The following is a 144,179-nucleotide window of genomic DNA, read 5'->3' on the forward strand; positions in this document are numbered from 1 at the left end:
TATCATAATCCTGGTTAATCATTGACCAATGCACATACCAACTGGTCATCAACCAATCAGAATTCATGCATTTGTGGTAGTCAGCTGTAGCACAATAACTTTTGAGTGGGGTTGTTCAGAACACTCACACACAGAACAATGGGTCATCCAAACAGTTGGTGGCTGCATGTGTGGCCATCTTAAAACAGTTCAGTATTCAGGGTCAGACTGGGGGGTGCAGGGCCCACCGGGCTCCTATCCCAGGGGCCCTGCATCAGTCGCACCCCCTAACCCAACCCAGAATCCCCCCTAACCCCACGCAGGATCCCCATCCGTCGTCCTCCCCTGCACATGCGTAAGTTTAACGCATCAGGGGAGGACCGGTCGGCCGGGGGAGTGCCGGCAAGGGTCGGGGGCCACCAGGATCTTTCCCAGTGTCCCGTCGGCCCAGTCCGACCCTGTCAGTAATGCCATGCCTGGTAATTGTATAATTCAAATGAATTCATAGACCCATCTACTAAAATACCCGATCATCACCGTAAGGCAAATCCTGTTAAACACATGCTCCTACCACTCTTGTAAAATTTCTATTATAACTGGCTTTGGGTGCTGGCAGCTGTAGTGAAAATGAGCTTTTGGGCTGAAAGATGAATGTCCTTGCCCTGGTGTATAAGCAATAAACTGAATAACAACAAAACAGTGCAACACAAAACCGTATGCAAAAGGACGACTGTGACAATTCTGAACAACGTTGACTTCATTCCAAAATTCCAGAGTAAAGATAGCTTGTCTCCTGAATATTTGAGTCCTTGTTATTAGTCCCCAAATGCTCTGACGAAGGGCGAATTCTCCCCTAAATTTCATCGGAAGGGTGGATTTGCCCATCAATACCTTGTCCTTCAATATCCTTCACAAATCTAAGAAGAATGAAGGCTTGTCTCCCAAATATATGATGAAGGGTGGCTTGTCCTTCAGAAAACCAGAGTAAGAAGAAAGGGAGGCGTGTCCTCCCAAATGATGAGGATGAGTGACTTTCACCATGAGTTCATGATGAAGGGTGTCTTCCCAAAGTCCCTTAGAAGGGTGGCTTCCCTTGTAAAATCCTGAGGAAGGGGCTTGCCTCCCATTAAAGTTAATTTTGTGTTCAAAAGAGGGTTTGGAATAACACTTTGTGCTTGTTTTCCATGTCATGTTTGTTCCTTTGTATTCCTTCCATTTGCTGTTCCAAATAGCAGAGCAAGATGTACCTTCCTTGGAAAATGGTTGATGGGTTGATGGTTTCAGGGTCTTCTTCATATAACATATTTTAAACTGTGAGGTGTGTGATTTTAATGAAGTTTGATATCTCTGCAATATATAATTTTAAACAATATGCAAAATTAAAGGGAAAGTATACCAGCTTTTGGAAAACTGTTGCAATAAATAGGGCTTGAGCTGAACGCACTTTTTGCCTATGTTTTGCCCAGTGATATCTATGTGTTGTGTTATTTCTTGCACTGAATAGAACAACATTTGAAAATGAAACTAACATTCTATTTCCTGATCCCAAAGAGCAAAGTCAAACAAAACAGCAGTCCACTTAGGCACCTCCTTATGAATAAACTCCTCCCTTTCCCAACTACAGACCACTATCATTTTACATATCATTATACATAGCTTTATCAGTGGACTGGGAGCTCCCAGTATCCTGCTCAGCCTTTGAAGTGTTGGGTTAAAGCTTGACCATTAATGTTGTAAACTCTCACAGTCAGTCCTTTACTTCCACCGGAGTCATTACTTCCCTTCACCTGTGTTTTTTATGATATTCTGTAACCCTTGTGCTTGATTTGCTCTGTTGTTGTTCCATATCCCTTTCTGTGAGCTGATACTGAAAGAATAAATGCTGTGCCACATCTGTATCTTCTATGGTATATTGACCTTGTTGTATCAGATATATAGAAGACACTAGGATACGTAGTAGACTTTAGAATATAAGTTTTATGACTTTCTGTAGTTCAAGCCCTGTTTAAGTTCCAACATTATGTATCTTACTGCCCCCAGGGTCCTAACAAGGTTACTGAGAACATTGCCGGTCCAACATAGTACTAAGAATATTTAAGATAGCAAATAACATTCCTCAGTCTTAAGGTATGGAATCTTCAGGTTGCTGCATTGTGGGTATAAAAATGTGGCTGTTTATGGGGTGCCATTTGCCCGAAGTACATTTTGTCCACAAAAATACATTCTGTATAAAAAGAACTATCCCCATTTCACAGAATGAATATGTGGCCACTAGTGATGAGCGAATCTGTTCCGTTTCGCTTCGCCGAAAAATTCGCGAATCTTTGAAAAGATCCGCGAAACGGCGAAAAATTCACGAAACGGCGAAAATGTTGTGCGACAAAAAAAATTGTCGCCCGCGGCTATTATTTTGTCGCGCGGCTATTGTTTCGTCTCCCGCGGCTATTGTTTTGTCACGCGGCTATTATTTCGTCGCCCGCAGCTATTATTTTGTCACACGGCTATTGTTTCGTCGCGCGGCTCTTGTTTCGTCGCCCGCGGCTATTATTTTGTCGCGCGCTATTGTTTCGTCGCCCGCGACTATTCTTTTTTGACGCCGGCGACAATTTTTGGACGTGCGGCGAATTTTTCTGCGGCGAAATTTTTCATCCGTTTCGCGAAACAATCCGCCAATGGCGAAACGCGGAAATTCGCCGCGAATCCATGCCTGGCGAAACTTTTCGCCCATCACTAGTGGCCACTGGTAACAAATACACAGAAGACATATGTCTGAGAATAAAATACATTTTATGCACAAAAGGATATAATTATATTACAAACTCCCTTCTGTAAATGTTAACAAGCATTCTGCCTCACAAATGTATAACATCCATGCAGCAGAACTAGTTTTTTACAGAATAAATTATGTAAAACAAAACTTTGCCATATAGATGAGCCCTCTCAGCCCTGGCCCTCTCGATTTCTCCATCTAACCTCCTCCTTTGATCTCCGGCAGTGGGACTAATACAGCTACCCATAAGGATGGGCATTTCCTACATCTGCATTTAACAGTGAGCCTTTTCCTTTCAGATCATCATATTATCTCTTTTTCTCGCACGTGTCTCCTTCCCCTTTTACTTCTACTGACGCTCAGCTTAAAACCCTGATTCGCAACACTCGAATGGTTCATATAACTGCTCTCTCTAACTCTCTTAGCTCTAGCCTCTCCTCCTTCTGTGCTTCCTCTGATCCTGAGTTACTGGTAAATAGCTAGAACTCTATTTTATCATCCGCAATTAACACCCATGCCCCCCTGCAGCTGCAGCGCAGTCGTGCCCACAACCCCCGTCCCTGGCTTAACCCTCAGACGCCATTTCTGCTCCTGTGCACGATCTGATGAGCGCATTTGGAGGAAATCTCGTGTGAAAGCGGATTTCCTTCACTATAAATTTCTTATGGTGAGTCTCAATACTGCCCTATCCCAGGCCAAGCAAGCATACTATAACTCACTTGTAAATAATAATAAATCAAACCCGCAGCGCTTATTCTCCATATTTAACTCTCTACTTCATCCTTCACCTATTGAATCAGTCGTATCTGAACACACCCCCCAGGACTTTGCTGACTTCTTTAAAAGCAAAGTCGATTCCATCTGCAAAAAATTTTCCCAACCTTCAGATACCGGTAATCTCAACCTTCCCGAATCTCCTCTTTCTCTATTCAGCTCCTTAGATCTCGTAACAGAGTTTGAAGTTTCTCAGCTTCTCTGATCCTCCCCGCCTACTCCCTGCTCACTGGGCCCCATGCCCCCATCCCTACTAACAGTGTGCCCCTGCCCTTACTCCAGCTCTTACCCACATATTCAGTTCCTCTCCGCCTACTCCCTGCTCACTGGGCCCCATGCCCCCATCCCTACTAACAGTGTGCCCCTGCCCTTACTCCAGCTCTTACCCACATATTCAGTTCCTCTCCGCCTACTCCCTGCTCACTGGGCCCCATGCCCCCATCCCTACTAACAGTGTGCCCCTGCCCTTACTCCAGCTCTTACCCACATATTCAGTTCCTCTCCGCCTACTCCCTGCTCACTGGCTCCTATGCCCCCATCCCTACTAACAGTGTGCCCCTGCCCTTACTCCAGCTCTTACCCACATATTCAGTTCCTCTCCGCCTACTCCCTGCTCACTGGGCCCCATGCCCCCATCCCTACTAACAGTGTGCCCCTGCCCTTACTCCAGCTCTTACCCACATATTCAGTTCCTCTCCGCCTACTCCCTGCTCACTGGCTCCTATGCCCCCATCCCTACTAACAGTGTGCCCCTGCCCTTACTCCAGCTCTTACCCACATATTCAGTTCCTCTCCGCCTACTCCCTGCTCACTGGCTCCTATGCCCCCATCCCTACTAACAGTGTGCCCCTGCCCTTACTCCAGCTCTTACCCACATATTCAGTTCCTCTCCGCCTACTCCCTGCTCACTGGGCCCCATGCCCCCATCCCTACTAACAGTGTGCCCCTGCCCTTACTCCAGCTCTTACCCACATACTCAGTTCCTCCCCACCTACTCCCTGCTCACTGGATCCTATGCCCCCATCCCTACTAACAGTGTGCCCCTGCCCTTACTCCAGCTCTTACCCACATATTCAGTTCCTCCCCGCCTACTCCCTGCTCACTGGATCCTATGCCCCCATCCCTACTAACAGTGTGCCCCTGCCCTTACTCCAGATCTTACCCACATATTCAGTTCCTCTCCGCCTACTCCCTGCTCACTGGCTCCTATGCCCCCATCCCTACTAACAGTGTGCCCCTGCCCTTACTCCAGCTCTTACCCACATATTCAGTTCCTCTCCGCCTGCTCACTGGCTCCTATGCCCCCATCCCTACTAACAGTGTGCCCCTGCCCTTACTCCAGCTCTTACCCACATACTCAGTTCCTCTCCCCCTACTTCCTGCTCACTGGATCCTATGCCCTCATCCCTACTAACAGTGTGCCCAAGGCCAAAGGACGCTACACGGTTCTCATTCTCCTAGACCTTTCCTCTGCTTTTGATACACTCGACCATTCTGTCCTTATGCAAAGTCTCTATTCTCTGGGTATCCGGGATCAGGCTGCACCCTGGGTCTCTTCCTATCTCTCTAACCGCTCCTTCTCTGTTGCTCTTGCTAACAAATCCTCTACCCCGGTTCCGCTTAGTGTGGGGGTTCTGCTCAGTGTGGGGGTTCCGTTCAGTGTGGGGGTTCCGCTTAGTGTGGGGGTTCTGCTCAGTGTGGGGGTTCCGCTTAGTGTGGGGGTTCCACTTAGTGTGGGGGTTCTGCTCAGTGTGGGGGTTCCGCTTAGTGTGGGGGTTCTGCTCAGTGTGGGGGTTCTGCTCAGTGTAGGGGTTCCGCTCAGTGTGGGGGTTCCGCTCAGTGTGGGGGTTCCGTTCAGTATGGGGGTTCTGCTCATAGTGGGGGTTCCGCTCAGTGTGGGGGTGCCTCAGGGCTCTGTGCTTGTCCCTTTGCTGTTCTGCCTGTACACTCTCTCTCTAGGAGACCTTATTTCTTCTTTTGGTCTTAAATATCACTTATATGCAGATGCACCCAGATATATTGAGACCCCCCTGCACTAACTGCTGATGTTCAAACCCAGATTGCTAACTGCCTCCTGGCTATCTCCTCCTGGATGAACCGAGGCCACCTCAAACTTAACCTAGCTAAACCTGAGCTCATGGTCTTCCCGCCCAAACCAGGCCCTCCTCCTCCTTTCACCATTACTATTGATGGCATGACCATCAACCCTGTAAATTCTGCACGCTGCCTTGGGGTTATCTTTGACCAGTCTCTCTCCTTCTCTAACCATATTAATAACACTGCCAAAACCTGCCGCTTTTTCCTCCGCAATATTGCCAAGATACGCCCCTTTCACAAGTAACAGCTAAAGCACTAATCCATGCCCTTATCCTTTCCCGCTTAGATTACTGCAATCTCCTACTACGGGAACTCTATCCCTGAATCCCTCCGTAGGGAACACTCACCCACTCTCTTTAAGAAAAAGCTCAGCTGTTACCTTCTAGAGCACTAAAACATTATTTGTGCATCAGTCCTATGGTTAAAACAGGGTGGGACCGGGAAAACTCCCAGTGGGTCCAAGTGTCAGTGGGCCCTCCTGCTCCTGACCATTTGGCCTGTTTCATGGTCATTCCCTATTTCTGAATGGGAACAAAGAGGAGAAATAGAGGGAAGGATAGACGCTAGCATGTAAATAAAAGAAATAGGAGAATAAAGAGGTTGGGTGGGGAAAGGAGGAAAAATAGTTTGGAGAGTGGGCCTAGGGTCTAAGGTTTTCTGGTGGCCCCTGGGGTCCCAGTCCGACACTGGGTTAAAGTATGGGTTTTCTTTAAATATGTATTGAAATCATGGCACAATCTTCTGGAGGCGGCTCCCATTGTTGTACGGTGCTTATTGATAATAACTCAGAGTATCTGACTCCGTCTCCAATGCTTTTTTCTCAAGGTTTCATTAATCTATCATTTGCAAATGATAATTTACAAATAGTAATGTCGATCTCCTCTGTGGCTGCTGTTGGATCAGCTCCATAAAACCAGCCAATGAGAGCCCTACTCCCAGCATCCCCCTGGCTTTGCCCCACTGCCCTTCATAAACCTATTCACGCATTTCTGCTTCAGAATCAGGAAGTCAGGGGCGTGTCTTCAGAGTGGAATTACAGGTGAATTTACATTCCTTGTATTGCACAAATATCTGAATTCTACAGGGGAATGTTCTCAGAAAATGTCTGTGAGAAAGGAGAACGTGTCTGTCATGGAGACTTTACTCGGTTCTATCGCTACCGATTCCCTCAGGTAAGGGGTTTGTGCCCCTGTTGGGCTGTTAGGGGCTTATTCTGATTACATGGAGTAACTATATACTGGGATCTGACTCAGTGCCATTATATTTATAACCAACCTACTTCTTGGAATGGATAATTCCTTTAAAGACCTAAGTTTGGCACACAGATTCTGATGAATTATGACTGGAAAAAGATGAAATTATGACTTTTTACCTCATAATTATGACTTGAAAAATGTAAAATTAAGACTTTTAAACTCAGAATTATGACTTTAAAAAGTCTGACTCTTCCTACTTATTAATTATGAGTCTTTATAAAAAGACATAGTTTTGACTTTTTAAAGTCATAATTCATCAGAATTTTTATCTGGGGCCCCAATGCTCTTCCGTATCTGGTATTTAGTGCCATTACGCGCATTCATTCTGATTTATATTCAGCTTTATTTCTCATTTTTCATGGAAAGTTTGGTGAGAAGTTTAACCTGAAATCTGTTTTTCTTTCTTTTTATGCAACATCTGCGGATATCTGAGAAAACAAATTCTGCACGTAGGAACACAAGGACGACTTTGCCCAAATAGGTGTAACAAAATATTTACTTTGTGGTATTTCGGAAGAAAGGGCTGTTTAGCCTGAGAAACCACAGAACTAACGGCTCAGCTCCGCAAACCTTCAGCCATGTTTTCTCCAGTTTTCTGCTGCATTTTTCAGTTCTAGGTGTTGATTTAATTTAATGTGGTTTGAAAAGATCTGGGAGTTTTTTTTGTCTAATTTATCTTCGACAATGTTTGTATTTATGTTTATGAAAAATAATAAAAATGACATTAAAAAAATTCTCTGCATTTTGTTAATTTCGGAGACTTGGAGCATCTTCATTCAGCCATTACTAAACCTGTAATTAGGAATATAGTGTCTCAAACATCGGCGCCGTAACCAGCCCACTATCTCCTTGGAAACATTTCCCATAGACGCTGATAAAAAAAGTTTGGCGACTCCACAATAACCGACGGATGTGTGTATCCATCTAGTTTTGGTCTAAAATAGTTTAGGCAAGGTTTTTTGGCATCTCTGGACAAGAAAGGTGAGTTACTGATACATATTGGGTATTGTTGGCTTTGCTGAACTGTGTGTGTTTGTGTGTATTTGTGTATATGTGTCTGTGTGTGTTTATGCTAAACATCAAACCTGTTCATTTTTTACATTAAAGCACCAATGTATTGAATTAATAGCTCTCAGTCCGCCCCGGTGCCTTTCAGGCCAATCCAATATATTTTTTCCATAAAGTGCAATATATAAAACCTAAGCATTAGTGCCACTTGATCCCTGATCAGGCCGAGGTTATCTTGCTGCTTGCCAGGGGCATTTCGGGTCCTGAACCCCCCACGCTCACGAATTCAGTGTTGGGGCGGGTCGAGGGGGCTGCCATGCTGCAATGCAGTTGTACTCCCTGCACTCGAAGAGCTGCATTTCTAGTTTTATGACCAGAATTCCATCTCTTAAAGTTTCCAGGAGAGGCCTTTTGCTGCCCCAGGTAATGTGCAGGACACTGCGGGCTAAGGCTACAGTCTACCCCCAGCAAACTGACCTCTCTCTACTGAGCATCTCAGAGATCCCTGACAGAAGTAGGGAAGGAGGAGCTCTGTCCATTGCCCCTGCACTTACCCTGGTCTAACAGTAATAAGGAAAGGCTTTAACCTTTTATTAAATCAATCTTGGGCAGCTGACAGCTCAAAAATAACCCCCAAAATAAGTTATTCATTTGTGAAACAGCCAATTCATCTGCCAGAAAGACATGTCTCTGATCTCTAGTTGTGTTTAACTACATATATTTTTCCCTCGTGATTATTTAATAATTCTACTGTTTATCTTATTGTTGCTTAAATGTGTGCACAGATCCAACCCCGAATGATTATTACCGAATACGCCCGTGTACTGAGCTTCTAAAGGGAGATCCGGGAATCCCCGGGCCGCAAGGTGAGTGACTCTCCTCAACCAGAAATGTTCTTTCTTTCCATAAAGCTGTATAACTGGCCTGTCTGTAGTTCATCTTTATAACCCCACACAGATCTGTGCTTATCCGGTATATAAAGCCCTATACTGACTGTAGAATATAATCTGACAGTTCAGCATATTGCTGCTACTTAATATTTATTCCATTTCTTTTCAGGGCTGAAAGGCGATCCTGGTATCAATGGGACAAATGGGGAAAAAGGTTTGTACAAGGGATTCAATTAGAATTTTGGTAGGTATCAGAATAGCGCTCAATAGTAAGAAATCCAAGTCTGGCTTGGGACTCCTCCAGTTACATGGGAGTAGGCGAAACAATAGGTTAGCTGAAAGCAGTTCTAATGTGTAGCGCTGGCTGAAAGCTCAGACTCAGGCACACTTTACTGCTGCGCTGCAAGTTGGAGTGATATCCCCCCCCCTCACCCCCAGCAGCCGATCAGCAGAACAATGGGAAGGGAGCAAGATAGCAGCTCCCAGTAGGTATCAGAATAGCACTCAATAGTAAGAAATCCAAGTCCGGCTTGGGACTCCTCCAGTTACATGGGAGTAGGAGAAACAATAGGTTAGCTGAAAGCAGTTCTAATGTGTAGCGCTGGCTCCTTCTGAAAGCTCAGACTCAGGCACAATTTACTGCTGCGCTGCAAGTTGGAGTGATATCCCCGCCCTCACCCCCAGCAGCCGATCAGCAGAACAATGGGAAGGGAGCAAGATAGCAGCTCCCAGTAGGTATCAGAATAGCACTCAATAGTAAGAAATCCAAGTCCGGCTTGGGACTCCTCCAGTTACATGGGAGTAGGAGAAACAATAGGTTAGCTGAAAGCAGTTCTAATGTGTAGCGCTGGCTGAAAGCTCAGACTCAGGCACAATGCACTGAGATGGCACCTACACACCAATATTACAGCTACAAATACATTTGTTGGTTCAAGAATAACATTTTAAATGGTAGAATCAATTATTTGGAATGTGAACAGTGTAATATAGTAATAAAAACTATACCATAAAAATAAAACTATTTTTTACACCCTTAGGATGAGTTAACATTTTTCTGAGGCCTTTCCAAATCATCAGTATAAATAAACCCGCATACTGGAAAGGCCTACGGTCTCAGTTTCTTTCCTTTGCAAGAGATAATAGACACCTGCAGGCACCTGTAACCCTAACTGTTAGCTCTGTATCTATCCATCATATGGGTGAGGCATGGGTGCTAATAAGACCTGTGTAGGGAAGCATAGAAAATTCAGTTGGTCCCGTGCCAAGAAATGGTTCCAGAGATTATATTTATGCCAATATACATTTCCCTTTTGAATCCATTTACCAAAACTTGTTTATACAGGCGATCCTGGTGAGATGGGAGCACAAGGTCCTAAAGGTAAGTTTTTTAAAAAAAAAATCCTTTTATAAGATTTAAGTTTTTCCTTTTTGGCGGTTCCACATATTTCTCATATTATGGCTTGTGCATGGCCCCAATATATTATACGTACAGTATATATACTGTAACACTATTTTGGCTATAATAGGGTGAAACTGAGCTACAAGGATGGGCCTCTGCTATGTGGGAGAAATTGAGATAGGAGCTGAGGGTGTAGTTGAACTACAACTTGCTGGAGCTGTGTGGTGCAGTAGATATAAATGGACGCAAGAGAGGTTCTTGTGGTAAACTATGGTACAGATTTATTGGTCCATGACAATGATGAAAATCAGGGTTATCATACTCACAGACAGGCAGATTTAGATGGTACGAAAGGAATACACTCTTAGGCACTCTTTTATCCCACCTCTTGGTAGAGTCTGGGCAGGGAAACACACCTTTCAGCCAATACCCCTTGGGAGGTAGCCCAGGTAGTAGGTTGATAATCCCTAGTGTATGAGTACTCCGGTGAGTAGGGATCAGGGTTATTCTACTCCTGTCTCTATCTTTAATCCACGTCCCTACACTGAGGCAACATTTTTGGATAGGAGAACTACTCCTGGATCTAAACACTCCTTGATGGGGCTATTAACTGCCCTTACTGGCTAGAGCTGACTAAGCTCACTTTCCTAGAAAGTGCTGTTAACAATCTGCTGTTCTTGCTAACCTCATTCACGGGGCCCTGTCCCCGACTTTCTCTAGAGGGATAATGCCTCTGGGGTACAAAATGGCTTCTGGGGCCTATGGTCTGCTCCCAGGCTCAATGGAGTGTTGCTGGAGAGGCAGACTGCAGCCAAAGAGTAAGTCACACCCTCCTGCCAGACACTATATCAGTCTGCAGGGGGTGTGAACAACCGAACGAACCCAATAAGGGATAGTGTATTAAACTGTAGCTTAAGTACAGGGGCTTTACCCAATAACAATAAAGGTGTGAAGAGGTAGGGATATGAAACCATAAGGAGTTTAACCCTATGGGTCCCTACAATACCTTTACCACTCCCTAAGACTCACCTGGTTTCTTACTTAGTACCAATCTACTCTTCAGCCAGTCCTTTGATGGGTAACCTCTTGCCCTTTAATGCTTTTTATCATGTGCTTTTATCAACAGGAGAAAAAGGCACTAGTAACTTATCATATGGTGAGTAAAAATTGTTTACCTTATAAAAAAAATAACATACAAAAATAATTTACAGTCACAAGACTGTTCTATCCAACCGTTCAACAAATGCCTAACTGCCCATAGTGGCAGATGTGTATGAGATCAGTGGTCTCCAACCTTTTTTGCACCATGGACCGGTTTCAAGCAAGACAATTTTTCCGAGGACCAGGGGTGGTGGATATAGACCTGAGCTTGTTTCCCTGCAACTAGATACGCCCAGCCCTCTTGCTCTTCTCACTCCCACCTAAGTGGTGACATCCCCTGACACTTAATATGGAGCTTTAAGTACTTTGGTCCGTTTCACGATCAGTAGAAAGCTCCCTGGGCTTCGCATAGCAGTTGATATGGAGTTGGTATCACAGGTTATTGGGACAAGAGGTGGCCCAGTTTAGCACAGCCCACGGCCCAGCACTGGTCCCCGGCCTGGTGGTTGGGGACCCCTGTATTAGATGACAGGAACCTGAATAGGAGAATTCACTGGTGCTTCCGATCAGCCATCTAGGGCCCAAAAATATGAATCACATTGATTTATATTAATAAATATTACAGTGTGTGGTGCATGGCTGTATTATGGTCCAGCGCTGCTCTTGGTACCGTCTGTCTGTGTGCATTGGAGAATTTTTAGTGGTAGTAATGTGCTCAGAGGTGTGTACACGTGATGCTCCTTTCGCCCGTGGCGCATTGCAAGTTACACTCCTACCCACAATCGCCCCTTAAAGCTGCTGCCCTAGGTACAAGCCCTCAAGTGCCTATATGGTAAATACGCCTCTGGTCTGCTGGCAGCAGTCAGATATGTGACGGTGCAGGGAGTCGCCATCATAGCTGGAGAAAATGTAGATTTGGGGTGGCTTAGCACACCAAAAAAAAGGCCAAGTGCTATTTGTTTACATATAATTCTGACAATATAGTTATCTGTGAGCCTTCAATTGGTTGGCTCCCCAGATATCATTTTTACACTCCTCCCTTGGGGGTCACGCTTTTAGAACAACCCACGGATCTCTAAACCTGCCGTACCTGTAAAGGCCTGCGCATTCTGTGGGGTTTGGTGTAGATTGTACAGGTACTTGGAACTCTACTCAAGGGATGAGTACATGAGAACACTTTACTAGTTGTCTTTTGCTTTGGTGCTAGGATATGATTTTTAAAACCCAACTTCAGTCTTTCCCATTCAACTGGGATAAAATCTGATGAGTAGGATGGCCATGTTCCATAGAAACCCCCAGCGAGGGCACCAGTTTTTATTGCCGTGCCACGATAAAACATGGAGGAGTCATGAAGTAGCAATGGAAGCAAAATATTGGATCTTGTCCCAATGTAATTAATTGCTTAATCAGCCTGGTTTCTGCAACCTGGTATCTGACGTTCTATTGTTCTACTGTTCTATTGTTCTATTGTTCTAGTTGCAAGGAACTGCAAAGAGCTGCTGGATCAGGGGGTGGTAATGAGCGGTTGGTACACAATATACCCGGATGGGATGGTGCCCCTGCAGGTTCTGTGTGACATGGACACTGATGGGGGAGGGTGGATAGTAAGTACCAACAGTCTGCCCATCTTTCTTTGATAAATTTGTTTTATACAGAAGGTATCATAAACTCCTCTGGAAATTGCTTTTATTTCCCATCAGACCTTACATTCTTTTTCATCTAATATCCAACATAAAAACAATCCCTTTAAAGCTCCTCTACTGGCAGCGCCTCATAGCTGTCACTCATGGGAGATCCAAATCCAAAATATGCATGCTTAGGGGAGATACCTACTTTATTTGAATTATTAGCAAGACCTGTAGGCCAGTGTATTGCACCGTAGGTCATGTCTGAACTGGGATTCAAAATAGTCCCTGGCATTTCAAGTACACATAGGCCCAAACAGCCCCCCAGCAGCCCAATAAATAGTGAGTGTCTATAGGATCTTACAGCAGCCCCTCTGGCATTTGCCGGAACCCACAGATTGTCAGTCTGGGCCTGCCCTAGGTATCACCCAGAGCCCAGGGCAGTATTACCTGCAACTTTCTTTATCCTGCGCAGGTTTTCCAAAGACGCTATGACGGCTCAGTAGACTTCTACCTTGGCTGGGATTCCTACAAGAGGGGGTTTGGCAGCCGCCTGACTGAGTTCTGGTTGGGGAATGACAATCTCAGCAATTTCACATCATCAGGTACAGCTTTTCATTTGTCAGTCTATTGTTATTTGAGTGATATACATTTAAAAACTTATTGTGTTTTTAGGGCAAAAGACTTCTGAATGACCCCAGTCCCTTGGGGGAAAACATATCTAATAACACCAAGGACATGTCAAATAAGCATTATAATTCTCATCCACACAGAAGGCCCCTCATTGTTTGGTGCCTCCCCTTCCATGATTGGGTGATACAGTTCTGTACTGGGACCCATGACAATAGAGATGGCCGTACGTGGGCAGGTTTGGCAGTGCAGTTGGAATCAGCCAAATTGCTCAGCTCCTGGGTATCTGTACCTGTTTAGTGTCAGGTCGTTACTTGGTGACTCCACCGCTAGGGATGCCCCCTGGCAGATATATTGCTGGCCTGACCAGTAAAAATGATGCTTCTCCCAACAGGGAGAAGATATATAGAAAGGCTGTCAGCCCTACCCACCACCCAGGCACTTTGGCCATGTTGCCAACACAATGCGATGCCATTACAACATCCACTGGAAGGGGTTGCTCACCTTTAAATTAACTTTTAGTATGACGTAGAGAGTGATATTCTGAGACCATTTGTAACTGGTCTTCATTTTTTATTTTTTCTGGTTTTTCAAATATTTAACTTTTTTTTCAGCAGCTCTTCAGTTTGGCATGTAAGCAACTATGTGGTTGCTAGGATCTTATTTACTTTAGCAACCAGGCAGTTGTTTGCATGAGAGACTGGAATATAATCAGGTAAGGGACTGAATAGAAAGATAAGTGGTAAAAAGTAACAATATCAATAAAACTGCAGCCTCACAGAGAAATAGATATCTGGCTGCCGGGGTCAGTGACCCCCATTTGAAAGCTGGAAGGAGGCAGAAGAGGAAGGCAAATAATTTAAAAACTATAAAAAAATAAATAATAAAGGCCATTTGCAAAGTTGCTCTAGGAATAGAGCATTCTATAACATACTAAAAGTTAATTCGAAGTTGAGCCACCCCTTTAATTGCTTTAAGTTCCTGTCTGATCATTTGGTTTATTTACTCCTGACCTGATCCCTACTGAACTTCACACTATGACTCTGGTATGACTCCATTGATACCACACTGTTGCCTGTTCCAAGTGCCAGCTTTGTCCATAGTCCCTTCCTCTTGGTCCTAATGGCCTTGCAGCCCTGAAAGGCAGGGGTCAATCTTTCCACTCTCACCTGCCCCATTCCAAAGCTCCACCTGCTTAATACAAGGTGGTCATGTATATATTACTTATAGTATATAATATCTGCCCAGCCAGCCCATTGGCCAATCAGGTGGGGCCAATGTATTTCCACCTTAATCTAAGAGAAAGACGGTCGGAGTGGAAAAAGCAAAATCTTATGTATGGAAATGAGCATAAGAACATTCTGTTGCATTACTGGGCATTCATCTAAGCAGTGTTGTCCAACTTCTGTGGTACCGAGGGCCGGAATTTTTCTGGGCTACATGGTGGAGGGCCGATAATGGAAGCCAGTTTTGACCACTCCCCTTTTTTAAACCACACCCACTTCGAACTACACCCACGTTATCACAGGAGCTTTTAAGACCATCCCCATAATGGTCGCAACACAGCAAAAACCCAGTGGTTGGTGCTCACTGAAGGGATATCGACCTTCATTCATATGTGAAAAAATTATATTATGTCATATTAAGACATATGCCTTAAATCCCTATGCCTCCTCCTCTGTAGATAGCACAGCAACCCCCAGCACATGATTACACACCTTAGGGACCATATAATGACTATTTCCAAATGTTAACATCCAAAACAAACCCCTGCCAGGTTCACCTCCCACAGGCAGAGTATGGCACACACAGGCAGGGGAAGCAGGCAGAGTATGGCACACACAGGCAGGGGAAGCAGGCATAGTATGGCACACACAGGCAGCATAAGGAAATGCAGAATATGGCACACACAGGCAGCATAAGGAAAGGCAGAGTATGGCACACACAGGCAGCATAAGGAAAGGCAGAGTATGGCACACACAGGCAGCATAAGGAAAGGCAGAGTATGGCACACACAGGCAGCATAGGGAAGGCAGAGTATGGCACACACAGGCAGCATAGGGAAGGCAGAGTATGGCACACACAGGCAGCATAAGGAAAGGCAGAGTATGGCACACAGGCAGCATAGGGAAGGCAGAGTATGGCACACACAGGCAGCATAAGGAAAGGCAGAGTATGGCCCACAGGCAGCATAGGGCAGGCAGAGTATGGCACATACAGGCAGCATAAGGAAAGGCAGAGTATGGCACACACAGGCAGCATAGGGGAGGCATAGGGCAGGCAGAGTAATGCGGGGATTAAAAGGTGTGAACAGTACAGGGGATTACATGATTAAACAATACAGGGGGATTACAGCCTGAATCTAAGGGTGTGAGCAATGCAGGGGGTCAGTTAATCTCAGTACTGATACCATTTAAATCTTACACAAAGGTAAGTTATCAAAGCAGCCAGACAGGTGGGGGGCCACACAGAGGGGGGTGGACAGCCCTGACTTAAAGTAATGAGCCTTTCTGTTTCCTTAGGAACATGGGAAATGCGAGTCGATATGAGATACTATGATAACATACAGCATTATGCAAAATACTCGTCTTTCAGAGTTTTACCAGAGTCGGACAGTTATACACTAATAATCGGCCCATATGTTGCTGGTGATGCAGGTAAGAAGGGACATTTGAATTGTTTGTTATCTTTGAACCATCCCTGCTTCAGAATACTGAACCTCACAAATCTTTGTTTATTCCAGTTTCCTCTCTCCCTGAAGCCCAATTCCCTGTTTGTGCTTCTGGTCTTTACGCTTTGTAAAGTTCTGTATATCCACTGACAGGGCTGGAATCCCCCTGACGCTGCACACACAGATTTCTGGCACAAAATACTCAATTTTTAGCCAAAATGTGCTCTGTGTTTAGTGACACATAGGCAGAGCCTGGTCCTGTCAGTTCACACAGATACAGGCAGAATGGGGGACAAAACATTGTTTTCTTCATCAGTGTTGTTACTCTGGCAGAAAAATGTGGTATGTGGGTCCAACAGAAAATTCCTTATTTCTCAGAGAGTGGGTATATAGAGCTGCCAAACAAATATGTTTAGACTCAAATAAGTAAATTGTTAAGCACCGTTATTCTGTGATTAAGCATGTATTAATCAGATTGCAAACCATAAGGTCACAGAACCCCTCAGTGACTGCTAATATCCTTATTATTTACAGTAGGGGGTACATTATCCCTTATAATACATGAGTGATACTCAGAGTTCCCTGTATAACTCAGCCTGCAGCCTTGTGCCTTTATATGGGCACAGAACCCCTCAGTGACTGCTAATATCCTTATTATTTACAGTAGGGGGTACATTATCCCTTATAATACATGAGTGATACTCAGAGTTCCCTGTATAACTCAGCCTGCAGCCTTGTGCCTTTATATGGGCACAGAACCCCTCAGTGACTGCTAATATCCTTATTATTTACAGTAGGGGGTACATTATCCCTTATAATACATGAGTGATACTCAGAGTTCCCTGTATAACTCAGCCTGCAGCCTTGTGCCTTTATATGGGCACAGAACCCCTCAGTGACTGCTAATATCCTTATTATTTACAGTAGGGGGTACATTATCCCTTATAATACATGAGTGATACTCAGAGTTCCCTGTATAACTCAGCCTGCAGCCTTGTGCCTTTATATGGGCACAGAACCCCTCAGTGACTGCTAATATCCTTATTATTTACAGTAGGGGGTACATTATCCCTTATAATACATGAGTGATACTCAGAGTTCCCTGTATAACTCAGCCTGCAGCCTTGTGCCTTTATATGGGCACAGAACCCCTCAGTGACTGCTAATATCCTTATCATTTACAGTAGGGGGTACATTATCCCTTATAATACATGAGTGATACTCAGAGTTCCCTGTATAACTCAGCCTGCAGCCTTGTGCCTTTATATGGGCACAGAACCCCTCAGTGACTGCTAATATCCTTATCATTTACAGTAGGGGGTACATTATCCCTTATAATACATGAGTGATACTCAGAGTTCCCTGTATAACTCAGCCTGCAGCCTTGTGCCTTTATATGGGCACAGAACCCCTCAGTGACTGCTAATATCCTTATCATTTACAGTAGGGGGTACATTATCCCTTATAATACATGAGTGATACTCAGAGTTCCCTGTATAACTCAGCCTGCAGCCTTGTGCCTTTATATGGGCACAGAACCCCTCAGTGACTGCTAATATCCTTATCATTTACAGTAGGGGGTACATTATCCCTTATAATACATGAGTGATACTCAGAGTTCCCTGTATAACTCAGCCTGCAGCCTTGTGCCTTTATATGGGCACAGAACCCCTCAGTGACTGCTAATATCCTTATCATTTACAGTAGGGGGTACATTATCACTTATTATACATGAGTGATACTCAGAGTTCCCTGTGTAATTCAGCCCCCAGTTTTCCTCCTGACATGGCCATTGAACTGTTCAGAGGCTAATAGCCATATTTTCACCCTAAAGGTGGCCCTGTCCCACATACAAATGGAATTGTTTGGGCAGGGAGAAGCAGCTGTTCCTCCAGCTCTCAGCCCAGCAATGGAATACTGAAGCACAGTTAATACAATTTTAAGCAAGGTTAATTAAAGCCTGGGCCTACAGCATGGCAGCACTCATGGGTTATTGTCTGCAACAAAACATTGTATGCAACATGCATAATAACAACAGAAATATTTCACATAGAAAGTTCCTAAATTGGATTGATTAGTGGATCAATCATTTGCCAATCAGGCTAACAGAGAGCCCCGCCCTTTTTGAAAATACCCACAGCCACAATGAGGGCAAATCCAGACACAACCTGCCCTACTCGTAACAATACTCCACTTATTGGTCATTACTGTATCGGCACTAGGCCAATGAAAGTGAATTGCTGCTCTGGGCACTGGGACAAACCTGTTCCCATGTAATTAATATCCCACAGGACTGTACCTGCCTAATGTCTTTTTCTCATTCTTCCCTCATAAGGAGACTCCATGAGTTATTCCAACTACTCAAAATTCACCACAAAGGACTGGGACAATGATGATATGCCTGGAGATAACTGTGCTGACTACGGCCACGGAGCCTGGTGGTACAAGTATTGCTATCTTGCCAACTTGAACGGGCTGTATCAGGAACAGGGCTATAATACAGAATGCAACTGCTGGCTCACCTTAGGAAGCTATTATTCCTTAAAATTCAGTGAGATGAAAATGAGGCCAGCGTAAGGCTTCCGATTCACAGCTGATTTGGTGCTATGTGGCATATTGTGCAATTTGGCGACCCACATAGATAATACATATTACTGACGACAGCTTGTATATCATAATCCTGGTCAATCATTGACCCATACACATACTAACTGGTCAACAACCAATCAGAATGCATGCATTTTTGGTAGTCAGTTGTAGGTGCATTAACTTTTGAGTGGGGTTGTTCAGAACACTCACACACAGAACAATAAGTTTTGGTAGATGCATGTGTGTCCATCTAAAAAACAGTTCAGTTGTTATTCAATTACCATGCCTGATAATTGTATAATTCATATTAATTCATAGACCCGTCATCATCCCCGATCATCTCCGTAAGGCACGACAAAATCATAGTTTAGGAATGTTAAACACGTCCCCCTGCTACTCTTGTAAAATTTCAATTATAACTGGCTCTGGGTGCTGGCAGCTGTAGTCCAAATGAACTTTTGGGCTGACAGATTAATGCCCTTGCCCTGGTGTATAAGCAGGGAGTCAATAAACTGAATAACAACAAAACAGTGCAACACAAAACGTATGTAAAAAGACGACCGTGACAATTCTGAACAACGTTGACTTCATTCCAAAATTCCAGAGTAATGATAGCTTGTCTCCTGAATTTCTGAGTAGTTGTCATTAGTCCCCAAATGCTCTGATGAAGGACGGCTTCTCCCCTAAATTTCATAGGAAGGGTGGATTTGCCCATCAATACCTTAAGTAAGATGATTTACCAACCAAATTGCTGTGGAAGAACGGCTTGTCCTTCAATATCCTTCACAAGTCTAAGAAGAATGAAGGTTTGTGTCTCAAATATATGAGGAAGGGTGGCTTGTCCTTCAGAAAACCAGAGTAAGGGTGGGTTTCCTTTCAAACCTCTGAAGAAAGGGAGGCGAGTCTTCCCAAATGATGAGGATGAGTGACTTTCACCATGAGTTCATGATGAAGGGTGACTTCCCAAAGTCCCTTATAAGGTTGGCTTTCCTTGTAAAATCCTGAGGAAGGGCGCTTGTCTCCCGTAAAAGTTAATTTTGTGTTCAAAAGAGGGTTTGGAATAACACTTTGTGCTTGTTTTCCATGTCATGTTTGTTCCTTTGTATTCCTTCCATTTGCTGTTCCAAATAGCAGAGCAAGATGTACCTTCCTTAGGAGAAGCCTTTTTTTGGTTTTTGGGTTGATGGTTTCAGGTCTTCTTCATATAACATATTGTAAACTGTGAGGTGTGTGATTTGAATGAAGTTTGATGTCTCGACGATATATAATTTTAAACAATATGCAAAATTAAAGGGAAAGAATACCCGCATTTTTCAAAACTGTTGCAATAAATAGGGCTTGAGCTGAACGCACTTTTTGCCTATGTTTTGCCTAGAGATATCGATGTTTTGTGTTATTTCTTGCACTGAATAGAACAACATTTGAAAATGAAACTAACATTCTATTTCCTGATCCCAAAGAGCAAAGTCAAACAAAACAGCAGTCCACTTAGACACCTCCTTATGAATAAACTCCTCCCTTTCCCAACTACAGACCACTATCTTTTCACATATCATTATACATAGCTTTCTCAGTGAACTGGAAGCTCCCAGTATCCTGCTCAGCCTTTGAAGTGTTGGGTTAAAGCTTGACCATCAATGTTGTAAACTCTCCCAGTCAGTCCTTTACTGTCACCGGAGTCATTACTTCCCTTCACCTGTGTTTTTCATGACATTCTGTAACCCTTGTGCTTGATTTGCCCTTTTGTTGTTCTATATCCCTGTCTGTGAGCTGATACTGAATGAATAAATGCTGTGCCACATCTGTATCTTCTATGGTATATTGACCTTGTTGTATCAGATATATAGAAGACACTAGGATACGTAGTAGACTTTAGAATATAAGTTTTATGACTTTCTGTAGTTCAAGCCCCGTTTAAGTTCCAACATTATGTCCCCAGGGTCCTAACAAGGTTACTGAGAACATTGCCGGTCCAACATACCATACCTCCCAACATTTGAAAAATGAAAAGAGGGACAAAAAGATTCGGTGTGCGCAGCGCGGCAATTTTTTTGACCACGCCCACTTTTGTGGCCACGCCCCAATTACCACACCCCATCCATTTTTGTTCAAAAAATTCTCCTTTTATATAGTAGAAATGGCAGGATCAGACGCAAATGTGCTATACCCTCATACTGTACTACCTAAGGAAAACAATATAGCAACTCCTACATATAAAATACAAATAAAGAGAGAAGGCAGTGAGTTATTAGTGATAACTATCTACCAGTTTGCCCCCCCATACACAGTGCCCCCAATAGCCTAAAAGACAGTACTACCCATACACAGTGCCCCCATACACAATGCCCCCCATAGAAAGTGCCCCCCATACACAGTGCCCCAATTGAGACAGTCCCCCCCATACACAGTGCCCCCAATTGAGACAGTCCCACCCCATACACAGTGCCCCCAATTGAGACAGTCCAACCCCATACACAGTGCCCCCAATTGAGACAGTCCAACCCCATACACAGTATCCCCAATTGAGACAGTCCCACCCCATACACAGTGCCCCCAATTGAGACAGTCCCCCCCATACACAGTGCCCCCAATTGAGACAGTCCCACCCCATACACAGTACCCCCAATTGAGACAGTCCCCCCCATACACAGTGCCCCCAATTGAGACAGTCCCCCCATACACAGTACCCCCAATTGAGACAGTCCCACCCCATACACAATGCCCCCAGTTGAGACAGTCCCCCCATACACAGTGCCCCCAATTGAGACAGTCCCACCCCATACACAGTACCCCCAATTGAGACAGTCCCCTCCATACACAGTGCCCCCAATTGAGACAGTCCCCCCATACACAGTACCCCCAATTGAGACAGTCCCACCCCATACACAATGCCCCCAGTTGAGACAGTCCCCCCATACACAGTACCCCCAATTGAGACAGTCCCCCCATACACAGTGCCTCCAATTGAGACAGTCCCCCCATACACAGTACCCCCAATTGAGACAGTCCCCCCATACACAGTACCCCCAATTGACACAGTCCCCCCATACACAGTGCCCCCAATTGAGACAGTCCCCCCATACACAGCACCCCCAATTGAGACAGTCCCCCCATACACAGTGCCCCCAATTGAGACAGTCCCCCCAAAAACAGTGCCCCCAATTGAGACAGTCCCCCCCATATAGTACAATGAATATTTAAGATAGCAAATAACATGGAATCTTCAGGTTGCTGCATTGTGAGTATAAAAATGTGGCTGTTTATGGGGTGCCATTTGATTGAAGTACATTTTGTCCACAAAAATACATTCTGTATAAAAAGAACTATCCCCATTTCACAGAATGAATATGTGGCCACTGGTAACAAATACACAGAAGAGATATGTCTGAGAATAAAATACATTCTATGCACAAAAGGATATAATTATATTACAAACTCCCTTCTGTAAATGTTAACAAGCATTCTGCCTCACAAATGTATAACATCCATACAGCAGAACTAGTTTTTTACAGAATAAGTTATGTAAAACAAAACTTTGCCATATAGATGAGCCCTCTCAGCCCTGGCCCTCTCGATTTCTCCATCTAACCTCCTCCTTTGATCTCCAGCAGTGGGACTAATACAGCTACCCATAAGGATGGGCATTTCCTACATCTGCATTTAACAGTGAGCCTTTTCCTTTCAGATCATCATATTATCTCTTTTTCAATTTCTCTCCGCCTACACCCTGCTCACTGGATCCTATGCCCCCAGCAGTGTGGGACTGGCCAACAGGATACCAGGAAAACTCCCGGTGGGCCCAGGTGTCAGTGGGCCCTCCTGCTCCTGAGCACTTGGCCTGCTTCATAGTCATTCCCTATTTCTGAATGGGAAGAAAGGGGAGAAATAGATAGAAGAATAGATGCTAGTGTGTAAATAAAAGAGACTGGGAGAATAGGTGGGGGGAAAGGAGGTAAAATAGTCTTGAGAGTGGGCCTAGGGTCTAAGGTTTTCTGGTGGCCCCTGGGGTCCCAGTCCGACACTGGGTTAAAGTATGGGTTTTCTTTAAATATGTATTGAAATCATGGCACAATCTTCTGGAGGCGGCTCCCATTGTTACTCGGTGCTTATTGATAATAACTCAGAGTATCTGACACCGTCTCCAGTGCTTTTGCCTCAAGGTTTCATTGTGTCATAATATACCGTATCATTTGCTACATATAATAATGTAGATCTCTGGCTGCTGTTGGATCAGTTCCATAAAACCAGCCAATGAGAGCCCTACTCCCAGCATCCCCCTGGCTTTGCCCCACTGCCCTTCATAAACCTATTCACGCATTTCTGCTTCAGAATCAGGAAGTTTAACATAAAGTTCTACAGAGAAGTCTTTCGTCTTCAGAATGGAATTACAGGTGAATTTACATTCTTTGTATTGCACAAATATCTGAATTCTACAGGGAAATGTTTTCATAAAATATCTGTGAGAAAGGAGAACGTGTCTGTCATGGAGACTTTACTCGGTTCTATCGCTACCGATTCCCTCAGGTAAGGGGTTTGTGCCCCTGTTGGGCTGTTAGGGGCTTATTCTGATTACATGGAGTAACTATATACTGGGATCTGACTCAGTGCCATTATATTTATAACCAACCTACTTCTTGGAATGGATAATTCCTTCAAAGACCTACATTTGGAACACAGATTCTGATGAAATATGACTGGAAAAAGATGAAATTATGACTTTTTATCTCATAATTATGTAAAATTATTACTTTTAAACTCAGAATTACGACTTTAAAAAGTCTGACTCTTCCTACTTAATAGACATAAAAGACATAATTTCGAATTTTTAAAGTCATAATTCATCAGAATTTTTATTTTGGCCCCAATGCTCTTCCGTATGTGTGTCCAATGAATTTTTTTTTCAGTTCTGCATCGTGGCCGATAACTTGTTTTGCCCAAGTCCGTTGCGCAGCGAGGCTAGAGGATCGGGGATTCAGACCCCCAGTATAAATGTGAGCTGTTTATTTGTATGTAGCTATAAGTAATTGTGAAGCTTTTTCAGTTTTGCGTTGTTCTTAATGAATGGTTTTTGCCTCACTGCGCAGCGAGACCAGCGGATCTGATGGCCGATCTCCCTGTGTAATACATGTCATTGCTTTTTTTTAGGCGATGGCATTACAAACATTGGAGTTAAGGCCCGAGAGTTTAAAAACACTTAGCTTTATAGTTATTTTGTACTCACTTCTTCTAAACACACACAACCAAGAAGAAGTCGATTGTGTAGAGTTTCCCATATTTGTTGTGGGATTTTGATGAGAAATATGGTGTCTGTGGGGTGCAGGGCAAGGTTTATAAAATGTATAGTTAGTTCAAGAGTTGGGGTGCCTATAGCCTTAAAATGTTGTTCTGTGCACCTGTAGTCCTCATACATTGTCCCCATTTAGGGCTGTGACACACGGGGAGATTAGTCGCGCCGCGACAAATATCCATTGTCGCAGGCGACTAATCTCCCCGCAATGCCATCCCACTGGCTAGAATGTAAATCGGCGGTGAGAGACCAACCTCCAGTCTCCCCCTCCCCCCCAGCATGCTGCAGGTAAGCTTAATTTACACACGCTCAGGGGGGAGGGGATCAGACGGGGGGGGGGCCCTGCAGGGACGTGTGTGAAGGCTGCAGCGGTGGCCATTTGAATCTTTTATACATTTTGCAAAACAAATAGTGCCCAGAAGGTGCCCAGGAAAACAGTGACAGTGTCTAAAAATATTTATTTTGAAGAAATATAAACTTTGTTGTTTTCTTTTCTTTTTTACAGGTAAGAGGGTGTTTCGGCTAAAGTGCGTTTATGGGGGAATGTAATATGGGTCACTACGGGGGAAAACAAAGGTTGTGAGTTTTAAAGTCTGCCCCAGTGCCCAGTGTATGTAAAAAACGCTTCTTAATGAAAAAGTTATGTTTAGTGAACCGTACTCCATTGCGACAGAGCTAAACATTGGCAAACGTGCAAATATATACATATTATTCCATTCCCCCATATGGGCGCATCTGTAATTGACCTTACGCACCATCCCAGGTTGTGGCATTTAGTGCCATTACGCGCATTCATTCTGATTTATATTCAGCTTTATTTCTCATTTTTCATGGAAAGTTTGGTGAGAAGTTTAACCTGAAATCTGTTTTTCTTTCTTTTTATGCAAAATCTGCGGATATCTGAGAAACGTAGGAACACAAGGACGACTTTGCCCAAATAGGTGTAACAAAATATATACTTTGTGGTATTTTGGAAGAAAGGGCTGTTTAGCCTGAGAAACCACAAAACATCTTTGACAATGTTTGTATTTATGTTTATGAAAAATAATAAAAATGACATTAAAAAATTCTCTGCATTTTGTTACTTTCGGAGACTTGGAGCATCTGCATTCAGCCATTACTAAACCTTTAATTAGGTATATAGTGTCTCAAACATCGGCGCCGTAACCAGCCCACTCCCAGCTTTGATATCCTTGGAAACATTTCCCGAAGCCGCTGATAAAAAAAGTTTTGCTACTCCACAATAACCGACGAATGTGCGTATTCATCTAGTTTTGGTCTAAAATAGTTTAGGCAAGGTTTTCGGTATCTCTGGAAAAGAAAGGTGAGTTAGATTGGGTATTGTTGGCTTTGCTGAACTGTGTGTGTTTGTGTGTGTATTTGTGTATATGAGTCTGTGTGTGTTTGTGCTACTTAAACATCATACCTGTTCATTTTTTACATTAAAGCACCAATGTATTGAATTAATAGCTCTCAGTCCCCCTTAGTTCCTTTCAGGACCTGGTCTGTCCAATATATTTTTTCCATGAAATGCAATATATACAGTAAAACCTAAGCATTAGTGCCACTTGATCCCTGATCCGGCCGAGGTTATCTTGCTGCTTGCCAGGGGCATTTCTGGGCCCCAGACCCTAAAGGTCCCCATACAAAGGCCGATTGTAGATGCCGATATCGGTCCCTTAGACCAACTCGGCAGCTTATTGGCCGTGTAGGGGAAACAACGACTGGCCTGCCCTACCGACATCTGGCATATGGTATCGGCCATATATCGATCGGGCAGGTTAAAAAAATTCAGTCGGATTGGGGACCGCATCGGCTCGTTCATACGGTCTCTGCACCTATTATCGGCGCTTTAATTCAATCGAATCTAATTCAACCAAACTAGCCTAAATTCCCTCGATATCGCCCACCCATAGGTGGGGATATTGGAAGAAGATCCGCTCGCTTGGCGACCTCGCCAGACAAGCGGATCTTTACGTGTATGGCCACCTTAAGGAAGTCTTCTCTTCACTCGAAGAGCTGCATTTCTGGTTTTATAACTAGAATTCCATCTCTTACCAGGAGAGGCTTTTTGCTGCCCCAGGTAATGTGCAGGACACTGCGGGCTAAGGCTACACCTTGCCTTATGGTAGCAGCACCCACTGCTGCTTGTGTTACCAAGTTAACCCCCATCAAACTGATAGACCTCTCTCTATTGAGCATCTCAGAGATCCCTGACAGAAGTACTGCACTTACCCTGGTCTAACAGTAATAAGGAAAGGCTTTAACCTTTTATTAAATCAATCTTGGGCAGCTGACAGCTCAGCGAGGAGCAAAAATAACCCCAAAAATAAGTTATTCATTTGTGAAACAGCCAATTCACCTGCCAGAAAGACATGTCTCTGATCTCTAGTTGTGTTTAACTACATATATTTTTCCCTCTTGATTATTTAATAATTCTACTGTTTATCTTATTGTTACTTAAATGTGTGCACAGATCCAACCCCGAATGATTATTACCGAATACGCCCGTGTACTGAGCTTCTAAAGGGAGATCCTGGAATCCCCGGGCCGCAAGGTGAGTGACTCTCCTCAACCAGAAATGTTCTTTCTTTCCATAAAGCTGTATAACTGGCCTGTCTGTAGTTTATCTTTATAACCCCACACGGATCTGTGCTTATCCGGTATATAAAGCCCTATACTGACTGTAGAATATAATCTGACAGTTCAGCATATTGCTGCTACTTAATATTTATTCCATTTCTTTTCAGGGCTGAAAGGCAATCCTGGTATCAATGGGACAAATGGGGAAAAAGGTTTGTACAAGGGATTCAATTAGATTTGCCCCACCTAGTGGTAGGTATCAGAATAGCACTCAATAGTAAGAAATCCAAGTCCGGCTTGGGACTCCTCCAGTTACATGGGAGTAGGAGAAACAATAGGTTAGCTGAAAGCAGTTCTAATGTGTAGCGCTGGCTGAAAGCTCAGACTCAGGCAAAATGCACTGAGATGGCGCCTACACACCAATATTACAGCTAAAAAAAATACATTTGTTGGTTCAAGCATAACATTTTAAATGGCAGAATCAATTATTTGCAATGTGAACAGTGTAATATTGTAATAAAAACCATACAAATAATGGCAGAATCCCTTCAAAGTAGTTTTGGAGGAGGTAAAACCATTTTTTACACCCTGAGGATAAGTTGACATTTTTCTGAGGCCCAAATCATCGGTATAAATGAACCCGCATACTAGAATGGCTTAAGCTCTCCGTTTTCTTTCCTTTGCAAGAGATAATAGACACCTGCAGGCACCTGTAAGCCTAACTGTTAGCTCCATATCTATCCATCATATGGGTGAGGCATGGGTGTTGATAAGACCTGTGTAGGGAAGCATAGAAACTTCAGTTGGTCCCGTGCCAAGAAATGGTTCCAGAGATTATATTTATGCCAATATACATTTCCCTTTTGAATCCATTTACCAAAATTTGTTTCTATAGGCGATCCTGGTGAGATGGGAGCACAAGGTCCAAAAGGTAAGTAAAAAATCCTTTTATAAGATTTAAGTTGTTCCCTTTTGACGGTTCCACATATTTCTTATATTATGGCTTGTGTGTGGCCCCAAATTCCCCAAATTCAGGAAATATGTGCCATTTTGTCCCACAACTTGCAGGGATGTGTAACCAGGGGGTTACAAGCCGAGAACCTGTCACTAGCTTGGGGTATTAGCAGTGATGGTGGGAAGAGGGGCTTGCTAAAGGCATTCCATTGTAGGACAAACCTTCCACTTCCGGCCTATGTTACCCTTATGTATACCATACAGCTCTGTGCTGAATATTAAGCCATGCCCTTTTGTTCATTTGCTTATTTCACATAAAGAAATATATTATATGTATATATACCTTTACCACTCCCTAAGACTCACCTGATTTCATACTACTCAATCTACTCTTCAGCCAGTCCTTCGATGGGTAATCTCTTGCCCTTTAATGCTTTTTATCATGTGCTTTTATCAACAGGAGAAAAAGGCACCAATAACTATGGAAGAGCACTAGGGCCAACAAAAAAAAACAAATTCTGTTGAATTATATTTCACTAGTTGACCTCTGCTTTGGTGGTGTTCAACTGGGATGAGATCTGATGAGTAGGATGGCCATGTTCCTTAGAAACCACCACCGAGAGCACCAGTTTTTATTGCCGTGCCACAATAAAACATGGAGGAGTCATGAAGTAGCAATGGAAGCAAAATATTGGATCTTGTCCCAGTGTAATTAATTGATTAATCAGCCTGGTTTCCGCAACCTGGTATCTGACGTTCCATTGTTTTAGGTGCCAGGAACTGCAAGGAGCTGCTGGATCAGGGGGTGGTAATGAGCGGTTGGTACACAATATACCCGGATGGGATGGCGCCCCTGCAGGTTCTGTGTGACATGGACACTGATGGGGGAGGTTGGATAGTAAGTACTAACACTCTGCCCAATCATCTTTCTTTGATAAACTTGTTTTATACCATTAACTCCTCTGGAAATTGCTTTTATTTCCCATCAGACCTTACAATCTTTTTCATCTAATATCCAACATAAAAACAATCCCTTTAAAGCTCCTCTACTGGCAGCGCCTCATAGCTGTCACTCATGGGAGATCCAAATCCAAAATGTGCATGCTTAGGGGAGATACCTACTTTATCTGAATTATTAGCAAGATCTGTAGGTTAGTGTATTGCACCGTAGGCTTCAGCTAGAGCCCAGGGCAGTATTACCTGCAACTTTCTTTATCCTGCGCAGGTTTTCCAAAGACGCTATGATGGCTCAGTAGACTTCTACCTTGGCTGGGATTCCTACAGGAGGGGGTTTGGCAGCCGCCTGACTGAGTTCTGGTTGGGGAATGACAATCTCAGTAATTTAACATCGGCAGGTATAGTTTTTTCATTTGTTCATTGTTACTTGCTTGATATAAATTTAAAAAAAAGACTACTTCTAAATGGCCCTGGTTCCTTTGGGAAAACATATCTAATAACACCAAGGACATGTCAAATAAGCATTATAATTCTCATCCACACAGAAGGCCCCTCATTGTTTGGTGCCTCCCCTTCCATGATTGGGTGATACAGTTCTGTACTGGGACCCATGACAATAGAGATGGCCGTACGTGGGCAGGTTTGGCAGTGCAGTTGGAATCAGCCAAATTGCTCAGCTCCTGGGTATCTGTACCTGTTTAGTGTCAGGTCGTTACTTTTTGACGGGGAGATTAGTTGCCCAGTGACAAATCTTCGTTGTCGCATGCGACTAATCTGCCCACAATGCCATCCCACAGGCTAGAATGTAAATCGCCAGTGGGATGGCATATGTGCTGCTGCGATGTCCCGCAGTCGCCCGAAGTTGCCTTAAGAGGAAAACTCGGGCGACTGAGGGACACACAGAGACACGTATTCCATCCCACTGGCGATTTACATTCTAGCCAGAAGGATGGCATTGCGGGGAGATTAGTCGCCCACGACAACGAAGGTTAGTCACTGGGCAACTAATCTCCCCGTGTACCCCTGCCCTTACTGGTGAGTGGTGCTAAATTCCTGAGTATACTCTATTGTCTGATAATTTGGTTTATTTACTCCTGACCTAATCGCCGAAAAATCTGTGAAACTGCTAAAAAATTTGCAAAACAGTGAAAAATTTGAGAAACGCATAGAAGTCAATAGGCAGCAAATTGTACACAAGACTTTCTCTCACTCCAAAAACCAGTCAATTGAGATTTTTTGTACCAGTGACATTTTTGAGGCCTATGTTTTGCCACCTTAACCTGAGAACGACACAGTCTGTGTGGGAAAAGCCACATTTAATGTATTGAAACAGAACATTGCGTTGCATTACTGGGCCTACAGTAAAGTAATGAGCCTTTCTGTTTCCTTAGGAACATGGGAAATGAGAGTCGATCTGAAAGACTTTGATAACATACATTATTATGCAAAATACTCGTCTTTCAGGGTTTTACCAGAGTCGGACAATTATACACTAATTATCGGCCCATATGTTGCTGGTAATGCAGGTAAGAAGGGACATTTGTAACATTTATAACATCCATGCTTCAAAAATTTGACCCTCACAAAACCTTTTATTCTCGTTTTCTCTCTCACTAATGCCTGATTCACAGTTTTCATTATTATTACTGTTTGTGCTTGCTGATTTAGGCTTATGTTCTGTAGGGACCCATGGGGTTAAACGGCCCCTATGGCTTTAAATCCCTACAGGTTCAGTTCCCTTAGTTTCTGGGCAGAAGAGAATGTATTTAAGTAATTTCATTAACTCATGGATGCTATTGATTAGATCAGGGCTGTCCAACTGGCGGCCCGCGGGCCGCATGCGGCCCTCGAAACCCCTCTGTGTGGCCCCCCACCTGTCTGGCTGCTTTGATGGCTTACCTTTGAGTAAGCATTAAATGGTATCAGTACTGTGATTAACTGGCCCCCTGCATGGACTGTAATCACCCACATTGTTCACTTCTTCACACCTCAGACATTGTATGTACTGCCTGGCCTATTCTGCCTGTGTATAGGCAGCATAGGGTGGGCAGAGTATGGCACATAGGCAGCATAGGGCAGGGAGGGTCTGGCACCCACAGGCAGCATAGGACAGGCAGAGTATGGCACACACAGACAGGGTAGGGCAGGCAGAGTATGGCACACACAGGCAGCATAGGAAAGGCAGAGTATGGCACACACAGACAGGGTAGGGCAGGCAGAGTATGGCACACACAGGCAGCATAGGACAGGCAGAGTGCTGCCTGTGTGTGCGCCATACTCTGCCTACCCTATGCTGCCTGTGGGAGGTGAACCTGGCAGGGGTTTGTTCTGGGAGTTTGTTAGCAGTTGGAAATAGCCATTAAATGGTCCCTAAGGTGTGTAATTATATGCTGGGGGTTGCTGTGCTATCCACAGGGGAGGAGGAGGCATATGGATTTAAGGGTGTGTCTTAATATAACATAATATAATTCTTTAACATATTAATGATGGTTGATATCCCTGCAGCGACCATTAAATGGGTGTGGTTTGAAGTGGGTGTGGTTTAAAATGGGGGATTGGTCAAAACTGGCTTCCATTAGCGGCCCTCCACCATGTAGGCGAGAGAAATTCCGGCCCTCGGCACCGCAGAAGTTGGACAGCACTGGGTTAGATGGTATGGTGACCACTTCCTGTCTCACTTTGGTATAGTGCTGGGAAAGGAGTGGCACCTTCCTGTTTGCTTCCACCTGAGGAACAGGGTGAATGGGTGCTGAGAGCCCAGGGCATGGGCCCAGGCCCAGTGATGTCGGGGAACAGGGCCCCGTGAATGAGACATTAGATAGTGGCAGGTGTAGCCCCTTTATAGTACATACTAGGTCGGAGTGTAAGGCAGTTAGGGTTGTGCTAGAAAGAGCAGTTCTGAGCTCCTACATAGGACTTTTGGAGGTATCTCTCCCAGGCCACATTGCCTGTAGTGTAGGGATCCAAGTGAATAGGGAATCAGGATAGAGAATTCCCTGAGGGATCCACTACAGGGTGTGTTACAGAGGTAAAGCGAGATTCCTGCCAAGTCTGCCCGCAGGGGAGTGTCAGTCTGTATTACACTCTGTATGTGGTGTTGCCTGTACCACTGGCCTCTGACAGCTGTATTGTGAGTAACCCTGTGGGTGTTCAATAAACACTTATTATTTTGTTATTTGCAAGAACTTCTGGCACAGCTTCTGCATAGCAACAAGAGAGGTGTAGTTGCACAACACCCTCACCTTCCTCTTCCACTTAGCGAAGGCCCATTCTAGGTAAGAGAGTACAGTGTAACCCATGTTCTACTGGTACTAGTCCGGGAAGGCAGCTATTGAGCTGAAAGGTTACAGTTCTTTACGCTGGTGAATAAAATTCAGTTGCGGCCCCTCTTTTCCCCGTATATACGTCTGTTGCAAGAACTGGAAGCCAGATGACACCAGGCCCAGATTTGTGGGAAGGCCCCAGGCCAAGGGCGGCACGATTTTATGGGCGGCATGCCCAACCGCATGTTTTTTCCTGGGGCACCAGCTAAATAGGCGAACAGATTTATTTAACGCCCATTCCTCACTGCTCCAGGCAGGCTCCGATTTGTGGAGAGGCGACAAAGGCCTAGGGCTGCGGAAATTTATGGGCGGCATGCTGCCCTGCTACAACGAAATTTTAAAATTTTGCTCCAATATGGAGCAATGGGGACCTCTCCCCACTGGGGTAGGAGACGGATGGGGGCGGCCTTGGGGCACTCGGAAAACAAATCCGGCGCTGGATCCACGACCAGTTGATATGGAGCGCGAGCGACAAGGGGCAGTGGGGAAGCGGCGGGGCGGACATGAGGAGAGAAGCTACTGCACATGTGCAAGGGGCGGGGATGGAGGAGTGGTGTGACGTAACGTAACTTAGGGAGTTAAACTATAAATCCTGCCTGACACTGCACACCCAGGGCAGATTTTTTGGGTATGGGGTATGTGCCATATAGATAAGGGTCCAACAAAAAATTCCTTATTTCTCAAAAAGTGGGTATATAGAGCTGCCAAATAAAGATATTTTGACTAAAAAAAGTAATTTGTTAAGTGTCATCATTCTGTGATTTAGCATGTATGAATCAGATTGCAAACCATATGGTCACAGAACCCCTCAGTGACTGCTAATATCCTTATCATTTACAGTAGGGGGTACATTATCCCTTATAATACATGAGTGATACTCAGAGTTCCCTGTATAACTCAGCCTGCAGCCTTGTGCCTTTATATGGGCACAGAACCCCTCAGTGACTGCTAATATCCTTATCATTTACAGTAGGGGGTACATTATCCCTTATAATACATGAGTGATACTCAGAGTTCCCTGTATAACTCAGCCTGCAGCCTTGTGCCTTTATATGGGCACAGAACCCCTCAGTGACTGCTAATATCCTTATCATTTACAGTAGGGGGTACATTATCCCTTATAATACATGAGTGATACTCAGAGTTCCCTGTATAACTCAGCCTGCAGCCTTGTGCCTTTATATGGGCACAGAACCCCTCAGTGACTGCTAATATCCTTATCATTTACAGTAGGGGGTACATTATCCCTTATAATACATGAGTGATACTCAGAGTTCCCTGTATAACTCAGCCTGCAGCCTTGTGCCTTTATATGGGCACAGAACCCCTCAGTGACTGCTAATATCCTTATCATTTACAGTAGGGGGTACATTATCCCTTATAATACATGAGTGATACTCAGAGTTCCCTGTATAACTCAGCCTGCAGCCTTGTGCCTTTATATGGGCTCAGAACCCCTCAGTGACTGCTAATATCCTTATCATTTACAGTAGGGGGTACATTATCCCTTATAATACATGAGTGATACTCAGAGTTCCCTGTATAACTGAGCCCTTGGGTTGAACCCTGACATGGCCATGGAACTCTTCAGAGGCTAATAGCCATATTTGTACCCTAAAGGTGGCCCTGTCCCACATACAAATGGAATTGTTTGGGCAGGGAGAAGCAGCTGTTCCTCCAGCTCTCAGCCCAGCAATAGAATACTGAAGCACAGTTAATACAATTTTAAGCAAGGTTAATTAATGCCTGGGCCTACAGCATGGCAGCACTCATGGGTCACTGTCTGCAACAAAACATTGTATGCAACATGCATAATAACAACAGAAATATTTCACATAGAAAGTTCCTAAATTGGATTGATTAGTGGATCAATTATTTACCAATCAGGCTAACAGAGAGCCCTTTTTGAAAATACCCACAGCCACAATGAGGGCAAATCCAGACACAATTAATATCCCACAGGACTGTACCTGCCTAATGTTTTTTTCTCATTATTCCCTCATAAGGAGACTCCATGTATGCCAACAACTCACAATTCACCACAAAGGACCGGGACAATGATATGTATGCAGCAAACTGCGCTGACGTCGGCCGCGGAGGCTGGTGGTACACCATATGCTTTAATGCCAACTTGAACGGATTTTACCATCTGATACCGGACTATTATGTTGATAGCATCTGCTGGTTCACCATAAGAAGCTATCATCCCTTAAAATTCACTGAGATGAAAATGAGGCCAGCGTAAGGCTTCCGATTCACGGCTGATTTAGTGCTATGTGGCATATTGTGCAATTTGGCGACACGTGTAGATGACACATATTACTGACCACAACTTGTATTTTATAATCCTGGTCAATCATTGACCCATACACATAATAACTGGCCATCAACCAATCAGAATTCATGCAATTGTGGTAGTCAGTTGTAGCACAATAACTTTTGGACAGGGTTGTTCAGAACACTCACACACAGAACAATGGGTCATCCAAACAGTTGGTGGCTGCACGTGTGTCCATCTTAAAACAGTTCCATTGTTATTTTAGTACCATGCCTGATAATTGTATAATTCATATTAAATCCATCTTCTAAAATCCCTGATCATCACCTTTGCTCTTTAGGATCAGGAAGTAGAACGTGAATTTAGTTCCATTTTGAAATTTTGCCCTGTTTAGTGCAAGAAATAACAAAAACACAAGTATTTCCTAATTAAAATAATAGGCAAAAGGTACAGCATGTGTGCTGCATGCCAACGTTTGCATTTTAGACTGTTTCAAAAGCACTAATATGGATTAGGCCAGTAGTCAAGCTGAAGCTCCCAGTATCCTGCTCAGTCTTTGAAGAGTTGGGTCAAAGGCCAAAGCTTGACCATTGGTGTTGTAAACTCACAGAGTTAGTCCTTTATTTCCACCTGTGTTTTTTCATGATATTCTGTAACCCTTGTGCTTGATTTGCTCTGTTGTTGTTCCATATCCCTGTCTGTGAGCTGATACTGAATGAATAAATGCTGTGCCACATCTGTATCTTCTATGGTATATTGACCTTGTTGTATCAGATATATACTGTAGAAGACACTAGGATATGTAGCAGACTTTAGCATATAAGTTTTATGACTTTTTTATGACTTTCTGTAGTCTGTTAAGTTCAACATTATGTAGCTTAGGGCCCCCAGGGTACTAAGCACTCACAGAGATGCTGCACTGAGTCCTCTATCAAAAGAAACACAGGTGCAGCGTTTCTGAGAACATTGCTGGTCCAACATAGTACTAAGAATATTCAAGTTAGTGAATAACATTCCTCAGTCTTAACAAACTGAATCTTCAGGTTGCTGCATTGTGGGTATAAAAATGTGTCTGCTCGCACTTAGCATTTTGCCCTCCAGTTGCAAATGACCCCCTAATAATTGAGGCTACCATGAAAGATGTATTCTAGTAGAATTAAGTCTAAAACAACTAGACTTTTCTGACTTTCTCTTCAGAAAAGTCCAGTTGTTTTAGACATAATTCTATAAAATACAGTATATCATGACCTGGATAAATGAGAATCTTCATAGACAAGATGAGTATACTGTACATTTCATCAGTTAGCATACTATATAGCAGGGATCCCCAACCTTTTATACCTGTGAACCACATTTAAATGGAAAAAAGTGTTGGGGAGCAACACAAGTATGAAAGTTTCCTGGGGGTGCAAATAAGGGCTGTGATTGGCTATTTGGTAGCCCCTATGTTGACTGGCAGCCTATAGAAGGCTCTGTTTGGAATTATACTTGGCTTTTATACAACCAAAATGCCTCCAAACCAGAAATTCAAAAATAACTACCTGCTTTGAGGCCACTGGGAGCAACATCCAAGGGTTTGGGGAGCAACATGTTTCCCCAGAATCACTGGATGGGGATCACTGCTATATAGGGAGGCAACGAATCCAGGATTAGGTTCGGTATTCGGTCAAGATTCAGCCTTTATCAGCAGGATTCGGATTCAGCCGAATACATGGTCCTATTTTCCTTACACAGAGGCCCTACAAGATTGAAACAACCCATACATTCATTTTCCTTCAGGACTTTTGTTGCTAATTAAAGAGCAGGAAAGGTAATATTATAAATCTAGTTCTTCGCGGAAGTCCAGTCGCTTTATACAGGAATGTACCAAACCCTGGGGGGATGAACAAACTGGAATTACAAGCAAACTTACATTCTTTCCATTACAAATCAATCTGATTTTTGCTGCAGCCCATGACATTCTGACAGTGGCACTTTCCATGCAGGCAGCAGCACAATAAATCCGGGCGGAAGGATTGTTTCAAACCAACCTTAAATGGAAGAAAATCTATAATTCTATGGCTGATCAGCCAAACAAATAATTCCAGCGTTACACAGCCTTATTCATTCAGTGAAAATGATCATGCCCTACAGTCATATACAAGTCTCTATCAATACAACAAAGGCTTTTCCCCACTATCACTCCTGGGGTTAATCATAGTTGGCTACTTACGGTACAGACCCTCCTTCAGGTACAGCTTTTCTATGCATTGTCATTTATAAGTCCACTATCTACTGAAATACAGTATACAGAGTAATATAGTGTTTTAAATCTTGTATATACCTACAGCCACATCTATGCCAACCAGCTAAACCTGGGCACACATCTGGTCTTTGGGGGATCAAACAATCAGATCAGCCCAGCAGCCAAACTAACTGCCCGCTCCCAGCCCGAACCCTAACCTACCTGGCTAGTCCCCTCTATTTAATGAACTACGCCCACCCTGCCCACTGATGATGTCACAAATGGGCGGGCACATGCCTATAAAGCAGAGATAAACCTGGAAGCTGGCAATGTAAGGTTGTGGGCGGGCAGAGCAGACTGAACAGCTCAACCTGAACCCGCCAACAACCTGCAAATGTGTCGAGGTCAGTCCCAACCCTCCCTACCAGCAAGTATTGGGCCGGCCCCCACATCACTAATACGGAAGTATGCAGTGAAACTAAGGGGATATTTTCAGTGGATTATAATAGAAGGAGAGGACCATAATAAACACAAATACAATCCTCACCCTATAGCAGGGATCCCCAACCTTTTATACCCATGAGCCACATTGAAATGGGAAAAGTTCTGAAGAGCAACACAAGCATGGAAAAAGTTCCTGGAGGTGCCAATGAGAGCTACAATTGGCTATTTGGTAGTCCCTATGTTGTCTGGAAGCCTACAGAAGGATCTGTTTGGCAATTACACTGGGTTTTATGCAACCAAAGCTTGTCTCCTAACCAGAAATTCAAAAATAAGCAGCTGCTTTGAGGCAACTGGGTGCAACATCCAAGGGTTTGGGGAGCAACATGTTGCCCTGAGCCACTGGTTGGGGATCACTGCCCTATAGGGTGCCCTCATACAGGGGTCAGTGTGCTACCAGCTTTTGGCCTGTGCATGGCCAGCTTTATTGTATATTTGTACTAGAACAGAGAAATATAAGAGTAGAAAGATGTGTACAGTAGGTATTTACTCTAGGTAACTCTATTACACTCCCTCTGCCCTGTTACCCTACTGGATTTACCCGTTCTGCTTTCTTCTTTATCGCTTGTTTTGCTTCTTCGTTATCCCTCTTTTCAGCTGTTTTTGCCTTTGCAGTCTGTCAGTCATTATATTCCCCCTGGGGATTTTGTTCTCAGTACCTATGAATGCCAAGGCTCTGCCCGGACCTGGTGGCTCGAGTGTGTTGTATTCACGGATTAAATTGGCGCCACGTGCCAAAAGTGAGCCCATCCCCACTCTGTAACCGTGCATAGCAACTTGTTGCAAAATGCTGGTTTGTCCCTGTATGGGCCCGTTGCATACAAGTTTAGTGGAGACAATTTACCTAGAAATTTAAATTTTGGATTAAAATGCTGCATTGTGGGCTTAAGGTGGCCATATATGTTAAGATCTGCTCGCTTGGCGAGGATGCAACGTGAGCGGATCTTCTCCCAATATCCCCACCTACGGATGGGTGATATCGGGTGAATTAAGGCTAATTAGAACGCCGTTAATAGGAGCAGTCGGTTCGGGAGCTGCATCAACAAGCCGATGCGGTCCCCAATCCGACTAAATTTTTTAACCTGCCCCATTGATATCTGCCTGATTTCAGACCAATTTCGTTCGCGCCCCTACACGGGCCGATAAGCTGCCGAATTAGTCTAAGGGACCGATATCGGCAGCTACAATCAGCCCGTGTATGGCCACCTTATACACCTATACACACAGCCAAGGTAATTGGGGCAGGGAAGTAGAGAAACCAAGGGCAAAGTTGAATTACTGGTAAAGTTACATTCCTTCCCCTTCAGATAAATGTGAATTCTACTAAAGAACTGTCTCACAAAAGGTCTGTTTATACAGAAAGAGCACATCGATCATATTGACTTCTTTTCCTGCTCTCTTGCTACTGATTTCCCTGTACTGTACGTATCCCCGGTCTCAGGTAAGGTCTCTGCGCCCTTGTTGTACTATAAGGATTGCAGCTTGCATGGAATAACTATATATGCTGGTGCTGGGATTTGACTGAATCCATTATAAAACCAAAAGCAGATCTTTACATTTGTTGTTCCTATCCATAGTGTAGATGAAAGGAAAGTATTCTAGCAGCATTTAATGTGTTTTATTCCATTATTGGATTATATGATATAAATGTATGTAGTTTAGTCCTTCCTATCCCTTTCCCTCCACAACCGTAGCTTCTCATTCACTCCCCCCAGTGTATCCTCAGCCTAACACTCAGCTCATAGTCACTCTTCTTTTATATTTCAGTGACTTGTAATTTTAGTAATTTTACTGTATTGTCAGCTTGTTCATGCCTGTGTATGGGCACCCCCGACGGGCCTCCCCGACCAACATCTGGCTGGAAATTGGGCAGGTTTGCTTTTCTGTTGGATCAGGGACCACAATTTCTTAAAAACTGACGGCACTTATACCCGCCATTTGCCCTAGGGCCAAAAGATTAGCCCGATATCGCCCACCCGTTGGTGGGATCTTACAGAGTATGGCCACCTTAATACCAGCAGATCTGATATTTTCAGTACAGTTCTGAATTGTGTTTTATAATTGTTTGGGCCCATAAAAGGTTTGTTGTGCAGTGAGGCTAGTGGCTCAGGGAATCTGACTACCACTCGCACTTAGTGCTTTCAGTTTTGTATTGTTTTTCATTGTACTGCTTTTGCCTGTAAATCATTCATTGTGCAAAGAGGTTAGTGGATTAGAGGAGTCTGACTACCAGTCTCACTGTGTAATGGGATTTTTATTATTGTTTTGAGTAATTTTGTTGAATTTTGTTGAGGCGGTGTGACCAGGGTCGGACTGGGCTGTCGGGACACCCGGAAAAAACCCAGTTGGCTCTGGCTCTTGTGGGCCCTGCTGGCCCAGAACCGATCCCTGCTGAGCACTCCGGGGCCTCCAAAGTATGGGTGCTCAGGGAAGGGGGTTGGGTGAGTGGGGTGTGGGAACCATGGCGGGGGTCCCTTGGGGGGTGTGCGGCCCCTGCGGTGGCAGCTCCGGTGAGCCCTGCGCCTCCCAGTCAGACCCTGTGTAGTAAGTGGTGAATTCATGGGATGTGGATATTCAATTTACTTGTAACTACAGCATTCCATTTGTCTTCATTTCTCAGCTTCTGTTCCGAGGTCAAACAAAAGCAGCTTTCAGTCTTTGGGGCAGCGGCACACAGAGCTGACAATTGCGGCTGAACAGGCCCCCAGGCAGATGCCAGAAGATAGGTGTCTGAACTCACAGGCAAAGCAAATCTTATGAGATTCATTAAGCACATATTTGTACAAATTGCACTCATGTTTGTGAAATAAATCTAACATTTTTTTCTTTTTCTTTTTTGCAAATTTAATTTACATGCAAAATCTTGTCCAGAGTTCCTTATTGTAAAGCAATGGCGGGATGTGGAAATAACGGGGGTGTTATTAGAATGCATCACTTACATTTTCAGCTCTAATTTGCTTTTGTGAAGTTTTGGGGTATTTGGTAGCTGTATCTTAATGGCACTGGTACATGTGCAATCATCTTTAGCAGATATAAATTTATATGGGAATTTTGAGTGAACTAAACTTGAATTAGGATTTTTCTTGTAGGATGTAGACTTCTCAAAAATGTGTGTCCAATTGTATAGGAACACAAGGAGAAGTCTCAATAGCGGAATATATGCTTTAAAAAACTACCAAACAAACAAACAAAATATATACAGGTACCGGACCCCTTATCCGGAAACCCATTATCCAGAAAGTTCTGAATTACGGAAAGGCCATCTCCAATAGACTACATTTTAATAAAATAATTCCCATTTTTAAAAAGGTTTCCTTTTATCTGTAATAATAAAACAGTACCTGTACTTGATCCCAACTAAGATATAATTACCCCTTATTGGGGCAGAACAGCCCTATTGGGTTTATTTAATGGTTAAATGATCCCCTTTTCTCTGTAATAATAAAACAGTACCTGTACTTGATCCCAACTAAGATATAATTACCCCTTATTGGGGGCAGAACAGCCCTATTGGGTTTATTTAATGGTTAAATGATTCCCTTTTCTCTGTAATAATAAAACAGTACCTGTACTTGATCCCAACTAAGATATAATTACCCCTTATTGGAGCCAAAACAATCCGATTGGGTTTAATTACTGTTTAAATAATGTTATTAGTAGACTTAAGGTAGGAGATCCGAATTACGGAAAGACCTCTTATCCGGAAAACCCCAGGTCCCGAGCATTCTGGATAACGGGTCCTATAGCTGTATATTCATTGGGTGGGGTATTTCACAGGTTAACCATAGAGTTTAGTTCCACAATTTTTAGCTATAATGTCCTTTTCCTTGGGTCTTTATGTGCCCCTGTGCATGTGGGGTATAGTCAGGGTCGGACTGGGCCGAAGGGCACTGAGAAATAACCCGGTGGGGTGGCTGTGAATGCAGTGGCCCATTGGGGGGTGCAAGGTCCCCTGAGGCACTAGCCCCGGTGGGCCCTGCCTCCCCCCCCAGTCCGACCCTGGGCATGGTTATATTGTGGGAAGTTGCTGATCCATATGTAGCAGCCTTTAGTGACTTATCATGTCTTCAACTTTTTATTTTTGGTTATTTGACAAGATTTGCTGCAATTAAAAGGCAAATTAAAGTTCGATCAGAATTCTAACCTCAAATCTATTTTTCCCCCCCCATTTTTTTAGGATGCCTGCAAAATTTGCAGACATGTTTGAAGAACTGCGCGCAGAATGCAAATGAATGCATTTTCGAAAAAATACCTGCAGTGCGTGGGGAATTTCCCAGGAAAAAACTTGGTTTAGTCTAAACATTCCTAGAAATGTTTGAAAATATTTGTATTTATGTCTTGGAAAAATAATAAAAATTGCAGAAACAAACTGGAGTTTTGTTTAATTACATCTGAGTGTCTACATTGTGTGTCTACATTTTTCTATGCATGTCTAACCTACCTTCCTTACAGGGTCTGTCCTTGTGTATGCGTATGTGCGTTTATGGGTGCGTGTGTGTGGGGGGGGTCGGACTGGCCGGGGTGTGGGGTGCTCTGGGGCCTGTAGGGGGAAAGGGTTGAGTGGGTGGCGGGGCCTGGGGGGTATGTGGGGACCATGGCGGAGGTCCCTTGGGGGGGTGCGGGGCCCCTGCCGTGGCAGCTCCGGTGGACCCTGCACCCCCCCAGTCCAACCCTGCTTTAACCTGCAGAAGAAGATTGTCCATTATATATAGTTATATATTATCTATCCATCTATCCAATTATGTATTATATAATTCAATCAAAATTCCACAAAAAAAACCAATTGTATCTATGTTTTTTACAAAAAGGGGGAGGTTATATTGCAACATGCTGTCCCAAGGTAAAATATTCCCCTTTCTAAATGATATCCCCTTTATTTCTGGGAACCATGTTAACACTTTATGCTTTATACCAATTAATGGACTAAAAAACTGATTAGTAATATCTAATAACTGGTAGTCAAATACCAAAACGTCATAAATGTATGTATATCTTTATTTATAAAGCGGTACTTATGTACGCAGCGCTGTACAGTAGAATAGATTAATACAAACAGGGGGTTATAAAGATAATAATAGATAAATACAAAGTATAACAATAAATACAAATAAATAAAAGATACAGTTGCAATAAGTTAAAGTCACAAGAGGATGGAGGTCCCTGCCCCGTAGAGCTTACAATCTATAAATAGGACACTTTTGTGCTAAACACGAATAGCTTTTCCCTGCAGAAGAAGAGATTGCCCATTATATACAGTATATACAGTAGTTATTTGCAAATATTAAAACTTACCAACTTCTGACTCTGATCCCTAGTTAATTATTACCTCAAATATTTTTCCCTCTTGATCGTTAATGATTCTAATTCTTACCTTTTTGTTGCTTAAATGTGTGCACAGATCCAACCCCGAGTTCCCATTACCCAATACCTCGATGTACTGAGCGTCTAAAGGGAGATCCTGGAATCCCCGGGCCGCAAGGTGAGTGACTCTCCTAAACCGGAAATATAAAATGAGTCCCATGTTAAACGGAGTCTGTGGGATATTCTTCATTATTTTTGCTAGCATGGTATTTCCACTAAATGCCATTCTATCTGTCGCCTATATTATGTGACAGTTCAGCAAATGATAGCTACTGAATATTTACTCTGTTTCTTTCAGGGCCGAAAGGAAATGTTGGTATCCATGGGACAAATGGGGATAAAGGTTTGTACAAGGGATCAGATTAGACCTAAATGTGCTGTATTTTTTATTTGCCTTTTGTCTTTATATATAACTTTTTAATGCTTGCCAACACCCAAACTCTGTTTTTATCTTTTTTACTGTTATAATTCAAAAGTATAAAATAAAAATATGCAGTGTGATATAGTGTAACACCCTTGACAAAATGATAGACAAGTAGTACCATACCGATGACTTACCCATCACCTATAGATAATATTGGGATCTCAGAAGGTCGGAGCTGGCAAACTCATTTCAGTGCTATTGTGTTACTGTTCTGTGCAAAAAGGCCAAGGTCCAAGTTGGATCAAAGTCATTTAGGAATAAAATATTTCTGTTGAAGTTAAAATGGTATACCGTATATACTCGAGTATAAGCCGATCCGAATATAAGCCGAGGTACCTAATTTTACCTAAGAAAACTGGAAAAACTTATTGACTCCAGTATAAGCCTAGGGTGGGAAATGCAGCAGCTACTGCTAAGTTTCAATAATCAAAATAAATACCAATAAAATTACATTAATTGAGGCATCAGTGGGGTATATGTTTTTCAATATTTATTTCAAAGAAAAAGAGTAAACTAGCTCTATAAGCGGAGAAGACAACAAAAACAATATGAGTACTACCCCACGCTCATTGCACATTGGCAAACTGGCAGCAGACCCAGTCCCGGAGGAGATGTAAGGGGAAAAAAGTATTGCTAGTGGGAGCCTAGGCCAGGGCACTGGAGGGTCTGGTTGCGGGGGGCCTAATTTGCACACAAAGGACAGAGGGTGCTAGTCTAGAGGGACCCATGGCACCCGACTCGAGTATAAGCCGAGGGTGACTTTTTCAGCACATTTTGGGTGCTGAAAAACTAGGCTTATACTTGAGTATATACAGTAAGTAGGCAAAGGCTGAAACATTTGTGAAATCTGTAAACGTCAACCTATTTGATTCCAGTTTACTACTTTGAGGCTTTGTAAATAGGATTTATAATCAGTTCTGTAATGAGAAAAAAACTTTGTTATACACAATCTTTTATTTACTCTTATGTAATGGAAGAGATGTAAGGAAAAAGGGGAGAGAAATGAGCAGAAGAAGAGGAGAGGAGGCGAATAGACTGGAAGTATTAGAAAATGATAGAATGGCAGAGGAAGAAATGCTGAAACACTGAAGAGGGAACAGACAAGAGGAGAAGAGAACATAAAGATGGGAAAGTAGGAGATAAAGGAAAAAAATAGTAGGAAAAAATTACAAGAAAAAAAGTGAGAAAGGGAAGAAAAGAGGGAAAATGAATACAGAACTTAAATGCAAAAAAAAGGGAGGAAGAAGTTGAAAGTATTAAAATAGGAGAAAACATAAAGGAGAGAACAAACATGAGAGAGAAAAGACAAGGAAGAAAGAAACAGAAAATAAAAGGAATATTATAAAAGAGATGATTACAGCTCCAAATAATAACAAACATTTCTGTCTTCAATACCAAGAAACAGGTTCAGAGATTCTATTCATGCTAAAATGTATTTAAATGTAATCTTCTTCATTAATCCATTTTCCACAATGTGTTCCATAGGTGATCCTGGGCAAACGGGAGCACGAGGTCCAAAAGGTAATGGTTTTTTTAAAAAAAAGTTCCTATTACAAAAAAAAGTATTTTTTAAAAGTGCCTTTTTGGTGGTTCCCCATACTCGTTATACCCTGAGATATTATGGCGATATTATTTGCTATGGGTTATGGTTTCTGGGCAAACTTAGTGCCTTTTATTGCATAACCCTAATAAAATTTTCTTAATAAACCAACAATGCACTGTCCTTACATTGTACATAATAGGGGTCCCCAAGACTCACCACAAAATTCAGCCCCATTTTTTTGGGTACCCTACTGACTCTAATAATAATGCTATTTATCATGTGCTTTTGCCAACAGGAGAAAAAGGAGAAAGTGGCTTCTCATACAGTGAGTAAAACGGTGCTCCTTTATACCAAAATGATTAGCAAAAAATATTGACAAGAATGTTCTAACCAACCGTTCAAAATATGTAACCAAGGGCATGGCCCCAGGTAAGTGTAAGATGCTGGATAGGAAGCTGGGACAATAATCTCCCACTCGCAGATTATAAATTACTTTTAACTTATCCATCTGGGTCTTGAGGCCCTCGGCTCAACAAAACACTTGGTTTCCTTGTACATTACATGTGGGCATTAGATCATACCAATGTGGAATGGGATCCACTGAGCTAAAGGGCTAATGGACCAGTGCCACTGGGATCTGTCCCGGTAGACCTGTGGATATATTTCTCTAGCACAAAAAAGTGCCAAATCAGCTGATAGTCAATGGTTAGGGTGACATTTCAATGAGCTGCACTCTTACTTGGGAAGCAAATGTTTGGTTCAAATATAAAGACCTTGCTGGCTTGGCCAATGAGAGCAGCAGTACATTTAGAGTTATTAAAAAGCCAAGAACATTTGCAGAATGTAAATGTCTAAATAAAGGAAATGTCTAAATAAAGGAAAAGCACTTGAAATCAGGAGCAGACGCACCCAAAAGACAAGGACAAGCTCAGCGTATATTGTACAAGTACCTTGGGCTCTATTGGATCAAAGTACCATCATTCTTCTATAAGAACATTTCCATGGCTGAGTTCTGGATGGATGTGGTAGGATATTTTTAAAGTCTCGCCTCTGCCTTGTTCAACTGGGACGAGATCTGCTGAGAAGGGGGGTCATGTATGTTATAAACCATCAGCAATTGCACTAGTCTTTATTGCTGCAACTCTAAAAAGTGCTGAGGTCTCTTACTACAGCCATGGCAGCAACATATTAGGCAATTGCTCCTGTTCAGTATATTAAACATAGCCAAGGTGTAAATCATGGGTTAATCAACCAGGTGACTGCATCTCTGTGGTTTAGTGCACTTAATATTCATTCATCATTTACTCAAGAATTAGATTTATGTTATGAATGGCATTTTATGACATAGGAGTTCCATCTGATATTCTACTATTCTATTTGTTTTAGCACCAAGGAACTGCAAGGAGCTGCTGGATCAGGGGGTGATAATGAGCGGTTGGTACACAATATACCCGGATGGGATGGCGCCCCTGCAGGTTCTGTGTGACATGGACACTGATGGGGGAGGTTGGATAGTAAGTACTAATAGTCTGCCCAGTCCTCATTATTAGATCATATACAGTATTCCACTGGACTTTGCTTCCATTTCCCACCCGGCTCTCCAAGATGTTTCATCCACTATCAAAACAATTCCTTATTCCTTTGGTATCGTAAACTATTTATGTGTGTTGCTGCCCGCCATCTTCTTAAGTATAGGGCTCCGGGGAATGTGCTGGCACCGAGAACTTGTAATCCCATTACACTGAGAAGTGTATAATATAGCTTTATAGCAGCATATACCAACAGATTTGAAAGCACTATAAATATACAGTATAAGACAATAACAAACTTAATACCCAGCTTAAGTCCACCCTACATCTTAATAATATCAATTATCCCAATAATTTATCAAAACTGATACAATTCTTAGGGTTTAAAAATAATACATTTGTACATGTGAAACACGTGAAACCTACATACTTGGGAGGGGTATTAAGTTAATAGTGATTGGCTTTCTAGCCTTCAGCTACAGTCAGGGGAAGCCAACCCTGTTTTCAATTTCAATATATCTTGGTAAAATATGTCAATGTTTTGGGGCCCTAGATTGAATTTGCTGTGGGGCCCAGTAACATCTAATTAGGACACTGGCTAGAAGGACTTATGAATGGCACCTTTTGTTATCCTGCGCAGGTTTTCCAAAGACGCTATGATGGCTCAGTAGACTTCTACCTTGGCTGGGATTCCTACAGGAGGGGGTTTGGCAACCGCATGTCTGAGTTCTGGTTGGGAAATGACAATCTCAGTAATTTAACATCGACAGGTAATTCTTATACAATGTTTATTGAAATTCTACACTTGAGCCCTAGCCTTCTCGTTATTTGGGTCATTTTTATCCATAGTAATTTATGATGATGTGATGGAACTTTTGATACAAGCCTTTTCATTTCTTCATTACAGGGAGATTCTTTAAGTCACATCCTAGTTTTTAGTTTTATGAGCAGTGTATAGGGTTTTAATAGATAAAATACTACAATAGGGCAGTGAGGAACTCAAGGTTTCTTGGCAGCACCAACCATGAACCACTGTGGGTCTCCTCTTTTGGATAATATACCACGTGTGCCATTAGCCTGTGGTACCATCCCATTGTCTGTAAATGGTGAGACCTACAGTAGAGAGCTGCATACATTTATGGAGCTATATATATATATATATAGAACTGTTGTGATATAATTACCCCTTATTGGGGGCAGAACAGCCCTATTGGGTTTATTTAATGGTTAAATGATTCCCTTTTCTCTGTAATAATAAAACAGTACCTGTACTTGATCCCAACTAAGATATAATTACCCCTTATTGGGGCAGAACAGCCCTATTGGGTTTATTTAATCGTTAAATGATTCCCTTTTCTCTGTAATAATAAAACAGTACCTGTACTTGATCCCAACTAAGATATAATTACCCCTTATTGGGGGCAGAACAGCCCTATTGGGTTTATTTAATGGTTAAATGATTCCCTTTTCTCTGTAATAATAAAACAGTACCTGTACTTGATCCCAACTAAGATATAATTACCCCTTATTGGGGGCAGAACAGTCCTATTGGGTTTATTTAATGGTTAAATGATTCCCTTTTCTCTGTAATAATAAAACAGTGACTGTATTTGATCCCAACTAAGATATAAATAATCCTTATTGGATGCAAAATAGTCCTATTGGGTTTAATTAATGTTTAATTGATTTTTTAGTAGACTTAAGGTATGTAGATCCAAATTACAGAAAGACTCCTCCCTAAGCTCAGTAACAGACAGCAGCACAGTGTATATGCAGGGAATCAGCAGAAAAAAAGATGGGGGGCTCCTGGGGGCAACTTTGGAGGCACAGATCTTCCCTGCTAAAGGGCTGTGGTTGTAGTGTTGCCACATGTTCGTTTTTGACCCAGACAGCCCAGTTTTGGAAGGGCTATCCGCAGTGATGGACTGAGAACCCAGGGGCCCAGCAGAAAACCTTAGACCCTAGGCCCACTCTCCAAACTATATTTCCTCCTTTCCTCACCCAACCTCTTTATTCTCCAAGTCTCTCTTATTTACATGCTAGCACCTATTCTTCCATCTATTTCTCCTCTTTTTTCCCATTCAGAAATAGGGAATGGCCATGAAACAGGCCAAATGGCCCAGAGCAAAAGGGCCCACCGGGAGTTTTCCTGGTATCCTGGTGGGCCAGTCCCACACTGGCTGTCCGGGTCAAAACCTTCTGCCTGGTTTTCCAAATTAGGAAAACCGGGCAGGACTTACTGAAATTGACCTGGCGATCGGTGAATTGCATCATAGCCCCGTCCCAGTGATGTCGCTGCCCTGCGTCTTCCCGCCCTCCCGTGACGTCACCAGCTGCCCCCTTTTACAGCACCTAGAGAAAAAAACCTGCAGAGGTGGCAACCCTATGCGTTTGCCTTGGGCTGGTACAGAAGCACAAAACATACAACAGTTCTGCCTTATTTCTTTAGTTAGGCTTTAGTTCTCCTTTAAAACAGAATAACAATTTGTACTGGAGTACAGCAGCCTTCATGGAATACCAACATGGAATGAAGTGGAACATCCCTTTCTCTCCCCATAGGTACATGGGATCTGCGTGTGGATCTGAGGGACTTTAACAATACAGCCTATTATGCCAAGTACTCATCCTTCCGGATTTCCCCCGCCTATGATAATTACAGGCTAACCTATAGTTCGTACGTTGGTGGTAATGCAGGTAAGTAGCCATCTGCTCTGTACTGTACATAAGAAAGCTTACTTACAATAACTGCGCTGTATAATACATGTAGAATTAGCACTGCGACTGTTTCATATTGTCGCACAAAAGCTGGCATAAAAAGATCTTCTAGTTGTAAAATTTTGCACAATAAATCACATCAACATTAGTGCTATATAAATAGTTGGTCCTTTTCTCAAAACCTAACAAAGGCTACAGCTGAGGGGATGGGAGGGATTTGTTTATACAGAGACTTCTCAGGGGACTCATGTCATTTACTTTAGTTTCAGTCTGTATAGTGCAAAAAATAACAAAAACCTTAGATAATTCTTAATTAAAAGAAAACTATACCCCCAAACATAGGAATGTAGGAATCTAGAAATATATTGTATTAAACAGCCCATGTGTTAAACCCTGCTTTATTTAAATACACTATTTTCAGAAACATATACTTTATTAGTTGTATGTGCCATTGGAAAATCCTAAATAGAAAAATGCCATTCTAAGTAATAAGGGCCGCCCCCCTGATTCATGGTGCACACAAACAAACCAAGAGCACACATACATGCTAGGCCAATGAATGGGCAGAGTTCTGCCTTTTGCTCCCACACTACTTCCTGTTACAGTTAGAGCTGCATCACTTCCTGTCAGCTGATCTCTGAGGGAGCACACAGCCCATCACTAAATGGCGGCTCAAGGGAAAGGATGTAAAAGGGCAATATTTACTGATATATATATTCCAATTTAGCAAGATTATTTAAAGATTATTTAACCCAGTAAAGTTTGTCTTCTGGCACCCCAGTCTTACAAGGCTTTAATATACTGTACATCAATTACATGATACAACACCGTTAATTAATGTGTAATATATATATTTTGCTAACTAAATGTATAATATATATTTGACATGTTTATTTTGCAGGAGATGCTTTGAGTTATAACAATGGAATGGCATTTTCTACCAAGGACAGGGACAATGACCGGTGGGCCGGTAACTGCGCTACTAATTTGCAGGGAGCCTGGTGGTTCAATTACTGCTATTCCACAGACCTCAATGGGGTCTATCGACTGCAGCAGAATGAAAGTCCCACTGGTGTTCTGTGGCCCACTGCCAACACCAATACATTGCATTCCTTCAGGATATCAGAAATGAAGATAAGGCCTGAGTAAGGACACGGGAGAAGCAGAGAAATCATACTCAGTGCTTATACCACCCTGTTTCCAAAAAAGTTGGAACACTGTGGATAGGGTTGCCACCTTTTCTGGAAAAAATACCAGCCTTCCTATATTTTTATCTTTCTTTTCTATTAATAGCATTGGCGTTAAGCATAATTTTTAACGGCCAGGCCAGTAAAGTACCGGCAAGGTGGTAACCCTAACTGTGGATAACGTAAATAAAATGAGAATGGGATGATTTGCAAATCATTAAAGGGCAAGGCAACCCTCTATTACTATGTTTCCTCATCTGATAGAGCTTCTTTAGCTGTGCCTTATGGCTAATTTTTAGCACTTTTTTTCTGTCGGCCCAGGCCAGATGTGCATTAATGAGTGTACTCTCATACAGGTCTCATACAGGTCTCAAACAGATCTCATACAGGTCTCAAACAGATCTCATACAGATCTCATACAAATCTCATACAGGTCTCAAACAGATCTCATACAGCTCTCATACAGGTCTCAAACTGCTCTCATACAAATCTCATACAGGTCTCAAACAGATCTCATACAGCTCTCATACAGGTCTCAAAGAGGTCTCATACAGGTTTCATACAAATCTCATACAGGTCTCAAACAGATCTCATACAGCTCTCATACAGGTCTCAAAGAGATCTCATACAGGTCTCATACAAATCTCATACAGGTCTCAAACAGATCTCATACAGCTCTCATACAGATCTAAAACAGGTCTCAAACAGATCTCATACAGGTCTCATACAGATCTCATACAGATCTTATACAGCTCTCATACAGGTCTCATGCAGCTCTCATGCAGCTCTCATACAGGTCTCATACAAATCTCATACAGGTCTCATACAGGTCTCATACAAATCTCATACAGGTCTCATACAGGTCTCATGCAGCTCTCATGCAGATCTCATGCAGATCTCATGCAGGTCTCATGCAGTTCTCATGCAGATCTCATGCAGGTCTCATGCAGTTCTCATACAGGTCTCATACAGGTCTCATACAGGTCTCATAGAGGTCTCAAAAAAACACATACAGGTCTCATTCTGATCTGGTGTCATGTGACATGATGTCTGTTTTGTTAATAAAGTGCTAATAAAGTTGTGACTTCTTGAAGAATGAGAAGCATGGTGTCTGTGTGCAGTTTCACCTCTGTCTAAAAGACAGGAAGATTGAGTTAATACATTATATCGGTTATCCCATATATTAATCTCAGAATCAGAACACAATCTATGGATTCTGGCAAATACCAGAGGGGCTGCTGTAAGATGCCATAGACACTCACTATTAGGGTTGCCGGTAAAATACCAGCCAGGGTTGGAGCCAGTATCACAAATTTACCTTTTCCGTCCCCATCCTGCCCCAATTCCTGTCCCTGTCATCTCTAATGCTCCTTCCCGCCCAACTCACCAGATTTGCTTAGCATTAGGCCACACCGCTTCTTCTGTGTCATAGTTCTTTTATATAATAACCCCCCCGTTAATAACACAACCCCCTAATTGGCTCCTCCCCTATACCCTGGCCGTTATTATTTGGTAAGAAAGGTGGTATCCCTAGTCACTATTTATTGGGCCTGTGGGGGGTTGTTTAGGCCTCTGTGTATTTAAAATGACAGGGCCTATTTTGTATCCCAGGCCAGACCTGTGTCAGCCTGTGCGCATCCCCACTAATCCATCAACGCCGCCATATTTTCTTATTCCTATATCTCCGACATGGCAGATGCGCTGCTTGTGTGCGAGCGCCACATTAATGGGACAGACTGGCTCCTCACTACTCATTGCGCAGAGGCGCTGTTGGATCACAGATTTTGAACACTATTTTTAATACAGTGCGGTCATTTTGTTTTTCATTGTTTTTCCTGTAAAACACTCATCGAGGGTCGTAGACTGGGCTAATCTGACAACCAATCTCACTGTGTAATATTTCTTACAGTTATATTTTAGTGATTGAATTAAAAGGTCTGCACTGTTCCTGCCTATTCTGGTGATTTTGGCCATTAATCATGATGCGTAATTACAGATCAATTTTATTATCCCTTACTTAAAGGTATTTTATTTGTTTTATTTGGTATTTCATTGATTCTTTAGGTCTCTTGACAAGGCACCTTTTGGTCAGTGCCCGGTGGGCTTTGTCTAGGTGCCATTGGAACTGGTCAAACTTTTTATGTTAAATCCTGCACATATTCCATTCAACCCCAACAAAACAAATACATATAGATTGTATAAGAGTTGTGGGAACACCTGTACATGAATACAAGAGAATGAATACATGTAAAGGAAGGTTCTTTACAAAATATCCTGGGATACCCTGAGTATTAACAACAACACTCCATACAAGCAGTGGGTCAGTACCAGTATAACTAATAAAGGCAAAGTATTAGTTTGATGGTACAGGTATGGGATCCCTTACCCGGAAACCCCTTATCCAGAAAGTTCTTAATTACAGAAAGGCCATCTCCCATAGACAAACACACTTGTTAAAGCCGCACACCTGTCGCTGCTATGCTCCCTACAATAGTGGTGCAAGCCTTCCGCAGGACTGGCAGGTCCTTATCCTTATCGAACTGTTTCTGTAACGGAGCCGCACACACAAACATATGCAGTCGGGGAGCTTACCCCATTTATTATGACCACCCTGATCAATGTTTCGGGGGGATACACCCTCCCTTCATCAGGATACAATTCAAAGTGCGCACCATACACTTATAGCAAAAGACAATCCCACCTCCCTTTTCCCAGTGTCCAAAGTAGTCCAATAAAAAATCAGTCCAATAGAAAACCAAGGTCAAGTAGGATACCTGAAAATTTCAAAGTGCACATTTCTTAAACCCCTTTACACAGTACACTGTATATTTAATACCACTCCCCTGTTAAATCACAAAAAGGGCAAAGGGGAGAGTGGAAGTGATTAGAAAACAGTTGTCCAATTAAAAAAAATCAGTCCAATAGAAAACCAAGGTCAAGTAGGGTACCTGAAAAAAGGCATTTCTAAGTGCACATTTCTTAAAGGACATAGAAAGGCAAAGTCACTTGGGGGTGCCAAAATGTTAAGCACCCCCAAGTGACTTTGATCGCGTACCTTGTACCACGGGCTGGTGCCCCTGTTAAGTGAAAACAGCACCAGCCCGAGGTACCTGGGGCGATGCGCTTCCTCCTTCCTGCTTGGTTTAGCTGTGACTAACACAATAGGCGCATGCGTATTAAAGGAACAGTAACATCAAAAAATGTAAGTGTTTTAAAGTAATTAAAATATAATTTGCTGTTGCTCTGCAAAAAACCTGGTGTTTTTGCTACAGAAAAGCTACTATATAAATAAGCTGCTGTGTAGCCATGGGGGCAGCCATTCAAAGGAGAAAAGGCACAGGTTACATAGCAGATAACTAGTAGATAAGCCCCATATAATGGGGGTTTATCTGTTATCTGCTAGGTAACCTGTGCCTTTTCTCCTTTGAATGGCTGCCCCCATGGCTACACAGTAGCTTATTTATATAAACTATAGTAGTCTTTCTGAGGCAAACACACCAGTTGTAGCAATGCAGGGCAACAGTACATTATATTGGTATTACTTTTATACACTTTCATTTTTTGGTGTTACTGTTCCTTTAAATAAACCCAATAGGCTTATTGCCTTAGAATAATAAGTAATAAATGTTGCTTGGTGCGTTTAACTCCTACACTGCCAAGGTGCAAACCTCTGATTTGTGCATCGTTTCTGGCCATGCTAAGAGTGCCCAGTGCCTTGTGAGCAGGTCTGGACTGGAGATCAAAATAGGCCCTGGCATTCCCAGTACACAGAGGCCCAAACAGCCCCCCCAGCCCAATAAATAGTGAGTGTCTGTGGCATCTTACAGCAGCCCCTCTGCCATTTGCCAGAACCCACAGATTGCCAGTCCGGGCCTGTTGTGAGACATAAATGCTGGAAAATATAGAGACATGGCTTCCCTTACACAGAGCCCTGTGCCCTCCAGCAGAGACTGGCCAATACCAATACCAGTATATATAGCGCATTGCTGGAACTAGGGATGCACCAAATCCTGTATTCAGTTTAGGATTTGGGACGAATTCCAGCACTTTTTGCAGGATTCAGATTGGGTGGAATTTTTAGGGTTTAGATTTGGTTCTGCAGAGTCACTGAATCATGTGACTTTAAAGGCTGAATGAGAACATTCCCTGTTCACAGATGATGCAAGTCTTTCATTTATCTCATATTTAAGTATGAAAGTTGAAGTTCAGTTTCAGTCTTTTGTGCAGGATTCATTATTCAATTATTCAAAAGTGATGGATTCGGTGCCTCCATACTGAAAAGAGTGTGGAGAAACAGAAAGTTATTGGGCCCCCCAGCAAACTTTTATAACTCCCCCCCGCCTCCCACTTCAGCATCTTCTGGGCCTGCTGTCTCTATTATTAGATTAACATACCCAGAAGGACTAGGGCTGCCACTAGTGGCGTAACGGAGAAAACAGTCCCTCCTTCCGACCCGCTTGCTCCGCATGTCCCACTCCGCACCATGCCGCACAGCTATTTATAAAAAGGTAGGAGAGGGGCTCTGCTTTTTAATCTCCTCCCCTGGCATTTTCCGTGTCACTTACATTGTTTTCTATTGCTCTCCCCCTTCTCTGATACTGACCCCCATTCTACTTCCTATTTACCCTTCACTTCCTGCTTTATTCAACTCTTTTCTGATCACCTTATACCCATATATACACCACTTTTCCTCCTCTCCTCTTCTTCCAATGTGCCCCAGTGGCTGTACTCTCCAACTGACTGGCTGGGCACATATTTCACGTTATCAACCTCAGCTTTTCCTGCCAATGCTGCCAGCAATAAACCTCACACTAGGAGACTGACTATTGAGCAGGGGTCCCCAACATTTTCTACTTGTGAGGCACTTTCAAATGGAAAAGTGTTGGGGAGCAAAACAAAGTATGAAAAATGTTGGTGGTGTGCCAAATAAGAGCTAGGATTGGCCATTTCATATCCCCTATGGGGGCTGGCAGCAGAAAGGGTGGGGCAAGGCTGGAAGGGGAGGGACGAGCTGAACATTAGAAAACTAGTTCTACAGGGAAATCCAGGTGATTGGGCAGAAAGGTACGGCACCTGTAATGTAGGGATGGTCTAAAAGTGGATTTACAGGGGGATTTACATTCCTTGTATTGCAAATACATCTGAAAACTTCTGTCAAAATACAGTGTGAAAGGAGAGAACGTGTCTGTCATGGAGACTTTGCTCAGCGCTGTTGCTACGGATTCCCCTATACACAGCCCTGGTCTTAGGTAAGGTGCAGCCCGGACTGGCAATCTGTGGGTACTATATACTCATATTGTACTATATACTCATATTGTACTATATACTCAGTTGTACTATATACTCGGCTGTACTATATACTCAGTTGTACTATATACTCAGTTGTACTATATACTCGGCTGTACTATATACTCGGCTGTACTATATACTTGGCTGTACTATATACTCGGTTGTACTATATAATTGGCTGTACTATATACTCGGCTGTACTATATACTCGGTTGTACTATATACTCTGCTGTACTATATACTCGGCTGTACTATATACTCGGTTGTACTATATAATTGGCTGTACTATATACTCGGCTGTACTATATACTCGGCTGTACTATATACTCTGCTGTACTATATACTCGGTTGTACTTTATAATTGGCTGTACTATATACTCGGCTGTACTATATACTCGGTTGTACTTTATAATTGGCTGTACTATATACTGGGCTGTACTATATTTAGTTGTACTATATACTCAGTTGTACTATAAAATCAATTAAACATTAAATAAACCCAATGGGATTGTTTTGCATCCAATAAGGATTAATTATATCTTAGTTGGGATCAAGTACAGGTACTGTTTTATTATTACAGAGAAAAGGGAATCATTTAACCATTAAATAAACCCAATAGGGCTGTTCTGCCCCCAATAAGGGGTAATTATATCTTAGTTGGGATCAAGTACAGGTACTGTTTTATTATTACAGAGAAAAGGGAATCATTTAACCATTAAATAAACCCAATAGGGCTGTTCTGCCCCCAATAAGGGGTAATTATATCTTAGTTGGGATCAAGTACAGGTACTGTTTTATTATTACAGAGAAAAGGGAATCATTTAACCATTAAATAAACCCAATAGGGCTGTTCTGCCCCCAATAAGGGGTAATTATATCTTAGTTGGGATCAAGGTGCACCGGAAATAAACGAGGCAGGAGTGAGGGCACGGGGCCATGATAAGGCTAGGAAAGGCCCAGGGGAAATGTGTGTTTAAGGGGCAAGGCATTGTGGGAATTGTAGTCCAGAAGCTGATTGGCGGAGAGGCAGAAGGTGGAGACAAAAAGGGGTGTGCGCGAGCCGGAGGAGCCATTTTGGAGTTAGCAGCTCCCACACTCCCTCCCTTAGTTACGAGGGGGGGATAAGGGGAATAAGGAATAGACGCCTAGAAGTGCTTAAGTCACAGCCGGGAAGGATTTAGCTCAAGGCAAGGCGGAAGGTTAGACGGAGGCTAGTGAGTACAGCCATAGGTTGGTGGGAAATGGGGGCTGTGGTGGCTAGAGAAAAGGGGTTCCTAACCTCAGGAAAAGGATTACGGTGGGGGGGCAGAGACAGCTTCCACAAAAGCAGCCTTCAACGGCTTATTGTTACGAGGTTACCAATGAGACTGTTATGTTATGTTATTTATTTACAGTAATATGTTATTATTTAACAAATTTATAATGTTGTAAATAAACAGGCTGCAGCCTTTTCTATCCACAAGAGATTGTCGTGTGTACGTTTGTTAGGGGAGGTGAGGTAAGTGAGATGGTGAGGGGGTAGTTTGGGAGGGCCGCAAAATTGACACTGCACTTATCAAGTACAGGTACTGTTTTATTATTACAGAGAAAAGGGAATCATTTAACCATTAAATAAACCCAATAGGGCTGTTCTGCCCCCAATAAGGGGTAATTATATCTTAGTTGGGATCAAGTACAGGTACTGTTTTATTATTACAGAGAAAAGGGAATCATTTAACCATTAAATAAACCCAATAGGGCTGTTCTGCCCCCAATAAGGGGTAATTATATCTTAGTTGGGATCAAGTACAGGCAGGGCCGCCATCAGAAATCACGGGGCCCCTCACAACAAAATTTTCAGGGCCCTCCTCCCACGCCCTGCCCCCTAATGGCCCCTCCCCCAGTGACCCCTCCCATCAGTACAAAGGACACACAAACATTGGTAGCCAGTGCCCCTAAAACATTGGTAGCCAGGGCCCCCCTAATACATTGGTGCCCAGCAACAGTGCCCCCCTAGTACATTGGTGCCCAGCAGCAGTGCCCCCCTAGTACATTGGTGCCCAGCAGCAGTGCCCCCCTAGTACATTGGTGCCCAGCAGCAGTGCCCCCCTAGTACATTGGTGCCCAGCAACAGTGCCCCCCTAATACATTGGTGCCCAGCAACAGTGCCCCCCTAGTACATTGGTTCCCAGCAGCAGTGCCCCCCTAGTACATTGGTGCCCAGCAGCCCCCCCTAGTACATTGGTGCCCAACAGCAGTGCCCCCCTAGTACATTGGTGCCCAAGAGCAGTGCCCCCCTAGTACATTGGTGCCAAGAGCAGTGCCCCCCTAGTACATTGGTGCCAAGAGCAGTGCCCCCCTAGTACATTGGTGCCCAGCAGCAGTGCCCCCCTAGTACATTGGTGCCAAGAGCAGTGCCCCCCTAGTACATTGGTGCCAAGAGCAGTGCCCCCCCTAGTACATTGGTGCCCAGCAGCAGTGCCCCCTAGTACATTGGTGCCCAGCAGCAGTGCCCCCATAGTACATTGGTGCCCAGCAGCAGTGCCCCCCTAGTACATTGGTGCCCAGCAGCAGTGCCCCCTAGTACATTGGTGCCCAAGAGCAGTGCCCCCCTAGTACATTGGTGCCCAAGAGCAGTGCCCCCCTAGTACATTGGTGCCAAGAGCAGTGCCCCCCTAGTACATTGGTGCCCAAGAGCAGTGCCCCCCTAGTACATTGGTGCCAAGAGCAGTGCCCCCCTAGTACATTGGTGCCAAGAGCCAGCCCCCCTGGTACATTGGTGCCCAGCAGCAGTGCCCCCATAAGTCAGTGTGCCCCGTGGCCCCCCCTAATACATCGGTGCCCAGCAGCAGTTTTACTTCTGCTCTTCGGCGGCTTCTACCCCTCACGCGCGACGCCTCTGCACTTGTGCCTACACGCTAACGCACACAGGCCCTTTTATAAGGTTGCACCCCATGCGTACTGACGTCACCCGTACACACTGGGCGCAACCGTCTTGCTGACCAATGACAGGGCCCGGATTTTATTAAAGGGGGCCAGAGCTACTAAGAAAACTGTAGCACCTCCGGGCCCCCTTTAAAAGTAAAAATTGCCCAGGCCCGGTACAGTTGTACCCGCTGTGCCCCCCTGATGGCGGCCCTGAGTACAGGTACTGTTTTATTTATATGGATTCTATGGGAGACGGGCTTTTTGTGATTCGGAGCTTTCTGGATAATGGGTTTCCGGATAAGGGATCCAATACCTGTACCCCCTGTTGGAAAATATGAGAATATTAGAAGTCACAGAGGAGTTCCATGACCTGTACAAAAGCACTCTGCCTTCAGCCTCGTACCTTTATATGATAACGGGATTCCTTGGTGACTTATATTATCCCTATATTATACAATAGGGGGAACTGTATTCACTATATATATATATATATATCTATATAAGGGCTAAATATATACAAAAGGACTATAGGTGTTTTCAAAAATCCTATACTTTGTCAGGGGAATTTCAAAGATATCAGGGTTTGTTTGTAAATTTATGTGAAAACTAAACTTTTTTTTGTTTGGGAAATTGCCAATTCATAATTCTATGCAGAACTGCGTCCAGAATTCTGCAATGACAGTATGTACAGAGAGCCGAGAGACTGCATTTTCAAACAGTATCAACTTTGTGTGTAGAGACACAGGGTGACACATAGAGAAATAGCTCAAAATGTGCATTTTCAAAAAAAAAAAAAATCTATAATTGGGGGGGAATTTACAGGTAAGGGGGTGCAGCTCTGCAACTTACAGCTGCGATGGTTCTTGTGTTTTGTGTTTGTTGGGTATCATTTTATGTGCGAAAACTTGCAAAAATATAATTAAGTTGTTTCTTTACTTGTTATGGGAAGTTTGGTGAGAAAATCTAACCCTGAATCTCTTTTTTTCCTCATTTTTTTTAGGATGTCTGCAAAATTTGCAGACATCTTTGAAGAATTGTGTCCAGAATGCTGCGCGTAGGAACACACTGAAATGTGCATTTTAAACTGAATATATCATTTGTAGCGGCTGGGGTATATTAAGGAAGTGGGTATTTAGACTGAACAACAACATGTACAGGTATCGGACCACTTATCCGGAAACCCATTATCCAGAAAGTTCTGAATTACAAAAAGGTCTGATAAATGCATCTCTATGTGCGCCGTTACTTAGGGGCATTGTTTTATTTGGCAAAAGTTGCTCTTTCTTATTTGATTTGAATTATTTTTTTGTAAAATTCACTTGTGACGATGTTTGTATTAATGTTTTTAAAAAAAACAATAAAAATGCCTGAAAAACAAAACTTTGTTGAGTTAAATTTGTGAATTTAGTTCATCTGCATCGGAGTGCGCGCTTTTGTTTTTTTTAACCAACAATTAAATAAAGCTGCTCATGAATACAGAGCTGCAAATACAGATAGAGGTGTATTCAGGGGGAGCGCAGAAGAATTCCTACATTGGTATAATGGAAATGTATCTAGGGGGAACTATCGCCGAAATAATTCCAAATATTTTTACTGTTAGTCAGACAAAATACCCTGTGTGTGTCTGTGTGTGTTTGTATCTGTGTGTGTGTATCTGTGTGTGTGTTTGAGCACACGCTGGTTTATTTATGCCACTAGTGGACCAATAAAATAGGACCATTTAATAATCACGTATCTCTGATCTCTGATAGTTTAATGATCCTAAAATCTATCTTATTGTTGCTTAAATGTGTGCACAGATCCAACCCCGAATGATTATTACCGAATACGCCCGTGTACTGAGCTTCTAAAGGGAGATCCGGGAATCCCCGGGCCGCAAGGTGAGTGACTCTCCTCAACCAGAAATATAAAATGAGTCCCATGTTCTGTCTTTAAACCTCCCCAGAGTCTTCTATGAGATGAAAAATGAAAGCAAAGACTGATTGGTTGCTACTGTCATTTGCTCTTGTAATTTATAGTAGCGCCTACGTTCATAAATCAGCCCTATCCTGGCTATGTATTGTTATTTACTATTTACTCTGTGTTTCCTTCAGGGCTGCAAGGAGATCCTGGTATCAATGGGTCAATTGGAGTAAAAGGTTTGTACAAGGGATTCAACTGAACTGCAAATAACTTACTTTTTTATTTCCCCTTTACACACGGAGGCTCAGTGAGTAGCACTTCTGCCTTGTAGCGCTGGGGCCATGGGTTTGATTCCCGATAAAAAAGTGGAGGAGTGGAAGACAGAAAGAGAAAGGAGAAGGTTATATGGGGACTATATAACAGCAGTAACAGAGTAAAATGATAAAAAGAAAAAAAATAAGGAAGGGAAAGAAAACAGGAAAGATAAATGTTGGGAATAGTAAAGAAAAGGTAATGAGCAGAAAGAGATAAAGGCAGAAATATCAGTGGCAAAAATGGAAGGAATGGAAGAAATAAAGAAGAAAAGAAAAGGGATATGAAACAGAGAAGATGGCAGCTGTGATGTGGGGGGGGGGGAAATGAATCAGTGAGGAGGGATAAGGGATAGTTGCCCTTTAAACGAGGAAAGCGATGGCCAGAAGTAAGTGGGACAAAGCTGAGCAGCAGATCCAGTTGAGCCGCATACAGACTGTTAGAGGATCAGATCCCAGGGCACAGATAGCACCAAATACTTTAAATATCATTCTTCGAATAGTTCGTCATTTACACAGTAAATAAGCCAACCAAGTAAATCTACATTCCAAATCCTTCAGCCTGGGGCTGCTAAAGGTTTATCTGAGCAACATATGAGCGATGCCGGCAGGTACCCGGAACCCTGTTAGTTCAGTAGTTGTTTGCCCTACAGGTGAGGTGTTGGTGTGATCCCTGGGAAGAGAACAGAAACAAATCAGTTGGTCTAATATCAAGGAACAAAAAGCAAAAATCAGACCGCAGAGCTGAATGTGGCGCTTCAAAAGTGCTTTATTGGATCCATATGTAGATACAAACAAAAGTAAGGCAACATTTTGGGCCTCACTGGGCCGTTTATCAAGCCTAAGAGTGACTTTTGCTCTATAAAGTATATATATAGTGTGGGGAAGGGGAGGGGAAGTGGAAGGGGTAGGGCAAAAGGTGGAGATAAATTGACTTAGATTAAGGCAAGTCCCCAAATGCATAACCATTAGTTTTCAATGAGAATAAAAGTCCTTATCAAGTCCAAACTACAGTGTGCAGATTTAGCATCCCATTGTCCTTCTCAGAAAGTACAGAGAGTCCATATACCGTATATACTCGAGTATAAGGCGATTCGAATATAAGCCCAGGTACCTAATTTTACCTAAGAAAACTGGAAAAACTTATTGACTCGAGTATAAGCCTAGGGTGGGAAATGCAGCAGCTACTGCTAAGTTTCAATAATCAAAATAAATAGCAATAAAATTACATTAATTGAGGCATCAGTGGGGTATATGTTTTTAAATATTTATATCAAAGAAAAACAGTAAACTAGCTCTGTAAGTGGAGAAGAGGGTCAACAAAAACAATATGGTATCAACAATGATACCTTAAGAATACTATCCCCTTAGCTCAATCAGCAACCAAGATAAAGCACAAAGAGTTCAAAACTATATATAGTTTATATAGAATATAAAGTGCAATGTCTAGTGCAGAATGGGACAGGTGAGGAAGGTAGATGAAGCAACTGGAGGTGAAAAAGTTGCAGCCAGAGTCTATAGTAGGATGCCTGGGGGTAGAGCATAGAGAGAAAGTGACAATTTAGGCATACAGATTAAAAAAAAATGTGGGACAGCAAACCAACTCGAGTATAAGCCGAGGGTGACTTTTTCAGCACATTTTGGGTGCTGAAAAACTAGGCTTATACTCGAATATACAGTACCTTCAAATAAAGTATAATCCTGTGTACCCCCGTACGATAAAGAAGAATATAATAATCTCCTAACAACGGATAATTCTGAGGCGCGGTTTCCTCAGCCGCATAGCGCACCTCAGGCCTCCAAGTCAGGTGTTGGTTGTGTGTCGGTATAAGCACTCAGAATCCCCCGTTGTGTTGATCAGGGACCTGCCTAATGGTGTATAATATCAAGAAACCCAAGTTGCAAAGATTCTAATTATTCTAAAATGCATTTGAATATAAACTTTCCCTTTAATCCTTTTTTCAAAATGTGTTAAAACAGGTGATCCTGGGCAAATGGGACCGCAAGGTGCAAAAGGTAATGTTTTAAAAAATTATTATTTTTTCAAGGGTGATAGCTCAGCTCTGCGCCCCCAAACCTGGCACATATTGACCCCATGACAATCTGAATGCCAGGTATCAACCATTAGCTTTAATATCTGAGACACATTTTCAAAAAATATTCTTTCTTTGCTCTGTTGCTTTTTTCTTGTTAAGAAATATGGAACTTTGCAAGAGAACCTGCACCCATCCAGCCCATAAAGGAGAGTTAACCCTCGGCCCCTTCCTGAGATCCCCCATTCCCCTTCTGAACAGTTCTCAGGGCTTCATTCTCCTTTACACTGTACATATTAATGATTCCTAATGGTCACCAGTCTTTCTCTGGGTCCCTGCTGCCCCTTCATGCTCTTTATCATGTGATTTTCCCAACAGGAGATAATGGAGGTGGTGCCCTATCGTATGGTGAGTAAAATGGGACACTTTTTTACCAATTTATTTGCCAAATTATCTACAGAATATTTACAAGAATGTTCTAACCAACTGACTAAATGGCCACAGTCCCAGATAAGTATAAGATAGCAGACAAGATAGAATGAGATATATTCCATTTCCAGATTATAGTTGACGCTTTAGGTCACAAAATAGTTAGGGGTGTCTGTACATTACATGTGGGGAGGGGACCCCTGAGCTGAATGTGCAGCAGCAAAGAGCTGCACTCTTACTGGGAGAGCGGTCAGTGAAGTCCCTTATTGCTATTGGGTTTATGTTGTTACTTGCATGTTACGAGATAGAAGTTCCATCTGATGTTCCATTGTTCTGTTGTTCTAGTTGCAAGGAACTGCAAGGAGCTGCTGGATCAGGGGGTGGTAATGAGCGGTTGGTACACAATATACCCGGATAGGATGGCGCCCCTGCAGGTTCTGTGTGACATGGACACTGATGGGGGAGGTTGGATAGTAAGTACCAACAGTCTGCCCAATCCTCATTCTTATATCATATACAGTGGAATATGATTCCATTTCCTACCAGGCTCCAAAATCCAGTCTAATATCAGAACAATCTTGATTGTTGCAATACAGTGAGAAGTGGGAGAATTCAAGCTCTTTGTAAACCGAGAACCAAAATTACAAGTGCTGTGCATTTTGCAGACTTATACATACAGTACATTGGGGCTACGTAGTTAATATTATTAATGACATGTTGGTGTCTGGGCTTCAGCTAGAGCCCGGGGCAGTATTACCTGCAACTTTCTTTATCCTGCGCAGGTTTTCCAAAGACGCTACGATGGCTCAGTAGACTTCTACCTTGGCTGGGATTCCTACAGGAGGGGGTTTGGCAGCCGCCTGACTGAGTTCTGGTTGGGGAATGACAATCTCAGTCATTTAACATCAAGAGGTAATTTTCTTATGGTGCTTATTAATATTCTGTACTTGTGCCCTAGTGCTGTCTCTACTGGGTTCATTTTAATCCATTTGAAATAAATTACCTGCAGGAGAAAACTTTGATCTTTCCCACCGACGATTCACTTTCTCACTACTACTCACTGTTGCCGGTGGGAAGGCATTTCAGGGCAACTAATCTCCCCGTAGGCCATTGTCCTAAACCTCTGTATGTTTAATCCCTCAGATATCCCATCCGACCCCAAAAAAGAATACACACGGGGGTTGCACTCACCGCCATCATGAATAGTTTATACACTTCACTGACCAAGTAGAGGCTTAGTACCATGGAATTTACATTTTGTGCTTTTACTATTACTAATAAAGGTTACACTTTATCATGATGATACATCCATGTCATCTATTCTGGGTTCCCCTGAACAATAAAATCTGCACATGAATTGTGTATTGGATGACATCCTCGGGGACCTACAATGAATGTTAATTTCAGATTGTTGCATCAAAAGACTAAAATCTGAGTGTGTATGGCCGGCTTTACTTCTTATAGAAAGGAAACAAAGCTTTCTTGGCCCCCCTGTACTTACACAGACAGACCCATAATTACACTATGCCCCTCCCCAACACTAAGGAGCTGTAGTGCCTCTGTAGATGCCCTATTGTACAGCAGCCTTCCCGTATGTGACCAGTTTACAGTTGATACAAACATGGAATGAAGCGGAACATCCCTTTCTCTCCCCATAGGTACATGGGATCTGCGTGTGGATCTGAGGGACTTTGACAATACAGCCTATTATGCCAAGTACTCAGCCTTCCGGATTTCCCCCGCCTCTGATAATTACAGGCTAACAATTGGTGCATTCCTTGGTGGTAATGCAGGTAAGTAGTACCGTGCTAACAGCACCAATTAATGACTCAGTGGGGCTCATTTATAAATACTGGGCAAAATTGCAGCTGGGCAGTAACCCATAGCAACCAATCAGTGGGTACATTTTTTCAACCAGCTGTAGGTTGAACACTGAAAAAATCATCTGATTGGTTGCCATGAATTACTGCCCAGATGCAAATTTGCCCAGTATTTATAAATGGCTCCTTCTTGTTGGCAATTTAGAGATATGCTGCCACCTATGAGGGTTTATGGTAGCTACAGGTGGCAGAAAGTAAATTCTAGACATGTGATCCCCAACCAGTGGCTCAGGGCAACATGTTGCTCCCCAACCCCTTGGATGTTGCTCCCAGTGGCCTCAAGGTAGGTGCTTCTTTTTGAATTTCTGACTCAAGGAGGCAAGTTTTGGAGGCACAAAGACCATGTGTACTGCCAAACAGACTCTCCTGTAGGCTGCCAGTCCACACTGGGCTACCAAATAGCCAATCACAGAGCTTATTGGTCACCTCCTAGGAACGTTTTCATGCTTGTGTTGTTCCCCTACTATTTTTTTTATATTTAAATGTTGCTCATGGGTAAAAAATAGGTTGGGGACCCCTGATCTAGAGAATCTTGCCTGCTACCATTGTATGGGGAATATATACACTGATGAATTTCCACATAAAATTGCCACCAAGAGGAAAGTCACCACATTCCTCACTAAAAATGACGTACTTTTTTTTTAGTCATTATGAGATGTGTTGCAAAAGTGAGGGCGACTTTAGGCAAGGAGATATTTCACACTTTAGTAAATCTGCCCCAATGCCTCTGGTAGGGCTGGACTTTTCATTCAGTAGTATAAGGAGAAGTGAAGGGCAGTTAAGGTTGCCGACTGGCCGGTAAAAATGTCTCTTGATGCCAAGGTTATTAATAGGGAAAAACATAAAAATATAAAAAGGCCGGTATTTTTTTTCCAGAAAAGCTGGCACCCCTACGGGCAGAGAGGGTCACATTGTTGAGAATTGGGGTTGTGCTGCCCATTTTAAGTTTTCTGCTACCCTCCTGCCGCCCCAGTCTAAAGGCCTCAATGTAACCTAAATTACAGAATACGACAATGGATAATAAATGGATAATAAATGTTTGTCATGTTTATTTTGCAGGAGATTCCTTGACTTACCACAATGGAATGGCATTTTCTACCAAGGACAGGGACAATGACCAGTGGGTCTATAACTGCGCTACTAATTGGCCGGGAGCCTGGTGGTTCAATGTCTGCTTTTATTCAGATCTCAATGGGGTCTATCGACTGCAGCAGAATGAAAATCCCATTGGTGTGTTGTGGCCCACTGCCAACACCAGCATTTCTAGATATTCCTTCAAGATATCAGAAATGAAGATCAGGCCTGAGTAAGGACGCGGGAGACTTGCCATTCCTCTATAAGTCCCAATTAAGGGCAGCGGTGCCTAAAATATGGGACTAAGCTCAATACAATAAATGGGGGGTTGGAAGGCTGAAGAAAAATCAGGAGCAACTTTGGGGTTGGATGCTTATTTACTGTTAAGATTGTCAAAAACGGGCCCAGGACCCATCCCAGTAATGCAGCAATGCAAACCCCTGTGTTACACAAGATATTAATGTTGAACTTTCACACTTCTGAATGGCTTTTTTATTAGAGAATTATCTTTATTATTCCTCCATCATTCTCTTGCTGGAGTCGTTACACACCGTGATACATTGCTCCATGGAAAGGCATTCCTTGCTATTGTTTAGTCTAAATACAGCTAAGGGCCGTGAATTCCATGAATATCATAGAGGGCATCTCCCACACCATATGGCTATGTCTGGCAGTGGGGGAACGGTGGGCCGAGGTGGTGCTGAATCAGCTTTTCCTATGGGGATATCTATCTTGGCACATGCATTGGAATCCCTGGGCTAATGGCTTCCAGCCAACTGACCCGCTGTATTATACTGTACTCCTGGCTTCTGTCTGTTGTAGAAATGTATTTTGCCAAAGTGAAATAAATCTAAATTGGGTAAAAAACTGGTATCTCTGTGGAAGTTGGGAAATGTGTGCGCTTATTGCCTTGGAATAATAAGTAATAAATGTTGCTTGGTGCTTTAAATTCCTACACTGCCAAGGTGCAAACCTCTGATTTGTGCATCTTTCCTGGCCATGCTAAGAGTGCCCAGTGCCTTGTGAGCAGGTCTGGACTGGGAATCAAAATAGGCCCTGGCATTCCATGTACACAGAGGAGACCCACACAGCCCCCCCAGCCCAATAAATAGTGAGTGTCTATGGCACCTTACAGCCCCCCTGGCATTCCCAGTACCCAGAGGCACAAACAGCCCCCCCAGCCCAATAAATAGTGAGTGTCTATGGCACCTTACAGCAGCCCCTCTTGTATTTGCCAGAACCCCTATTCAATTTGTATCTACTCTCTGCTTCTAGCAGCAAGCAAAGGGCACAATACTGACCCCTACTGGGCCTATAAGGTAGGACTGGGTGTTAATGCACATATTATTATGATTTCTGTGAAAAAGTCAAACCATGTGCGGGAGGGGAATGGTATTGTCCACTTTATTCATGTAATCAAAGAATAATATAAAATATGTAAAATAGGCAACAGATTACATTAGGCTTCAAAAAACAATAGAAAAAATATATTACAGGGACTGTTATTGTAATAAACTGCTGGCTAGCAGTGGGTTAATACTTCTGCTGTGTTAGCTCAGGTGAAGTAGGCAGATACACACTGGAACTTTTGATATATTTATTAGAACATGGCAGGTAGATCTGGCCTGCTCCATGCTTGCTCTCTAACAGGAATAGGAATATCATCATCAAGCAATGGCAAAAATGCCCTTAACCAAAATGTCTACACAAGCAGGTTACTGCAGTTATTATACCTGTTTGTATTGATATATTTATGGATAGAATAGATTGAATGAATAATAGCAGCCTCTATATGAATGCTTGTGCCGTTCCATGTTTAATAGCAGATTTATTTTTGCAGATGACGCACTATAAGTACAGGCTGTTCCTACCTGCCCCGGCAAACACAGCTAATATGTATGTACTTATCAAAGTGCTATTTTAGTTCACTGGGCTCAGAGAGAAGAATCAAACTGACCCTTAGAGCCCAAAGCAATACATGAAACAAAAAGAAATGAAATCCTTAATCCTCTTTTTGGAACAATGTTTCCTTGCAGCACTGGGGTCTGGGGTTCAATTCTTTTCCTAGGCACAAGGCTGCAGGCTGAGTTATACAGGGAACTCTGAGTATCACTCATGTATTATAAGGGATAATGTACCCCCTACTGTAAATGATAAGGATATTAGCAGTCACTGAGGGGTTCTGTGCCCATATAAAGGCACAAGGCTGCAGGCTGAGTTATACAGGGAACTCTGAGTATCACTCATGTATTATAAGGGATAATGTACCCCCTACTGTAAATGATAAGGATATTAGCAGTCACTGAGGGGTTCTGTGCCCATATAAAGGCACAAGGCTGCAGGCTGAGTTATACAGGGAACTCTGAGTATCACTCATGTATTAAAAGGGATAATGTACCCCCTACTGTAAATGATAAGGATATTAGCAGTCACTGAGGGGTTCTGTGCCCATATAAAGGCACAAGGCTGCAGGCTGAGTTATACAGGGAACTCTGAGTATCACTCATGTATTATAAGGGATAATGTACCCCCTACTGTAAATGATAAGGATATTAGCAGTCACTGAGGGGTTCTGTGCCCATATAAAGGCACAAGGCTGCAGGCTGAGTTATACAGGGAACTCTGAGTATCACTCATGTATTATAAGAGATAATGTACCCCCTACTGTAAATGATTAGGATATTAGCAGTCACTGAGGGGTTCTGTGCCCATATAAAGGCACAAGGCTGCAGGCTGAGTTATACAGGGGACTCTGAGTATCACTCATGTATTATAAGGGATAATGTACCCCCTACTGTAAATGATAAGGATATTAGCAGTCACTGAGGGGTTCTGTGCCCATATAAAGGCACAAGGCTGCAGGCTGAGTTATACAGGGAACTCTGAGTATCACTCATGTATTATAAGGGATAATGTACCCCCTACTGTAAATGATAAGGATATTAGCAGTCACTGAGGGGTTCTGTGCCCATATAAAGGCACAAGGCTGCAGGCTGAGTTATACAGGGAACTCTGAGTATCACTCATGTATTATAAGGGATAATGTACCCCCTACTGTAAATTATAAGGATATTAGCAGTCACTGAGGGGTTCTGTGAACATATAAATTTAATTAATTTACCTCTGTGTCCCTGTTGCATGTATCAGCTCAAGCAAGTGGACATCCTCCTACAAGAGAGAAAACCCTCTCCAGTGAAGGCTGGATGTTGCTGAACTGTACAAGGATTGCCCAGGGCATGACAATCACCATTCCCAGAAAGGGTGGGGCATGGTTGGAAGGGGAGGGACGAGCTGAACATTGGAAAACTAGTTCTACATGGAAATCCAGGTGATTGGGCAGAAAGGTACGGCACCTGTAATGTAGGGATGGTCTAAAAGTGGATTTACAGGGGGATTTACATTCCTTGTATTGCAAATACATCTGAAAACTTCTGTCCAAATACAGTGTGAAAGGAGAGAACGTGTCTGTCATGGAGACTTTGCTCAGCGCTGTTGCTACGGATTCCCCTATACACAGCCCTGGTCTCAGGTAAGGTGCAGCCCGGACTGGCAATATATAGATTTTGGCAAATGCCAGGGGGCCTGTAAGATGCCATAGACACTCACTATTTATTGGGCTGCTGGGGGGCTGTTTGGGTCTCTTGTACTTGATATGCCAGGGCCTCTGGTGGGCCCCAGGCACCCCAGTCCGACACTGGGCCAGTGGACCTTCCCATCGCTGTATAATTTTTTAAAGTTTATTTTATTACTCTGAGTGATTTATTGCATCTTCCCTGTGAACTGTTCTTGCTTCTGTTAGTGATTCTGACCCCTTGTCTCGCTGTGTGGCCCCTGGGGAAGGGCTTGTACTTGTATACGGTTTTCCCTATGTATCATGGGGATTGTGATGGGAATTCTGGTGCCTGTATTGTGCATTAAGTTTTACAATTTCACCAAATATACACTTTGTTGGGGGCGTTTCGCAAGTAACAGGGTGTTTAAATTTAAACATGTAAGGTACGTTCATGTCCTATACATTGCCCCAGTTTTGGTTCTGGTGGATGCGGCTTCATCCCGTACATCAGGGGTAACACTTAGCGGCCCATTTACTAATAATCCGGTTTTTTTTTTCTTGAATTGGATTTTTAGTGCTAAAAGTTGCTGGGAAAATATATATTACACAATTTGGTTGTTTCCCTATGGGACCAAGCTGTAAATTATATCCTTATAAACGTTGATTATATCCTTATAACTGATGACATCACTAAGCAACATTTATAAGGATATAATTTACAGCTTGGTCCATGCAGTTCCTTCCATAGAACACGAGCTTAGTGATGTCATTTCTGTCACATGACTTGTAAATTATAATAAATAAAGTACCCCCTGTTGTAAAATATGAAGATTTTAGAAATCACAAAGTTCCCTGACCTGTATAACTCGGCCTTCAGCCTCGTCCATTTATATGGTCATGGGACTCCTTGGGGACTTGTAATATCCCTATATTTTAAAATAGGGGGTACATTATTCCCTATATATTATAAGGAACTCCTCTGTGACTTATAATATCCCTATATGTTACAATAGGGGGTACTTTATTCACTATATATTATAAGGAACTCCTCGGGGGCTTATAATATCCCTATATGTTACAATAGGGGGTACTTTATTCACTATATATTATAAGGAACTCCTCTGGGACTTATAATATCCCTATATGTTACAATAGGGGGCACTTTATTCACTATATATTATAAGGAACTCCTCGGGGGGCTTATAATATCCCTATATGTTACAATAGGGGGCACTTTATTCACTATATATTATAAGGAACTCCTTGGGGGCTTATAATATCCCTATATGTTACAATAGGGGGCACTTTATTCACTATATATTATAAGGAACTCCTCGGGGACTTATAATATCCCTATATGTTACAATAGGGGGCACTTTATTCACTATATATTATAAGGAACTCCTCTGGGACTTATAATATCCCTATATGTTACAATAGGGGGCACTTTATTCACTATATATTATAAGGAACTCCTCGGGGACTTATAATATCCCTATATGTTACAATAGGGGGTACTTTATTCACTATATATTATAAGGAACTCCTCAGGGACTTATAATATCCCTATATGTTACAATAGGGGGTACATTATTCACTATATATATATATAAATATATATATATATATATATATATATATACAAAAGGACTGTAGGTGTTTTCAAAAATATATACTTTGTCAGGGGAATTTTCACAGATATCAGGGTTTGTTTATTTGTTAATTTATGTGAAAACCTAACTGAACTTTTTTTTGTTTTGTTTTGGAAATTGCCAATTCATAATTCTATGAAGAACTGCGTCCAGAATTCTGCAATAGGATGACACAGAGAAATAGCTCAAAATGTGCATTTTCAAAAAAAAACCCATCTATAATTGGGGGGGGGGGTAATTTACAGGTAAGGGGGTGCAGCTTTGCAACTTACAGCTGCGATGGTTCTTGTGTTTTCGGATGTTTGTTGGGTATCATTTTATGTGCGAAAACTTGCAAAAATATAATTAAGTTGTTTCTTTACTTGTTATGGGAAGTTTGGTGAGAAAATCTAACCCTGAATCTCTTTTTTCCTCATTTTTTTAGGATGTCTGCAAAATTTGCAGACATCTTTGAAGAACTGTGTTCAGAATGCTGCGCGTAGGAACACAAGGACGGCACCTATAAATAGCTGAAACGTGCATTTTAAACTGAATATATCATTTGTAGCGTCTGGGGTATATTAAGGAAGCGGGTATTTAGACTGAACAACATGTACAGGTATCGGACCCCTTATCCGGAAACCCATTATCCAGAAAGTTCCGAATTACGGAAAGCCCATCTCCCATAGACTCCATTGTAATCAAATAATTCACATTTTGAAAAATCATTCCCTTTTCTCTGTAATAATAAAACAGTACCTGTACTTGATCCCAACTAAGATATAATTACCCCTTATTGGGGGCAGAACAGCCCTATTGGGTTTATTTAATGGTTAAATGATTCCCTTCTCTCTGTAATAATAAAACAGTACCTGTACTTGATCCCAACTAAGATATAATTACCCCTTATTGGGGGCAGAACAGCCCTATTGGGTTTATTTAATGGTTAAATGATTCCCTTTTCTCTGTAATAATAAAACAGTACCTGTACTTGATCCCAACTAAGATATAATTACCCCTTATTGGGGCAGAACAGCCCTATTGGGTTTATTTAATGGTTAAATGATTCCCTTTTCTCTGTAATAATAAAACAGTACCTGTACTTGATCCCAACTAAGATATAATTACCCCTTATTGGGGCAGAACAGCCCTATTGGGTTTATTTAATGGTTAAATGATTCCCTTTTCTCTGTAATAATAAAACAGTACCTGTACTTGATCCCAACTAAGATATAATTACCCCTTATTGGGGCAGAACAGCCCTATTGGGTTTATTTAATGGTTGAATGATTCCCAAGGTTTTTGGGTGTCTGATAAATGCATCTCTATGTGCGCCGTTACTTAGGGGCATTGTTTTATTTGGCAAAAGTTGCTCTTTCATATTTAATTTGAATTATTTTTTTGTAAAATTCACCTGTGACGATGTTTGTATTAACGTTTTTAAAAAACCAATAAAAATGCCTGAAAAAAAACACTTTGTTGAGTTGAATTTTTGAATTTAGTTCATCTGCATCGGAGCGCGCGCTTTTGTTTTTTTACTGCATCGGAGCGCGCGCTTTTGTTTTTTTACTGCATCGGAGCGCGTGCTTTTGTTTTTTTTACCAACAATTAAATAAAGCTGCTCATGAATACAGAGCTGCAAATACATATAGAGGTGTATTCAGGGGGAGCGCAGAGGAATTCCTACATTGGTATAATGGAAATGTATCTAAAGGGGAACTATCGCCCTATGAAATAATTCCAAATACTTTTACTGTTAGTCAGACAAAATACCCTGTCTGTGTGTATCTGTGTGTGTGTGTGTTTGTATGTGTGTGTCTGTGTGTATCTCAGTATGTGTGTTTGTATGTGTGTGTGTGTCTGTGTGTGTGTGTTTGAACACCCACTGGTTTATTTATGCCACTAGTGGACCAGTAAAATAGTTCCATTTAATAATCTATCTTATTGTTACTTAAATGTGTGCACAGATCCAACCCCGAATGATTATTACCGAATACGCCCGTGTACTGAGCTTCTAAAGGGAGATCCTGGAATCCCCGGGCCGCAAGGTGAGTGACTCTCCTCAACCAGAAATATAAAATGAGTCCCATGTTCTGTCTTTAAACCTCCCCAGAGTCTTCTATGAGATGAAAAATGAAAGCAAAGACTGATTGGTTGCTACTGTCATTTGCTCTTGTAATTTATAGTAGCGCCTACGTTCATAAATCAGCCCTATCCTGGCTATGTATTGTTATTTACTATTTACTCTGTGTTTCCTTCAGGGCTGCAAGGAAATCCTGGTATCAATGGGTCAATTGGAGTAAAAGGTTTGTACAAGGGATTCAACTGAACTGCAAATAACTTACTTTTTTATTTCCCCTTTACACACGGAGGCTCAGTGAGTAGCACTTCTGCCTTGTAGCGCTGGGGGCATGGGATTGATTCCCGATAGAAAAGTGGAGGAGTGGAAGACAGAAAGAGAAAGGAGAAGGTTATATGGGGACTATATAACAGCAGTAACAGAAAAAAATGATAAAAGAAGAACAAAATAAGGAAGGGGAAGAAAACAAGAAAGATAAATGTTGGGAATAGTAAAAAGGAAAAAAAAACATACTGAGCAGAAAGAGATAAAGGAAGAAATATCAGTGGCAAAAAATGGAAGGACTGGAAAAAATAAAGAAGAAGAAAAGGGATATGAAACAGAGAAGATGGCAGCTGTGATGTGGGGGGGGGGGGGAAATGAATCAGTGAGGAGGGGTAAGGGATAGTTGCCCTTTAAATGAGGAAAGCGATGGCCAGAAGTAAGTGGGACAAAGCTGAGCAGCAGATCCAGTTGAGCCGCATACAGACTGTTAGAGGATCAGATCCCAGGGCACAGATAGCACTAAATACTTTACATATCATTCTTCAAATATTTCCGTCATTTACACAGAAAATAAGCCAACCAAGTAAATCTACATTCCAAATCCTCCAGCCTGGGGCTGCTAAAGGTTTATCTGAGCAACATATGAGCGATGCCGGCAGGTACCCGGAACCCTGTTAGTTCAGTAGTTGTTTGCCCTACAGGTGAGGTGTTGGTGTGATCCCTAGGAAGAGAAACAATTCAGTTGGTCTAATATCAAGGAACAAAAAGCAAAAATCACACCGCAGAGCTGAATGTGGCGCTTCAAACTCCCTTTATTGGCTCCATATGTAGATACAAACAATAGTACGGCAACATTTTGGGCCTCACTGGGCTGTTTATCAAGCCCAAGAGTGACTCCAGTAGTATAAAGTATATATAGTGTGGGGAAGGGGAGGGAAATGGAAGGGGTAGGGCAAAAGATGGAGATAAATTGAATTAGATTAAGGCAAGTCCCCAAATGCATAACCATTAGTGTTCAATGAGCATAAAAGTCCTTATCAAGTCCAAACTACAGTGTGCAGAATTATCATCCTGTGTACCCCTGTACGATAAAGAAGAATATAATAATCTACTAACAACGGATAATTCTGAGGCGTGGTTTCCTCAGCCGCATAGCGCACCTCAGGCCTCCAAGTCAGGTGTTGGTTGTGTGTCGGTATAAGCACTCAGAATCCCCCGTTGTGTTGATCAGGGACCTGCCTAATGGTGTATAATATCAAGAAACCCAAGTTGCAAAGATTATATTCATGCTAAAATACATTTGAATGTAAACTTTCCCTTTAATCCATTTTCCAGGTGATCCTGGGCAAATGGGACCACAAGGTGCAAAAGGTAATGTTTTTAAAAATGATTATTATATCAGGGGTGATAGCTCAGCTCTGCGCCCCCAAACCTGGCACATATTGACCCCATGACAATCTGAATGCCAGGTATCGACCATTAGCTTTAATATCTGAGACACATTTTCAAAAATATTCTTTCTTTGCTCTGTTGCTTGTTTCTTGTTAAGAAATATGGAACTTTGCAAGAGAACCTGCACCCATCCAGCCCATAAAGGAGAGTTAACCCTCGGCCCCTTCCTGAGATCCCCCATTCCCCTTCTGAACAGTTCTCAGGGCTTCATTCTCCTTTACACTGTACATATTAATGATTCCTAATGGTCACCAGTCTTTCTCTGGGTCCCTGCTGCCCCTTCATGCTCTTTATCATGTGATTTTCCCAACAGGAGATAATGGAGGTGGTGCCCTATCGTACGGTGAGTAAAATGGACACTTTTTTACCAATTTATTTGCCAAATTATCTACAGAAAATGTACAAGAATGTTCTAACCAACTGTCCAGCAAATAACTAAAAAGCTATAGTCCCAGATAAGTATAAGACAAGATAGAATGATATATATTATATATTCCATTTCCAGATTATAGTTGAGGCTTTAGGTCACAAAATAGTTAGGGGTGTCTGTACATTACACGTGGGGAGGGGACCCCTGAGCTGAATGTGAAGCAGCAAAGAGCTGCTCTCTTACTGGGAGAGCGGTCAGTGAAGTCCCTTATTGCTATTGGGTTTATGTTGTTACTTGCATGTTACGAGATAGAAGTTCCATCTGATGTTCCTTTGTTCTGTTGTTCTAGTTGCAAGGAACTGCAAGGAGCTGCTGGATCAGGGGGTGGTAATGAGCGGTTGGTACACAATATACCCGGATGGGATGGTGCCCCTGCAGGTTCTGTGTGACATGGACACTGATGGGGGAGGTTGGATAGTAAGTACTAATATTCTGCCCAGTTCTCATTCTTATATCATATACAGTGGAATATGATTCCATTTCCTACCAGGCTCCAAAATCCAGTCCAATATCAGAACAATCTTGATTGTTGCAATACAGTGAGAAGTGGGAGAATTCAAGCTCTTTGTAAACCGAGAACCAAAATTACAAGTGCTGTGCATTTTGCAGACTTATACATACAGTACATTGGGGCTACGTAGTTAATATTATTAATGACATGTTGGTTCCTGGGTTTCAGCTAGAGCCCAGGGCAGTATTACCTGCAACTTTCTTTATCCTGCGCAGGTTTTCCAAAGACGCTATGATGGCTCAGTAGACTTCTACCTTGGCTGGGATTCCTACAGGAGGGGGTTTGGCAGCCGCCTGACTGAGTTCTGGTTGGGGAATGACAATCTCAGTCATTTAACATCAACAGGTAATTTTCTTATGGTGCTTATTAATATTCTGTACTTGTGCCCTAGTGCTGTCTCTACTGGGTTCATTTTAATTCATTTGAAATAAATTTCCTGCAGGAGGAAACTTTGTTCTTTCCCATCGGTGATTCACTTTATTGCCGGTGGGAAGGCATTTCAGGGCATCTCCCCGTAGGCCATTGTCCTAAACCTCTGTATGTTTAATCCCTCAGATATCCCATCCGACCCAACAAAAGAATACACACGGGGGTTGCACTCACCGCCATCATGAATAGTTTATACACTTCACTGACCAAGTAGAGGCTTAGTACCATGGAATTTACATTTTGTGCTTTTAGTATTACTAATAAAGGTTACACTTTATCATGATGATACTTCCATGTCATCTATTCTGGGTTCCCCTGAACAATAAAATCTGCACATGGATTCTGTATTGGACAATGTCCTCGGGGGACCTACAATGAATGTTAATTTCTGATTGTTGCATCAGAAGACTAAAATCTGAGTGTGTATGGCCGGCTTTACTTCTTATAGAAAGGAAACAAAGCTTTCTTGGCCCCCCTGTACTTACACAGACAGACCCATAATTACACTATGCCCCTCCCCATGACTAAGGAGCTGTAGTGCCTCTGTAAATGCCCTATTGTACAGCAGCCTTCCCGTATGTGACCAGTTTACAGTTGATACAAACATGGAATGAAGCGGAACATCCCTTTCTCTCCCCATAGGTACATGGGATCTGCGTGTGGATCTGAAGGACTTTAACAATACAGCCTATTATGCCAAGTACTCAGCCTTCCGGATTGCCCCCGCCTCTGATAATTACAGGCTAACAATTGGTGCATTCCTTGGGGGTAATGCAGGTAAGTAGCACTGTGCTAACAGCACCAATTAGTGACTAAGTGGGGCTCATTTATAAACACTAGGCAAAATTGCAGCTGGGCAGTAACCCATAGCAACCAATCAGTGGTTTCATTTTTCCAGCCAGCTCCAGGTTGAACACTGAAAGCTATTATCTGATTGGTTGCCATAAATTACTGCCAATGGCTCTGGTAGGGCTGGACTTTTCATTCAGTAGTATCAGGAGTTGTGAAGGGCAGTTAAGGTTGCCGCCTGGCCGGTAAAAATGTTGCTTGATACCAATGTTATTAATAGGGAAAAACATAAAAATATATAAAGGACGGTATTTTTTGCAGAAAAGCTGGCACCCCTACGGGCAAAGAGGCTCACATTGTTGGGAAAGGGGGTGCGCTGCCCATTTGAAGTGTTCTGCTACCCTCCTGCCGCCCCAGTCTGAAGGCCTTACTGTAACCTGAATTACAGAATACAACACTGAATGGATAATAAATGTTTGACATGTTTATTTTGCAGGAGATTCCTTGAGTTACAACAATGGAATGGCGTTTTCTACCAAGGACAGGGACAATGACCAGTGGAGCAGTAACTGCGCTACTAATTGGCCGGGAGCCTGGTGGTTCAATGACTGCTTTATAGCAGACCTCAATGGGGTCTATCGACTGCAGCAGAACAGCAATCCCATTGGTGTGTTGTGGGCCACTGCCAGCACCAGCAGTATTAATTATTCCTTCAAGATATCAGAAATGAAGATCAGGCCTGAGTAAGGCCATTTCTCTATTAAAGTCACAATTTAGGGCAGTGGTTTCCAAACTATGGGACTAAGCTCAATACAATGAATGGGTGAAGAATAATCAGGGGCAAATTTGGGTTGGATGCTTATTAACTGTTAAGATTGTCAAAAACTGGGCCCAGGACCCATCCCAGTAATGCAGCAATGCAAACCCCTGTGTTACACAAGATATTAATGTAGAACTTTCACACTTCTGAATGTTTTTTTTATTAGAGAATTATCTTTATTATTCCTCCATCATTCTCTTGCTGGAGTTGTTACACACCATGATACATTGCTCCATGGAAAGGCATTCCTTGTATTATTACTTTTTAGTCTTAATACAACTAAGGGCTGTGAATTCCATAAATATCATCAAGAGCATCTCCCGCACCATATGGTTATGTCTGGCAGTGGGAGAACGGTGGGCCGAGGTGGTGTTGAATCAGCTTTTCCTATGGGGATATCTATCTTGGCACGTGCATTGGAATCCCTGGGCTAATGGCTTCCAGCCAACTGACCCGCTTTATTATACTGTACTCCTGGCTTCTGTCTGTTGTAGAAATGTATTTTGCCAAAGTGAAATAAATCTAAATTGGGTAAAAAACTGGTATCTCTGTGGAAGTTGGGAAATATGTGCGCTTATTGCCTTAGAATAATAAGTAATAAACGTTGCTTGGTGCTTTTAACTCCTACACTGCCAAGGTGCAAACCTCTGATTTGTGCATCTTTCCTGGCCATGCTAAGAGTGCCCAGTGCCTTGTGAGCAGGTCTGGTCTGGGAATCAAAATAGGCCCTGGCATTCCCAGTACACAGAGGCCCAAACACCCCAGCCCAATAAATAGTGAGTGTCTATGGCATCTTACAGCAGCCCCTCTGGCATTTGCCAGAACCCACAGATTGCCAGTCCGGGCCTGATTGTGAGACATCAAAACTGGTTAATATAGAGAAATGGCTTCCCTCCCACAGAACCCTGTATCCTACAGTAAAGACCAGTCAGACTCCAATACCAATATACTGTATATAGCACATTGCTGGTTATCCAAATTACAGGAAAACCCCATATCTGGTAAACCCCAGGTCCCAAGCATTGCAGATAATAGATCCCATACTGTAAATACATGAAAGTGAATGAGATAGGCTGAACGCTGGCAGCACTGGCAGCTTCCCATCACCTACTAATGAGAGATTGTGCGCATTAGGTATGGGACTCTGGGCCCCTGTAGTTAAACGGATATAACAGGGGAGCACTCACCAGACGCCAGTTTCTTTCCAAGAGTCCCGTGCTTGCACATCCAAAGATGCCCCCGGTCCAGGCATAGGTAAAGTACAGGAGAAATTGGTATTGGTGGATGGAGCACGCCAAGACTACTTCTTCATAAAAATAATGAATACTTTATTTCATACCTCTATTAAAAACATGTTGCCAAACACCACACCATCAGCTTGACGCGTTTCGTGGCCTACTGCCACTTCCTCAGAAGCTGTAACAATCATTCTACACCCATCAGTGCCTTAAATATACCAATAAGACCCACCCCCACAAGGTGCATTAACCCCCAAGGTACCAACTGTATAATAAAAATACAATCAACTCTGGGCCCCTGGAATTCCTACTGCTTGGTATTACTTCTTCTGTCTGGGTTTCAAATTTTTGCAACTTTACTGAACCGGGAAGGTGTCAGTCCTATTCAGTTTGTATCCCCAGGGAAAAATAAACCTCTGAAAATCTGAACCACTCTCTGCTTCTAGCAGCAAGCAAAGGGCACAATACTGACCCCTACTGGGCCCATAAGGTAGGACTGGGTGTTAAGGCACATATAATTATGATTTCTGTGAACAATTTAACCATGTGCAGGAGGGGAATGGTATTGTCCACTTTACTCATGTAATCAGAGAATAAAATGAAATATGTAAAATAGGCAATAGATTACATTGGGCTTGAAAAATCAATAGAAAATATATATTCCAGGAACTGTTATTATAACTGTTTGTATTCACATATTTATGGATAAAATAGATTGAATGAATAATATTCTCTACAGTATATGAATGCTTGTGCTGTTCCATGTTTAATAGCAGATTTGTTTTTGCAGATGACGGACTATAAGTACAGGCTGTTCCTACCTGCCCCGGCAAACACAGCTAATATGTATGTACTTATCGAAGTGCTATTTTAGTTCACTGGGTTCAGAGAGAAGAATCAAACTGACCCTTAGAGCCCAAAGCAATACATGAAACAAAAAGAAATGAAATCCTTAATCCTCTTTTTGGAACAATGTTTCCTTGCAGCACTGGGGTTTGGGGTTCAATTCTTTTCCTAGGCACAAGGCTGCAGGCTGAGTTATACAGGGAACTCTGAGTATCACTCATGTATTATAAAGGATAATGTACCCCCTACTGTAAATGATAAGGATATTAGCAGTCACTGAGGGGTTCTGTGCCCATATAAAGGCACAAGGCTGCAGGCTGAGTTATACAGGGAACTCTGAGTATCACTCATGTATTATAATGGATAATGTACCCCCTACTGTAAATGATAAGGATATTAGCAGTCACTGGGGGTTCTGTGCCCATATAAAGGCACAAGGCTGCAGGCTGAGTTATACAGGGAACTCTGAGTATCACTCATGTATTATAAAGGATAATGTACCCCCTACTGTAAATGATAAGGATATTAGCAGTCACTGAGGGGTTCTGTGCCCATATAAAGGCACAAGGCTGCAGGCTGAGTTATACAGGGAACTCTGAGTATCACTCATGTATTATAATGGATAATGTACCCCCTACTGTAAATGATAAGGATATTAGCAGTCACTGGGGGTTCTGTGCCCATATAAAGGCACAAGGCTGCAGGCTGAGTTATACAGGGAACTCTGAGTATCACTCATGTATTATAAGGGATAATGTACCCCCTACTGTAAATGATAAGGATATTAGCAGTCACTGAGGGGTTCTGTGACCATATAAAGGCACAAGGCTGCAGGCTGAGTTATACAGGGAACTCTGAGTATCACTCATGTATTATAAGGGATAATGTACCCCCTACTGTAAATGATAAGGATATTAACAGTCACTGAGGGGTTCTGTGACCATATAAAGGCACAAGGCTGCAGGCTGAGTTATACAGGGAACTCTGAGTATCACTCATGTATTATAAGGGATAATGTACCCCCTACTGTAAATGATAAGGATATTAGCAGTCACTGAGGGGTTCTGTGCCCATATAAAGGCACAAGGCTGCAGGCTGAGTTATACAGGGAACTCTGAGTATCACTCATGTATTATAAGGGATAATGTACCCCCTATTGTAAATGATAAGGATATTAGCAGTCACTGAGGGGTTCTGTGCCCATATAAAGGCACAAGGCTGCAGGCTGAGTTATACAGGGAACTTTTCTTATTATCACTATTTTCCCTACTGTAGATTGTATTTCAGCTTGTGCTTTAGGTTATTATAAAAGGTGGAGGCCCTAGTTTTTTGCCATCAAGTCACCCCCCACCCTTTTAGCTACACAGATACCCCCCATTTCCTGCCTTACTATAAACCCAAAATAATCTAAATAGTTCTCGTTGTCCCACTCAAGGCCCAGTCCTCCCTAAATGCACCCACTTGGCGCTACTAAGCCCCACCCCACTATGGTTAAGACCCAATAAAATTGCCCCTAACAGGCAACTCACTGCAGTATTACATGGGAAGCCGGGGGTTAAACCTCCCTACTGGGATATTCTTGCTTTTCACTCGCTGGGATTTTATGCTGATGGGAGGAAATCACCTTAACAGCGCTGAGAAGCAGATGAGCCAATTAGCTCTATATTTCAGCTCACCCCGAGCAGCGCATTTATCATCTCATTCAAACGGGACCCCCATTAGCCCCATATTCCCTTCTGCTGAGGAATGGGATTATTAACCCTTTGAGGGTAGTGGCCCTGAATAAAGATTTAATTTGTGATTAATTGCGCCCTGTCATTTTATTGCCTCTCCGTCTGAGCGTTTGTTACCGGGCAGAAATACACAGCGTAGTGTCATGTTTCCCTGTTTAGTTTAATATTTAATATGGGTCACAACTCACTGCTTTCTGTGCTGTACTGACGGCTTCAAAGTGTTCTCCTGTGATATAATGTATGCTTATTATTTATTCATAGGCCCCGGCATTGTGTTCCCTGTGCAGGGCCCGGCGGCTGTGTGCCAGTACCTCATTCCCCTCCCAACATACAGGTTTATTCTTCTGTAAGTAGTGATTCCTATGTATCTCTCTGTACAGGCTATGAGCAAACTTAGGGGGCTGTTCCTGCTGAATTGTGCTTAGTACAGGGGAATCCCTATGTGCCATAGTTTTATGGTATCTCTCTGTACAGGCTATGAGCAAACTTAGGGGGCTGTTCCTGCTGAATTGTGCTTAGTACAGGGGAATCCCTATGTGCCATAGTTTTATGGTATCTCTCTGTACAGGCTATGAGCAAACTTAGGGGGCTGTTCCTGCTGAATTGTGCTTAGTACAGGGGAATCCCTATGTGCCATAGTTTTATGGTATCTCTCTGTACAGGCTATGAGCAAACTTAGGGGGCTGTTCCTGCTGAATTGTGCTTAGTACAGGGGAATCCCTATGTGCCATAGTTTTATGGTATCTCTCTGTACAGGCTATGAGCAAACTTAGGGGGCTGTTCCTGCTGAATTGTGCTTAGTACAGGGGAATCCCTATGTGCCATAGTTTTATGGTATCTCTCTGTACAGGCTATGAGCAAACTTAGGGGGCTGTTCCTGCTGAATTGTGCTTAGTACAGGGGAATCCCTATGTGCCATAGTTTTATGGTATCTCTCTGTACAGGCTATGAGCAAACTTAGGGGCTGTTCCTGCTGAATTGTGCTTAGTACAGGGGAATCCCTATGTGCCATAGTTTTATGGTATCTCTCTGTACAGGCTATGAGCAAACTTAGGGGGCTGTTCCTGCTGAATTGTGCTTAGTACAGGGGAATCCCTATGCTGCCATAGTTTTATGGTATCTCTCTGTACAGGCTATGAGCAAACTTAGGGGGCTGTTCCTGCTGAATTGTGCTTAGTACAGGGGAATCCCTATGCTGCCATAGTTTTATGGTATCTCTCTGTACAGGCTATGAGCAAACTTAGAGCTGTATAACAAGCAGGATAATGAGCAGTATCACCTTCGGAAGGGCTACACTCCCCTGTATGCGTCTCGGAGCACTCTCCCAGCCATTAAGCAGCTGTCTAACTGTCAGTGACTATTAACCTGATGCTTTCATGCAGTGTCAGGGTGACAGTTAATGGCTGTGGGAATGGCAGCACTTTCAGTCAAATGCCTTAATAACTGGGGAGATAAGAGACCCGGCACACCGCGCATTTGTAGCATTAACATAGATGTCCCATTATCATTGGAATTGTATATTCTGTTGGCGTCTCCTAGTGCTGGGGACACATTTGTCACATTTCCACGCAGTCAGGTCAATGGGCTGAACTTTCAATGAGGAGACAAATCCACCCGATCCAATTATTTGGCCTGAGTATCAGGGCCCATACATATTGGTTAGGGAAGCCATAGTCTGGCCTCTATGTACAGAGAGCAATCAAAGAGGCCATTGTTGTAGGAGCATATTTAGGCCAATAAGCTGCTGGTGTGATACTGAGTGGCCAATATTGGCCCATGTATGGCTCCTGTGATCTCGTTGAGACTTGCCTCCCACAGAGGTAGCGACAGAGCTGATTTTTGGACCTGAAAGTGTTTCCAACCTCCCATAGTCTTTGCCCTGTCAGGACTTAGGTGATGCCCCTCACTGTCACTTTTGGGACAGGACCCCCAACTCCTCAGCAGGGTCTCAGTTTTGGGTTTCCATCATAATAATGGAATGCCCTCATATAACACAAACCCTGGGGGACATTTGGCAGGATGAGGCCCTGTCGCCTATGGGAGAATGAGGATAGAGGGATGGGTGTGAAGGCGCAGAGAGTGAGGGTAGGGGACATGGAGAGGGGCAATTGTGTTGGCAACTGTTGGGCATTAGGATTTGGGAATGAAACAATTGCCCCAGAATCCAGACAATTATGGCATTCAGGTGTAACAAGTGTAGGGGATGTAAAGAAGTTAACAATCTTATACTGTAAGGAAGTGAACATATGCCCTGGTGGGGTTGGGGGGGCAACTGTGTTCCCATAGGCCCAGGGGTAGTGACTGTAGTTCCTGTTCCCTAGTCTATATAATGGGAGGGACTCTCTCAGTAAATGGAAGCTGCTAGAGACCATAAGGTAGAAGTTAAAAGAATTGCCCCAAGGTAACACAAGCCTTAGTGAAACTGGGGATAAAGGACCCCATGGATGAGATAAAGATACTGGCTGTGTAACATCTGTAACAGACACTGTAGAAGTGATAGAAAGACAATGTGAGCAGGTAAGAGCAGCTTTAGCTCCACAGAGGCATAGTGTGGGCTGGTTCCACAGGGGACACTCACCCAGTTGAAGGGAATTAAGTGCGCAGGACTCAGGGGCATATTTATTATATTATTATAGTGTGTCCATAGCATCCAACCAGATCTTTGCTTTTGCTTGTAGGTGACCGTTCAAATCTAACTGCTGATTGGTTGCTATGGGTAACATCACCGGTGATGTTGGCTTACACTCTATAATAAATAAGCCCCTTAGTGTAATCTGTAGGAGTAACTTTAAGGAATTCAGGGAGTGGGAAACGGAATGTGAGGGAAAGAAGCAGAAAGGTGATTTATTCTGATGTTATTGCCTGACAAACCAACAGAGGATTCTCCTTGTAACATTACCATTCAGCCACTAGGTGGGGGTATAGGCAAATGGAATCCCAAACTGGACCTGTATTATGAGAACATAACTGGAATCTGTATAAGGTATTTGATTCCCCAGTGTAACTCTCTCACATATAATTCTGCCTTATGGAATGGACTTTGGTAAAACCAATAATTGTTGCAACTGGACATTTCATTTCATGGAATTTATAAAGTATATGTTACCAGCAGAGGCAAAGTATATGAGTAACTTGCATAGAACTGTGGGTTTGTTACACTGAGCGCTGCCCTTCTGCCTACTTGATATGGGCTGTAAGTATGGGAAGTGTGCATAGTAAGGCAAGATGGTGGGATAGTGTGAGACCCCCATCCTGAGGGTATGTGGGTAACCATATGGTAAAACAGATACTTGTACAAATGCCAATCAGCAGCTTTGAAATCACTCGTCTCATTGTTTGCAATCTGTATTCCTATCTGTGTCCCTGATTGTGCAAATGATCTGGTCACTTAGCAACCCAAGGGGGCCCATTTCATGTCGGGGGCCCAAGATGGATGCCCTCTCTCCTTTGCCCTTAATGCCACGCCACAGGCTAATTTCATAATCTAGCAGGTACAGAGCCCGTTAGTAAGAGAATTGCCCGTTGAGCCGCACTGAGCCCACATAGGATGCAAGGATTTGGCCTTTTACATCAGGATTTGTATCCATCAAGTGCCCGGCTGAACTAAATCCTAACACGGAAGTGAAAACATTGCAAATTAGGATTCTATTTCAGTTTGGTATTTGGCCAAATCTTTTACAAAGAATTCAGTGCTCGGCCAAACCCCAAAATAGTGGATTAGATGGGTCCCTAGTACCCACACAGCCAGTCACTGTATAACTGCAGCATAGTCAGCTGATATGACCAACTGGGCCACCGGGGGCCCTATAACAGAGAACTTCTATGAAAGTCATAAATAACCCCATGAATCAGCGGAATGAATCACTGCTCTCGGAATAGTTGTGATTTCCCTGTACATGTACGGTGTGTGCCGGGGGTCCCATAACTGCACCCACGTCTTTATATTCTAGCCTGGGCCAGAGATCTGGGATAAAGGGCTTTGCAGTAAATCTTAATGGACATTCAGTCCCACGTAAAGCTGAGAGTATTTATTAATGTAGCATCGCAGGTGTATGTATGTATTGCATGTGTATACACTAGGGCGCTGCAGCGCAACTAAATGTTACTGGGCCCCACAGCAAATTCCATATAGGGCCCCCAACATTGGTATGTTGACCTATTCTATTAAGATATATTGAAATTGATCATTAATTAGGGCCTCACTGAGCTCTACACACTCCTGGGGCCCCTGCAACTGCAGGGTCTGCTTCCTCTCTAGTTACCCCCCTGCCAGGGCACAGGGAGTTGATGCTACTTGCTAGAAATAAGCCTCATTGCTTCCTTGCCACCTGCAGAACAGCGCGAGCAACTGGTGAGTTTATTTACTGGGCAACAGATTGGGCATCATAAATACACTTTATAGGGTGCAGAAGGGGCAGTGGGAAAGTATGGAGGGGCAGCAGGGGTAATAAGCGCATCATAAATACACTTTATAGGGTGTATAAGGGGCAGGGGGAAAGTATGGAGGGGCAGCAGGGGTAATAAGCGCATCATAAATACACTTTATAGGTGCATAAGGGGCAGGGGGAAAGTATGGAGGGGCAGCAGGGGTAATAAGTGCATCATAAATACACTTTATAGGGTGCATAAGGGGCAGTGGGAAAGTATGGTGGGAAAGCAGGGGTAATAAGCGCATCATAAATACACTTTATAGGGTGCATAAGGGGCAGTGGGAAAGTATGGAGGGGCAGCAGGGGTAATAAGCGCATCATAAATACACTTTATAGGTGCATAAGGGGCAGGGGGAAAGTATGGAGGGGCAGCAGGGGTAATAAGCGCATCATAAATACACTTTATAGGTGCATAAGGGGCAGTGGGAAAGTATGGAGGGGCAGCAGGGGTAATAAGCGCATCATAAATACACTTTATAGGTGCATAAGGGGCAGTGGGAAAGTATGGAGGGGCATCAGGGGTAATAAGCGCATCATAAATACACTTTATAGGGTGCATAAGGGGCAGTGGGAAGGTATGGAGGGGCAGCAGGGGTCATAAGCGCATCATAAATACACTTTATAGGTGCATAAGGGGCAGTGGGAAAGTATGGAGGGGCAGCAGGGGTAATAAGCGCATCATAAATACACTTTATAGGTGCATAAGGGGCAGGGGGAAAGTATGGAGGGGCAGCAGGGGTAATAAGCGCATCATAAATACACTTTATAGGGTGCATAAGGGGCAGTGGGAAAGTATGGAGGGGCAGCAGGGGTAATAAGTGCATGATAAATACACTTTATAGGTGCATAAGGGGCAGTGGGAAGGTATGGAGGGGCAGCAGGGGTAATAAGCGCATCATAAATACACTTTATAGGGTGCATAAGGGGCAGTGGGAAAGTATGGAGGGGCAGCAGGGGTAATAAGCGCATCATAAATACACTTTATAGGGTGCATAAGGGGCAGTGGGAAAGTATGGAGGGGCAGCAGGGGTAATAAGCGCATCATAAATACACTTTATAGGGTGCAGAAGGGGCAGTGGGAAAGTATGGAGGGGCAGCAGGGGTAATAAGCGCATCATAAATACACTTTATAGGGTGCAGAAGGGGCAGTGGGAAAGTATGGAGGGGCAGCAGGGGTAATAAGCGCATCATAAATACACTTTATAGGGTGCATAAGGGGCAGTGGGAAAGTATGGAGGGGCAGCAGGGGTAATAAGTGCATCATAAATACACTTTATAGGGTGCATAAGGGGCAGTGGGAAGGTATGGAGGGGCAGCAGGGGTAATAAGCGCATCATAAATACACTTTATAGGGTGCATAAGGGGCAGTGGGAAAGTATGGAGGGGCAGCAGGGGTAATAAGCGCATCATAAATACACTTTATAGGGTGCATAAGGGGCAGTGGGAAAGTATGGAGGGGCAGCAGGGGTAATAAGCGCATCATAAATACACTTTATAGGTGCATAAGGGGCAGTGGGAAGGTATGGAGGGGCAGCAGGGGTCATAAGCGCATCATAAATACACTTTATAGGGTGCATAAGGGGCAGTGGGAAAGTATGGAGGGGCAGCAAGGGTAATAAGCGCATCATAAATACACTTTATAGGGTGCATAAGGGGCAGTGGGAAAGTATGGAGGGGCAGCAGGGGTAATAAGCGCATCATAAATACACTTTATAGGTGCATAAGGGGCAGTGGGAAAGTATGGAGGGGCATCAGGGGTAATAAGCGCATCATAAATACACTTTATAGGGTGCATAAGGGGCAGTGGGAAGGTATGGAGGGGCAGCAGGGGTAATAAGCGCATCATAAATACACTTTATAGGTGCATAAGGGGCAGGGGGAAAGTATGGAGGGGCAGCAGGGGTAATAAGCGCATCATAAATACACTTTATAGGTGCATAAGGGGCAGTGGGAAAGTATGGAGGGGCAGCAGGGGTAATAAGCGCATCATAAATACACTTTATAGGTGCATAAGGGGCAGTGGGAAAGTATGGAGGGGCATCAGGGGTAATAAGCGCATCATAAATACACTTTATAGGGTGCATAAGGGGCAGTGGGAAGGTATGGAGGGGCAGCAGGGGTCATAAGCGCATCATAAATACACTTTATAGGTGCATAAGGGGCAGTGGGAAAGTATGGAGGGGCAGCAGGGGTAATAAGCGCATCATAAATACACTTTATAGGTGCATAAGGGGCAGGGGGAAAGTATGGAGGGGCAGCAGGGGTAATAAGCGCATCATAAATACACTTTATAGGGTGCATAAGGGGCAGTGGGAAAGTATGGAGGGGCAGCAGGGGTAATAAGTGCATGATAAATACACTTTATAGGTGCATAAGGGGCAGTGGGAAGGTATGGAGGGGCAGCAGGGGTAATAAGCGCATCATAAATACACTTTATAGGGTGCATAAGGGGCAGTGGGAAAGTATGGAGGGGCAGCAGGGGTAATAAGCGCATCATAAATACACTTTATAGGGTGCATAAGGGGCAGTGGGAAAGTATGGAGGGGCAGCAGGGGTAATAAGCGCATCATAAATACACTTTATAGGGTGCAGAAGGGGCAGTGGGAAAGTATGGAGGGGCAGCAGGGGTAATAAGCGCATCATAAATACACTTTATAGGGTGCAGAAGGGGCAGTGGGAAAGTATGGAGGGGCAGCAGGGGTAATAAGCGCATCATAAATACACTTTATAGGGTGCATAAGGGGCAGTGGGAAAGTATGGAGGGGCAGCAGGGGTAATAAGTGCATCATAAATACACTTTATAGGGTGCATAAGGGGCAGTGGGAAGGTATGGAGGGGCAGCAGGGGTAATAAGCGCATCATAAATACACTTTATAGGGTGCATAAGGGGCAGTGGGAAAGTATGGAGGGGCAGCAAGGGTAATAAGCGCATCATAAATACACTTTATAGGTGCATAAGGGGCAGTGGGAAGGTATGGAGGGGCAGCAGGGGTCATAAGCGCATCATAAATACACTTTATAGGTGCATAAGGGGCAGTGGGAAAGTATGGAGGGGCAGCAGGGGTAATAAGCGCATCATAAATACACTTTATAGGTGCATAAGGGGCAGTGGGAAGGTATGGAGGGGCAGCAGGGGTCATAAGCGCATCATAAATACACTTTATAGGGTGCATAAGGGGCAGTGGGAAAGTATGGAGGGGCAGCAAGGGTAATAAGCGCATCATAAATACACTTTATAGGGTGCATAAGGGGCAGTGGGAAAGTATGGAGGGGCAGCAAGGGTAATAAGCGCATCATAAATACACTTTATAGGGTGCATAAGGGGCAGTGGGAAAGTATGGAGGGGCAGCAGGGGTAATAAGCGCATCATAAATACACTTTATAGGGTGCATAAGGGGCAGTGGGAAGGTATGGAGGGGCAGCAGGGGTAATAAGCGCATCATAAATACACTTTATAGGGTGCATAAGGGGCAGTGGGAAGGTATGGAGGGGCAGCAGGGGTAATAAGCGCATCATAAATACACTTTATAGGGTGCAGAAGGGGCAGTGGGAAAGTATGGAGGGGCAGCAGGGGTAATAAGCGCATCATAAATACACTTTATAGGGTGCATAAGGGGCAGTGGGAAAGTATGGAGGGGCAGCAGGGGTAATAAGCGCATCATAAATACACTTTATAGGGTGCATAAGGGGCAGTGGGAAAGTATGGAGGGGCAGCAGGGGTAATAAGTGCATCATAAATACACTTTATAGGGTGCATAAGGGGCAGTGGGAAGGTATGGAGGGGCAGCAGGGGTCATAAGCGCATCATAAATACACTTTATAGGTGCATAAGGGGCAGTGGGAAAGTATGGAGGGGCAGCAGGGGTAATAAGCGCATCATAAATACACTTTATAGGGTGCAGAAGGGGCAGTGGGAAAGTATGGAGGGGCAGCAGGGGTAATAAGCGCATCATAAATACACTTTATAGGGTGCAGAAGGGGCAGTGGGAAAGTATGGAGGGGCAGCAGGGGTAATAAGCGCATCATAAATACACTTTATAGGGTGCATAAGGGGCAGTGGGAAAGTATGGAGGGGCAGCAGGGGTAATAAGTGCATCATAAATACACTTTATAGGGTGCATAAGGGGCAGTGGGAAGGTATGGAGGGGCAGCAGGGGTCATAAGCGCATCATAAATACACTTTATAGGTGCATAAGGGGCAGTGGGAAAGTATGGAGGGGCAGCAGGGGTAATAAGCGCATCATAAATACACTTTATAGGTGCATAAGGGGCAGTGGGAAGGTATGGAGGGGCAGCAGGGGTCATAAGCGCATCATAAATACACTTTATAGGGTGCATAAGGGGCAGTGGGAAAGTATGGAGGGGCAGCAAGGGTAATAAGCGCATCATAAATACACTTTATAGGGTGCATAAGGGGCAGTGGGAAAGTATGGAGGGGCAGCAAGGGTAATAAGCGCATCATAAATACACTTTATAGGGTGCATAAGGGGCAGTGGGAAAGTATGGAGGGGCAGCAGGGGTAATAAGCGCATCATAAATACACTTTATAGGGTGCAGAAGGGGCAGTGGGAAAGTATGGAGGGGCAGCAGGGGTAATAAGCGCATCATAAATACACTTTATAGGGTGCATAAGGGGCAGTGGGAAAGTATGGAGGGGCAGCAGGGGTAATAAGTGCATCATAAATACACTTTATAGGGTGCATAAGGGGCAGTGGGAAGGTATGGAGGGGCAGCAGGGGTCATAAGCGCATCATAAATACACTTTATAGGTGCATAAGGGGCAGTGGGAAAGTATGGAGGGGCAGCAGGGGTAATAAGCGCATCATAAATACACTTTATAGGTGCATAAGGGGCAGTGGGAAGGTATGGAGGGGCAGCAGGGGTAATAAGCGCATCATAAATACACTTTATAGGGTGCATAAGGGGCAGTGGGAAAGTATGGAGGGGCAGCAGGGGTAATAAGCGCATCATAAATACACTTTATAGGTGCATAAGGGGCAGTGGGAAGGTATGGAGGGGCAGCAGGGGTCATAAGCGCATCATAAATACACTTTATAGGTGCATAAGGGGCAGGGGGGAAGTATGGAGGGGCAGCAGGGGTAATAAGCGCATCATAAATACACTTTATAGGGTGCATAAGGGGCAGTGGGAAAGTATGGAGGGGCAGCAGGGGTAATAAGCGCATCATAAATACACTTTATAGGGTGCAGAAGGGGCAGTGGGAAGGTATGGAGGGGCAGCAGGGGTAATAAGCGCATCATAAATACACTTTATAGGGTGCATAAGGGGCAGTGGGAAAGTATGGAGGGGCAGCAGGGGTAATAAGCGCATCATAAATACACTTTATAGGGTGCAGAAGGGGCAGTGGGAAAGTATGGAGGGGCAGCAGGGGTAATAAGCGCATCATAAATACACTTTATAGGGTGCAGAAGGGGCAGTGGGAAAGTATGGAGGGGCAGCAGGGGTATTAAGCGCATCATACATACACTTTATAGGTGCATAAGGGGCAGTGGGAAAGTATGGAGGGGCAGCAAGGGTAATAAGCGCATCATAAATACACTTTATAGGTGCATAAGGGGCAGCGGGATAGTATGGAGGGGCAGCAGGGGTAATAAGCGCATCATAAATACACTTTATAGGGTGCATAAGGGGCAGCGGGAAAGTATGGAGGGGCAGCAGGGGTAATAAGCGCATCATAAATACACTTTATAGGGTGCATAAGGGGCAGTGGGAAAGTATGGAGGGGCAGCAGGGGGCAATGAGCAATAATAAGCAAGTATTGTATACAGGATATGGGGAGGGGCAAGATCAGGAATCTATTAAGAAATGTCTATAGAGAAATTCTGGGCAACCCCCACATATTTAGGTGAATTTTTAATTGCTAACGATGATAAATAAAATATTCTTTCTTTATCCAAAAGGAAACAAAACTTCATTCTCAAAAACTTTCTGTTACTCTTTAATGGAGATGTAAATCATTGTAATGAGTGGGGTTTTTACACCACAAATATAAGGAATATGAAACAATAGCGCCACCTGCTGTTTATTTTGGCTCATAGGACACAGTAGAGCCCATTCACTTACCCTAACACAGTGCGCAAAGTGCAATTTTAGACTCAATTACCATGTTTTTTCCAACAATGCACCAGTTTTTCCCAGCATTCATGCTCTCCATCTGACTAGTGTGCACTGTGATCCAATTCGTCAAAATGGAAAAAACTGCAAAAATATAATATAAAATAATAATTTTTGGGAGGGGTGTAGTTTCCCTTTAATCTCTCATTCCCATGGTACCCAACGCATTTCTTTTCAGCCCCCCAAGGAAGAGAAATTGTGAATGTGAATTCAGCTGCACTTGGTGTTTAAAAAGAGGGGATTTAGGTAAAGTCCCACGTTTAATAACAATTAGAGAGGGACACAGATCTGCGATCACAAAGCAGCGATACAATATTGTAGCAGGGAAGCAAAAACCTGTTATGTTGGGAGCTACAAAGGCTTCTCCTCGGTAGATTGATGGGAAATGTTGCCGTTTGCCTTTGATCCGGCGCCAGTAGGAAATTCCTTGAGGTAAATGCCGAGCAAAATAAAAAAAAAGGGAAAATATGTTGTTTCTGCATCTTATATTTATCTATTCCGGCCGGATATAAAGCCCAGGAAGGAGACATAAACTGAAACACAAATCTGAGAGTTTTGGAAACGATACTTTATGGGTTTATGGAATTCAGTAGGGAACGTCTGAAAAATATTTGTAAAATGATACGTTTCATATGTATAGTGAATTGTACAAAATACAAATAAATAATAGGGTCAATATATAGAAACATTGATATTGTTCATTATTTGGCATTTACATTAATAAATATATTGTTGTTTTGTAAGAGAAAGGAACGAGGTGAAAATGATAACAGAGAATAAGGAAAGGAACGGAGGGGAGGGGAGGGGTATAGTGGGAAGGAGAAGAACTGGGAATAAAATTAGAAGAAAGAATAAGGATGATTGATAATAATTAAATAGATAGATAGATAGATAGATAGATAGATAGATAATAGATAGATAGATAGATAGATAGATAGATATATAGATAGATGATAGATAGCTGATAGATAGCTGATAGACAGATGATAGATAGATGAAAGATAGATGATAGATAGATGATAGATAGATAGATAGATAGATAGATAGATAGATAGATAGATAGATAGATAGATGATAGATAGATAGATAGATGATAGATAGCTGATAGATAGCTGATAGATAGATGATAGATAGATGAAAGATAGATGATAGATAGATTAGATAGATGATAGATAGATAGATAGATAGATAGATAGATAGATAGATGATAGATAGATAGATTGATAGATAGACGGAGACGCAGATAGGTAGATAGAAAGATGAAAGATGATGAAGATGATAGATAGGTAGTTAGACAAATAGACAGACAGATAGATAGATAGATAGATAGATAGATAGATAGCTGATAGACAGATGATAGATAGATGAAAGATAGATGATAGATAGATGATAGATAGATGATAGATAGATAGATGATCGATGATAGATAGATGATAGATAGATAGATAGATAGATGATAGATAGACGATAGATAGATTAGATAGATGATAGATAGATAGATAGATAGATGATAGATGATAGATGATAGATAGATAGATGATAGATAGATAGATAGATAGATAGATAGATAGATAGATAGATAGATAGATAAATGATAGATAGATAGATAGATAGATGATAGATAGATAGATAGATGCAGTAGATAGATGATAGATAGATAAATGATAGATAGATAGATAGATAGATTGATAGATAGATTGATAGATAGATGATAGATAGATAGATGATAGATGATAGATAGATAGATGCAGTAGATAGATGATAGATAGATAGATAGATGATAGATAGATAGTAGATATACAGAGAGACAGACAGATAGGTAGAGATGATTGATAGATAGACGGAGACGCAGATAGGTAGATAGAAAGATGAAAGATGATGAAGATGATAGATAGGTAGTTAGACAAATAGACAGATAGATAGATAGATAGATAGATAGACTGATAGACAGAAGCTGGCTGCAATTAAATCCCCTTTTGATTTAAGAAGAAACCTGTTTGTTACAAAGCAATGGAATAACTGACCCTCTCACAGCAGCGCAGTGACTCCCCCTCGCTCTCACACCCTGGGCTTCACTTGCATAAGAGCCGCAGGTCACAGAAGGACTCACAAAAGTCACTCACAAGTCACAGCAGGAAGAGCTCAGTTCAGCCCAGGACAGAGAGTAAAGGAACATTCACAACAGAAAGTGACACTTTGCAGAGGAGGAATAAAGTGAATTCAGGCAGCGTTTGGGCCGACGCACATACACTCATCGCCCCCACCACTACGGCATCATCAGATTCAGCCATTTGTACCACTACTGAAAACTGCCCCTACGTTTCTCAATACACAAACCATTTGGTCATTTTGTTCCTATCGATCTCTTGGGTACAATTTTGGACAAAGTGTCATATTCTGGATACTGACATGAGTCGTGCCCTTAGATTTGCTGCTTTATTGCACCCTGACAAACAGCGGGGACCATCCAGTGCTGCCCTGGAGCATTTGGGGGACTTTTCACTTATCTAACTCGTGGATTCCATAAACTTTGCCCCAAAACTTGAACTTCTTCTGATGCCCTTTTTACTCCAATCCCAGCTAGCTAAATCAGTTGAACATGAGACTCTTAATCTCAGGGCTGTGGGTTAGAGCCCCACGTTGGCCGCCAACTATAATACTATAGTTCAATATCGTTGCTGTGCCGGAAAACTCTCTGCTCACCATACAAATCAATAAAAATGCAACTCTTAATATTTGGGAATGGACCCTCGTGGACTTATTGGAGTGGGGGTGTTGCTGAACTGCAACCCTCAGATTGATTAAATCAATTGAGGCAGTGATAACTCTTTAGGAACGTAGAACTTGAAGGACAGTTATAGATAGACTCAGTACAATTATTCAGCATTTACTCAAGTACAAAGCTTCCCAAAAGCATTTTCCCATCGGAGGTCAATAATTAACATTGGATTTAGTCAATCTGGAAGGAGTCCCATTTTGGAACAGGCCCTCCAAGTGGAACGTAGGTGAGCTACAGTAGCCCCGTAGTCTGTACACTTGCATCCCTATGGTACACTCAGGACTCTAATCCTTCTAATTCTCCTCAGTGGAGCTTCATGCTGCTCCCCAGTTAACATTATCCTATCTCTCACTCCCGGAGGGACCTATTACAGAACTATCCCCCAGCTATCCTCCCCTACTAGGCCTACCTCTGCCAAGGCCCTAACCTGTACCCACATGTTGGTTTCCCTTTTTATATAGAAAAGTGACAAGAAATGGCAAAAAAAATACTTTAACCCATAGAGAAACAGGTTCCCCTCCCAACAGTAAATTAGGACAGCACTTAGTTGGCCAAAAGCTTTGGGGAGTACCTAAACAAAGGGTAACTAAACCTTCAGTCCCCTACACTTTTTAGCAAGACATGTAGTCCTTCCAGTAGGACTCCATCCCAAACATTCACTAGCGCTACAGTACGGAGGAGGGAGGTCTATCTGTAGACACGCCCCTTCCACCTCTCTCTAAACTCTTACCAACCAATCATTAGGTAGCCTTTACAGCTCATCTTTCTAAAAGAAAATATTTATTTCTATGGAATATAAATCCCAAGGCACCATTTGCATTTGTTACTGACCCTCAGTGTTAGATATGGGTATTGTATCTGTCTGTATTATCATAAACGCACAGCACCAAGCAGCCGGCAGTAGTCTGGCCTAGCACTGCTTATCAGAGTATGGCTAAAAATAGGGAATGGCCTTCAAATAAAGAATAACAATAAATATCTGAGCCGTGTAGCAGCCATTACATGCGTGGGAGCACTTGTATCCAAATATGATCAGTTGTAAACATTTGGCTTCAGCAGATGGTAGAGGGAAAGTCTCAGCAATCAGTTTCTATACATTTCTATATACTGTGTCTATATACAGTGCAGCATGGGTCAGAGGCAACCTGTACCCCCTACTGTAAATGATAAGGATATTAGCAGTCACTGAGGGGTTCTGTGCCCATATAAAGGCACAAGGCTGCAGGCTGAGTTATACAGGGAACTCTGAGTATCACTCATGTATTATAAGGGATAATGTACCCCCTACTGTAAATGATAAGGATATTAGCAGTCACTGAGGGGTTCTGTGCCCATATAAAGGCACAAGGCTGCAGGCTGAGTTATACAGGGAACTCTGAGTATCACTCATGTATTATAAGGGATAATGTACCCCCTACTGTAAATGATAAGGATATTAGCAGTCACTGAGGGGTTCTGTGCCCATATAAAGGCACAAGGCTGCAGGCTGAGTTATACAGGGAACTCTGAGTATCACTCATGTATTATAAGGGATAATGTACCCCCTACTGTAAATGATAAGGATATTAGCAGTCACTGAGGGGTTCTGTGCCCATATAAAGGCACAAGGCTGCAGGCTGAGTTATACAGGGAACTCTGAGTATCACTCAGTGTGGGAAGTAGAACATGGAGTTGGGGTTCCAACTAAAGAAAGTAAAACTGCACCCTGACAGCATGAAACGCGGCTGAGCATGGTCTCCTGGGAGAGGCTTTTGTTGCTGAAGAAACTCAGCTGATGTGTTGGATTTCTAGGTGTAGGAATCGCCGGGGATCAGCAGAACCTCAACTGGAGGCCTTGGCTAATAAAGTCGATCACTGCCGGGGCTCAGTCGCTGCCAGGCTGATTGCTGTGTAATCAACACTTTCGTTTATTCATAATGCATAACGCCATTGGCTCGCTCTAAACATCAGTTGGTTAATTCGCTCCATAAACGACATTCTCAATAATTAATTGTTGTGATGTTACCAAATGTCCCCCTGCCTTTCTGTCACTAAATATTGCATCGGATGGAAGGGAAAGTCACGCAGTCAGGCAGAGATTCAGTCTGGAATCCCCAGTGGGTTACTCTGGTTTCTAAGGGAGAGCGATGGGGGCCAACGTTTCAGTCAGGGTTGGTTTTGCCTCGGGGCACCCAGCATTAACATTCTACCATAGACATAAAATATCCATGGGAAAAAATGACAGTTAATGAATTATTACATTGAGAAAATTGAATTCTTATTATGTTTTTACCAACATACACTGTACAGCTCTCAGCTCTGAGACTGAAAAGCAGTGAATTTGTGTTGCTTCACCCAAAGGACACACGGTCAAGAGGGGCTTTCCTTACTATAGGGTGGGCCCCAAAGCATCAGAAGGAAGGGCCCTGTGTGAAGGTCAGCAAAGGTACAATGTGTGGGGGAATGTTTAGGATTTTGTTGTCTTGGGGGATCATGAAACCCTAGAGCAGCGATCCCCAACCAGTGGCTCAGAGGCAACATGTTGCTCCCCAACCCCTTGGATGTGGCCCCAAAGCACGGGCTTATTTTTTAATTCCTGGCTTGGAATCAAGCTTTGGTTGAATAAAAACTAGGCATACTGGCAAGCAAAGCATTCTCTAGGCTGCCAGTCTACATAGGGGCTACCAAATAGCCCCCCTGTGGACTTTTTCATGCTTGTGTTGCTCCCCCAAAGCTTTCATAGTGGTTCGCAGGTAAAAAAAAAAAAAAAAAGGTTGGGGAAAAGCATTGGGTCTGGGAAAGCATTGGACCACATAGATCCGATTTAGGCACCTAAATGGCTTAAAGCTTACTGATGTTTGATCAATGATCAGATACAGTACCTCAGAGGGCCTGTGCATGAAGCATATAAGGAGAGCTCTACTCTCTTTTTTGTGGTGCCAGGTGCTATACTGGAGGCCAGGTGAAGACACACGGAGCTACTTAGTAGCAGCTACGTGTCACGGCTACTAAATTCCAGAAATTCCCCTGCCATAGACAATACTGAGAATTGCCTCTGCTAAAACACACATAGAGACAATTATCAGTAAATGATCAGCATTGTCTATTTTAGTAGCCATGACAAGTAGCTGCTACTAGTAGCTCTGTGTGTCTTCACCCTTAGGGCTCTGGCACACGGGGTGATTTGTCGTCCGCGACTAATCTCCCCGAAATGCCATCCCCCCGGGATTTACCAAAAATCGCCAAAGTTGCCTTGAGAGGAAACCCACGTATGCCATCCACTGGCAATTTACATTTTCGCCGGTGGGATGGCATTTCTCTGTTGTCGCGGGTGACTAATCTCCCCGTGTGTCAGAGCCCTTAAGGTCTATTATTTACAATAAGACAATCCAGCAGCATGCTGTGACGATTAATTGATGCAAAAATTCTTCAATTAGGCCAAAATGATATAAAGAAAGGGCAATGTTTTGGGCCTACCAGAACCTTTATCCGGGGCGGATGAGACTTTGTTCCTGGTCCAATCAATAACTGGTCAATTACTGATCATATATTAATTGGAAAATGAATTGTTTTGGGGCCACAGCTTGGTTAATGGACATGTAGGTACTAGTACCTGTCCCTGTCAGAGTTAAGGTCCCCATACACCATAAGATCTGCTCGCTTGGCGATGTCGCCAAGCAAGCGGATCTTCACTCGATATCCCCACCTATGGGTGGGCGATATTTGGGGTCATGTAGGTGAATTTAAAACGCTGCAATTGGACAGTCGGGCCGATGCGGTCCCCGATCCGACTGGATTTTCTAACCTGGCCGATCGATATCTGGCCAATTTCAGGCATCGGTCGGCCAGGCCCCTCGGTTCTGCCCCTACACGGGCCGATAAGCTGCCGAATCCAAGGGACCGATATCAGGCGCTATAATCGGCCAGTGTATGGGGGCCTTCTGCAGAGCATTTGCCCCATCAGCTTTACAGAAGGCAAAACTACTATTATGTCTCAGAATGGGATCAATCCAGGATCAGTCATTAATGATTTAGCTCCATAATGCCATGTGTTTTTAGCACCTAAGTGATTAGTTCTCTGTTTAGTCCTTTGGCAAACAAACAGAAAGGAATCCCAGCCCAGGGGAGGGAGGACTGTGCCAAGAGGTACGGAGGCTATTCCAGCAGGGGGAGCACTAGCCGCCCCAAGTGCCATGTACTCCCACAAATGCATACGATGGCCAGCTCTCCTGGGTCTGAGGACAGGAGATGAAAAACAGGTGGCAAAGAATAATCCACTAATACTTTATACTTATTATGCAATTTATATTTTTTATAGGGTTAAAGGAGAAGGAAAGGCACAAAACTTTGGGGGGGGGGTTCAAAATGTTAGGTGCCCCCCAGTGATTGTAATCGCTTACCTAATACCCTGGGTTTGTTGTATCTTTTAGGTGGAAACCGCACCAGCCCGGGGTAGCTGAGAATGAGTGATTTTAATGTAAACCATAATAGGGTGGTTCACTTTTAAGTTAGCGTGTAATATGTTATAGAAAGGCCCATTCTAAGCAACTTTCCAGTTGGTCTTCACTTTTTTTTTATCTTTTGGCTTCTTCTTCTGCCTCTTTCCAGCTTTCAAATGGGGGTCACTGACCCCAGCAGCTAAGAAATAATTGGTCTGCGAAGCTACATTTTTATTGTTATTGCTACTATTATTACTTATCTTTTTATACAGCCCCTCTACTATTCATTTATCAGTCACTCTGTCAAACACCTCCCTGGTTACTAAGGTAAATTGGACCCTAGTAACCAGATAACAAATTAAATTCCAAACTGGAGAGCTGCGGAACAAAAAGTAAAATAATGAAAAAACTACTATACTATTATAAAAAAAATAAAGACCAATTGCAAATTGTCTCAGAATAGCACTCCCTACCTCATACTAAAAGTTAGCCGAAAGGTGAAAAACCCCTTTAATATCCTCCCTGTGTCCTTCTTTAAAACTCCCAGCGCTCGCCCAGGTCTTTAGGAAAAGCAGCAGCCAAAGGAAACAAGTGGGCTCCGGGGGAATTGTTTCTATCCGAGCAAAGTCGGCGCAGCTCCATTAAACGTCTCGTCCCAGTCTTTCCATGGGAGTCGGAAAGCTTTTGCAGATAATTGAAAACAAATCATATGGAATTATTCATGTTGCTACCAGGGATGAACCTGCACGTTCATTCATTGCCTTCCTGTGCTGCTGCTCCGCACAAACTGTGCCCGTCGCGTTTCGCGCTCCCTGTAGCCCTGCCATGTTCTGCACATCCCTGAGCCATTAGCCAGCCCTACCTGCCATGCATTGGATAAGTGGGCTCCAAACTGCTATCAATCATACAGCGGCAATGCCCCAGATACTTGGGCTGGTGTATTTATTCTAGCTTTAATTGGGCGGGGGGGGGGGGAGAAACGCAATAACGATTCTGTGCATCGCTTGCCTATAATAAAATAGCTGCCTGCTCCCTGGGCCACATATATAGGCAAAGGTATATCCTGGAGGAACCAAGCTGTGCCCACCTTTCCTTCCACCGGGGGGCACCAACAGTTCCTTCATGTTATGTGCCAGTGGCGTAACTAGGGGGCCGATTCATTAAAACACGAGTTTCAATCCCGAAAAGGAAAAATTCGGATTGGATACGATAATTTCTGAAGATCGCAAATGCTTACGAAAAAGTCGTATTAGTCACGATAATATCGTATTGTCGATCCGAAAGTCACAAAATTTTCATACTGAACGATTGTAAACAGAGGCAGAACCTTTCCGAATGTTTTGCGCAAGTGTATGAAAAAGTTGCGCGGTGTACGAAAAAGTTGTGCCAGCGCCAAAAAAAGCGGTGAAAATACGCTCGGAGCGTTTGAATGAACGCTCCAAGCGTTTGTGTCTTAATAAATCTCCCCCTAGATGTTACTGAGCCCCGCAGCAAAGTCATTTTAGGGCCCCAAATGTCCAGAGGTTGGCCTGTTTTACCAATATATATTGAACTTATACCCCCCCCCCTTATACCTTCTGGGCCCCCCTGCAGCCTCATAGTCTGCTTCCTCTGTAGTTACACTACAAAGAATCACAGCTGCTCGTGATATAAAAATATAAAGTTAGCAAATGCTGTTTTGCTGATTGGTTGCTATGGGTTACTAGACCAGTAGCAAGCTTCCTTTTGTAACATTGCCCACTTAGACTTAAAGAAGAAGGAAAGTTATTTTGCTATTTTACTGCCAATACATTTGCCACGTTAGTGCCACCTAGAACAATATATTTCTTCTGCAGAAACCATTACCATACCTGATTAAACAGCTTTAGAAGCTTCTCCCTTTGCTTAAGATAGCAGCTGCCATTTTAAGTAGCTTCCTTCCTGCAGTCTAGCCGTTATAGCTGAGATCACACATTCCTTAGGGAGGGAGTTCTTAGCATTCTGGTGGGAGGGGAGAGAGGAGAGAGCTGCGCAGACACTGGCCCCTGGAATTAAGGCTGTTTCTGAGAGAGTAAGTCAGGCACTGGAACATCATGTTTACAAAAAAAGAGACAAGAAATCCTGTTTCTTTTGATAGAGGACTCAGTGCAGCATTACTGTAAGTGCTTATGGCTGTATTTACCTTTCTGATAAAGCTTACTTACTGTAGTTTTTACCTTTCCTTCTCCTTTAAAGGGCCATTTTTGAATGCAGTGCAGCGGGTAAAATCCCCATCTATTTTTTTTTACCCACAATGCAGCATTTGAACCATAGAATTACCTCAAAATTGTACCAGTGCTTCGGGGTTTGATACTGCAATTGCTTATGAAAACGACTGTAGTCGTGCTTGTGGTTTCCCGTGAATGAGGAGCAAGGTGTAGGATACCGCTTTTGTTACTTCCAGCGCTCGGGGTTAAAATGGTGCAAACCTGCGGCGCCTATTGGCATAAAACGAGGGATCCCTGGCACTGTAGTGGTTGTTAATGGCTGCAAGCACAGTTGCAGTTGGCAAAAATAGACGCAGTCATTGCCCAAAATTGATGCCTTTTAATAAAGGGACTTGTGTCCATACACGTTCCTTGCACTGTGACCCTCGCCAGTGCATTTGCCCCGCCTCCTGTTCCAAGTCGCCATGGGAACCCATGATGGCGAGAATAGTTTCAGGGCTCCCACAGCAGATAGTGACACCAAACATGAGTAGATTTTGACAAATACCCAAAATGATAAGATCCAATTTGCAATTGTGTCCAGTTGTGTCTGATTTTCTAGTGCTCCTCCCCCAATGGCCACAATTATGCAGTAATTACACTTCATTCTGGGTAAAAAACACCATTTAGTAAAACCTCCCCTGTTGCCAGTACTTCCCATGTATTCAGGGGTGAAGGGACATGTCTGTAGGAGCCTCAGGGAGTTCCTGGATAGAAAACAAGCCAAAATATAGACATTGTTACAGCGTCTCATTAAGGGAACACAATCTAATTGGCCTTTTGTTGTGAGTAAATGACCTGAGGGTTTGTTCTTTCTCCTTTTGCTTATAATGAATATATTAATGGTGGTGGCACTTAGTTGAAGAGTTTGCCAATGAAACAAAGGAATGACAGTTATGAGAGCAGAGAGAGACTGTATTTATTAGCAGGGGATACAGCCCTACTTATATCAGTGCCCAATGGTGCGGCCAGGCATGGGTTGTTCCACACAGTTATCCACATAGTAGTGTTTAGCCACATTCATGGGAGCAGCCATGATTGATCCAACGAGCAAAAAGGGCATGAAAGGACCACAAGGAGAGTGGCTGTGTTAATAAAGGGGGTTGAGGATAATATTATTATTATAACTGAGGGGAAATAATGGATATGTATAATCATATATACCTCCCAACTGTTCAGCTTTCTACTGGATAATACTGATAATTGTTGCCCAGTCCTGTGTTTCTCCATGAAAGCCCCAATTTCAAGCCCGTCGCAGTCTCGCGAGAGACCGGGGTTCCCAGTCTAAAGACCATCTTGGGTGAGGTTTGGTCTCTTTTTATGGCTTAGATACTCCACACATATTTGCTGTGGTCACAGGCCTATGGCTGAATGGCAGCAATATTTTATAGTGATCATCACATAATTGACCTGCACCTACCTGGCCCTAACCCACCTGCTCCCAATCTGCACCCAACCCAAACTGGGGATCCATGTTTATGTATAGACCCGCGCCCTACATGCCCCACCTTGTTATCAGATAAGAGTGGAGGGTGTGTTTACAGTGGATCAGGGGTGTGGCCATGAGTGCCGGCAATGTAGCTGCCGGTAAATGATTAATATCCTGAAGTTCAGCCCCTGGCTTGCCTCAATCCACCCAGAACCCACCCCAAAATTACCCTTCCTTCTTCTCCTGCCCCAATCCTACTTCCAATTACCGCATATCCCTGCCCCTTTTGTTATCACCCTGCCCCCTCTTACATCACAGCCCACCCCTTGTTTCTGCCCCCCCTGATTTCTGGTAAATTTATATTAAAAAGGTGGCAACCCTAGGCCCGGATGACTTATGGGCTAATAACTGAGGACCCTAGAATGGGGCCCCAAGATTTATGATGGCAGCCCTGGACTGTGACTGTCAACTGACCCAGTACCTGAGTGGCCAAAAATAGCTTTAAACTGTCCGGGGTGTTGGGAGGATAGAGCAGGGAGGTTCTTGCAATTCCAAAGTCTTCACTACAGCAATTCAGCTGGGCAGTTGGTCATTTTTCTTATTTTTGTGACTTTTGAATGAATTCTCTTTTTCAACATGCTTTGCGGTTGCTAAGGTAAGTGACCCTGACAACCAGAAAGCAGGCTGATATTGAGATTTGTATTGTTATTCATATTTAATCACTTCTTTCTCTATCCAGGCACATGTTTTTTCATTAGGCAAAATGTTATGTTTGGGTTTACTTCCCCTTTAAAGCCTAATAATGAAACTAAACATTTTTATAGCTCAACAAATTGGATTGATGAGGGGGTCCGAAGGACACAATAATACTATGGAACATACTGTACTTTATTATGAGGATTGTGTACACTGCAGAGCATACAGCTTGCGCAGGCAGAACGCAATGTGCCCTGTCTCCCAAACTGCCGCCTCAGCGAAACACACTGTCATCTACGTGCCATACTGAGAATCTGCCTCCCATTGGGAAACATTATGGTCACCAGCGGGTTAACTCTTCGGCTGCTCCGGAAAGATTATTAATGATGTAAAATATAAATAAATACATTTAAAAAGTTCTCCTGCCGGATAGTTGTCATGGAAACCATGGCATCACCGGAGAAATAGTAATACATAAAAATACAAATGACTATGGGGTTGGTTGCTAGGAGATGTGAAGGAGGCGAAAGGATTGGACGGACAAACAATGGGATAAATTCTGCATGGAAGTCTCCATGATTTCCTTGTGCTGCTGACAAATAAAGAGATTTTTATTCTATGGGTGCTGCCCACATTCTCTTGCAGACAGGCGGGTTAGGTGACTGCTTTATGTTTATTTATATAGGTGAATGGGATCTGCCATACTGCTTGCCTCAACTGAGCCGCTACCCACTTCCTGCAGGAAGTCAGTATATTCTGTGCCCACATAAAGACTTTCCCTTTCTGTTCTCCCCCGTAGGAGATATAATAATAATAATAGAGGTGTAGGGGCCCTGGCATTACAGGACAGCTGGTCTCCACCCAGGTCAATCAATATTTAAATTATCCATCTGCAACCCAATATCTCTACTACAACTCCCAGCACCCTCTGACACTCTTCAGGCCTGAAAAGGATGCTGGGTGATATACAGGTATGGGATCCCTTATCCGGAAACCCAATATCCAGAAAGCTCCAAATTATGGAAAGCCTGTCTCCCATAGACTCCATTTTAATCAAATAGTTCAGATTTTTAAAATTGATTTCCTTTTCTCTGTAAAAATAAAACAGTACCTGTACTTGATCCCAACTAAGATATAATTACCCCTTATTGGGGGCAGAACAGCCCTATTGGGTTTATTTAATGGTTAAATGATTCCCTTTTCTCTGTAATAATAAAACAGTACCTGTACTTGATCCCAACTAAGATATAATTACCCCTTATTGGGGGCAGAACAGCCCTATTGGGTTTATTTAATGGTTAAATGATTCCCTTTTCTCTGTAATAATAAAACAGTACCTGTACTTGATCCCAACTAAGATATAATTACCCCTTATTGGGGGCAGAACAGCCCTATTGGGTTTAATTGATTTTTAGTAGACTTAAGGTATGAAGATCCAAATTACGGAAAGACCCCTTATCCGGAATACCCTTGGTCCCGAGCATTCTGGATAACAGGTCCTACACCTGTACTTCAACAACATTTCTTCCATCTATTACATTTTTACTACTTTTTTTGTGAATTTCTAATAAATAAAACCAGAATGTTCCTTTATCAGGGATTTTATTCAAGCGGTTATTACAGTTAAAGTCACACTACGCCCTGCAGAAGTGGGTATTTATCTCTTTAAGGGTTAATACATAGCGTACAAGCCCCTACGACTCGCTCCTTGTGTCCTTTATGGAATCAGACCGTACCATTATAATGAGGAATATAGGGAGGAGCTGCTGATATATTCATGTCTCTGTCACACATCAAGGTAAGCGCCGCACTGTCCTGAATCATCGATTTATGGAAAAATCCATTCTCTTGCGTTTCATCCCTGCAAAGGATTCTGCCGAGAAGTCAGAAAATTCCATGCGCCTAACTAGCAATAATTTTAAAGGAAAAGTCACCATAAAATTGCCCTTTTTTTAATTGAATTATTTTTTAGCTCCTCGGGGGAGGGACAAGCATGTTAAAGTGATAGTCGCCAAATAATTGTCCCCTTTTTCTCTTGGATGAGTTTTAGCTCCCACTTTGTTCTCCAGTTGCCAGCTCTTGAATTGAAGTAAACGGGGGGGCATTTGAGCCCCCTGACCATGAAACTACAACTTATCTGGCTGATACATAGAACTCACTATGATTTTGGCAGTTAGTCACCATAAAATATCCCTTTTTTTATTGGATGGTTTTTAGCTCCTTGGGGAAGGGCCTGTTAAAGCGATAGTCGCCACATAACTGCCCCCTTTATCTCTTGGATGATTTTTAGATCCTTGGGGAAGGGCCTGTTAAAGCGATAGTCACCACATAACTGCCCCCTTTATCTCTTGGATGATTTTTAGATCCTTGGGGGACGGAAAAAAAAGGACATTGTTTCCCATACACATTAATGGCAGTTGCAGGTGGACTTGTGAGGTTATTGCCACGTGGAAACATTGGCCACGTTGTTCTCCAGTTACAGTTCTAGAGTTGAAGTAAATGGGGGGGGGGGGCATTTGGCCCCCCTGTCCATGAAACTACAAATGATCTGACTGATTAAATGCTTGGAATGTCCCCTTGTGCTGCAGACGGAAAAGCGCAGTGCGGTTTGTTTTTGCTCTGCCACAGACAAGCTAGCTTATTTCTTTCATGCCTTTAGATTGTAAGCTCTTGTGAGCGGGGCCCCCTGATTCCATTTTTATTATGCATCCCTTGTTTGGTAAAATATTGTTTGTTTGGTAAAAGTAAAGGGTAACTGATCTCATCATGCAATGTTAAAACTAAAACGATTTGTTTGCATTGAACGAAATGGCATTGCTATATTTTGAAACTTCCATAATACCAGGTTTCTGGATCATGGAACCCATTCCCATATTGCTCTACAGTTTTTACACTGCTAATATCCTAAATGTCTTATAGGAGCACTCACTGCTGTCCTGGTAAAGAGCCAGCCAGGCAGAATGGAAAAAAGCTCAACTGACTGACACAGGAAGCATCTCCGGGTTCTTCCCTGCTCAGTTCTATCAGTGTGACAGAAGCGATAACATTAAACAGGGAGGAGTAAGTTGGTCCCTAACCTGTACAGCTTGTATTCTAATTGGGGGTTAAGGCCAATGGTATAAATGCTTATTTATGACCATGACTATAATACAATAATGTAAGTTATTGGTAATATTGTTGCATGCTGTGGCACACTGGTCAAAGGTTATTCCATAAACTTGGACCCATATAGTGTAAAAATCTAAGATTTATTGGGATAAACAGAGTTATAATAAAGGCCTTATATACTTGTGACTTACCTCATCTTTATTTTCCTTTACTACTAAACTTTCTTTTGGGACCCCTTTCCCTTCACTCTGTCCTCTTTTCCCACCTCAGTCATCAGGAATTGCCCCGGTGCACATTGTACTAATTCTACTTTCTTCTACCCCCCCATAATAACAGTTTCCTATCTGATATTCTTTCATGGGGGGTGGCCCAGTAACAAAATACCTCACTCTATTCCCATCATCCCATTCACATTAACACCAGCCCCTTCTGAAGATGATTTTATCTTTACCAACGAGTCTGAGGTCTCCTTAATCCCTCAAATCCAGTCACTCAGCAGATCAATTCTTTATAACAACAATAATACTCAATGGCCTCTTTACTACCAGCTCCCACAATGCACAGTAATTTGTTTAGTTCTCCATCTTTCTAAATGGGACCTTTCTCCTTGCCCTTGAGTGGCCTTCAGTCACTTTGATAATTGCATTTAAAATTCCAATTCCGACCTTGAATGCCAAACTCTTAAAAAATTCCCATTTACATGGGTTTATCCTATAGGCTACAGCTCACCCACTGGGTTTGAAGCTGAAGCCAGGACACTAGCTGATCAGATTCCCAACTACAGACCGGTTTCGCCTTTCTTGAGGCTCATCAGTGTAGTGCAGGGTTTTCTGATCAGCTCAGGTAGAGTCACCATGTGGTTCTACAAACAAATAAATAAGGTTGAGGAGACTGCCTCATACAGACAAAAGCAAACAAAAGGAATTCTGGGAATGAATTCTAGACTCTTAAAAAAATCCCATTTAATTCATTCCCAGAATTCCTTTTGTTTGCTTTTGTCTGTATGAGGCAGTCTCCTCAACCTTATTTATTTGTTTTTTAATTCCGACCTTGACATCTTGCCACTTTCCTTCTCTGTCATCACATACTGCTCTGTAATGGCCGCCTTTACCCCACTACTGACTTCTTTACTAGTCATGGCTCCTATAATTTTGACTCATTATAAGTCCTTTTCAACTTGAAGGTTAGGGAGTTCTTAAAAACCAATGGCTCTCACCAGTGTGACACTTTTGTTGTCACATTTTTCAATGCATTTATTGGGCAGATGACCTTATGCCTAATATGTGCCTCCTACTATATTAACAGTAAGTTTTGTAGTTCCTACCTGTCCTAAAGAAGTTCTATGGCAATGGTTGGAAGAACGCTTGCAAATTAGTTATTGAAACAACAACCCCTGTGGTGGGTACAAGTTTATTAACTGGCAATAAAAAGCCAAATGGGCGGCTCTTGCTATTGAAAAATTAACCGAAGACATCAACAAAGTACAACCTGGAGGACAATGAGGACCAGAGTACAGTAGAGACCTAAGAGGAGGAATAACTAGGGCAGTGATCCCCAAACCAGTGCCTCAGGGGCAACATGTTGCCCCCCAACCCCTTGGGTGTTGCTCCCAGTGGCCCAAAGCTGTTGCATATTTTTGAATTCCTGGGTTGAAGGCAAGTGTGGTTGCAAAAGAAAAAGAAGTACCACCAGACATAACCTCCTGTAGGCTGCCAGTCCACATAGGGGCTACCAAATAGCCAATCCTAGCCCTTATTTGGCACCCTGGGAACTTTTTTCATGCTAGAGTTGCTCCCAAACTCTTTTTATATTTTAATGTGGCTCACCTGGAAAAAAGTGTTGCGAACCCCTGAGTGTAGCAGAGATAGGAGGAGAACAGGAGGAACATGACACCCAGAACATAGGCAAAAGGAAAAAGGTAGAACCACAGTTCCAAAAAGACAGCAGTGCATACAAACACTGGGTACAGGGGTGGAGGAAAGATGGGACAGTGAAGGAAGAGTCACACAATTGGCAAAGTCCATGGGTAGAACATCACTGACCTACAGAGAGGGCAAAAACATGGAAAACCATCATTACACTGAGACAAAGAATGGGCAAACGCAAGGTGCCTTGGGTGATTTAAAGTAGTAATGTCTCTGTAACGCTTGTTTGGCTATTGTTAGACAAACCCCAGGCTAGTGTTAGGATTAGAGCATGGGATACATACATAGACAGGATGGGCCTTCGCTAGGTGGAAGGGACCATGTGGAGCAAGGGTGTAGTGGAACTACAACTCACTGTAGCCGTGCAGTGCAGATTTAGCAAAGATGGACGCCAGAAGGTTCTTGCAGTTGAACTATAGTGCAGTTTATTGTCAGCTACAAATGATGATGCAGGGTTATACTCACAAATGCAGATATAGATGTTAAATGATAGTAGTACTCTGAGGATGCACACCGATTTATTCCACTGGGTCAGTTTGGCACCCCTTAGGAAACAGTCTGGATAGATACCTCAGTCCTCAGGTTGATAACCTCTAGCTGAAGAGTCCTCCATGTGACTAGGGATCAGGGTTTGTTCTGGCCTGTCTCCTATGTCTACTCCATGGCCCTGCGCTGAGGTAACATTGCCGGATGGAAGGGTACTTCCAGACCTATTTTCCTTGGTGGGGCTTGAAGCTGCCCTTGCTTCCTTCCCTCTCTACTTCACTCTCCTAGAGAGTGCTCGACAAGAGTTACTATCTAGCTGGTCCTCGTTCACGGGATCCCTGTCCCCGACTTCACCAGAGTGGATGGTAACACTCTGGGGCAATAAGGCTTTACTGGGGCCTAGTTCTCCTCCCAGGCTCAGTGGACCTTCACCTGAGATACAGAGGCAGCCAAAGAGGAAGCCACACCTCCTTGCTAGACACTATATTAGACTGCAAGGGGTGGGGACAACCAAAATGACCAATAGGTATAAGTCATAACTTTAAACTGATACATAGGTCTTTGCCCAGTAACAGTAGATATGTGAAGAGGTAGGGTTTAAAGCCATAGGGGAGCTTAACCCTATGGGTCCCTACATCTCATAGAGGGAGGTATTCTAAGTAATGTTTCATTTGGTTTTTAATATTTATTTTCCATGCTATTTTACCAGATCAATGTTCTTCTTCAGCCTACTTCCACCCTGACACTGATTTGTGGGGGAGCATTGATCCTAGACGCCTAAACATCAGATTGACCATGGAATTTTAGTTTATTGTTTCTCTCATTTTAATTGCTTGTCTTTCTTCCCAGGCCCTGTATGTCAGAGAGAAAGAGAACGGAGAGGTAGAAATCCCGGCGAGACGGGCTGGAAAGAAGAAACTAGTGGAGAAAGTGCTGCATACTAATACACTGTGCAGGAAGGAATGAACTTTGGAATAGAACGTGTTTAAATGAAGAACCCCCTGAGGCCGGTGCCTAGCACTTGGCTTTCCGTGGGAACCAAACAGAACATTCTTGCACTCGGCGCATCATTACTAATAAACACTGCATACGAAATGAAATTCACAGTTTCTAACGAGCCTTCCAGGCTCCTGATACCTCCAGGAAGAAACCTCACATTAGTATGGGAAAGTTTCCTCTCTGAGAAACCGTGGCTCGCGTCCAAAGAAAACTCCTGGCGCTGGCATATGCTGAGATAATTTGGCACGAATTGATCTGTTGCTTTTTTATTTCTTTCTTTTTTTTTAGAAGAAACTATTTGAACTGGGAATTAATTCCAGCCTCATCCGGAGATTTTTCTTGTCTTCCATGGCCAAACAACGTTCTTCCTGGAGAAGTCGTGGCTGCTCTCTTTCCATTAGAGGCCGGCCACAGATGTATCATCCAGAAAATATGCTGTGTGTTTGGGTTAAGCACAGGCCTTACATTGTTATCGTTTATAATAGCTTAGAACTACTGAGAGAGACCTCCCAGCTATTCTGCACAAACACAAGAGCCCACCGGCACTGAGCAGAACGTATGGTTAGATAGTGAATAAGGCACCCCCAGGGGCCCACCAGAAAACCTTAGAGCAGTGATCCCCAACCAGTGGCTCAGGGGCAACATGTTGCTCCCCAACCCCTTGGATGTTGCTCTCAGTGCCCCCAAACCAGGGAGTTATTTTTGAATTCCTGACTTGGGGCAAGTTTTGGTTGAATAAAAACAAGATTTCCTACCAAATAAAGCCCCCTGTAAGCTGATAGTGTGCATAGAGGCTGCCTAATAGCCAATCACAGCCCTTATTTGGCTCCTCCATGAACTTTTATGGTGCTTGTGTTGCTCTCCAAGTCTTTTTGCATTTGACTGTGGCTCACGAGTAAGAACAGTTGGGGACCCCTGCCTTAGACCCTAGGCCCACTCTCTAAACTAATTTTCCTCCTTTCCCCACCCAACCTCTTTATTCTCCCAGTCTCTTTTATTTACATGCTAGCATCTATTCTTCCATCTATTTCTCCTCTTTGTTCCCATTCATAAATAGGGAATGACCATGAAACAGGCCAAATGCTCAGGAGCAGGAGGGCCCACTGACACCTAGGCCCACTAGGAGTTCTCCTGGTATCCTGGTGGGCCAGTTCCACACTGGGCACTCCCGACTGTAAAATATAATCACCAAGGGCTTCCATGACCATAGAAATGCAAGAGGTTGAAGACCAATGGCTTTTAGGCAGGTCATGGAACTCAAAGGTCCCTTAGGCTTTGAGATAAGGAGCAGCTCATAATACAGAGAGCTTGTAGCTTGGACTGGTAATAGGTTTTACTACATAGTCCTCCAGTGACTTGGCAGAACCAGGAAGTGCTAGAGTCAGGAACTGAAACTGGGTTCTTGTTCTTGTTTATGGCAATAAACAAACAAAAATTATTCATTTTCTTAGATATTTCTTAGTTAAAAGGCACATGCCCTCTTTCTTAGATAATAAGCACAGACCCTATTCATTGAGCTCATCTTGATAAAGGAGGTCTACCAACCCTTACACAGTTTTCAATAATACACTGTAGAGTTTCTAATTCTGGGTCCCCAACTTGTTCCTCAGCCATTCAGTGTTTCTACCAGCAACCGTCCCCATTCTCATTCTCAACCAGAGATATTTACCCATAATCCGGCTGTACTGCTGGCACTGCTTCCAGAGCATAACATTCAGAGCTGTCTTGCTATTAGCATCTCTGTGGCCTCAAATAAGTTATTGTAAGGGACCCAAAGGTACCGTATGCTCTGTAGGAGTGGGGTTTGCCACTTGACCTAGGGGTTTAAGCGACTGATTCCTGTCTATAATTTATATAAGGGAGGGAAAAGGTGGCTTATCCTTTTTGGTCTCACCAGGGGGGAATGTTCTGGGAATCCAGAGTATAAGGCCCCAGTATCAAACTTTGGTGGCGAACCACCCTAGAGGAGTCGGTGAGCAAGGTCACTGTGAATGAGGTGAAGGCGGTGTTATTCAACCAAGCAAAGCAGGAGGGGAAGTGACAAAAGGGGGCGGTCTGTGATGAAGAAGATGATAATAATGCAGGGAGTTGGGGAGATGATGTAAGGGGACAGAGCTACAATGTCACGGACGGCCCTGCACCAAAAAGATAAGAGAAAAGGTCATTTCAGCAACTACATCACTAGTAAATGTGTAATACCAACCCCAGGCTCGGCTGGTAACATACTGGCTCAATGGCAACCCGACCTGTGTGCAAATCTTAAGCTGGCCATACACGTACGATATTCGGTGCGTGTATGGCAAGTCAGCGAGTCGACCGATATCGCAGGAGGCTGCTGATATCGGTCGACTCGCCGATCAGGCCAGTTAAAAGATTTTGATCGGGCGTCTGACCAAAATCTGCCTTCAGCGCTGAATTAGCAGAAGGAGGTAGAAATCCTATTGTTTCTACCTCCTTATCTGCCTGTTTCAGTCCTGAAGGTTAGTGGCAGATCTGATGATCTTTCGTGCGACCGATGGTCGCACAAAAGATCATCAGATCGCCACGTGTGTGACCACCTTAACTCTCATATACCCACGCTAACTTCAGTGGTGGGACATTTGATGGTGGAGACCACTAGAGCAGGGGACCACTAGGGCTGGGGCCCACCAGGATTTCTCCCAGTATCCCATATACCAATGGGCCAATCCAATCCTGAGTCAGTTCAGCCCATTCTTGTTTGTCAGTTTAATTCCCAGTGGTTCCCCTACAGCCGTGTCCTCAGGGCCCTAGGTGGCGGCACTGAGCAGGCAATAAATATACAGTGTGCAGTTAAAATGAACCCTCTTAATGTTGCCCCTAATTGCCAAATAAAGCCGTAGGTGAGTGTCCAATTACTGTGCCTCAACAGCACAAGGGAGTAGGGAAGTTGCCCCGACCTAGAACCCCAAGTAAACTGGAGATTCCCCAACTGGTAGATAGTGAAATAAAATGGTTCCATTTGTGTTTATTTGTCTAGTTCTGCTCACATACTGGGAGCCTCTATTAAAGGATTCCATTCCCACATTTGCAAGCAATTACTCCTTTAATTGTATAATATCCACCAGCTGCCGCCTTGTTTCATCTCTGTGACTGTCTCCATCCTTCTCACAAGTTGCACACTCCGCACATTTCACTTATTGCCTCCATAGTACAAATACGGCCCATTAGGCGATTGCCAGAAGTATTTCAGGCTCAATATTTAATAGAGCATGGGACGCGGTTCAGTTATTGTGGTCTCGTGCCATTAATGACTTTGTGTGTGTCTGTATGTAATGATCGGCCTTATCTATGTGTAATAAACTCATATTATATCCTCATTTTTTCTATTGATTTTCTTTTTAACCCTTAGTGTGCAATTAGCAGCTGATTACATGGAGATATGGTAGATTCTACATTTGCTGGTTCTTTTCTATTGAATGGCAGATAAATGTTGCATAGTACACAAAACCATCAATAACCTGCAAGATAAATTCCTATGATGTGTTGTGATGTCATCAGTAATAATTGGTGCTTAGTGATGTCACATAATTTTGGATTATGATAAGTTTTCCTCTAGATGTAGTGTGAGTGTGTACTTGTCTTATATAATAGGACACTATAAAGAAGTGAATGCAACTAAAGCAGCCTCCTGTTGGCCACAGAAGTGGCAGTGGGCCAAGTCCCCAAGCAGGGTTGGACTAGGGGGTTCTGGGCCCACTATGGCTGCCGCCCTATGGACCCCCACACCCCCCATGGGACCCCCAAGGGACTTACCTTTGGTGAGTCAGGGGAGGGAGATCAATTTTTCAAAATTCATTTCCTTTTTCCCTGATATAATGAAACAGTACCTGTACTTGATCCCAACTAAGATATAATTACCCCTTATTGGGGCAGAACAGCCCTATTGGGTTTATTTAATGGTTAAATGATTCCCTTTTCTCTGTAATAATAAAACAGTACCTGTACTTGATCCCAACTAAGATATAATTACCCCTTATTGGGGGCAGAACAGCCCTATTGGGTTTATTTAATGGTTAAATGATTCCCTTTTTCTCTGTAATAATAAAACAGTACCTGTACTTGATCCCAACTAAGATATAATTACCCCTTATTGGGGGCAGAACAGCCCTATTGGGTTTATTTAATGGTTAAATGATTCCCTTTTCTCTGTAATAATAAAACAGTACCTGTACTTGATCCCAACTAAGATATAATTACCCCTTATTGGGGGCAGAACAGCCCTATTGGGTTTATTTAATGGTTAAATGATTCCCTTTTCTCTGTAATAATAAAACAGTACCTGTACTTGATCCCAACTGAGATATAATTACCCCTTATTGGGGCAGAACAGTCCTATTGGGTTTATTTCATGGTTAAATGATTCCCTTTTCTCTGTAATAATAAAACAGTACCTGTACTTGATCCCAACTAAGATATAATTACCCCTTATTGGGGCAGAACAGCCCTATTGGGTTTATTTAATGGTTAAATGATTCCCTTTTCTCTGTAATAATAAAACAGTACCTGTACTTGATCCCAACTAAGATATAATTACCCCTTATTGGGGGCAGAACAGTCCTATTACCTGTACAACCAATCCCGTACTCCCACGTAGCAGCTCCCAGGGTTCTCTCTGCTCCCAGCACCTCCCCACAGTACGAGGCACCCTTTGTTAACCATTTTGGCGCCCATATGAATGTATAAATTATACAGACACAGATGCAAAATTAAGAATCTATATTAAAGTTAGTTTAGCTACAATGAGGTGGCCATATTTACACACAATGCCCATGTGTATGCCCCAGTAGCCCAGCAGCAGGGCCCGTGCCGAGGGGATATTACAAACAGAGCAGCTTGCATTTAAATCACAACATCATGTTCTGCAGGCAACACACCGGCACCAATAGAAACCCTTTTATTTTAACGAGCGTTCCTTTAATCTTCCGAATTACAGACGTTACAAAAGTTAATAAAACCTTTATGTACCTTTAAGAACATTCAAAACTCATTAAATTGTCAAAATGTTTGTAAAGCTGCGCTTAATATGGCTGTTATTAGCAATGCAGTAACAAGCCGCAGCGAGCCTGCCGGTCATAAAGTAACCCGCGGCACTGGATCTGGTTACAGTTACACTCCGGCCCGATGGCTGGTTGGCTACCGGTAACTCCCAGAATCCTCAGTCACGTCCTTTACAGATCTACTGAATGGCTACCGACTTTATATTATAAACTGCTGATCTCAGAAATAATAAGCCCTGAATGGCAGGAACAGTAACATAAATCTACTGCCCCTAATAATCTTCAACTACACTCCCTGCAAATCTATTATCATAGCAGGTCTGGCTTAGTGACACCCACACTGACCCTGCAACCTGCTTCTGTAGTGTTACCCACAGTGATATCTACAGCTTGGGGCTTGTACTTAATAGGGGAAAGGTAGGTTGGGCAATTGATGTTATGATTGCTGAATTTACAATCTCTCCCTACTATACCTGCTATCCCACAGCCCCAGTCCCTTCCCAGAGGCTATTATCCCCCCACTGCTACTATAGGCACCATCTCTCCCTACTATACCTGCTATCCCACAGCCCCAGTCCCTTCCCAGAGGCTATTATCCCCCCACTGCTACTATAGGCACCATCTCTCCCTACTATACCTGCTATCCCACAGCCCCAGTCCCTTCCCAGAGGCTATTATCCCCCACTGCTACTATAGGCACCATCTCTCCCTACTATACCTGCTATCCCACAGCCCCAGTCCCTTCCCAGAGGCTATTATCCCACTGCTACTATAGGCACCATCTCTCCCTACTATACCTGCTATCCCACAGCCCCAGTCCCTTCCCAGAGGCTATTATCCCCCCACTGTTACTATAGGCACCATCTCTCCCTACTATACCTGCTATCCCACAGCCCCAGTCCCTTCCCAGAGGCTATTATCCCCCCACTGCTACTATAGGCACCATCTCTCCCTACTATACCTGCTATCCCACAGCCCCAGTCCCTTCCCAGAGGCTATTATCCCCCCACTGCTACTATAGGCACCATCTCTCCCTACTATACCTGCTATCCCACAGCCCCAGTCCCTTCCCAGAGGCTATTATCCCCCACTGCTACTATAGGCACCATCTCTCCCTACTATACCTGCTATCCCACAGCCCCAGTCCCTTCCCAGAGGCTATTATCCCCCCACTGCTACTATAGACACCATCTCTCCCTACTATACCTGCTATCCCACAGCCCCAGTCCCTTCCCAGAGGCTATTATCCCCCCACTGCTACTATAGGCACCATCTCTCCCTACTATACCTGCTATCCCACAGCCCCAGTCCCTTCCCAGAGGCTATTATCCCCCCACTGCTACTATAGGCACCATCTCTCCCTACTATACCTGCTATCCCACAGCCCCAGTCCCTTCCCAGAGGCTATTATCCCCCCACTGCTACTATAGGCACCATCTCTCCCTACTATACCTGCTATCCCACAGCCCCAGTCCCTTCCCAGAGGCTATTATCCCCCCACTGCTACTATAGGCACCATCTCTCCCTACTATACCTGCTATCCCACAGCCCCAGTCCCTTCCCAGAGGCTATTATCCCCCCTCTGCTACTATAGGCACCATCTCTCCCTACTATACCTGCTTTCCCCAGGCCCGGATTTGCGGAGAGGCCGCAAAGGCCCGGGCCTAGGGTGGCACAAATTTAGGGGCGGCATGCCGCCCCGCCGCAACGAAATTTTGAAATTTTGCTCCAATACGGAGCAGTGGGGATTTCTCCCCACTGCTCCGTAAGGGAGTTAAATGCCTGCGCATGAGCACTTGAGTCGACGCGGCGCGGCATGGAGGGAGGGGGGGGGCTTGTTCGCGCATGCGCAGGGGGCGCGAATGGGGGACGGCCTAGGGGCGGCTGCTTTTGAAATCCGGCGCTGGCTTTCCCACAGCCCCAGTCTAAACCAGTAGGATACTCTGATATGGAATTTTACCAAGCACAAAATTGTTGCCGAGACATTAGAGTGCTACTGTCACATGACCCTTGCCACCATTAATGTATTCATGCACATTTATGGATAAGGAGTTATTAAGGTATTATTCTTTCAGCCACTAACTGTCACCTTGGCACTAAAGCTGACAGCTAACAGCTAAGATCTGGATAATGGCTGCAGATGCCTTCATGAATATTAACATTAGAATCTAGAGTCAGTTAACCTGTCCCTTTACAGGTGCCCATACACAGGCATTCTTAAGAAACCATCTGCCCCCTACGGGCCTACCTGACCAATACCTAGTCTAAAATTGGGCATCTCTCAATTGGGCAGGTTTGATTTTCCATTGGATCGGGGACCGCATCTACTTGTTGATGAGGCTCTCAATCCTATGGCACCTGTGCCTGTTGTTGTAATTTGATTGTTTGGCCATAGGGCCACAGGTAGGCATATCAGGAGGAGATGATCGGCTCATGTATGACTACCTTAAAGGAATATTGTCATGGGAAAACATGTTTCTTTCAAAACCCATCAGTTAATAGAGCTTCTCCAGCAGAATCCTGCATTGTAATCTGTTTTTCCCATGGGGCTAGCCATATTCTTCATTTCCCAGGGTGCCACAGTCATGTGACCTGTGCTCTACTTCAGTCACACTTTACTGCTGCGCTGCAAGTTGGAGTGATATCCCCCCCCCCCCACCCCCAGCAGCCGATCAGCAGAACAATGGGAAGGGAGCAAGATAGCAGCTCCCAGTAGGTATCAGAATAGCACTCAGTAGTAAGAAATCCAAGTCCGGCTTGGGACTCCTCCAGTTACATGGGAGTAGGAGAAACAATAGGTTAGCTGAAAGCAGTTCTAATGTGTAGCGCTAGCTCCTTCTGAAAGCTCAGACTCAGGCACACTTTACTGCTGCGCTGCAAGTTGGAGTGATATCCCCCTCCCCCCTCACCCCCAGCAGCCGATCAGCAGAACAATGGGAAGGGAGTAAGATAGCAGCTCCCAGTAGGTATCAGAATAGCACTCAATAGTAAGAAATCCAAGTCCGGATTGGGACTCCTCCAGTTACATGGGAGTAGGAGAAACAATAGGTTAGCTGAAAGCAGTTCTAATGTGTGGCGCTGGCTGAAAGCTCAGACTCAGACACACTTTACTGCTGCGCTGCAAGTTGGAGTGATATCCCCCCTCCCCTCACCCCCAGCAGCCGATCAGCAGAACAATGGGAAGGGAGCAAGATAGCAGCTCCCAGTAGGTATCAGAATAGCACTCAATAGTAAGAAATCCAAGTCCGGCTTGGGACTCCTCCAGTTACATGGGAGTAGGAGAAACAATAGGTTAGCTGAAAGCAGTTCTAATGTGTAGCGCTGGCTGAAAGCTCAGACTCAGGCACAAGGCTACAAATACATTTGTTGGTTCAAGAATAAAAGGTTAAATGGCAGAGGGAATTATTTGCTATGTAAACAGTGTCATTTAGAAATAAAAAGTACCCCATAAATATCATGACAGTATCCCTTTAAATGTATCAAGGACACTTTTGATGGCCATCCCTGTGCCTGGCCTGTAGGTGGTGCTATGGTGTAAGCAACCTTTTCCCTGATGTATTAACACAGTCACCCTGATCTATTGAGTCCCATTGAGCAGAGGCAGTTGGAGTACTCACTGCTGTCACAGCTATCTGGAGCGCAGCACGTAAATAAAGCAAGACAAAGCGCAAGGCTGCAGCTCTATGCCGTATATATATATATATTGTATATAAAGTGAGTGGCAGGTGGAATTGCACTGAATGAATTTTTTTCCTTTCTTTTTGCAGCCATGGCAGGGAATGTGCCGCGCAGCTGATCTCATAGTAATTGATATGAATGTAACATGCGCTTGCACACGTGTTCCCCCCGGACCGCTGCGACGCCGTGCCGTGTAAGGATAAAGGTTATCCAGCTGACACGTGTAATTCAGATGTCTCGGGGTAATACTAGAACCAGATTCCTCACACAGTGCAGGGATAATGACCTGATTTGAGGGGATCAGCTGCTAAGGGGCTTTAACCCTTTGTGGGACTGGGCCTCAGAGGCCACTGTTGCAAAAGGAGGGGAAAGAAGCAGCTACCGCTGATTTGCCACTAAAGGGGAAATATTCCTTTCCCAATTTAATCAGAACTTTTCTATATTAAACGTATGTATTGTATCGCCCAGCATTCACCTCATTATATCTCAGCTGTCCCTGCGTGTTTAAAAATAACAGCCTGGTGTAAGAACAGGTGCAGAGTTTGCTCCAGGTTTAGTAAATCTGCCCCACCCAGGGTCCTACTATACCGCCCCCTAAGGCTGCCTCCTGTCAGTTTGTATTTTCTTGGAGCTGTTTGGTTCAAATCTGCCAGGGTCACCGTGCTGTGAATCCCAAACACAAATCCACCACTTTGCCCCAATCTGCCCTTAACACACCCACCACATGTTATGACCCCACCCAGGGTCGGACTGGGGGGTGAAGGGCCCACCGGGGCCCGCGCCCATAGCCCGCCCATATGGCCCGCGCCCATAGCCGCCCCCCTGAGGGGTCCCCCTAACCCCCCTCGCAGGGCCCCCCACCTGACGTTCTTCCCCGACCGCGTAAATCTAACGCGCCTGGGCAGGAGCGGTCGGGCAGGGGGAGCGCCGGCAAGGGTTGGGTCTGGTCCGCTGGGGCCCACCAGGATTTTTCCTGGTGTCCCGGTGGCCCAGTCCAACCCTGACCCCACCCCCTTATGTCCCCAATCAGTGACAACATCACTGCCCCAACCCCTGATATAATCACCCCATGCCAGACATCGTTGGCCCACCCCCTTTCCAGGTTTTTGCAGAGGCAAATGTGGCAACCCTAACTCCAGGTCTAGTGAACCATAGCAACCACAAAGAGAGGCCACGGAACTACCAGCCGGTCTAATGATGAGCCGCTCAGACTGTGTCCGGTATCCCCCAATAAACAGATTTTCCAAAATTGCACCCCCCCACTGAAATGTTTAGCCATAGTGTCTCTTTTGCGTAACCCTTGCTCCAGGTCCATTAACCCATACCAACCAATCAGCAGGAAGAATTTGCCTTCCTGCTGTTTGAATGCAAAAATCTAATTGGTTGCTATGGGTTACTAGACCCTGGAGCAAGCCTGTTACTGAATTTTACAATCTAGCAGGCAAATCGGCAGTTGCAAAAATAAGCACTGATTCGCTCCCAAAGTTTTACTCCCCACCCATAATCATAATTCTCAGATTTGATGTGTGCGGGAAGGCAAGGGTTTGTTTTGCTCAACAACCACGGAGGTTAATGTTAAACCGGTGGGCGGTGGCATTTCCTGAGGCGGCAGCTGTCGGCCCACTGGATCTATCAGGCTGCCAAAAATGGTCAACCCTCCGTCATATGCTCCCTCTCTCATGTTTGTCCTGTTTGTTTATACTGTACTGGGGAACTGGACATCTGGCTTTAAAGGGGAAACGCACCCTGTTTATTATAAACATTAACATTAAACAGTATATTTTCTTTATTTTTCTGGGGCCAGCAAATCATATGGAGTTCATTTATCTGCATTCTGGGAGTTTGTGGGATACATGGGAGTGGCCATGGGTACTGGCTCCAAACCCCCCAGTCCGACCGTGTTATACTGGGGCATTTGTAGGCCGAAATAGCATTATATAAGAATAGGTTTGCCACCTTCTCTGGAACAAAAATGCCTTTTTATGGTTTTCCCTATTAATAACATTAGCATTGAACATCATTTTTACTGGCAAGGCTGGTAAAATACCGGCCAGATGGCAACCCCACATAAGAATTATAAACATTTCCATTTATAATTCTATGTTATTACTGAGGGGGCAATAAAAAGGCATGCGTGCCTATGTGCCTAACCTGTTTGTGCTCAGTTGTGCCTCTGGTCACTATGTCCAACTCCATGGGGATAATCTGCAAGTGAAACAGCATGAAATGAATCCCTAGACACACACTAAATGTATATATATGCTATGAACCCAGTTTGTGCAAGGGCCGGTGCTGTGGCCCCAACCTGAACCCACGAGGCAGCTCTGCAGTGTGTGTTGTACATGTAACTGGCTCCAAATGTGTTTCATTGTGCCCTATGGGGATCTAATAGGCCAATGACAAGTAATAGAAACCTATTTCTATCCAGCTACAAGTAGCAGCTACTAATCTCCCAGTGTGACATACAGGGTTGACTCCTTTTTTTGCTATAAATCCCGGCCTTTAGGTTGGGGGGGTGGGCACTGACACTGACAGGGGATTGGGGCGGGGAAATGGACAGGTGGGTGAGGATGGGGCAGAGACTGACCTCCAGGCCCAGATTTGTGGCGAGGTCCCAAAGGCCCGGGTATAGGTGCTGCTGTCGTCTAAATAAAAGGAGGCGATTTGCTGCAGGAAGAGCCAAGGAAGGGAGGGATTATAGGTAGGGTTGCCACCCTTACAAATTTAACATATATATTGCCAGTAAATTTGTACTGGCGCTGGCCCTAGCTGGTGATTTGCCAACTAGGCTGGTCAAATACCCTAGTGATGTAAGCCAGACCGACCACTGGAGTAACATGTCTTACTCAGCCTCCCAGCAAAAAAATTTTCTGGGTCCCTACCGCCTGCAATGACCTGCACTCTCGCCCCTTCACCCTCGCCCCTGCACTCTCTCCCCTGCACTCTCTCCCCTGCACACTCGCCCCTTCACCCTCACCCCTGCACCCTCACCCCTGCACCCTCACCCCTGCACCCTCACCCCTGCACCCTCACCCCTGCACTCTCGCCCCTGCACCCTCACCCCAGCACCCTCACCCCAGCACCCTCACCCCAGCACCCTCACCCCTACACCCTAACCCTGAACCCTCACCCCTGCACCCTCACCCCTGCACCCTCACCCCAGCACCCTCACCCCAGCACCCTCACCCCTACACCCTAACCCTGAACCCTCACCCCCTACACCCTTGCCCCTGCACCATCACCCCTGCACCCTCACCCCAGCACCCTCACCCCTACACCCTGAACCCTCACCCCTGCATCCTCACCCCTGCACCATCACCCCTGCACCCTCGCCCCTGCACCCTCGCCCCCAGAGAGCTTTTAGCAGAGAACGAAGGAGGGCAAACACACAGACGCAGGTGAGATCAGTGGTGTAAATACCAGGGGTCATTAGGGAGAGGGGCCCTAACCACAGGGTCTGTTTATGAACTGTGCCCCCCGACTCTTCCTCGGCTCTTTGGGTGTTTCCCCCACACAAATACAACTAAGCAGTTTCTACCATAGGAGATCCAGGGGTTCATTTATTAAGGGCAGGTTGCACTGTTCAAAAAATCAGCCACATTCCCAGTGACTAAACTACCGATACAGCAGACACCACGGTCACTAGGGGGGCCTGGACCACTGGGTCTGCTGTATTGCAGTTCCTTCTCTCCCACCCCTCGTGGCCCAGGAGGTGCGGTGTGAGCGGGCTGGGAAGGAAGGGGGGTCCCGGGGGTAGAGGGACTGTTTGCGCTGGGCCCCCTCAGAGGTTTATTTTGCAGGGGGGCCTGGCATGACCAAGTTACGCCACTGCACAGTCAGCCATGTGTTTTTGCACCTTGTAACCTGCCTTGCACTTAATTAAATAACCCCCAGCCCTGGTGCCAGCGGCAGTGCCAGTGTTGTGCCCATCGCTGGACTCATTAAAGGCACGGCTGTTCAAACAGACATTTGGAGACGAATGCAGATCTCTGTCAAGCGCCCAAATGATCCCTTGTAAAATCTGCGCTACTGTGTTATTAAACTTGAATGAAATGGGCTTCCAAGACATGATTGGCCGAGGCAGCCAATCCCAGGCACTCTGTTAGCCCTTGGCTCAGCTTGCTCTGTGTGCAGATAGCAAGCCTAAATGGCAGGCAGCGATAGTAAATCTCCGGCTCCGTGACTGCTCGGACTGTTTGTGAGACAGCTCAGCACAAAGCTCACAATCCCACACAGCGGCTCTGGAATAGATTAGCCGGCGGGGATCAGAGCTAATGGATTCAGCCAGGAACCCACAACTTGTGGAGCTTCAGCTGGTGTTGAACTAACACTACCTGCATGGGGAGCTGTCTGATACATCTGATGGGGCCAATGCCTATTACAGGGGACGTTATAAAGGACAAAAGAGTTGCCCTTATACAGTATTAAAGAGCTGCAATACATTCAATGTTTATAGATGAAGAGCTGGATGTATAGGTTATAACCTCTGCTGCAGCTTCCACCTTACACTGGTACCATTTGTCTGCTTCCAACACTCCTCATCTCCTCCTTATCATTATCTCTTAGCCCTTTTGTTGAGATGATGCCTGTACAATTAGTCAGCAATGGAATGGTACCGGCTTATCTGCTGCAGAAGCATCCTCCCCAATTTGCTCATAGTCTGTACAGAGAGATACCATAAAACTATGGAAGCATAGGGATTCCCCTGTACTAAGCACAATTCAGCAGGAACAGCCCCCTAAGTTTGCTCATAGCCTGTACAGAGAGATACCATAAAACTATGGCACATAGGGATTCCCCTGTACTAAGCACAATTCAGCAGGAACAGCCCCCTAAGTTTGCTCATTGCCTGTACAGAGAGATACCATTAAACTATGGCACATAGGGATTCCCTAGTACTAAGCCCAATTCAGCAGGAACAGCCCCCTAAGTTTGCTCATTGCCTGTACAGAGAGATACCATTAAACTATGGGACTTTAGATTGTAAGCTCACTGGGGCAGGGACTGATGTCTGATCCGTGTAACATGCTAGGATAGAATAATGCTGTATGTCCCTAATAAAAAGCCCTATAGTAAACCCCAGAGAGACAGTGAGGGGCTGGACCCTTTGATTCCCAGCATATGAATATTCTTTCCCCCTTAACATTTCTGGGTCACTTTCAGACTTCGTTGAACATGAACTGGGGGGGGGGGGGCGGTTTCTGTATAAAATGTCCTGCGGGGGGAGAAGGGAACGTACGGAACAGAATGTCCTGCAGGCAGCAGCGAGTCTTTGTCCCTCTCGCTGGTACTTCTCTCAGCACTTTCTGGTGCCTTTTGTTCTCCCCATTTCACCCTAAGTGCCATACGGCTGATAATATTACAGATTGTGCCTGAGCGCAGCACTGCCAGCCGGAACAGCCTGTCCTGCCTCCCTCTGTAACAAATGTATACGTCCCCCTCATATGTGTGTGTATATCTTACTCTCTACTCTCTGACTATTGAAACAATGTAGCAGAAGTCCATTCTAGTCGAATCAGTGAATGCCCCTCTGGATTATAGTGCTGTAAATGTGAGAGATATCAATTAAAGGGGAGATTCACCCTTATTGGCTGGGATGTAGATGGTGGGATTCTAAGTCAAATTCTCCAATTTGGATTGTAAGCTCTTGTGAGCACAGCCCTCTGATTCTGTGGTTATTCTGTGACCATTTTTTGGTAAATAACTGCAACTGCCATGACACACCCATTTCCCACCCAGACACTCCCACTCCCCGCCCCCCAGTGATGTCACCACCTCCCTCCCTTGACACAGGCTGGAAATTCCAAAAAGTGGCTCACAAGAACCGGCCCCTCCTCCAAAGCTTCCGCCATAGGTTTATAGGCACCTTTATAGAAATACGGCCCTGACAGAACTTGTGTCCGGGGCAATTGCTGCACTCGGCACCTTGTGGGAGACTAATAATGCAGCTTAAATTGCCCCCAAGGCAATGATGGGTTAAAGGAACAGTAACATCAAAAAATGAATGTGTGTTCAAATAATGGAAATATAATGTACTACAGGTATGGGACCCATTATCCAGAATGCTTGGGACCTGGGGTTTTCCGGATAAGGAGTCTTTCCGTAATTTGGATCTCCTACCTAAAGTCTGTTTAAAACATTATTTAAACAGTGATTAAACCCAATAGGGCTGTTCTGCCCCAATAAGGGGTAATTATATCTTAGTTGGGATCAAGTACAGGTACTGTTTTATTATTACAGAGAAAAGGGAATCATTTAACCATTAAATAAACCCAATAGGGCTGTTCTGCCCCCAATAAGGGGTAATTATATCTTAGTTGGGATCAAGTACAGGTACTGTTTTATTATTACAGAGAAAAGGGAATCATTTAACCATTAAATAAACCCAATAGGGCTGTTCTGCCCCCAATAAGGGGTAATTATATCTTAGTTGGGATCAAGTACAGGTACTGTTTTATTATTACAGAGAAAAGGGAATCATTTAACCATGAAATAAACCCAATAGGGCTGTTCTGCCCCCAATAAGGGGTAATTATATCTTAGTTGGGATCAAGTACAGGTACTGTTTTATTATTACAGAGAAAAGGGAATCATTTAACCATTAAATAAACCCAATAAGGCTGTTCTGCCCCAATAAGGGGTAATTATATCTTAGTTGGGATCAAGTACAGGTACTGTTTTATTATTACAGAGAAAAGGGAATCGTTTAACCATTAAATAAACCCAATAGGGCTGTTCTGCCCCAATAAGGGGTAATTATATCTTAGTTGGGATCAAGTACAGGTACTGTTTTATTATTACAGAGAAAAGGGAATCATTTAACCATTAAATAAACCCAATAAGGCTGTTCTGCCCCAATAAGGGGTAATTATATCTTAGTTGGGATCAAGTACAGGTACTGTTTTATTATTACAGAGAAAAGGGAATCGTTTAACCATTAAATAAACCCAATAGGGCTGTTCTGCCCCAATAAGGGGTAATTATATCTTAGTTGGGATCAAGTACAGGTACTGTTTTATTATTACAGAGAAAAGGGAATCATTTAACCATGAAATAAACCCAATAGGGCTGTTCTGCCCCAATAAGGGGTAATTATATCTTAGTTGGGATCAAGTACAGGTACTGTTTTATTATTACAGAGAAAAGGGAATCATTTAACCATTAAATAAACCCAATAAGGCTGTTCTGCCCCCAATAAGGGGTAATTATATCTTAGTTGGGATCAAGTACAGGTACTGTTTTATTATTACAGAGAAAAGGGAATCATTTAACCATGAAATAAACCCAATAGGGCTGTTCTGCCCCCAATAAGGGGTAATTATATCTTAGTTGGGATCAAGTACAGGTACTGTTTTATTATTACAGAGAAAAGGGAATCATTTAACCATTAAATAAACCCAATAGGGCTGTTCTGCCCCAATAAGGGGTAATTATATCTTAGTTGGGATCAAGTACAGGTACTGTTTTATTATTACAGAGAAAAGGGAATCATTTAACCATGAAATAAACCCAATAGGGCTGTTCTGCCCCCAATAAGGGGTAATTATATCTTAGTTGGGATCAAGTACAGGTACTGTTTTATTATTACAGAGAAAAGGGAATCATTTAACCATTAAATAAACCCAATAGGGCTGTTCTGCCCCAATAAGGGGTAATTATATCTTAGTTGGGATCAAGTACAGGTACTGTTTTATTATTACAGAGAAAAGGGAATCATTTAACCATTAAATAAACCCAATAGGACTGTTCTGAAAATTCCCATTATATACTACACAGATTGTATACACAGTATACACTGACAGCATCTGTAATCTGCTGCGTAAGCTCCGCCTTTTTCGTCTTTTTCTAGTTTGAACGGCTGCCCCGGGGCTACACAGCAGCTTTGTTTATATAAACTATAGTAGGGTTTCAAACACCCCAGTTGTACCAGTGCAGGGCAACAGTACATTATATTTCCATGACTTCAACACACTTTCATTTTTTGATGTTACTGTTCCTTTAAGTACAAAGCCTTGGGGCCTGTGGCCCTAGGCCCTAGGGGATATTCCAAGGGACCTATGAAGGCGTTAGAGTTGCCTTTGGTTCGGGTTTGACTCAAACAGTGTGGCTTTTGTAAGGGCTGTCCTGGTCAGAACTCAGACAGAATTCGGACAGGGCTTTGCACAGAATGAGGGATCAGCCAATCACTAATCGTGACTCCTGATATCAGAAGCACGCCCACTTATCTTCATTGCTCCGCCCCTTATGTTACACGTCCCACTGCCAATTCTTCATTAATAGGAAAGGTGGCAACCCTATAAGGCTTGTAGTCAAGGTGCAGCTCTTTGCTCTCTGTTCTATGGGGAAGGGGGGCAAGGATATGCACCTTTGGGTGCAACCTGCAGGACTAGGTGCAAAAACAGGGCACCCTATGGCTGATTCTTGCAGTTTCGACCTTGCCCCCAGCTTTATAACTGCACTCTGCACCCTACAGTGATATACAGGTGTGGGATCCCTTATCCGGAAACCCATTATCCAGAAAGCTCCGAATTACGGAAAGCCCGTCTCCCATAGACTCCATTTTAATCAAATAATTCAGAATTTTAAAACTGATTTCCTTTTTCTCTGTAGTAATAAAATAGTACCTTGTAATTGATCCCAACTAAGATATAAATAATCCTTATTGGCTGAAAAACAATCCTATTGGGTTTAATTAATGTTTTATTGATTCTTTAGTAGACTTAAGGTATGAAGATCCAAATTACGGAAAGACCCCTTATCCGGAATACCCTTGGTCCCGAGCATTCTGGATAACGGGTCTTATACCTGTATTATGCCTTGGCCCGTTTGGCTGCCAGCGCTCGGTAAGCGGATATTCACCTGACGGGCACAGAGACGCCGGCACAGATAATATTATGGCTGCTGACGTTCTACCTGCGACTGGAAATGTGACAATTCTGCTTTGACCTCATTTTTTTTTTTGCAGTTCAATTTACCATAGTAACAAAGCAGGGCATCATCATTTATAAATGAGACAAAGGAGATGACGGCAATAAACTTCTGCCTTTATTAATTCGCCCGTCGCTCTTGGATTTTTTTTTTGCGGCTTCAGTGTAAAGTGAGGCAGTGAATCTTCCAGCCGGGAACAGCAGCAGCAATAATAATAATAATAATAAAAGAATAAATAGGATAAAAATATTAACATTTTCTTACAAATGTGGAGTCTGGTTCCTAGGGACAGGGACCGTAGCAACCAGGTAACCTTCTAATTTCTAGGTTGGCCCATAACTAGGTATATACTTCCCACCGTCATTCATTGTCTCTCCCCTGAACAGCCTAGTCCATACAGGGGCGGTCCACCTTTAGATTTACTTTTAGAATGTTATAAAATGGCAACTTTTCAATTGGTCTTACTTAGTTTTTGAATTATTTGCCTTCCTCTTCTGACTCCTTCTAGCTTTTAAATGGGCAGCAGCAGCCATCCCCTATTCATCTTACAGTCTCATACAAACCACTGCCTGGTTGCTAGGGTACACCTAACCCTAGCAACCAGATAGCTGCTAAATTCCACAATGAAGCTCTGCTGAACAAAAATCTAAACCATTCTAAAACCGCAAAAAATAACACATGAAAGCCAACTGCAAATAGTCTCTGAATATGAATAACTACATCATACAAAAGGTCCATTTAAAGGGGAACCACCATTTTAAATAAAAGCTGCTAAGGTGCAAATGGCGAGTCATATTTAGTCAGGGCTTGAAGGGAGTTGGTTATAGTTTGGATCTGGAGTATTCTAACTGGGGAATAAGGGGGATCAGGGCCCTTACACAATGCCACGTGGGGGTGCCACGGGCAGTGATTTCACTACACGCTGTCCTTGGGAGATCTTATCCGTTCATTTGGCTTTAAATCCCATCTGTATGCTGATGATACCCAAATTTACTTTTCGACCCCCTTGTTAACAGTTGAAACTGAGACTCAAATCTCTAACTGCCTCCTGGCTATCTCTAATTGGCTGAACTCCACCTCAAACTGAACCTAACAAAAATTGAACTAATGATCTTTCCGCCTAAGCCTGGTCCTACCCCCCCCCCTTTTCTATCTCTATTGATGGCACCCTCATCAACCCTGTCGATTCGGCACGTTGTTTGGGGGGGTCTTTGACTCCAGTCTCTCCTTCTCTGATCATATTAACCCCACTGTCAAAACCTGTCACTTTTTCCTGCGCAATATTGCCAGAATCCGTCCCTTTTTCTCTACTGCAACAGCTAGGCTGCTCATGCACGCGCTCATCCTATCCCGACTTGACTACTGTAACCTGCTACTAACCGGCCTCCCTAACTCCAATCGCTCCCCCCTACAGTCTATATTAAACACTGCTGCCAGAATTCTCCTCCTCTCACCCAGGAGAGTTCAGGCCCTTCCCCTGCTAAAGTCCTTATCGTGGCTTCTCATTAAACAAAGAATATCTTACAAACTCCTTCTCTTAACCCTCAAAGCCCTCCATTCCTCTGCTCCTCACTACATCTCTTCCCTGGTGTCTCCGTACGTTCCTGGCCTGTTCCTCACAGAGCAACCGCTTGGTTACCCCCCCCAATACTACTGCGGTTTCCCACCTTAACCCTTTCTGCTCTGCTGCCCCTCACATTGGGAATGCCCTCCCTGATTTCCTCCGGAGAGAATTCTCCCCCAGTCTTTTTAAAACTAAACTTAAAGACTCCCTTTTGGAGTACTTGCCCAGCACCTGATCTGGGAACTGGCACTTATATTGTAGTGTCACCCACTGTGACCTACAGCACTTATATTTGTGTCTGTTAGTTACCCTTACATATAGATTGTAAGCTCTACGGGGCAGGGACCTCCATCCTCTTGTGTCTTTGACTCTTATCGCAACTGTATTTTTTATTTATTTGTATTTATTGTTATACTGTGTATTTATCTATTATTATCTTAATAACCCCCTGTTTGTATTAATGTATCCTACTGCACAGCGCTGCGCTTTATAAATAAAGATATACATACATATACATACATACATTGACATCTGACCATTAGGGGGAGCTGTAGAGCTCTGCACAATCTGCATCCGCCAGCGCTTGAGATCTTACCATATGAATTATGAGATGAAGAAAGGAAAATAAATAAATAAATTGTAAGCCAAGAAGTTGTTTCTTGCCCAAATCCCACACCCAAATAATATACAGCACTTTCTGGCGTGTGTTTCTGAATCCCATTCCCGCAGTCACGACGGCAATCTGCTCTCGGCTCTCTAATAGAGAATGAAGAACTGCATCTGCTTAAACATGACACACGGCTCATTACTTTATATTCAGTAAAGGTGCCGGCCGGTGTGACTGCAATTTCTACACATTTACTGTCTCTAGGGCTCTGTGGGATATTCCTCGTGCAATTCAAGGGGAAGTCATAATAATAATCACAGATACAATTTGTACCTAAATATAAACAGGTACAGTAACACCAACAAAATAAAAATACTCTACATGCATTTGAACTCTTACTGTCTGACAGCAGTCCTGCCCTGCTTTATGGCTGAGATTCTAGCTATCTGTATAACAGAGCATTCTGTCACAGTGGCACAGATCCTATCTGATCCCCCCCATTGTAAGCAGCAGTCCTGCCCTGCTTTATGGCTGAGATTCTAGCTATCTGTATAACAGAGCATTCTGTCACAGTGGCACAGATCCTATCTGATCCCCCCATTGTAAGCAGCAGTCCTGCCCTGCTTTATGGCTGAGATTCTAGCTATCTGTATAACAGAGCATTCTGTCACAGTGGCACAGATCCTATCTGATCCCCCCATTGTAAGCAGCAGTCCTGCCCTGCTTTATGGCTGAGATTCTAGCTATCTGTATAACAGAGCATTCTGTCACAGTGGCACAGATCCTATCTGATCCCCCCATTGTAAGCAGCAGTCCTGCCCTGCTTTATGGCTGAGATTCTAGCTATCAGAAACAGAAATATTTAATAAAAAGGAACATTTGGGGTGACGGTATTTCAGGCTGATGCTGCTGCACTATATTTATGTATCTCATTACACAGAAAGAGTTTGGAGTTGCTCCCTGAATGCTCAAAATAATAGAGGAAAATGCACAATATCTAATTTCTGCAAATAGGAACCCTGCAGCTGAATTGGCACTCACCAGCATAGAGCCCTCGTCTCTGCCAATACAAACAATGGTGCTGATTGGGATACGGCTTAAATGGAGCACATGGTTGGACTAACTGGGAAACAGCTCACATCTCCATATCCTTACTGCTCCTAGTAGGTTTCATTTTAAGCAGTGTTTCCCAGAATGTGGGTCTGGCCTCTTTAGGAGGCAAAAAACCCAAAGGCCAATTTTGGAGATAAACTTAAGGTTTAGTGTTTGTTTACAAAAGCAGGTTTAGATTTGTCAAATATTTATAATATTGCCTTGCTATTGAGAGATACCATAAAACTATGGCAGCATAGGGATTCCCCTGTACTAAGCACAATTCAGCAGGAACAGCCCCCTAAGTTTGCTCATAGCCTGTACAGAGAGATACCATAAAACTATGGCAGCATAGGGATTCCCCTGTACTAAGCACAATTCAGCAGGAACAGCCCCCTAAGTTTGCTCATAGCCTGTACAGAGAGATTCCATAAAACTATGGCCGGATAGGGATTCCCCTGTACTAAGCACAATTCAGCAGGAACAGCCCCCTAAGTTTGCTCATTGCCTGTACAGAGAGATACCATAAAACTATGGCCGGATAGGGATTCCCCTGTACTAAGCACAATTCAGCAGGAACAGCCCCCTAAGTTTGCTCATAGCCTGTACAGAGAGATACCATAAAACTATGGCACATAGGGATTCCCCTGTACTAAGCACAATTCAGCAGGAACAGCCCCCTAAGTTTGCCCATAGCCTGTACAGAGAGATACCATAAAACTATGGCAGCATAGGGATTCCCCTGTACTAAGCACAATTCAGCAGGAACAGACCCCTAAGTTTGCTCATAGTCTGTACAGAGAGATACCATAAAACTATGGCACATAGGGATTCCCCTGTACTAAGCACAATTCAGCAGGAACAGCCCCCTAAGTTTGCTCATAGCCTGTACAGAGAGATACCATAAAACTATGGCACATAGGGATTCCCCTGTACTAAGCACAAAGCAGGTAGGGTAGCGGCAGCCATGCAGTGACGGCACACACACTATAATGGGCTGCCCCATATCAGAGCACATTCCTCCATTCTTTTCTCTATGTACCTGAGCAGGAATGTACATCCTGTACCTGTATTTGCTTTATTACAGTATTGGAAGTTAAAGGCACCTGGGAAGAGTCCAATTTCTGGAGGTTATGTCAACTGGAGCAAAGAAATAATTATTCCGAGAGTGCCACCAAGAAACCTGTTGGGCAAGTTCATAGCATTCTGCCTAAAGGAAAAGCTCTGCCAGCAGAGGCAATAGGCCAGGCCTGATATCAGGGCAGGGAATACATTTGCTTTGGGCCCCCAGGATTGGCCCCTTGTCTAGAAAATATTATTGTGTAAGAGTCATGCTATTGTGTCTATATGAGCATTGGTCAGCTTGTGGCCCTTCAACCTGTGGCCCTACAGCCATGGGCGTCCACAGAAGGGGGCAAGAGGGGGCACTTGCCCCCCCCCTGGAAAAGTAGCAAAAAAAAACAACAACAAAAAAAAACCTTACTCCGTTTCTGCACTGTCCCCCTCAAGCCCGTTTTGCTGTGAATCTTGTGGATTCTCCAATCAGAGTACAGCTTCCTTGACAGACAGTAACATTGACCAATCAGAGAACAGATGCGCACAGGGATCGGGAGATTTTGCAAACTGGACACAGAAATGAAGACTGAAAAGAAGAATCTGCAGCTGTAACTTTACCTAAGAACCAACTCTCAACTTTTGCTGCAGATTTCATCCCACAGGTACTATACACAGGTACTATACACAGGCACTATACACAGGCACTATACACAGGCACTATACACAGGCACTATACACAGGCACTATACACAGGCACTATACCCAGGCACTATACCCAGGCACTATACACAGGCACTATACACAGGCACTATACCCAGGTACTATACCCAGGCACTATACCCAGGCACTATACACAGGCACTATACCCAGGCACTATACCCAGGCACTATACCCAGGCACTATACCCAGGCACTATACACAGGCACTATATACAGGTACTATAGCCAGGTACTATACACAGGCACTATACACAGGCACTATACCCAGGTACTATACCCAGGCACTATACCCAGGCACTATACCCAGGCACTATACCCAGGCACTATACCCAGGCACTATACACAGGCACTATACCCAGGCACTATACCCAGGCACTATACCCAGGCACTATACACAGGCACTATACACAGGCACTATACCCAGGCACTATACCCAGGCACTATACCCAGGCACTATACCCAGGCACTATACCCAGGCACTATACACAGGCACTATACCCAGGCACTATACCCAGGCACTATACCCAGGCACTATACCCAGGTACTATACACAGGCACTATACCCAGGCACTATACCCAGGCACTATACCCAGGCACTATACCCAGGCACTATACACAGGCACTATACACAGGCACTATACCCAGGTACTATACCCAGGCACTATACACAGGCACTATACCCAGGCACTATACCCAGGCACTATACCCAGGCACTATACCCAGGCACTATACCCAGGCACTATACACAGGCACTATACACAGGCACTATACCCAGGCACTATACCCAGGCACTATACCCAGGCACTATACCCAGGTACTATACCCAGGCACTATACCAAGGCACTATACCCAGGCACTATACCCAGGTACTATACCCAGGCACTATACCCAGGCACTATACCCAGGTACTATACACAGGTACTATACACAGGTACTATACCCAGGCACTATACCCAGGCACTATACACAGGCACTATACACAGGCACTATACACAGGCACTATACCCAGGCACTATACACAGGCACTATACCCAGGTACTATACACAGGTACTATACACAGGCACTATACACAGGCACTATACACAGGCACTATACACAGGCACTATACCCAGGCACTATACACAGGCACTATACCCAGGTACTATACCCAGGTACTATACCCAGGCACTATACACAGGTACTATACACAGGTACTATACACAGGTACTATACACAGGTACTATACACAGGCACTATACACAGGCACTATACACAGGCACTATACCCAGGCACTATACACAGGCACTATACACAGGTACTATACCCAGGTACTATACCCAGGCACTATACCCAGGCACTATACCCAGGCACTATACCCAGGCACTATACACAGGTACTATACACAGGTACTATACACAGGCACTATATACAGGCACTATACCCAGGTACTATACCCAGGCACTATACCCAGGTACTATACACAGGTACTATACCCAGGTACTATACCCAGGCACTATACCCAGGTACTATACCCAGGCACTATACCCAGGCACTATACACAGGTACTATACACAGGTACTATACACAGGCACTATACACAGGTACTATACCCAGGTACTATACCCAGGCACTATACCCAGGTACTATACCCAGGCACTATACCCAGGTACTATACCCAGGCACTATACCCAGGTACTATACCCAGGTACTATACCCAGGTACTATACACAGGTACTATACCCAGGTACTATACCCAGGCACTATACACAGGTACTATACACAGGTACTATACCCAGGCACTATACACAGGCACTTACTATTTTTTTTTTTTTTTTGTCATTGTTTTGTTCATTTATAGTAAGTTACAGTGGGGCCAATGCTGTGTATCAGTGCCAGTGTTATAGTGCCAGGGCCTGAATATCTGCCATCCGTACCCACTGTGTTTCACTGTATATAATGGGGAGTCAGTACCCACTGCCTTTCTTGCTATAAAACTAACATAAACACATCTAAATGGGTGGTTCACTTTTAAGTTAACCTTTAGTATGTTATAGAATGGCCTATTCCTAGCAACTTTGCAATTGGTCTTCCTAATTGATTTTTTTGAATAATTTGCCTTTCTCTTCTGCCTCTATACAGAGTTCAAATGGGGGCCAAAAAATATTGCTCTGTGAGGCTACAATTTTATTATTATTATAATTTTGTATTACTTATTTTTCCAAGTAGGCCCCTTAACTATTCATATTCCCATCTCTTGTTTATGATTAAGTGTATATTTACATGAAACGCATCAGGCGTATTGTTTTTAAATGGAGTAATAAAAATCAAGTTTTAAGCAAGCCGCTGTGTCCGGTGCATTTGGAGCCCTTTTGCATATGCCCATCTCTTGTTTAAACCACTACCTGGTTGCCAGGGTAAATAAGACCCTAGCAACCAGATAGCTGCTGAAATACCAAATGGAGAGCTGCTGAACAAAAAGCTAAATAACTGAAAAACCATTAAAAATAAAAGTGAATTCGAATGCGAACAACCCCTTTCAGATCCCCTCACAGAAGTGCACGTAATTTGTCTGTTGCAGGATGATGCTAGCTTACTTGCCCCCCCTTGGAAAATTTTCTGCGGACGCCCATGCCTACAGCTATAGAGGCTCTGTATCCCTTCAACCAATACACAAAGCCTGATTGGAGGATGCTGGAAGCAGAGATGTTTTCCCTGTACATACACTATTGGGGGGGATCAGGGATTACATGCAAGGTGCAGGGGGTCCTTGGAATACGCTCACATGGTGGGGGTCCTAAATGATGCCCCGTGGCTGGTATTTGAAGTTTAAAGGCCAACATTATTGTTATATAATCCTGTTCTTCTTCACTCCTGGGCCCCAGACTTTTTACTTTGCCCGGAGCCCCCCCAATCCTGTAACTCTGGCAAAAGGCAAAGTATTTCTCCTTCTGAGGAAAGCAACAGACTCTGAGCCCAAAAAAAAACCCCCTCCTGCTCATCTGGAGCCAGAATGTTCCCAAGGAAAATCTGTGCATATTTTACATACCAAAGCGCCCGTGTTTCCTGATATATGTCACATTACTAACACAAAGCCACTTTAAAGGGGAAGTAAAGCTAAACACAAGCTGTTCAGATCAGACAGTTCTAGCCCTGTGCTTAGTGTAACCCAGATATCGACTGGGCAGGACCTCCCGAGGGCCCCATACAGGTCTTATCGGCCCTTGTATGTGCAACTTGATCTCACTGTATTGAGGCAGTTGCAGGAGTGCTGTCAGGATGATTATACTGTGTAATGATAGGGTGCACAGCGGCACCATTCCCACCCTTGTCACTGCCGAGCTCCAAATAAAAACCAGGAGTGGCTCGATCTGCTGTGAAACTGTGTTGGGAGCCAAGAAATCTGTTCTTTCTCCCATGTCAGCAGCTTGCGTCTCCCACTGCGCCGGGCACCTCCATACTAACGTGCTAATTCCACATTCTCTATGGTATAGATTCAGGTTATCTCATTCGTTTAGTAATTAGTTATCATGTTTAGTTCATTTATTTTTGGTTGCTAGGGTCGGCGTCCTCAGCAGCAAGAAATACTGATTGTGAGGCTGTATATGTATATTTTATCTTTCTCTCTAGGTCCTCTCCTATTTAATAGAAAAAAAAATGACTGATCGTTCCAAAACCCAACGATAATAAATTGCAGATTACTATTGGTCAGGGTGTCCTTCAGTGGATACAAGGCAATATTTATTCATAGCCTTGCCGGCAGAAAAGTTCCCATGGGGCTAGCCATATTCTTCAATTCCCAGGGTGCCACAGACATGTGATCTGTGCTCTGATAAACTTCAGTCACACTTTACTGCTGCGCTGCAAGTTGGAGTGATACCCCCCCCTCACCCCCAGCAGCCAATCAGCAGAACAATGGGAAGGGAGCAAGATAGCAGCTCCCAGTAGGTATCAGAATAGCACTCAATAGTAAGAAATCCAAGTCCGGCTTGGGACTCCTCCAGTTACATGGGAGTAGGAGAAACAATAGGTTAGCTGAAAGCAGTTCTAATGTGTAGCGCTGGCTGAAAGCTCAGACTCAGGCACAAGGCACTGAGATGGAGCCTACACACCAATATTACAGCTACAAATACATTTGTTGGTTCAAAAATAAAATGTTAAATGGCAGAGGGAATTATTTGTGGGGCTGTGATTGGCTATGCCCCTTTCACAGTGCTTCTGGCAGAGACTGTTAGGACACGCCTTTTACCTTGTGACACAGGGCATACAGTTCTGGCACTCTTCTCCTTCCTAAACTTCCCCTGACAAGGACTCCTTTCCCTCACCTTCTCACTGCCAAAATGGCTGCTCTATTTCCTGTTCCTCTTTCCTTTATTTACTTCACTTATCTCACACAACTTTATTATTTCACCTTAGAACACACTGCCACCTAGTGGCTAAACTAATTTGTATGAACTATTAACATTTCACATCCAACCTGAGAGGATCTATAGGGAGCTCCAATAAAGCGGCCATTTTTACAGATAGCACATATATTATTCATGATTGCCTACAGGGTTAGAATGTTTTTAGTTTATCCTATATCTCTCCTTTACATTCACTTTTAGGGTGATGTAAACAGTGATATTCTAAGACAATTTGCTATTGGTTTTCATTGTTTATTTGTTTTTTTAGTTATTTAGTTTTGTATTTATTCCATTTCAGAATATTAGCAGCTATCTGGTTGCTGGGGTCTTGTTTACTGTGTTTACGCCAAAACTGTAAACAAAAAAAAAGGAAGATCAATTGAACCGCCCCTTTAAGTACACAGAAGGGTACATTTATGAAGCTGAACTTTTTGCTATTCGCCATTTTTTCCCCACAGGGCACCGTTTTCCCTAGAAATATCCAGGGTGGTATCAAACACATTGTACAGGAGAGGGCTGAGCTGCTGTGCTTGCAATAGATCCGGAATAACAGGTTCCCTTTGAGCTGCAGGTACGGCAGGAGTGTGGTATGGCGGCTCTGGGATCACTCAGGTGGAACGGGCAAAGGTTATTTGTTGTTACCTGCTGCTAAAAATATCAGTAGCAAAATATGGAAACATCTATATTGTCCCAGTGTGGCAAAGCAGAACCGCCAGGAGCTTTGTCACTATTTGCCCTTTGCTGATAGTTACCTATAGGGTTACTGAAGTGCCACAAACTGGCACAAAAAGGCCTGATGGGCAGGATGGGATCACATGCAACATGATGGGCAGATAATGGGGATTGTAATGGGGGAGAATCATTTGTCAGTTGAAAATCAGTGATTTGGGGTTGCTATAGATTTATCAGAGTATTTATCAAGTATTGTTTAATTCTTTTAGTATAATGTAGAGGGTAATATTCTGAGACAATTACCAATTGGGCTTCCTATTTTATTATGTGCAGTTTTTTAATTATTTAGCTTTTTGTTCAGCAGTTGTCCAGTTTGGAATATCAGCAGCTATCGGGTTGCTAGGGTCCAATTAAACCTAGCAACTAGACAGTTGATTCAAAGGGACATAGGAATATGAATAGAAGAGGGCATAACTAAAAAGATAAGTAATGAAAAGTAACAATAAGAATACAATTGTAGCTTCACAGAGCAATAGTTTTTTGGCTGTCGGGGTCAGTCTGGAAAGAGTCTGGAAAGAGTCAGAAGATGAAGGCAAATAATTCAAAAACTATTTAAAAAAAAAAAAAAAAAAATGAAGAACAATTGAAATTATGCTGAAGGTGAACCCCCCATTAAATGTATCAGTGGCTTGCAGAAGTCAATAAGGGGCCAGTAAGAGAGGTTGCCCTGAGTCTGCAGGTTTTTATCACTGATCCAATTTATGCTGTGAGGGATTTTACTAAAGGCTTAGGAAGGCTAAGCCCCCCAAACTAATATCAATTCATTTCCTGCATCAGACAGGATAGAGTTAATATACATGAGGTTGGCACTGAAGTTATTATGTGTTCTGGGGTCATTATATATGGAATTGCTACTATATTCTGGAACGGTATTTCTATTTAACTTGTCATGTGTTCTGGGGTATTAGACATGAAAATAGCAATACATATATATATATATGGGTGGTACTGTGTTTGTCCTACCATGTGGCCTGGGGTATTGTACATGGAATTGTTCCCAGGACTTCTCACATTTTCTTTGCCCTATCCAACTACTCGGTGCCCTATCCAACCACGTCATAGGTTACATTGGGCGGATGCATTTGTTTGGCCTTTCTGGGCTGGCAACAAAATTAGAATGGTGGCCTGGGCCAGCCCCCTATCAACGGGATTTCCTACCCTAGATACATAGATAGATAGATGATAGATAGATAGATAGATAGATAGATAGATAGATGATAGATAGATAGATAGATAGATGATAGGGCAGGTAGAGTTGCAATTTTTTTTTTGGCACCAATACAAGCCTTTGGTTTCAGGGTGGACAGGGATGTTACCTGGGGCAGGTAGATGATGTGGGCATGAGGTAAAATGGGCACTAGGTGGGAAAATGAACAGTCTGGGCAGAAAAATGGGTGACCTCTGCTTATAAGGGGTGATTGGCAGCAGAGAGGGTCATTTCACCATAAACAAATAGTTTCGCGAAACTTCCGATGCGGAAATTTGCAGCGGAAAAATTTGTCGTGCGGCAAAAAATGTTGCGGTTGTGCTGAATTGGGCACAGTTGCATCAAAATGAGCATGGTCGCGACAATAAAAAGACACAGTAGTGGGTTTTTCACTGTTTTGCGAATTTACCTGTTGTTTCGCGAATTTTGCTGCGACGTGAAACGGGACAGATTCGCTTATCACTAGTGGCAACCCTATAGGCAGGTCATCATTTGGGCCCATACACATCAACAGCTGATTTTGGATATTTATGGCCAAACTGCAGGTTCCTTTAAGTGCAGAATAGTCTTTAGAGGGGTGCAAGTAGCAATCGCAGCCCACTGATCCACTTATTGTCAGTAGGCGGCTGGCACGTAACCCGACTCACACTCAGCACAGATAGTGCTTTCCCAGAACAGGTGGGAGGCAAATCCACGGAGGCCAAACCGTCGCACCTTGACAGCTTGGCCCAAAGCTCTGTAATGAATAGGAGACAACAGGGCAGCCAGTGGGTTCATTGTTGCCCTAATCTCAAGGGACGAGCCAAGGAAACATTATATTGGTGAGACTGGCCATAGCTTTAGCTTTATTTACAAAACGACACCGTCGCCCATCAATTTGTGGGGAAACGCGAAATAAAGCGATGGAGCTTGATCCGAATGTGCAACAAGTCTGCGCGAGTAGTTTCCGTCGGTTCTTTCCTGCCAGCGGAACAAAGGAATTTATTTGGCAGGGGGATCGCTGCTTGTCATACAGTTTTCCCTTTCCTGGAAGAGAGAGATCCCGCAGGCTGATTATAAGGAGAGAGAATGTTCTTTGCTAGAAATCTATTAGCGAGGGCACAACAACACATTATTATTATTATTAACATTTATTTATAAAGCGCCAACATATCCCGCAGCGCTGTACAATAAGTGGGTTTCATACATTGGACATACAGAGTAACATATAAAGCAATCAGTAACCGATACAAGAGGGGAAGAGAGCCCTGCCCAAAAGAGCTTACAATCTACAAGGAAAGATCAACACATGGGGTGCTGCTTGTTATTGTAACTTTCCCTCTGATACCACGTGCCACGGCAGGTATATATGAGGATAAAAGAGATGAATGCTGGTTATTGTAAGCTCCCAGCATCCTCAGCAGCTGAATATGGATAAAAGATGGGCAACTCAGTAAAGACTTAGGGGGTTGTGTAATAAAAGGCCTAAGGTTGCCCAGGAGCAATAACCCATAGCAATCAATCAGCAGGTAGAATATACTGGGCAACTGTTTAAAAGCAAGAATCTTATTGGTTGCTGTGGGTTACTGCCCCTGCTTTTATTACATATGGGGGTTACTGTAGGTGTAGCAGGCCAGAACAGGTGAAGGGAAATGATGAAGGAGTTAAGGGCAATGGTGCCACTAAACACTTGAGTGACAGAATGTGCACCATTGCATTGCCAAATTATACCAAAGCATTTACTTCTGCCTAAAAACAATATAGATCCTGTACAAAAAACATAACCCACCCCCAGCCCTACTTTTGCCCTCAGCACCCTGGTGGGGTAAAAAAAATTGCATTGTGGCTATAAAAACGTAGTGATTTTCATCCAGCATTGCACTTTGCACATTGCTGTTGGGAGGGTTAGTTGCCCTTTATATGCAGCTGTTTCCTACAGAGCACTAGATTGTGCCTAAAAGCAACAAACAGCAATTCAAAAGGATTAACTGTCAGGAAAGATCAATGATTATTGTTATTGATCTGTATTCTATATTGACAATGCTACACACACAAACACATATTGTTATTTTCTTAAGGAAACATGTTTTTTTGTGCTTTGATTGATTTTGTTTCCCAGTTCAGCAATTTAAGGCCAAGGCCATGTGGCGCGGAATCACAGCCTGTGTGTGAGCCCAGCCGGGAATTAGCCGATCCGCCGGTACCTGCTCACTAGTGTATGTACCCACAGGCGCCAATATGTATATACTCGTGTGTTTTAGTGCCAAAATCTGCGGAAATGTTTCACGTAAACCAGTTGTCAGGTTTTATTTCTAATACAGCAAAAGGTTTTACCCTCCATTTTAATAATGTTTTGTTATCACAAGCAGTCTCAGTCTTTCTACGTATGATCTACCTATCTCTCTCTACGTATGATTTATCTGTCTGAATGTAACGTCACATCTATTAGTTTATCTGAGAGTAGATCTGTTCTATCTTTCTATCTATAGCTAATCTCTCACTGGACCTAATTTATCTTTATACATTATTACTCTATATCTAATCTATGTAGATCTCATGTATCTATACTACTCTATTTGCTAGACCTAATCTACGGTATCTATACACATATGTACATTATTACTCAAGATCTAATCTCTCTATACACATATGTACATTATTACTCAAGATCTAATCTGTCTATACACATATGTACATTATTACTCAAGATCTAATCTGTCTATACACATATGTACATTATTACTCAAGATCTAATCTGTCTATACACATATGTACATTATTACACAAGATCTAATCTGTCTATACACATATGTACATTATTACTCAAGATCTAATCTGTCTATACACATATGTACATTATTACTCAAGATCTAATCTGTCTATACACATATGTACATTATTACACAAGATCTAATCTGTCTATACACATATGTACATTATTACTCAAGATCTAATCTGTCTATACACATATGTACATTATTACTCAAGATCTAATCTGTCTATACACATATGTACATTATTACTCAAGATCTAATCTATCTATATACATGTATACATTATTACTCAAGATCTAATCTATATCTATACACATATGTACATTATTACTCCAGATCTAATCTATCTATATACATATGTACATTATTACTCAAGATCTAATCTATCTATATACATATGTACATTATTACTCTATATCTAATTTATCTATACACATATGTACATTATTACTCAAGATCTAATCTCTCTATACACATATGTACATTATTACTCAAGATCTAATCTGTCTATACACATATGTACATTATTACTCAAGATCTAATCTCTCTATACACATATGTACATTATTACTCAAGATCTAATCTCTCTATACACATATGTACATTATTACTCAAGATCTAATCTCTCTATACACATATGTACATTATTACTCAAGATCTAATCTGTCTATACACATATGTACATTATTACACAAGATCTAATCTGTCTATACACATATGTACATTATTACTCAAGATCTAATCTGTCTATACACATATGTACATTATTACTCAAGATCTAATCTGTCTATACACATATGTACATTATTACTCAAGATCTAATCTATCTATATACATGTATACATTATTACTCAAGATCTAATCTATATCTATACACATATGTACATTATTACTCCAGATCTAATCTATCTATATACATATGTACATTATTACTCAAGATCTAATCTATCTATATACATATGTACATTATTACTCTATATCTAATTTATCTATACACATATGTATATTATTACTCAAGATCTAATCTCTCTATACACATATGTACATTATTACTCAAGATCTAATCTATCTATACACATATGTACATTATTACTCAAGATCTAATCTGTCTATACACATATGTACATTATTACTCAAGATCTAATCTATCTATACACATATGTACATTATTACTCAAGATCTAATCTATCTATACACATATGTACATTATTACTCAAGATCTAATCTCTCTATACACATATGTACATTATTACTCAAGATCTAATCTGTCTATACACATATGTACATTATTACTCAAGATCTAATCTGTCTATACACATATGTACATTATTACTCAAGATCTAATCTATCTATACACATATGTACATTATTACTCAAGATCTAATCTCTCTATACACATATGTACATTATTACTCAAGATCTAATCTGTCTATACACATATGTACATTATTACTCAAGATCTAATCTGTCTATACACATATGTACATTATTACTCAAGATCTAATCTATCTATACACATATGTACATTATTACTCAAGATCTAATCTCTCTATACACATATGTACATTATTACTCTATATCTAATCTGTCTATACACATATGTACATTATTACTCAAGATCTAATCTGTCTATACACATATGTACATTATTACTCAAGATCTAATCTCTCTATACACATATGTACATTATTACTCTATATCTAATCAATCTTAGACCATTTTTTACTTTAGGATTAAGCTCATCATCTTTCTATTTTAGATGTAATCTATTTTTCTACATAGAACTATGATCTATGTATATAAATATACTCTATAATAGCACTTTTGATAAAATATCTCTTTCTTTCTCTAGATCCACTCTATTTCCTTACAGCAAACCTATTGAAAACTATTATTTCCATGAATTCCCTCTGCCTATATCTTATTTGCCTGGAACTAATCTATCTACACCTACTGCTAATATAGAACTATGCCCTATATTGTTCTCATCTAATCCTGGACCTAATCTATCTCTCTTGATCTAATGTATCTCAGTCTAATCTCTCTCTAGATCTTATTTACATTGATCTAATCTATTTTTCTAGATCAGATCTATTTAGAACAATACTCTAGCCACTGAAAACTGTCTCACTCCAATCTGATGAATTCAGAACAATCCTTTCTAGGTTCATCTGTCTCTTTAGATCTAATACAGATATAGGATCTATTATCCAGAATACTTGCCACTTGAGGTTTTCTGGATAACGGATCTTTCCTTTATTTGGATCCCCAAGTCTACCAAAATTCATTTAAACATGAAATAAACCCGAGAGGATTGTTTTGTCACCAAGATAGATTTATGCGGCTTAGTTACCATCATGTACAAGCCACTGTTTTATTATGACAGATAAAAAGAAAAACACTAATAACAATTATAAATATTTACTCACTATGGACTCTATGATAGTTGGCCTTCCCGTAATCCTGAGCTTTCTGCATAATGGATCCCATACCTGTGTTACAGACAGTAACTATATTCCTACTATATCTAATCTATCAATCTATAACTATCTGTAA

At 43.3% G+C, this 144,179-nt stretch overlaps 6 protein-coding genes across 9 annotated transcripts in view; all 6 read left to right on the forward strand.

Annotated features, from left to right (window-relative positions):
- The window catches only part of LOC101733516 (ryncolin-1), a 12,640-nt gene extending 10,763 nt beyond the window's left edge, over positions 1-1,877 (forward strand). Inside the window, exon 8 of the mRNA XM_018094757.2 lies at positions 1-1,877. This exon is cut by the window's left edge and continues 324 nt beyond it. The gene's annotated coding sequence lies outside the window, so the exon portion shown is untranslated.
- A 4,844-nt stretch (positions 1,878-6,721) lies between these two features.
- On the forward strand, positions 6,722-19,692 carry LOC100485312 (ficolin-2). The gene is made up of 10 exons (XM_031903978.1): positions 6,722-6,792; positions 8,279-8,307; positions 8,670-8,750; positions 8,944-8,988; positions 10,117-10,152; positions 11,300-11,329; positions 12,751-12,878; positions 13,375-13,504; positions 16,052-16,186; positions 18,536-19,692. The coding sequence occupies exons 1-10, from the start codon at positions 6,722-6,724 to the stop codon at positions 18,775-18,777; spliced, it is 927 nt and encodes a 308-aa protein (XP_031759838.1). The 3' UTR covers positions 18,778-19,692.
- A 6,857-nt stretch (positions 19,693-26,549) lies between these two features.
- Positions 26,550-34,918, forward strand: LOC100485478 (ficolin-1). Its single transcript, XM_018094758.2, has 7 exons — positions 26,550-26,633; positions 26,827-26,871; positions 27,555-27,590; positions 28,384-28,511; positions 28,839-28,968; positions 29,962-30,096; positions 33,900-34,918. Exons 3-7 carry the CDS (start codon positions 27,569-27,571, stop codon positions 34,136-34,138), a joined length of 654 nt encoding a protein of 217 aa, XP_017950247.1. The 5' UTR covers positions 26,550-26,633; positions 26,827-26,871; positions 27,555-27,568; the 3' UTR covers positions 34,139-34,918.
- Positions 26,559-66,351, forward strand: LOC100497570 (ficolin-1). Of its 4 annotated transcripts, XM_018094756.2 has the most exons (9): positions 54,707-54,904; positions 59,651-59,731; positions 59,945-59,989; positions 62,045-62,080; positions 62,476-62,505; positions 62,872-62,999; positions 63,309-63,438; positions 64,185-64,319; positions 65,466-66,351. In XM_018094756.2, exons 4-9 carry the CDS (start codon positions 62,059-62,061, stop codon positions 65,714-65,716), a joined length of 696 nt encoding a protein of 231 aa, XP_017950245.1. In that variant the 5' UTR covers positions 54,707-54,904; positions 59,651-59,731; positions 59,945-59,989; positions 62,045-62,058; the 3' UTR covers positions 65,717-66,351. The 4 variants fall into 4 exon arrangements, with proteins under 4 accessions (XP_031759516.1, XP_031759517.1, XP_031759518.1 ...); XM_031903656.1 differs by lacking the exons at positions 54,707-54,904; positions 59,651-59,731 and adding an exon at positions 26,559-26,633 and having other exon boundaries at positions 65,466-65,820; XM_031903657.1 differs by lacking the exons at positions 54,707-54,904; positions 59,651-59,731 and adding an exon at positions 42,344-42,375 and having other exon boundaries at positions 65,466-65,820.
- Positions 42,261-50,757, forward strand: LOC108647843 (ficolin-1-like; the record flags this gene model as incomplete). The annotated part of the gene is made up of 8 exons (XM_031903979.1): positions 42,261-42,375; positions 42,556-42,600; positions 44,167-44,202; positions 44,520-44,549; positions 45,611-45,738; positions 46,394-46,523; positions 48,313-48,447; positions 49,370-50,757. Coding segments are annotated over 8 exons (867 nt in total), but the record flags the coding sequence as incomplete, so codon positions are not given.
- A 2,568-nt stretch (positions 66,352-68,919) lies between the features above and the next one.
- On the forward strand, positions 68,920-77,978 carry LOC100497727 (ficolin-2). The gene is made up of 9 exons (XM_031903659.1): positions 68,920-69,009; positions 72,632-72,712; positions 72,926-72,970; positions 74,344-74,379; positions 74,774-74,803; positions 75,180-75,307; positions 75,617-75,746; positions 76,473-76,607; positions 77,116-77,978. The coding sequence occupies exons 4-9, from the start codon at positions 74,358-74,360 to the stop codon at positions 77,364-77,366; spliced, it is 696 nt and encodes a 231-aa protein (XP_031759519.1). The 5' UTR covers positions 68,920-69,009; positions 72,632-72,712; positions 72,926-72,970; positions 74,344-74,357; the 3' UTR covers positions 77,367-77,978.
- The last annotated feature ends 66,201 nt before the right edge of the window (positions 77,979-144,179 follow it).

This window comes from Xenopus tropicalis, chromosome 6 (assembly GCF_000004195.4).
Source record: "Xenopus tropicalis strain Nigerian chromosome 6, UCB_Xtro_10.0, whole genome shotgun sequence".
Taxonomy (NCBI): Eukaryota; Metazoa; Chordata; class Amphibia; order Anura; family Pipidae; genus Xenopus; species Xenopus tropicalis.

Excerpts from the sequence above, each read along its gene's own strand:
- LOC100485312 (XM_031903978.1), top strand. The coding sequence starts at position 6,722 with ATGTCTGTGAGAAAGGAGAACGTGTCTGTCATGGAGACTTTACTCGGT. Across the intron at positions 8,308-8,669 it reads GAGGCCTTTTGCTGCCCCAG|ATCCAACCCCGAATGATTAT; the intron begins GTAATGTGCAGG and ends ATGTGTGCACAG. Across the intron at positions 11,330-12,750 it reads CACTAGTAACTTATCATATG|TTGCAAGGAACTGCAAAGAG; the intron begins GTGAGTAAAAAT and ends CTATTGTTCTAG.
- LOC100497727 (XM_031903659.1), top strand. The coding sequence starts at position 74,358 with ATGGGACCACAAGGTGCAAAAG. Across the intron at positions 74,380-74,773 it reads GGGACCACAAGGTGCAAAAG|GAGATAATGGAGGTGGTGCC; the intron begins GTAATGTTTTTA and ends TTTTCCCAACAG. Across the intron at positions 76,608-77,115 it reads ATTCCTTGGGGGTAATGCAG|GAGATTCCTTGAGTTACAAC; the intron begins GTAAGTAGCACT and ends TTTATTTTGCAG.
- LOC100485478 (XM_018094758.2), top strand. The coding sequence starts at position 27,569 with ATGGGAGCACAAGGTCCAAAAG. Across the intron at positions 27,591-28,383 it reads GGGAGCACAAGGTCCAAAAG|GTGCCAGGAACTGCAAGGAG; the intron begins GTAAGTAAAAAA and ends CCATTGTTTTAG. Across the intron at positions 28,969-29,961 it reads CAGTAATTTAACATCGGCAG|GAACATGGGAAATGAGAGTC; the intron begins GTATAGTTTTTT and ends CTGTTTCCTTAG.
- LOC100497570 (XM_031903656.1), top strand. The coding sequence starts at position 62,059 with ATGGGACCGCAAGGTGCAAAAG. Across the intron at positions 62,081-62,475 it reads GGGACCGCAAGGTGCAAAAG|GAGATAATGGAGGTGGTGCC; the intron begins GTAATGTTTTAA and ends TTTTCCCAACAG. Across the intron at positions 63,000-63,308 it reads CTGATGGGGGAGGTTGGATA|GTTTTCCAAAGACGCTACGA; the intron begins GTAAGTACCAAC and ends TATCCTGCGCAG.